At 46.4% G+C, this 144,179-nt stretch overlaps 1 protein-coding gene across 1 annotated transcript; it reads right to left on the minus strand.

Moving 5' to 3' along the window:
* Positions 1–2,676: 2,676 nt before the first annotated feature.
* Positions 2,677–89,425, minus strand: gipc2 (GIPC PDZ domain containing family, member 2). Its single transcript, XM_070886524.1, has 6 exons — positions 89,053–89,425; positions 30,870–31,055; positions 26,970–27,150; positions 13,331–13,443; positions 7,709–7,790; positions 2,677–5,129 (listed from the first exon to the last, which is right to left on the minus strand). Exons 1-6 carry the CDS (start codon positions 89,314–89,316, stop codon positions 4,978–4,980), a joined length of 978 nt encoding a protein of 325 aa, XP_070742625.1. The 5' UTR covers positions 89,317–89,425; the 3' UTR covers positions 2,677–4,977.
* Between the last annotated feature and the right edge of the window lie 54,754 nt (positions 89,426–144,179).

A 144,179-nucleotide genomic window follows, 5' to 3' on the forward strand; every position in this document is an offset into this window, starting at 1 on the left:
AAAAGATATTGGAAAAATTAATGGGACTGAAAGCTGAAAAATCCCCTGAACCTGATGGCCAACATCCTAGGGTTGTGAAAGAGGTGGCTATAGAGATAATGGATGCATTGGTAGTCATTTTCCAAAATTCCATAGATTCTAGAACGGTTCCCACAGATTGGAAAGGTAGCTAATGTAACCCTGCTATTTAAAAAAGAAGCAAGAGAAAGGGGGAACCACCGACCAGTTAGCCTGACGTGAGTAGCAGGAAAAATAGAAAAGCAGAGTAATTTTTTAAATGGTGAAAGATTGGGAAGTGTTGATGTACAGAGGAACCTGGGTGTCCTTGTACACAAATCACAAAGTTAACATGCAGGTACAGCAAGCAATTAAGAAAGCAAATGGTATGTTGGCCTATATTACAAGAGGATTTGAGTATGAGTAAAGACGTCTTACTGCAATTATATAGGGCCCTGGTGAGACTGCACCTGGAGTATTGTGTAGAGTTTTGGTCTCCTTATCTACTTGCCATTGAGGGAGTACAACGAAGGCTCACCAGACTGGGGTGGGGGGGATTGTCCTGTGGAGAGATTGAGTAGACTAGGCCTTTATTCTCTAGAGTTTAGAAGAATGAGAGTTGATCTCATTGAAACATTAAAAATTCTTATAGGGCTTGATCGGGTAGATGCAAGATGTTTCCTCTGGCTGAGGCATCTAGAACCAGGGATCAGTCTCAGAATAAGGAGTCGACCATTTAGGACTGAGATGAGGAGAAACTTCTTCATTCCAAAGGATGGCGAATCTTTGGAATTCTCTACCCCAGAGGGCTGTGGAGCTCAGTCTTTGAGTATATTCAAGACAGAGAGCGATAGATTTTTGGATATTAAGGGAATCAAGGAATATGGGGATACTGCAGGAAAATGGAGTTTAGGTGGATCAGCCAAAGGCTGATGGCAAAGCAGACTCGAGGGGGCCGAATGGCCTACTCCTGCTCCTAATTCCAATGTCCTTATGGTCAGAATTTTGATCATCTCTACTTCTACTATCCTACCAATTCTGTTCTCTCCAATGTGATGTGCCTTCAAAAGATTTAATCTCCTTAAAGGCACTATACAACTGCAACCTGTTGTGGCAACTAACTTAAAAGAGGACAATGCTTCAGCACTGCTCAGATTCATTATGGGTTCTGCTCCTCAAAGCTCTCCTTGTAGAATAGTGTACGTGTAGGACGCATCGTGAGGTAGGATCACGCTAAGCTGTGATCTCTTTCGCCCCCCGTCAAGCAACCAATTGACACTCACCATATGCGCAGTCCAGAAGAACATCAATTCAGACTAGGTCGTAGAGAGCATCTCACTATGAATCAGCGCATTCAGGAAAGGGACAGGAGAGAAAACTGCAGCGGAGTCCTATCCAAGAAAATACAGACCCAGTATGAACTCTCCAGGCAAACAGCCTCCTCGCTAACTGTCTTGCTCATCAAAGCATGGAAAAGTTCTTTCCAAACTGGACTAGGTCCCATAACTGACTCAGACATTGTGTAAATAAAAAGTTCCGAAGGAAATGAGAATTAAATTAATCAATGTTCCAATGTGCGCACTGATAACATTCTAAGCTCTTGGAACATTGAAGGGGCACCCACTAAGGATACTTATTTTTTTTCTTTACCCACTCTTAATATTAACAAAGCATGTAAAGTGTGTCATCTTTGCATTTTGTGCTGATCACTTGTCTGCCCTGCTGTCTTAAATTGTGAAAACGCTAACAGGATAAAAAGTGAACTTGTACCCATCGGACAATTGCAGATGAATGAACACTTACTAGGGATGTATTTGATCCACTTAATCCGAATTCAGTAAATGAAGTAGATTAACAACAAAATCACAACAAAACATCCAAATGAATTTCCCTCCATTTCCATTAATTTTATACAATAAATCTCCAGCCAACTGTATAACTTCCAATAAAGATCAATGGAGACTTAGGCCTTGATCCATGTTGGAAGCTCACCAGCTATAGAGGTCCTCAAAAGAATCACTAGGTGGTCGATATTCTAACCAACATTTATCCTTCAACCACCATCAAAGCACATTATCTGGTCATTCATCTGCTTGGCAATTGTGGGACCTTGCCTGAGCAAATTAGCTTCTGCATTTACCTACGTAACAGTGACGGTACTTTGTTGGCTGTGAGGTGTTTTGTGACATGAAAGACACGATATCAAGTTCTTCCTTTTAGAAAATGCATGGGGATTGGGTGGTACAGTGGATTAGATTCTGGTCTTTAATCTCTGGTATTTGGGTTTGAACCAAGCCCAGTCTGATAGGGGGTAAGAGTCTTCTGGGAGACATGAGGTTGGGCAGTCTCAATTCATTTCATAGTGGGAATGGAAACATGTACAAAACTGGTCTAATTTGGCATTAAAATAATAGAAAATCCATCACATCGATGTAGCAGGAAGTGCTCGAGTGTGGAACTGAGGCATATTATTGGAGAGGAATAGAGGAAACTTTACTCTGCACCGTGCTATAGCTGACCTGGGAGTGCTGACAGATTGTATATTCCCCAGAACGAACATCCATTATGATGAATGCAAAAAGTAATGATACATGCTGTACAATGGGTTTAATAGTAAAAATACTAGAACAGTATTTCAGTAGTAAGTTATTTATCATATTAATTCTTTTTAACACAAGGTTTCTCAAAAAAAAACTTTAATAGAAAACAATCTTTACAGAAGATATTTTCACTTAATGTAGTGTAAATCTCATTTCTAATTTTCAGTAGTTTGCACACACATGCATTGCTTTCGGCAAAGTAGTCATTATAACCCATAGTGGCATTCTGAAGTACAATTATGGCAGAATGTCTATTTTCGCTGTGCGACACCCTTGTGAATATTGCTCTAATAAGTTATTTTTCCCCGTATTTATTTGTTGATTTTCCTATGAATGAAAGTGCAGAAGAAAATTGGTTGGGTTTGAAAGGGAAACTGGTCCCGTTGAACAAAGGCATCCAAACTGCGACCTGTGGGTCACCAGCAGCCACCAGATCCCCAGCAGGTCAGGCCCCGTTTGTGCTCGTGTTTCTTACTCTGGTTGGACCCATTTGAATTTTGTGGGCCTGAGAGTTTGGCAGCGGGAGAGGGGGTTGTACTGTTGTCTCATTGGTGGACAAATCCTCTATCGGAACACCGAAACCTGCTCGTATCAACAGCTTGAAACATATGTAAATTAATGGGAATGTTCATTCATGGTCTGGTGAGGCTCCTTGGCACATAATTGTGCGGCCCTCAGGAGATTAAGGTTGGACACCCCCGGGAACAGTTTCAGAGGCAAGTGCTTCTGCAAAGTTATAGTAATATAGAATGGATTAAGCACCCAAACCCCATTGAAAAATGTAGCAATTGTGAACACCAATCCATTCCAACGTAGAACAAAAGAGCTTAAATAAATAAACAAGATGTTGAAGATTATAGACATCCAATGCATGATGCAATTGCAATAATTATATCTGCTATATGCTGCATTAAAAAATGAAATGAATATGTTCCAAGCAGTGGGTGGAAAAAAAATTATATAGTTTGACTCAACAAACAATGTTATACAAAAACGATTCTTAGAGAAGTCTTGGCTAGTTTCCCAGGTTCTCTGCATCACTGGAATTAAGGAATAGCTTTCGAGTGAATGAGCGTTGGGGCAGCATCGCCCCAGGTAATGAGAACCCAAACCATCGCAGTAAATTCCTAGCTACATTCATACAAGTCAATAGGCAACGTGTATTTACAGATTAAATGAACCAAAACAGGAAGTATTAGCTCTATATTTAAAGTAGAAACCCTACCAACTTCTGATTAGGTGACAGCCCTGGTACCACATCTCACACAAAGATCAAAACAAAATTAGAAGACAATTTGGTGACAAAAACACACTGTGGAATGGCATTAGGCACACTGTGGTAAATAAATTTAAGGCTTCATTTAAAAAAAAAAGATTGCAGTTATAAAAACTCTTTTTGTCATTGTGTATTTTGACTCAAAATATATTAGGCCCATATATGCTTAGAATTATACAAAACCCCCATTAGATTGAGGAATTGGAGTGTATAAAATATTCTTCTGAGAAAATCTTTGGTCCAATATAATTTATAAATCAATGGTGCCACCAGCCTTATTTAGTATACTGGTAGGGAATCGCATCACAGCCAATATGCTTTAGTGTACAGTACTCTTAATTCACCACCTCAAATTGTTACCACCAGCACTAAACCAGGGTGTTAGAAATTCCAAACGCTCCCTTCAGACACAATTCAATTTTGAAAGAGCAAAGTCTGTAGCCACAATTCTTGTTTAACTGAACTGGATATTGAATGAAACCTTTCAAGCTCCCATTATTGCCACTTTACCCAGTGGCAACGCTGGCAAATGGTCAATCACATTACAAGTGCTTGGATTTTTACAGTTCCTAATAGGGGGGGGGGGGGGGGGGGGTGGAAAAGAGAAGACAGTGAGCACATACTGATCTCTCAACCCCGCACAAATTCCTTTATATTTGCATCTAGCGCTGCTCTCCAGCATACACCAAGGAGAAGCAGTGACGGTAAATTGCTCAACAAGACCCATGAAAAAGGAGGTCCGTGCTGCGGCTGATCAAGGCACTTCTGCCCTTTTCTCTTTCCCAACACAACCTGGGGTGGGGGGAGGGAGGGAGTGGGGGTGGTGTAAGAGTGCTCGGTGCTTCAATGGTTGTACTTTTATACGGCCTAGTGTTTATGATCACTGTGCTCTTGTTTAGTTTATTGAAGCAAAAGTACTCAATATAACTAGGCTGCAATAGCACGAATGGACAGGAGTCACAGGGCAAATCAAACGCTTCAATTAAAACTGCATTCACTCCACTTTCAGGCTACAAAGTTAATTGTCCATTTGACATTAAAAAAGGGAACAATGAGTGAAGAGGTTTAAAACACTGTCCATCAATTCCTATGGAAATGGTGGCACTAAAGTCTTCCCTTCTTTGCATCACCTATCGCTCCCCAAATGTCAAAGACAAACTCGTCTGGGAATGCAAAGTCTCCGAGAGCTTCGTCGAGCGCCACCGCAAATTCATCCGGATTTTTCTTATCCTTTCCGACCTCAACCATGGTCGCAGCTGGAGAGAAAAAGGACACCAGGTTTTAACAACAACTTACAGTTATATGGCGCCTTTAACATAGTAAAACATCCCATGCAGCTTCACAGGATGTCTGTTCCCTCACCACCTGATGCAGGCTCAGTTCGGCAGCTATGTCCTTCAGGAATGAGCCGGGGTGGTACCACCGAGCCACTCTTGGTGGTGGATATTGAAGTCCCCTCTCCCATTCTGTGCCCTTACTTCCCTCAGAGCGCTCTCCAAGTGAAACTCAACATGGAGAAATATTGTTTCAATGGTTGGGGGAAGAGGACATCAGCAGGACACTTGCTCTATAGTGTTTGACCTAAGCCATCCAATGTCAATGTTTAGGCCTCCCAGAACCACCCCACCTGACTGTGCCCCCACCTCCAGAGGGTCTATCCTGCCAGTGGATGGTTATGAAGGTTACTGGCTGATGGATATGATGCATGTAGAAATATGCAGGCTATAGCAACATAAAATGGCAAGACCCCCCCCCGAGAGTAAGGTTAAGGTGCCTTGAACATAAAATGAATTACCAATTGAATTTTGATTAGCCATGCTTCCTTAGCATCGCCAGTAACTAGAATATACTAATCAACAGGGTACAGACAAAATGTAATCAAGGAAATGGGACAGATTTTAACTAGAATAACCCAATCACCAGGGCACAGACAAATGTGTAGTCAAAGAGATGGAACAGATTATAGCAGAGTATAAACCAGGAAGGGAAATCCCACAGAAGCAGCGAGAACCTAGGCAGTGAGAACCTAGGACTCACCCTCGAGAGAGAGAGAGAGAGAGAGAGAGAGAGAGAGAGAGAGAGAGAGAGAGAGAGAAGCTGGACCTTAAGCTGGGAGCTTAAAGCAGGACACCAGTGCGGAGACTGATCACCTCTGTTAACGGGTAATACGAGCACAAGTAGTGAGGCTTATGTACTATTTTATACATTGTTTGTACTTTATTTCTACTTTAATAGTTTGAACTTTAATTCTACTTTGGGAAATAAAGTTTGTTTAGCTGAAACTTAACATTTGTCGACAATGTTCTTTCAATACTCAAAGTCCGACCAAATTGTTGCGACTGTAGTGACTAAATACCTACTACATAAACTGTCTACAAACCTGGTGAGTTTTAAACATGCGAGTATGACTATGTCAGGCTGTTACAAAAACAGAATCTGCTGAGAACATACAGGTCAGTCGCACAAAATGGTTGATTCTTAATACCTTCTGAAGTGGCCGAGCAAATCATTCCCGTGTAAACAATCACTGCAGTCTTCAAAAATACGGGAGAAAAAAAAGTCAAGATGGAGAGACATCACATCAGAAAGACTTCACGCAATCTCAGCCCAGCTGACCTTGCAAAGTCCTCACCTACTTCTGCAAGTATAATGTGGATAAATGTGAGGTTATCCACTTTGGTGGTAAAAACAGAGAGACAGACTATTATCTGAATGGTGACAGATTAGGAAAAGGGAAGGTGCAACGAGACCTGGGTGTCATGGTACATCAGTCATTGAAGGTTGGCATGCAGGTACAGCAGGCGGTTAAGAAAGCAAATGGCATGTTGGCCTTCATAGCGAGGGGATTTGAATACAGGGGCAGGGAGGTGTTGCTACAGTTGTACAGGGCCTTGGTGAGGCCACACCTGGAGTATTGTGTACAGTTTTGGTCTCCTAACTTGAGGAAGGACATTCTTGCTATTGAGGGAGTGCAGCGAAGGTTCACCAGACTGATTCCCGGGATGGCGGGACTGACCTATCAAGAAAGATTGGATCAATTGGGCTTGTATTCACTGGAGTTCAGAAGAATGAGAGGGGACCTCATAGAAACGTTTAAAATTCTGACGGGTTTAGACAGGTTAGATGCAGAAAGAATGTTCCCAATGTTGGGGAAGTCCATAACCAGGGGTCACAGTCTGAGGATAAGGGGTAAGCCATTTAGGACCGAGATGAGGAGAAACTTCTTCACCCAGAGAGTGGTGAACCTGTGGAATTCTCTACCACAGAAAGTAGTTGAGGCCAATTCACTAAATATATTCAAAAGGGAGTTAGATGAAGTCCTTACTACTCGGGGGATCAAGGGTTATGGCGAGAAAGCAGGAAGGGGGTACTGAAGTTTCATGTTCAGCCATGAACTCATTGAATGGCGGTGCAGGCTAGAAGGGCTGAATGGCCTGCTCCTGCACCTATTTTCTATGTTTCTATGTTTCTATGTTTCTATGTTTCAAACTGGTGCTCAAGTTGACAGACTAGTCACGCAACAAGTAAAAATAAGTAAAAAGCAAAATACTTCAAAAGAAGCGTCCGCACCCTAGCGTTAGACAGTTCAAAATGCTCTTTAGCTAACCAAAGTTTGGAAGCAGAAAATCTGAACTGTTGATGCTTTTCACACATTAAGTGGGCGTAGTATGAAAATTTCAAACTCGCACCCTGAAATCCTAGTGAAAAAGTAATGATACGACTTTGGATACACACTTCACAGGTGGTCACAAGGAAGAGAGAGAAGCACTGAGGTTAATTAGAGTTCGATAGACCCGAATACCATGCAAGTTAAGAAAAATACCAAGAAACTCACCTAGCTCTGTGTCCCTTATACCCATATAACTTTCCAAAAGGTCATCGACTTTACTGATTGCCTTTTCTTCGAATTCGGTGGGCTGTTGAGAAAGAAGTTATTTCAAGAATAAAAATCAATTGACTACAGACTGCAAGGCAATCAACAAATTTACCACACACAAAATAGATCCTCACGTTATACATTGCTTCAAAAAAAAACAAAGACTGCATTTATATAGCACCTTTCACGACCTCAGGACATCCCAAACTTTTGAAGTGCAGTCTCTCTTGTAATGTAGGAAATGCAGCAGCTAATTTGAGCACAGCAAGGCCCAAAAAACAGCAATTAAATGACCTGATAATCTGGAAGGGTACTTTAAAGTGCTGGTTGAGGGATTAATGTTGGCCAGGCGTTTTGAGAACCACATCGAATGTACAGAAACAGGCCATTCTGCCCAACTGGTCCGTTATGATCCGCATAAGCCTCCTCTCACCCCTCTTCAACTAATGAGCATAACCTTCTATTCCTTTCTCCCTTATGTGTTTGATCTGGCTTCTCCTTCTACCGCATGTAGAACTCCCCAGTTCTTCTTTGATTGGTGCCGTGGAATCTTTTATGTACATTTAAAAAGTACTTGGATGTGCACTTGAAGTGCCGTAACCTACAGGGCTATGGACCAAGAGCTGGAAAGTGGGATTAGGCTGGATAGCTTTTTGTCAGCCGGTGCAGACACGATGGGCCGAAATGGCCTCCATCCGTGCTGTAAATTTCTATGATTCTATGTACAACTGAGATGGCAACAGGGGACTCGGTTTAACGTCTCACCTGAACGACAGCACTTGTGCGGAAGCTCCCTCAGTACAACACTGGGAGTGTCAGCCTGAATTATGTGCTCAAGTCTCCAGAGTGGGGCTTGAATCCACCACCTTCTGACTCAAGAGATGAGAGTGCGACCAACTGAGCCACAGCCGACAGATAAAACAAACCGAGATAATTATGGCTACACACCGAGAACTCCCGATGTAATTCCGAACCAGCAACATAGTGCATGGTGTCTAAAGCTACCCTTGGAGAGCGAGAATCATATTTATGGATAGAATTTTGGACAGGTTTTAGCATTATTTTATTGACCATTTTTCCTGAACAGAAAAAATGTGGAAATAGATTTTAAAGTATAGTGGATTCACACAAGTTAAAAAGGAACATAAGCAATAGTTCAATAAGGATCCAAACAAAGGCGGTAAAGGATTTTCAAACATATTGCTGCAGGGCTGGAGTGCAGGAGAGAATGTGGTGTGGGAGGGGGCAGTTTGGTCATTGGTTTTCTTATTACACCAAGACCTGTTGCACTGATTGAACAAAGTGAATCTGATAACTGTTCTGTGCATTCACTCGCTGTGGTATAAAATCGCTTGATGATTTGTATCAAGCCTCACTCACCAAGTCTTTGCTATGCCTGCCTTCAGGGAGATTGTAGCGGCACCCATACAAGAGACAATAGAATCATAGAATCTCGCAGCAGAAGGGGACATTTGGCCCATGGTGCAGAGCACTCCAGATCATAACAACTCACTGTGTTAAAAAACAATTCTCCCCCTCTAGTTCTTTTGTCAATGATCTTCAATCTGTGTCCTCTGGTTACCGACCCTCCTGCCAGTGGAAACAGTTTCTCCTTATTATTCTATCAAAACACTTCATGATTTTGAACGCCTCTATCAAATCGTCCTTTAACCTTCTCTGCTCCAAAGAGAACAACCCCAGCTTCTCTGGTCTCTCCATATCACTGAAGTACCATTCTAGTAAATCTCCTCTATATCCTGTCTGAGGCCTTCACAACTTTCCTATAGTGTGGTGCCCAGAATTGGAAACAATATTCTGTATTCACCTTGTGAAATGTACTTGGAGGATGTATGGGGGAGAGGCGTGTTCTGGGTGGCCTTCAGCCTGCCCAGGGGATGGGCAGTACAGAACACTTGGTGCTCTCGGTTTCCCGCTCGCTGGGTCCTCTTGAAGGTGGGATTGCAGGGGTAAAACTGAAATTTATTATAATACGCGCACCACGCTTTGTCACGTTTATGTGATGCTTCACATGCTGGATATCAGCCCGTTACATCTTTTTCTGTAGCTGGGTCAAATAAATAAAACTAGTTGTTTAAAAACACACTGCAGAAGCATCTGGCTCATAGTGGATCAGTATTAATGGGTTGGAAGCTAGACAATTTATAATTACATATTAGAACTGGAAGCTGGACTTCTCCCTCCCACCAACCCCACAAAGAAATTTAGTGTATTCCTAAAATAGTAAAATATTTGACCCCGAGGTGAGTTTCCGTGCATCTGGGAGGGCGCTGAGCACCTCGAGTCCCATTGCCGAGAGCAGGCAGCGGAAAGAGCGCTTGTCAAACCAGTCCCCACCCACCTCTTCCCTCAACGACTATCTGTCCTACCTGTGACAGGGACTGTGATTCTTGTATTGGACTGCTGAGCCACCTAAGGACTCATTTTTAGAGTGGAAGCAAGTCTTCCTCGATTCCGAGGGACTGCCAATTATGGTGGAGATTCCGATCCCATATCCTCTCCAGCACCAAGACCACTTACTTCTACCTCTATAACACTGTCCACCTCCGCCCCTGCCTAAGCTCATGTGTTGCCGAAACCTTCATCCTTGCCTTGGTTACCTCTAGAATCGATTATTCCAATGTTCTCCTGTCTGGCCTCCCACTTTGCACCCTCTAAACTGGAGCTCATCCACAACTCTACTGCCCGTGTCCTAACTCGCACCAAGTTCCGTTCACCCATCACCCCTGTGCTCGCTGACCTACATTGGCTCCCGGTCCTGAAACACCTCGATTTTAAAATTCTAGTTTGAAAATCCCACCATGCCCTCAGCCCTCCCTATCTCTGTAACCTTCTCCAGTCCTACACCCCTCCAAGATCTCTGTGCTCCACCAATTTTGGCCTTTTTCGCACCCCCATTTTCTTTGCTCCACAAAGAAATGGCGGACCAATTGAACAAGTACTTTGGTTCGGTATTCACTAAGGAGGACACAAACAACCTTCCGGTTATAAAAGAGGTCGGGGGGTCTAGTAAGGAGGAGGAACTGAGGGAAATCCTTATTAGTCGGGAAATTGTGTTGGTGAAATTGATGGGATTGAAGGCCGATAAATCCCCAGGGCCTGATGGACTGCATCCCAGAGTACTTAAGGAGGTGGCCTTGGAAATAGCGGATGCATTGACAGTCATTTTCCAACATTCCATAGACTCTGGATCAGTTCCTATCGAGTGGAGGGTAGCCAATGTAACCCCACTTTTTAAAAAAGGAGGGAGAGAGAAAACAGTGAATTATACCAGACTGACACCAGTAGTGGGTAAAATGATGGAATCAATTATTAAGGATGTCATAGCAGCCCATTTGGAAAGAGGTGACATGATAGGTCCAAGTCAGCATGGATTTGTGAAAGGGAAATCATACTTGATAAATCTTCTGGAATTTTTTGAGGATGTTTCCAGTAGAGTGGACAAGGGAGAACCAGTTGATGTGGTGTATTTGGACTTTCAGAAGGCTTTCAACAAGGTCCCACACAAGAGATTAATGTGCAAAGTTAAAGCACATGGGATTGGGGGTAGTGTGCTGACGTGGATTGAGAACTGGTTGTCAGACAGGAAGCAAAGAGTAGGAGTAAATGGGTACTTTTCAGAATGGCAGGCAGTGACTAGTGGGGTACCGCAAGGTTCTGTGCTGGGGCCTCAGCTGTTTACATTGTACATTAATGATTTAGACGAGGGGATTAAATGTAGTATCTGCAAGTTTGCGGATGACACTAAGTTGGGTGGCAGTGTGAGCTGCGAGGAGGATGCTATGAGGCTGCAGAGTGACTTGGATAGGTTAGGTGAGTGGGCAAATGCATGGCAGATGAAGTATAATGTGGATAAATGTGAGGTTATCCACTTTGGTGGTTAAAAACAGAGAGACAGACCATTATCTGAATGGTGACAGATTAGGAAAAGGGGAGATGCAATGAGACCTGGGTGTCATGATACATCATTCATTGAAGGTTGGCATGCAGGTACAGCAGGCGGTTAAGAAAGCAAATGGCATGTTGGCCTTCATAGCGAGGGTATCTGAGTACAGGGGCAGGGAGGTGTTACTACAGTTGTACAGGGCCTTGGTGAGGCCACACTTGAAGTATTGTGTACAGTTTTGGTCTCCTAACTTGAGGAAGGACATTCTTGCTATTGAGGGAGTGCAGCGAAGGTTCACCAGACTGATCCCCGGGATGGCGGGACTGACATATCAAGAAAGACTGGATCAACTGGGCTTGTATTCACTGGAGTTTAGAAGAATGAGAGGGGATCTCATAGAAACGTTTAAAATTCTGACGGGTTTAGACAGGTTAAGGGTTAAGCCATTTAGGACCGAGATGAGGAGAAACTTCTTCACCCAGAGAGTGGTGAACCTGTGGAACTTTCTACCACAAAAGTTGTTGAGGCCAATTCACTAAATATATTCAAAAAGGAGTTAGATGTCGTCCTTACTACTAGGGGTATGGCGAGAAAGCAGGAATGGGGTACTGAAGTTGCATGTTCAGCCATGAACTCATTGAATGGCGATGCAGGCTCGGAGGGACGAATGGCCTACTCCTGCACCTATCTTCTATGTCTATGTTTCTATGTTTTACCATGTTAAAGGCGCTATATAAATGCAAGTTGCTGTTGCTAATTTAGTGTACTATTTCCACAGGTTCAGGTATCAGACACAATGCAAACTGAAGTTAGCTGAAATATAATTTTGCATTGAAACAGAAATTTTAATACAGATATAAATTTATAGGCAGAAACTGGGTGTTTTGACACTGGCACCTGGATTGAAATCCAGCCCAGTCTGATGGGACTCATACAATTACATTGAATTTATAGCACAGAAACAGGCTATTCGCCCCAGCTGGTCTATGCTGGTGTTTATGCTCCACACGAGCCTCCTCCCACTCCAGTTACCTCCTCCCACCCCGCCCCTTGTATCGCTCTATGCCCTTTGATGCGTATGCATCAAGCCTCCCCCTTAAATGCTACCTGCTTCAACCACCCCACGTGGCAGTAAGTTCCACATTCTCACCACGCTGTGTAAAGAAATTCTTCTTCAATTCTTTACTTGATCTGTTAGCGGTGATTTTTTATTTGCACCGCCTTATTCTGGAATCATTCACAAGTGGAAACAGTTTCTCCATAACCACACTACCGAAGCCTTCATGATTTTAAAACGCTTTTCCTTTTGAGTCCTTTCTTTAGCAGAGAAACTGTGTTCTTATTGGAAATGAAGCTAAGCCACAAAACTGTCCCCTATTCAGTACTAATCAACAATCTCACAGGGTGACTGAGGTGAGAAATGGAGGAAAAAAGCACCACACTGAAGCAGTATTGGGTGATCGTCTGAGGTTCAGGCTGAACCACATTATCGGGGCAGAGCAGAGGGAGCTTTACTCCACATTTGCCTGTGTCATCCGTGATCTGGGTGTGCTTAACGCAGGGCTAAGAGTTACATTGTCCAGTACAAAAAAAACACATTTTTATTAAAATGAAACGAATTTGAACCTCAATATTTAAACTGTGTTCAGGAGCTCATTCCATTCTGTAGCACTTACCAATTGTTCAACAGTTGCAGGTCCCTTTGAACGTAATCGTAGTGTACCCCTCCCTGTGCCAATCTTGCCATCAACACCAGATTTTCCTCCTCGTGACCTTGACTCAATCGCTTCTGACAAAGAAAAGAAAAACAAACTTAATTTAAAATGTCTCCAAATATCACAAAACGGTGAAATACAATTCTCAGCATAAGTCAGGTTTTCCAAATTCGAGCTTTCCAATAGGTCACAACTCTTTATTCACCTTTCCTTCAGGTCCTGTATGATGTCAAATCATATTGTGCTAAAAAGGTTTTGTAACACTGAAAGGGAACAGAAAAGAGAGAGAAAACAGTGACAGAAAAAATAACAGTTGCAATTATATAGAGCCTTTCACATCCTCAAGACGACCCAAAATGCTTCACAGCCAATGAATTACTTTTAAAGGAAAGTCACTGTTAGATAGGGAGATGCAGTAGCCAATTTGCATAGAGCAAGGTAGCACAAAGTGAACGAGACCAGAAAGAATGGATAATGAAGGCTTACTTTAATGCAGTGCCATAGATTGTCTCTCAGAAATGTCTTAAAGCACTTCACATACAAAAATTGTTTTTGACACGCAGTGACTGTTGCTATGGTGAGTAAAAACAGCAGTTACTGGATGAATGGCCCGGGTAACTCCAGCTCTCCATTATAATGCTGCTTAAAACCTACCTCTTTCACCAAGCTTTTGGTCACCTCCTAATCATCGACTCAGAGAAAAGAGAATGCTGAGTGGTGACGTGATAGAGGTCTTTAAGATTAGGAAAGGCTTTGGCAGGGTAGAAGTATAGAATATGTTTACAATTGTGGGGAGAGCAAAACTGGGGGCCTTAAATATAAGTTAGTCCCTCAGACAGTGGTGAGAATGTGGAACTATCACATGGAGTAGTTGAGGCGAATAGCAAAGATGCATTTAAAGGAAAGCTAGATAAATACATGAGGGAGAAAGGAATAGAATGTTGATGGGGTTAGAGGAGGCTGGGGTGGTGCATTAACACCAGCATGGTTCAGTTAGGAAAATTACAGCATGCAGAGTTGTGATAGCTGAAGACTCGACCTCTGGCGGACTGGCAGGGCCGAGGTACAAGCAAGAAACAAGAGGCAGAGAAACTGTGTTCTGGGTGACCCACGGACTTGCGCGGAATATCTTGTGTTGGGCACAAAGGTGGGCAGAAGTGCAATCACTATCTCGATTTATGCTCATTTGAGTTCTGAAATAAAAAACAGAAAATGCTGGAAATACTCAGCAGATCAGGCAGCATTTGTAGCGAGAGAAACCGAGTTAACGTTTCAGGCCGACGACCTTTCATCAGAACTGGAAAATCTTCCAGACTTATTGAATTCAATTGCACAACGCCACGGTGGGATTTGAACCCCTGGGTTTATCTAGTATCATAACAACCTGCATTTATATAGCGCTGTTAAATGCATTACAACATCTTGAGGCACGTCACAGGAGCGATCAGACATAATTTGACACCGTTACGCTACAATACATTTTGAAACACTTGTGTAAGGACGCTCTTCTTGATGACTGCCTTTTGCTAACAGATCGCCCTCCCATCTAATCAAATATTGGAAACACAGCAAATTGTACATAGCACCATCAAGTGGCCAGTATTGGGTACCGTCATATATCAGTACTGCCTGTTCTGCTATACAAGTTCGATAGCAATTTGATAATGACCAGATGATCGGTTTCTTTTTTTTTTGAAAAGTGATATTGGTTGAGGGATAAATATTGGCCAGGAGACTAGGACACCCCACTTCTTCAAAATACTTGCTTCCAAATTGTAATTTACATTTGATAGAATTACTCACATAATAGTATCTGAGCAAGCAGGAAGAGACGGAATTCAGGCAGGGGTACTGACGCCATCATCGCAAAGGGTCGCCATTCGAAGGCTTTCAACCAGTATCACTTTTCAAAAAAAGATCCTTGGGATCTTTTACGTTCACCCGAGACGGCAGACGGGGCCTCGGTTGAACATCTCATCCAATGACACCTTTGACAGTGCAGCACTCCCTCAGTATTGCACTGCGAGTGTCAGCCTGAATTATATGTTCAAGTCTCTGGAGTGGGACTTGAACCGACAGCCTCCTTCCTGCCTCAGAGGCGAGGGCGTTACCCACTGAGCCACAGCGGACAGCTGTAAGTCACTGGTGATCCACGCAGTTTACAGCTGTTATATGAATAGAGAGGAGCAGAGCATTCTCATTGCCAGCAAGTGTTGCAGCAGGAGATGGAGCCAAGCTCTGATCTGCAGTATCCTTTCTGGGCAGCAGGCAGCGAACTTCCACAGTGGAACTTTATAGACAGCAGATGCGGATTAACTGAACACCCTGCTCACCAACAACCAACTTACAAATGACAAGAGGTACATCTCGAACTCCCCCCACTTCCGTTCCAGCCAATCATAATGGCTGGAAGAAAAGAACCAGCATTTACATAGACCTTATCATGTTCTCATCAATTCCCCAATCGCTTGATAGCCAATTAAATACCTTTGACGTGCGGGCTCTTAATACGTAGGCAAAAGCTGCAGCCAATTTTCACCCAGTATGGTCCCACAAACAACAAATGAGATCACCGTCCAGTTATCAGTTTTTAGTGGCGTCGGTCGAAAGAGAAGATACAGAACCTGCTGCTTCCGATGGGCTGCAATATAACTGAACTTGGATATCAAGAAGCTGCACAGCAATAGTACCCAACCTTGGCCACTTGGTGGTGCTGTGCACAACTTGTTGCCAAACTCTGCCTAATTTCCAATACTTGATTAGACGGGATCATTTTGAAAGGGCAGTCATCAAAAGGAGCATCATTACACGGGAGTTTCACAAGATATTGTGGTACAGTGGTATCAAATTATGTCTGATCACGTTCCTGTGAAGCACATAGACATTTTACTGCATTAAAGGCACTATATAAATGCAGAAAATGGTGGAAATACTCAGCAGGACAGGCAGCATCTGTGGAGAGAGAAACAGAGTTAACGTTTCAGGTTGGTGATCTTTTGTCAGAACTGAAAAATGTTCGAGATGTAACAAGTTCTTAAGCAAATACAGAGGTACGGAAAGGAGGGTGGGAAGGAAAGAACAAAAGGGAAGGTCTTTCTGTTCTTTAACCTCCACCCCCCCACATACTTTCCCCGCCTCTGTATTTGCTTAAAATCTATTACAGGTTGAACCTCCCTTATCCAGGACTTCCTTATCCGGCATGATTCCAGCGGCCGGCGGCACATGTACAGAACGCGGCCGACCTCCACCCCAGCTCTGGGGCCAGGCCGACACAAGGCCTGCTGGGGCCACACCCACACCCGCCAGGGGCCGCGCCAACACTCGGCCCGCACTGACACTTCCTTCGCGGCCCGCCGACATTTTGTGGTCCGCCGAGGGCGCCGACCTCCGCCCACTGCCTTCCCGACCTCAGGCTGCCTCCCCCACCCCGCTCCCTCGGGCTGACCTCCCTTTATCCGGCAAAATCCCTTGAGAGAGGCGGGAGTCGAGAGAGGCAGCGGCCTATAAAAGGCTCAGCAGTCCGGGGAGCGTCGAGAGAGGCAGCGGCCTATAAAAGGCTCAGCAGTCCGGGGAGCGTCGAGAGAGGCAGCGGCCTATAAAAGGCTCAGCAGTTCGGGGAGCGTCGAGAGAGGCAGCGGCCTATAAAAGGCTCAGCAGTCCGGGGAGAGTTGAGAGAGGCGGGAGTTGAGAGAGGCAGCAGCCTATAAAAGGCTCAGCAGTTCGGGGAGCGTCGAGAGAGGCAGCGGCCTATAAAAGGCTCAGCAGTCCGGGGAGCGTCGAGAGAGGCAGCGGCCTATAAAAGGCTCAGCAGTTCGGGGAGCGTCGAGAGAGGCAGCGGCCTATAAAAGGCTCAGCAGTTCGGGGAGCGTCGAGAGAGGCAGCGGCCTATAAAAGGCTCAGCAGTTCGGGGAGCGTCGAGAGAGGCAGCGGCCTATAAAAGGCTCAGCAGTCCGGGGAGCGTCGAGAGAGGCAGCGGCCTATAAAAGGCTCAGCAGTTCGGGGAGCGTCGAGAGAGGCAGCGGCCTATAAAAGGCTCAGCAGTTCGGGGAGAGTTGAGAGAGGCGGGAGTTGAGAGAGACAGCGGCCTATAAAAGGCTCAGCAGTCCGGGGAGAGTTGAGAGAGGCGGGAGTCGAGAGAGGTAGCGGTCTATAAAAGGCTCAGCAGTCCGGGGAGAGTTGAGAGAGGCGGGAGTCGAGAGAGGCAGCGGCCTATAAAAGGCTCAGCAGTCCGGGGAGAGTTGAGAGAGGCGGGAGTCGAGAGAGGCAGCGGCCTATAAAAGGCTCAGCAGTCCGGGGAGAGTTGAGAGAGGCGGGAGTCGAGAGAGGCAGCGGCCTATAAAAGGCTCAGCAGTCCGGGGAGAGTTGAGAGAGGCGGGAGTCGAGAGAGGCAGCGGTCTATAAAAGGCTCAGCAGTCCGGGGAGAGTTGAGAGAGGCGTGAGTCGAGAGAGGCAGCGGCCTATAAAAGGCTCAGCAGTCCGGGGAGAGTTGAGAGAGGCGGGAGTCGAGAGAGGCAGCGGCCTATAAAAGGCTCAGCAGTCCGGGGAGAGTTGAGAGAGGCGGGAGTTGAGAGAGACAGCGGCCTATAAAAGGCTCAGCAGTCCGGGGAGAGTTGAGAGAGGCGGGAGTCGAGAGAGACAGCGGCCTATAAAAGGCTCAGCAGTCCGGGGAGAGTTGAGAGAGGCGGGAGTCGAGAGAGGCAGCGGCCTATAAAAGGCTCAGCAGTCCGGGGAGAGTTGAGAGAGGCGGGAGTTGAGAGAGACAGCGGCCTATAAAAGGCTCAGCAGTCCGGGGAGCGTCGAGAGAGGCGGGAGTCGAGAGAGGTAGCGGCCTATAAAAGACTCAGCAGTCCGGGGAGAGTTGAGAGAGGCGGGAGTCGAGAGAGACAGCGGCCTATAAAAGGCTCAGCAGTCCGGGGAGAGTTGAGAGAGGCGGGAGTCGAGAGAGGCAGCGGCCTATAAAAGGCTCAGCAGTCCGGGGAGAGTTGAGAGAGGCGGGAGTTGAGAGAGGCAGCGGCCTATAAAAGGCTCAGCAGTCCGGGGAGAGTTGAGAGAGGCGGGAGTCGAGAGAGGCAGCGGCCTATAAAAGGCTCAGCAGTCCGGGGAGAGTTGAGAGAGGCGGGAGTCGAGAGAGGCAGCGGCCTATAAAAGGCTCAGCAGTCCGGGGAGAGTTGAGAGAGGCGGGAGTCGAGAGAGACAGCGGCCTATAAAAGGCTCAGCAGTCCGGGGACCGGTGCAGCTCCAGCTGGGAGAGAAGGCAAAAAAGAAGTGGAAAGAAATCAAAAGGTGACATCACAGCCAACGTGGTAAGTGATTGGCTGCTGATTGGTGAGTAGTTTTTCTTTTTCTTTATTAGTCAGTAACTTTTAACATTGTTGTTGCCAATTTAAGTGTATCTAAGGGTTAAGTCATGGCAGGACAGCTCGGTCACGTGATATGCTCCTCCTGTACCATGTGGGAACACGGGGACAACACCAGTGTCCCTGACGACTACATGTGAGGGAAGTGTATCCACCTCCGGCTCCTGGCGGTCCGCGTTGCGGAGTTGGAGCTGAGGGTGGATTCACACTGGAGCATACACGATGCTGAGAATGACGTGAGTAGCACGTGGAGCGAGTTGGTCTTACCGCAGGAGAAGGGTCCACAGCCAGCGAGGGAATGGAAGACCAGCAGGAAGAGTAGTGCAAGGAAGGTAGTGCAGGGGTCCCCTGTGGTCATCCCACTGCAAAACAGATACACTGCTTTGAGTACTGTTGAGGGGGATGACTCAATAGGAGAGGGCAGCAGCAGCCAAGTTCATGGCACCGTGAGTGGCTCTGTTGCACAGGAGGGCAGGAAAAAGAGTGGGGGAGCGATAGTGACAGGGGATTCAATTGTAAGGGGAATAGATAGGCGTTTCTGCGGCCGCAACCGAGACTCCAGGATGGTATGTTGCCTCCCTGGTGCAAGGGTCAAGGATGTCTCGGAGCGGGTGCAGGACATTCTAAAAAGGGAGGGAGAACAGCCAGTTGTCGTGGTGCACGTTGGTACCAACGACATAGGTAAAAAAAGGGATGAGGTCCTACGAAATGAATTTAAGGAGCTAGGAGCTAAATTTAAAAAGTAGGACCTCAAAAGTAGTAATCTCGGGATTGCTACCAGTGCCACGTGCTAGTCAGAGTAGGAATCGCAGGATAGCTCAGATGAATACGTGGCTTGAGCAATGGTGCAGCAGGGAGGGATTCAAATTCCTGGGGCATTGGAACCGGTTCTGGGGGAGGTGGGACCAGTACAATCCAGACGGTCTGCACCTGGGCAGAATCGGAACCAATGTCCTCGGGGGAGTGTTTGCTAGTGCTGTTGGGGAGGAGTTAAACTAATATGGCAGGGGGATGGGAACCAATGCAGGGAGATAGAGGGAAACAAAAAGGAGGCAAAAGCAAAAGACAGAAAGGAGATGAGGAAAAGTGGAGGGCAGAGAAACCCAAGGCAAAGAACAAAAAGGACCATTGTACAGCAAAATTCTAAAAGGACAGAGGGTGTTAAAAAAACAAGCCTAAAGGCTTTGTGTCTTAATGCAAGGAGTATCCACAATAAGGTGGATGAATTAACTGTGCAAATAGATGTTAACAAATATGATGTGATTGGGATTACGGAGACGTGGCTCCAGGATGATCAGGGTTGGGAACTCAACATCCAGGGGTATTCAACATTCAGGAAGGATAGAATAAAAGGAAAAGGAGGTGGGGTAGCATTGCTGGTTAAGGAGGAGATTAAGGCAATAGTTAGGAAGGACATTAGCTTGGATGATGTGGAATCTATATGGGTAGAGCTACAGAACACCAAAGGGCAAAAAACGTTAGTGGGAGTTGTGTACAGACCTCCAAACAGTAGTAGTGATGTTCGGGAGGGCATCAAACAGGAAATTAGGGGTGCATGCAATAAAGGTGCAGCAGTTATAATGGGTGACTTTAATATGCACATAGATTGGGCTAACCAAACTGGAAGCAATACGGTGGAGGAGGATTTCCTGGAGTGCATAAGGGATGGTTTTTTAGACCAATATGTCGAGGAACCAACTAGGGGGGAGGCCATCTTAGACTGGGTGTTATGTAATGAGAGAGGATTAATTAGCAATCTCGTTGTGCGAGGCCCCTCGGGGAAGAGTGACCATAATATGGTGGAATTCTGCATTAGGATGGAGAATGAAACAGTTAATTCAGAGACCATGGTCCAGAACTTAAAGAAGGCTAACTTTGAAGGTATGAGGCGTGAATTGGCTGGGATGGATTGGCGAATGATACTTAAGGGGTTGACTGTGGATGGGCAATGGCAGACATTTAGAGACCGCATGGATGAACTACAACAATTGTACATTCCTGTCTGGCATAAAAATAAAAAAGGGAAGGTGGCTCAACCGTGGCTATCAAGGGAAATCAGGGATAGTATTAAAGCCAAGGAAGTGGCATACAAATTGGCCAGAAATAGCAGTGAACCTGGGGACTGGGATAAATTTAGAACTCAGCAGAGGATGACAAAGTGTTTGATTAGGGCAGGGAAAATGGAGTATGAGAAGAAGCTTGCAGGGAACATTAAGACGGATTGCAAAACTTTCTATAGATATGTAAAGAGAAAAAGGTTAGTAAAGACAAACGTAGGTCCCCTGCAGTCAGAATCAGGGGAAGTCATAACGGGGAACAAAGAAATGGCGGACCAATTGAACAAGTACTTTGGTTCGGTATTCACTAAGGAGGACACAAACAATCTTCCGGTTATAAAAGGGGTCGGGGGGTCTAGTAAGGAGGAGGAACTGAGGGAAATCCTTATTAGCCGGGAAATTGTGTTGGGGAAATTGATGGGATTGAAGGCCGATAAATCCCCAGGGCCTGATGGACTGCATCCCAGAGTACTTAAGGAGGTGGCCTTGGAAATAGTGGATGCATTGACAGTCATTTTCCAACATTCCATTGACTCTGGATCAGTTCCTATAGAGTGGAGGGTAGCCAATGTAACCCCACTTTTTAAAAAAGGAGGGAGAGAGAAAACAGGGAATTATAGACCGGTCAGCCTGACATCGGTAGTGGGTAAAATGATGGAATCAATTATTAAGGATGTCATAGCAGTGCATTTGGAAAGAGGTGACATGATAGGTCCAAGTCAGCATGGATTTGTGAAAGGGAAATCATGCTTGACAAATCTTCTGGAATTTTTTGAGGATGTTTCCAGTAGAGTGGACAAGGGAGAACCAGTTGATGTGGTATATTTGGACTTTCAGAAGGCTTTCAACAAGGTCCCACACAAGAGATTGATGTGCAAAGTTAGAGCACATGGGATTGGGGGTAGTGTGCTGACATGGATTGAGAACTGGTTGTCAGACAGGAAGCAAAGAGTAGGAGTAAATGGGGACTTTTCAGAATGGCAGGCAGTGACTAGTGGGGTACCGCAAGGTTCTGTGCTGGGGCCCCAGCTGTTTACACTGTACATTAATGATTTAGATGAGGGGATTAAATGTAGTATCTCCAAATTTGCGGATGACACTAAGTTGGGTGGCAGTGTGAGCTGCGAGGAGGATGCTGTGAGGCTGCAGAGCGACTTGGATAGGTTAGGTGAGTGGGCAAATGCATGGCAGATGAAGTATAATGTGGATAAATGTGAGGTTATCCACTTTGGTGGTAAAAACAGAGAGACAGACTATTATCTGAATGGTGGCAGATTAGGAAAAGGGGAGGTGCAAAGAGACCTGGGTGTCGTGGTACACCAGTCATTGAAGGTTGGCATGCAGGTGCAGCAGGCAGTTAAGAAAGCAAATGGCATGTTGGCCTTCATAGCAAGGGGATTTGAGTACAGGGGCAGGGAGGTGTTGCTACAGTTGTACAGGGCATTGGTGAGGCCACACCTGGAGTATTGTGTACAGTTTTGGTCTCCTAACTTGAGGAAGGACATTCTTGCTATTGAGGGAGTGCAGCGAAGGTTCACCAGACTGATTCCTGGGATGGCGGGACTGACCTATCAAGAAAGACTGGATCAATTGGGCTTGTATTCACTGGAGTTCAGAAGAATGAGAGGGGACCTCAGAAACATTTAAAATTCTGACGGGGTTAGACAGGTTAGATGCAGGAAGAATGTTCCCAATGTTGGGGAAGTCCAGAACCAGAGGTCACAGTCTAAGGATAAGGGGTAAGCCATTTAGGACCGAGATGCGGAGGAACTTCTTCACCCAGAGAGTGGTGAACCTATGGAATTCTCTACCACAGAAAGTTGTTGAGGCCAATTCACTAAATATATTCAAAAAGGAGTTAGATATGGTCCTTACTACTAGGGGAATCAAGGGGTATGGCGAGAAAGCAGGAATGGGGTACTGAAGTTGAATGTTCAGCCATGAACTCATTGAATGGCGGTGCAGGCTAGAAGGGCCGAATGGCCTGCTCCTGCACCTATTTTCTATGTTTCTATTCAGCACAGGCCAGGTCCCGAGGATGCCGGTTAAGGGAGGTTCAACTTGTACATGTAAATTTTCCAGTTCTGACGACAGGTCATTGACCTGAAACGTTAACTCTGCTTTTCTCGCTACAGATGCTGCCTGACCTGCTGAGTATTTCCAGTATTTTCTGTTTTATTTCAGAATTCAGATGAGCATAAATCGAAATAGCGATTGTACTTTCGCCCATCTGTGTGCCCAACACAAGATATTCCGCCCAAGTCCGTGGCTCACCCAGTACACAGTTACTCTGTTTCTTACTTGTACCTCGGCTCCACCGGTCCATCAGAGGTCGAGCCTTCAGCCATCATAACTCTGCATCATGTAAACATAGAAACATAGAAAATAGGTGCAGGAGTAGGCCATTCGGCCCTTTGAGCCTGCACCACCATTCAATAAGATCATGACTGATCATTCACCTCAGTACCCCTTTCCTGCTTTCTCACCATACCCTTTAATCCCTTTAGCCATAAGGGCCATATCTAACTCCCTCTTGAATATATCCAATGAACTGGCATCAACAACTCTCTGCGGTAGGGCATTCCACAGGTTAACAACTCTCTGAGTGAAGAAGTGTCTCCTCAACCCGGTCCTAAATGGCTTACCCCTTATCCATAGACTGTGTCCCCTGGTTCTGGACTTCCCCAACATCGGGAACATTCTTCCTGCATCTAACCTGTCCAGTCCCATCAGAATTTTATATGTTTCAATGAGATCCCCTCTCATTCTTCTAACCTCCAATGAATACAGGCACAGTTGATCCAGTCTCTCTTCATATGTCAGTCCTGCCATCCCGGGAATCAGTCTGGTGAATCTTCGCTGCATTCCCTCAATAGCAAGAACGTCCTTCCTCAGATGAGACCAAAACGGAACACAATATTCCAGGTGAGGCCTCATCAAGGCCCTGTACAATTGCAGTAAGACCTCCCTGCTCCTATACTTAAATCCCCTAGCTATGAAGGCCAACATGCCATTTGCCTTCTTCACCACCTGCTGTACCTGCATGCCAACTTTCAATGACTGCACTTCTGAAGCCACAGAGCTGGCACTCCCGCCGTCTTCGAATGGCCCCCCCCCTTTGCGATGATGGCGTCAGTACCCCTGCCTGAATTCCGTCTCTTCCTGCTTGCTCAGATACTATTATGTGAGTAATTCTATCAAATGTAAATTACAATTTGGAAGCAAGTGATTTCTTTCTAAAATCTTCAGTGATGGGCACTGGGGGACTCTCAGACTGCGTCAAGTTACATCGAGTCTACAGCACAGAAACAGGTCATTCGGCCCAACTCGTCCATGCCGGCATTTATGCTCCACACGATCCTCCTTCCACCTCTCTTCATCTAACCCCATCAATATAACCTCCCATTCCTTTCTTCCCTCATGTACTTATCTAGCTTCCCCTTAAATGCATCTATGCTATTCGCCTCAACTACTCACTGTAGTAATGAGTTCCACATTCACACTACTCATTGGGTAAGGAAGTTTCTCCTGAATTCCTTATTGGATTTATTAGTGGCTATTTATGACCTCTAGTTTTGGGCTCCCCTACAAATGGAAACATTTTCTCTATGTCTACCCTATTGAACTATTTCATAATTTTAAAGACCTCTACCAGGTCAGCCCTCTCTAGAGAAAAGAGCACAAGCTTGTTCTGCCTTTCCCAACAAGTATATCCACTTAGTTCTGGGATCATCCTTGTGAATCTTTTTCACACCTTCTTCAGTGCATCTATATCCTTTTTATAATATGGAGACCAGAACTGTGCACATTATTCCAAGTGTGGCCTTACCAAGGTTCAATACAAGTTTAACATCACTGCTCAGCTTTTCAGTTGTATCTCTTTAGAAATAAACCGCAGTGCTTTTTAAAATTTTTATAAAGGGCCTTATTAACCTGCATCTCAACTTTGTGATTTGTGAATCTATACCCCCAGATCGCTTTGCTCCTCCACCCCATTTAGACTCCTATTTTCTGAAGAATACGTTGTCTCCTTATCCTTCCTACCAAAATGTACCTCATTTATCTATAGTGAAATTCATTGAGAATTACACGCTCATTCTGCAAGTTTATTAATGACAGATCATTACAGAAGTGTTGCACGATCAAAGCCATTCTGTACACGAAGGCCAGACTAACTCGCATAGTTCCACAAAGTGCCCCACTGCAACGCCTATACTTCTCCCCAAACACACAGATGTGCACACATTTACTGGAAGAAGTGAAAATCGCTGCCAGAGACCCCTAGTTAAACAACATTAAAGGATAAGTCAGTTTGCTCGTTATATAGTTTTTCTAAATCCAGAACAGTGTGTCTCTATTCTCCCTCCTCTCAAGGACAATTCCTTCAACTTTTGGGCAGATCTCACCTCTGTACACCCAATTGGAAGGCAAAATGGAAACAGTAAATATGCAGTTGTACACGGTCTTGGTGAGACCACACCTAGAGTATTGTGTGCAGTTTTGGTCTCCTAACCTGAGGAAGGACATGCTTGTTATTGAGCGAGTGCAGCGAAGGCTCACCAGACTGATTCCTGGGATGGCAGGACTGACATATGAGGAAAGACTGGATCGGCTAGGCTTATACTCACTGGAATTTAGAAGAATGAGAGGGGATCTCATAGAAACGTATAAAATTCTGACGGGACTGGACAGGTTAGATGCAGGTAGAATGTTCCCGATGTTGGGGAAGTCCAGAACCAGGGATCACAGTCTAAAGATAAGGGGTAAGCCATATAGGGCCTAGATGAGGAGAAACTTTTTCACCCAGAGAATTGTGAACCTGTGAAATTCTCTGCCACAGAAAGTTGTTGAGTCCAGTTCGTTGGACATATTCAAAAGGGAGTTAGATGTGGCCCTTACGGCTAAGGGGATTAGGGGATATGGAGAGAAGACAGGAGTGGGGTACTGAGGTTGCATGATCAGGCTCGAAGGGCCGAATGGCGTGCTCCTGCACCTATTTTCTGTGTTTCTATTTTTAAGTTGGGAGTACCAGGTTGTGTATGTGGCTGGTGCCAACGTTTGAAGAAATATTGTAAATCCCGTAATGTTCACCCGCATTCACCGCCAGAACATGTGTTTGAAGTTTTCTGAACTTTCAAGCAAAGTTGTTCAGTTAACAGTTGAATCTGGAAATGAATGTGCAAATACTACAAAATTCCTTTGTTACCACTATTACACAGATAAGGGTTCTGCTTTTCTATCGGTGATCCTTTTCAAATGTTGTAGGAATTATCCACAGTCGTCAGTATGCAAAATATAGGAAACGAGATACTTTTCGGAGAGAAATATAAAGCTGGCATATTGTTTTCAATACAGGTTGAAATGGGGGGGGGGGGTGAAGAGGAGAGCATGGCGGGGGGGGGGGGCCTGAGGGAGAGCGCGGCAGTGTTGGGGGGTGTGGGGGACACAGGCGAAAGCACAAGGTGTGGACGTCGCTGGCAAAACCAGCATTGATTGTCCATCCTAAGTTGCCCTGAGAAGGTGGTGGTGGGCAGACTTCCTGTACCGCTGCACAGCAGTTTTATACAACTGAGTGGCTCGCTCAGACAGTTTAAGAGCCAACCACATTGCTGTGTGACTTGAGTCACACGTAGACCAGACCAGGTAAAGACGGCACATTTCCTTCCCTAAAGGATGTTAGTGAACCAGTTACATTTTCTTTTTTAAATGACAATCAGACAGCTTTACAGACACTTTTACTTATACCTGCATTTTTGCTTCCAGATTTTTTATTTAATATAAACTGAATTCAAATTCTCGAACTACCATGGTGAGATTTGAACTCACGACCTTGGTAAGAACGCAAAAAATTGGAGCAGGAATAGGCCATACGTAATATGGCCTATGTCCTCTGGAATATTAGTCCAGGCCTTTGGATTACTAGTCCAGTAATATAACCACTACACTACCGTACCCAAGGACTAGTTGGTGGGAGAGGGGACAGGACAAACTCGGAGGGTCCAGTAAGCTCCTGGATGAAAACATAGACGACCTCGGTCACGACGCCGCCCACGGCTGAAAATCAGATAGCGTTTACACTGGTCAGATACAGATCGAGGCACATGGCTCGGGGGGAGAGAGCAGGTGGAGGAGGAGGAGGAGGAGGAGGAGGAGGTCCGTGCTCCCATGCACCGTGTTGAAACTTACCAAACGCTTTCGTAGTTTCTACCAGTTTCAGTGTGAACGTTTGGCCCTTTGGCAATTCTTTCAGCATCTTGGCCACTTCGTAGTGCCGACAACCCACCACGCCGTGGCCGTTGATTGATTCGATGTGGTCGCCGACGAGGATTAGTCTGACTTGGTCGATAATGCTGCCTTCTTTGATGCGCTGGGAAAGAGGAGAGAGCGCGGAGACGGTTAGGGTAAAGCAACAAGACTTATTTCCGACAAAAGGGCTACACCAGAAACACCAGCTTTATAGATGCCAACAGACCCGATACCTATCTTACAACATTTCCCCTTATTATTGATTCATGGTAAATACAACCCTCCGAGATCCCGACGTCCCTCCAATTCTGGCCTCTTGTGCATCCCCAATTTCCATCGCTCCACCATTGGCTGATTATGCCCCCGTGAAGCAACTTGGGATGTTTTACAAAATTAAAGATGCTGTACAGTTGTCATCAATAAAGATACTTTTATTTTAAGCCGGAACAATTTTATGTAAAATCTTCATCAGGCAGGTAAGCCAACATATTGGTTGAGCATTGATGAGGTCAATGTGTGGCCTCAGTAGACAACGGTACTGCTCAGTGCAGTGCATTTTCTTTTTAAACCTCTTCGGATGTGGGTAATGCTGACAGGGCCACATTCAGTATCTTTTCCCCAAAAGTACAAAACCTCAAAATTTGGATCAGATCATGACAGTGCAGATCCACCAACTCCTCACTTCCAGTGGGGCGTCACATTCGAAGGGACTGTGGGTTCACAAAGGGTGGTGGAAATCTGAAACATGTTCCTGCCAAATTGATCTGGGTCAATTGAAGTTTGAGACTGAGATCGAGATCAACATTTTTGTAAAATAAAGATATCGAGGGACATGGAGCAAAGACGGGTCAATGGAGCTCAGCTACAGATCAGCCAGGAGTATTCTGATGTAATTTTTATGAAATATTATAATTTTTTTGTAACGCAACGAGTTATGATAATATGGAATGCACTGCCTGAAAATGTGGCAGAAGCAGATTCATTAGTAACTTTCAAAAGGGAATTGGATAAATACTTGAAAAGGAGAAATCTGCAGGACTATGGGGACAGAGCGGGGCAGCGGAATGAATGGAACAAATCTTTCAAAGAGCTGATACAGGTACAATGGGCCAAATGGTTCCTTCCGTGCTGTATGGTTCTTTGATCAAACTGAGTGGTGGAACAGGCTCAACAGGTTGAAAGGCCTGCGACTGCTCCTATTTTCTACCGCGAAGTAGGGTTGAGTGGAATGCTCGGAAGGCCGGGACTGAGCTTTGCCGTGATGACCTCTCAGGTAAATAGTCCACTGATACTCACAGTCGAGACCCATACATTAAGAATGCTCACAAAGTCAATGTTTTTCAACTTTAAGTCAATAAGCTGTGAACATGCAGCCATGAGGGATCTCCAATTACAACAGTCTGTTAATGGCATTTTACTGCCATTAGATGGCACTGCAGTACATCTTTACACTGGTATCACGGAGGGGATGGGCGGGGTGGGGGGCAGACGAAGGGACGGATGTGCGAGCAGACAGAGGGGCGGGCGGGTTAATTCTTCAGCTTTTAACTTTACAGGACGCGAGAGACGTGATAATTCCATTGTGGGTAGGTTCCTGTAAAGGTGAAGGTGGCTGTATTGATACATGAGTGGCTGTCTGCAGAGGCCACTCTGGAATACTACATCCATCAAAAGGAATATGGCTGAGGGTGTTGGGAAAGTAACTGATGCACGGGAGTATTAGAAGGCCTTTGATAGTTTTGTAACTGACTATCAGATCCTCAGGCTTTAATTGGCCGATCAATCGGGATGTGTAAAACTGCTGGCATCGACAGAGAACATGAAAGGAACATTCGGTTATACTGAAACATAACCGGATTGGGGAGAAAACCAATATGAAACTGTCGCCGCAGGAAGAGACACCTCTGAATTCGCTGAGACCTGATCAGCAACGATTTTTTTGTTGTTAACGTGTGGAATCTCCGGGTTAAAAACTGTTGAATGCATATTTAATTGTTGTTGATGTATAGTTATCAGATGCTTAATAAATCTGTGAACAGCTACCTGTAACACAGTGAACCGTATAAGTTATTCCGCAAAATAATGACATCCATCCCCCAACCCCGTAACCAAAGCAATTCTGCCACGCCTCTAAACAACTTCACCCTTGTTTCCATCTAGAATTATTGTTCTAACTGCAGTACACAAAAAAAAAGGGTCATTACTCAGGGCGAGCACTGAGAAGTAATGACTTCCTTCCCTTTGCCAACGTTTTGCGGTGATTATTCTGTTAACAATGATCGCCTGGCTGGCTACTTTACTTCGTAAGCTGCCTGTTGGAAACGCAAACACCCACACCCAACCCTTCTGACATTTCCCTTCCGCTTTGAGCCTGCTATAGGAAACCGACATTGCATTTCCAGTCCCTTCATTCGCACTTTAGATTTTTTTTTCATTAGCAGCCACCTCCAATCTATTAGTATCTTTGAAAAAGTATTTTACATCCATGCACAATGCCATCTTGTAATTTTAGGTTTCATCAGAAAATGTTTCAGCACACAAGGAGGCCATTTGGCCCGTCGTGCCTGTGCCGGCTCTTTGAAAAAGCTATCCGATTAGTCCCATTCCCCTGCTCTGCAAACGTATCCTTTTGCAATGTATATCTAATTCCCTTTTGAAAGTTACTATTGAATCTGCTCACACTACCCTTTCAGCCAGTGCACTCCAGATCATAAGTTGCTGCGTAAATAAAAATCTCCTCAGCTCGCCTGATTCATTGGCCTCTTTTTCCACAGGGAACAGACTCAACTTTCTCTTCACTTCATAGCTTGAATTTCTGAAATGTAATCATTGTCTCAAAAGTCAAGTGTGCAATCCAAGCTGCACTATAGACAGCTTCTTCCAGAGAATATTCTCGTCTCCAGAGCATCATGCAATAAAAATGGCTCGACATCCAGACCCTGCCATGCAGATTTTTTTGGTATTGGGTTACCATCATTAAGCTAAATAAAGATTTCTGACCTTTGCAAAGCGCACAAACGTCCTTCCGAGATGGTCATGCTTACGTAACACTGCCACCTCAGGGGAGATGGAGAGGAAAGTAGGCAAAAAGCTTTTAGTCTCATGCTCGTGAAATCTCACTCTGATCGTGCCAAGGTCTGCGGCCGTCAAACTTCCTCAGGACTCGCAAACACCGGCCGACAGTTTTACCAAGAGGGGGAGCCATCAAACACACAAACAATTTTCGGGAGACACTAGAAGCGTGTTAAACAGCGGCAGGAATTACAGAAGGTGGAGGCCAACTGGCCAATCGTGCCCGTGCTAGCTCTTCAATAGGTGCTTTCTTGTCCAATTTGTTTTTTTAATTGATTATCTAGATATCGATGCCATTGGCAAGATCGGTATTTATCACCCCTCCCTACTCGCCCTCGAGAAGCTGGCGGTAAGCCACCTTCTTGAACTGCTGCTGTCTGTGTGATGAAGGCACTCCCACAGTTAGGTAGGGAGTGCCAGGATTTGGACCCAGCGATGAAGGAACAGCGATAGATGGTGTGTGAATTGGAGGGGAACCTGGAGGTGGTGGTGATCCCACTTTCCTTTAACAAGTTACAGAATTATTGAACAAATAAAAAAAAAAGAACAAAATGTTGCAAAGTATAAATGACAGAACCTTTTGCACTTTCACCAAGGACATCACTGGCATTAGCTGTAAGACTTCCACTTGTTTTAATCAGAGAAAATAAGCAACGGGGCAAATGAAATCCCCACAGTGAAAAAGCTGCAACAATGCTTTCGCAATGTTATAGTCACAAACTCAGAGCTACTTTCTCCACTTGGCTCAGATACCGGATTGAAACCTACCTTTATGAAAGCAAATCCTGCACCGTTATCGGTTATGGTTAATCCAAGTGCCTCCTCCGCTTTAAATACGTCCACTTCTTTCTTGAGACCCTTTGTGTGCGCAAAAATAAAATCTTCCAGGCCAATCTGCCCCCCGAGGAGTTTCTCCATGTCAATTCTGTGAGTATTCAACGTGCAGAACAGAATCTGTGTGGGAGGACAAACATCAATGGTGAATATAGACAGAGGTCCTACAGGAAAACATTAGCCTCCCCCGAGCTGATTATTTCCTGCATTTTCTGTTATCAAAACTCAAAACAGATTCAAACCCATTCTGCTTTTTCAACTCTTGTGCATCCCCCACTTCCTGCGCTCCACCTTTACGGCCATGCCTTCAGCTATCTGGGCCCCAAGTTCTGGATTTCCCTCCCTAAACCTCCCCGCCTCTCTTTCCTCCTTTAAGACGCTTCTTAAAACCTACCTTTGACCAAGCTTTTGATCACCTGTCCTAATATCTCCTTATGTGGCTCGGCTTCTTTTTGTCTGATTGTGCTCCTGAGGACATTACTACTGTGATAAAGGTGCTATATAAATATAAAGTCTTGCTGTTTTAAAATGTTATTTTTAAATTGTTTTATACAAGGGTCTAACAGGAAAATTTAAGCTCACTAACATGCACATTAATCCCAAAGGCAGAGCAATCATTAAATTGCAATGACTACAAATTCACCGACAACTTGATGGCTGTAAACGGCAAAGAGGGAGAATACATTAGTCAGAGGCTTATCTGTCATAATCAAGTTAGCTAGTCAGTAAAGACTAGATTTTTCCTGCATTAGTTTGGCTCAGCTGTCAGCACCTTACCCCGGGTCAGAAAAAATACAACCACAGGACGTCTCAAAGCGCTTTAGAGTCAATGAAGTAATGTTTGAAGTGAACTCACTGTTGTAATGTAGGGAAACACGGCAGCCAATTTGCGCACAGCAAGCTCCGCAAACAGCAATGAGATAATGACCAACTAATCTGTATTAGTGATGTTAGTTGAGGGATAAATATAGGCCAGGGCACCAGAGGGAACTCCCCTGCTCTTCTTCAAAATAGTGCCACGGGAATTTTTAATGTCCACCCAAGAGGGCAGACATGGTTTAACGTTTCATCCGAAAGATGGCACCTCCAAAAGTGCAGCGCTCCCTCAGTACTGCGCTGAAGTGTCGGCCTAAATTTTGTGCTCAAGTCTCTGGAGAGGAACTGGAGTCCACAACCTACAGTACCTGACCCAAGTGTGCTTGATGTGGACCTTGGATGCTCACAATGGAAAGGGTTCCAGTCTCCACTAGCAACGGGCTTAGTCTTGATCAACACAAACAAATAGGAAAGAACACAACAACACAAAATATAAACAGAAGCATGGACCGCCTTAAAATAGGATTCAAACTGGAGCAAGTTGAACAGAGATAGGAATTCAGCATGTGCCCATAACCAGCTCCGAACAAGCCCAAAGATTTACAGCTCAGCACGAATGGAGCTGAACTATTCGAAGAAAAACATTCCATCCGAGAGAATGCTAGAAATTCTTGTGCTAATTTCAAGCTAATATGGTATTGATTTTCTAAAAGAGGCCTAGAAAGCATCTTTTGAGGACATTAGTTAATAAGCCTTTGGAATCCTGCAATGTGTTAAGCGGCTCTATGTTGACAGGATCTTGTAGCTGGAGTGTTTTACACGCTCCATTTGATAATAAAATAGATATGTTAAATCACAATTCTATGAAGATTAACTTTGGGCAACTGGAATTATTGTGCAGGAGAATAATGGGCCATAACGCGAAGCACATTGATGGGTCTGAGGCTAGAGAGGAAGATGCGGGAGAAAGGTGACCAAGATTGGAGACTAACAAAAGCACATTGAGGAGCAAGGAGTTAAGCGTACAAAACAGAAAGACAAAGAATGGATCTGAATTGCAAAGAAAGGGAAAGAAATAAAAATAAGATAAAAGATACAAAGTTAACAGGTAGGGAAAAGTACAGGAACCAGTCAATGAAAGAGTGGAAACAAAGAATGAGATATGTGTCACGGATCTGCATGGTTTCTAAAAAATTATTTTTAATATTTATTAGAAGAAATAATTACATTTATATAGCGCCTTTCACTTTGTCCCAAAGTGTTTGACAGTCAAGGAAGTACTTTTAAAGTGCAGTTGTTATAACGGCAGCCAAATTTGCGCACAGCAAGGTCCCACAAATAGCAATGTGGTAATGGCCAGATCATCTCTGTTTTTAGTTGTTGGTTGAGGAATAAATATTGGCTAGGACGCCAGAGAGAATTCCCCTTCTCGTCGTCAAAATAGTGTTGTGGGATCTTTTATATCCATCTTGGAGGGCAGACCTTTGTTCAATGTCTCATCTGAAAGACGGCCACTCTGACAGTGCAGTACCCACTCAGTACGGCACTGAGTGTCGGCCTAGATTTTTGTGCTCAAGTCTCTGGAGTGGGAGGTTTCACAAAAATGATTTTCTATATTTAAATGAATTAAATTTTGGGTATTGACCAACTGTTGACACTTCCATTGTTCAGTGCCGGCACAGACACCAGCTGCCTGCCTGGCATGGTCACTGGTCACAAATGTTTAACGTCAAGTCTCAGGACAGAAATTCTTAATAGTGATGTGTTTCTGGGAAAACCAGCTTTTAACTCCAAGTCGGAGCAGCAACTGAATTGAATAGCATTATTGATATTCTTTTCTCTCAGTTTGGGTATGAAAGCCCAGTGTTGGCCAATCTAGTCTCGAATGGATTTCTACCGAGTCACCAAATTAGGCCATTACAAGCACAAAAATGAATTGGAAACTACCAGCTGCCCCATCCACCATCAAACCCGCTCCTTGCACGCCCACTCCTCCACAACCACATAATCTGACTGAAAGCGTGGTCAAAAAGATGGTTTTGAGGCAGATGTTAATGGTGGACAAGAGAAGTCAGGCGTAGAGATTTGAGTAGGGAGTTTCAGAAAGTAGGGCCAAGGCAGCTGAAGACCGTTGTTAGAGATCCACTGGGAGACATAGGGGTGGAACTGTACAAGGGCAGTCCCAACATGTAGCTGAGCAACATAGGAGAGACAACGGAGGAGGAAGGTGCAGTCTATACATCATCATCATCATTGGCAGTCCCTCGAAACGAGGATAACTTGCTTCCACCCCAAAAAGGGATGAGTTCACAGGTGTTTCAATGATATTCCAAATCCCGAACTACATCTTGAAGGGTGGAAGATGCCTGTGTGTGGATTTTTTTTTTTTTTTTTAAACGTCTGGTGGCCATTGCACCCCAGCCACCACTCGGGCTTGACAGAGCTCGGTCTTGGTCCAGTGGCAAGGATTAACCAAGACGAATATAGGCCTGCTCTGCTGCATGGACCTAGTGCGCACACATATCGCAGTGTGGGCTGGCCCGTGCTGCCCCGGGCCCTCGCCTCTTCTGGGCCCCGAACTCTCGCCTCTCCTGGGCCCCGATCACATCCCTATACATGCAAACAAGAATGTACCATGCTTGAGCATAGAGACGTTCTAAATCTCAAAATTAAGAGAGATTATAATTTGAGATTTCTTAAATTGCATTCAATAAATCACGAGCACTATTGCTGCAAACTAAGATTTATTAATAGCCAAAATCACCAATTCTGGGAACATGTTCAGAAACCTACATGACCTTTTGCTCTCAGTATTTACAGAGAGTACACACACAACTCAAGTCTCCAGACTTATAGAACACCCAAAATATCAAATGTTTTGACAAGTGCTTACCCAAGGAACAGACTACAGATTTTCTTAACTATTTATAAAGTTATGCTTGGCAACAAGAATGCATGCAGACTTCATTGTACTGCTCGCTCTTTTATTACAAGCTATGTAAAGTATATTGGTACAATCATAGATTTTGTCCTCCCATAGGTTTTGTATCTGAACAGAGTACTTTGAGATATATAGGATGAAGCAGCGTTGGTTACAGCTCCTTCACTGATGGCAATAGTAGGAGCCAGTTATCATACAAGAAACACATTAGCACAACAGTGTAGTGTATTATAGGGTTAAGTGCAATTTGTCTTGTTTTGGTTACCAATCTACTAAATAGGTTAGGTGACAACCCTTAAGAAATTGCATCGGGACAGCCAAGTGTCCCAGTGTCCCAGTGTCAGCCGTGGCTCAGCAGGGATCGCTCCCGTCTGAGTCAGAAGGTTATGGATTCAAGTGCTGCACTGCCAGAGGTGCCGTCTTTCAGATGAGACGTTAAACCAAGGACCTGTCTGCCCTCTCAGGTGGACGTTAAAGATCCCATAGCACTATTTTGAAGAGAGAGTGAGTTCTCCTCAGCATCCTGGCCATTTATCCCTCAACCAACACCTAAAACCAGAACCTGGTCATTATCTCATTGCTTTTTTGGGATCTTGCTGTGATGTCAATTTCAAAAGTACATAATTGGCTGTAAAATACTTTGGGACGCCCGGATGTCATAAAAGGCACTGTACAAATTCAAATCTTTCTTCTTTCACCTGTTGGAAAGAAGGGTCCCAATCCTATGAAGTGCCTCTCCTTTATCTACATGCGAGGCAGCAAACACCTCCTGGGCTCTGCACCCAAGCTCAACTTCTAATGCTCGCTGGCAGAAGGACACCGACTCAATTCCCCCCTTCAGTTTATCAAGAAACAGCACTGCAATCCAACTGTCTCTAATGAACTGATTGTTGCAGTTCAGGGGTTTAAAACACAGTTATCTTAACCTACACTTTCTCCCTAACAAGAGATAAAGTACAAAAGCAAAATAGTGCGGATGCTGGAATATGAAATAAAAACAGAAAATGCTAGAAATACTCAGCGGGTCGGGCAGCATCTGTGAAGAGAAAAACAGAGTTAACATTTCAGGTCGACGACCCTTCGTCAGAACTGCCGTATGTTCAAAAAGAGCACATTCTTAAGAAGCACTGAAAGGGGGAGGGGGGAAAGAAAGAACAAAAGGGAAGGTCTGTGATAAGGTGGAAGGCAGGAGAGATTAGATTCAATGGGCCTAATTGAAATGGTAATGGCAGGAGTTAGAAAAAGGTTAGTCTAGATAGGGTGTGAATGGCAGAATAATGACCAGCTGCCATTGGAGACAGAGAAAAAAAACATAAGATTGAGGGGGTTGGGGAAACGGACGGACGGGAACGGAGGGGGAAAGAGATAAAGTAGCCTGGGTCTAGCAATTAGCCCAGATTACAAGTTGAGTACTGACTTCACGTAGCTTTGCCACTACATTTTCAGTCCATTAAAGCATCTCACAAAATCAGATTCAACAACATAAATGTGCATTCATATAGCGCCTTTAATGTAGTAAAATGGACCACGGTGATTCACAGGAGCGTAATCAGACAAGAATTGACATCAAGCCAAAGAAGTTAGGACAGGTGACCAAAAGCTGGTGAAAGAAGAATGATTTAAGGAGCACCTTAAAAGGAGAGACAGATGGAGAGGTTTAGAGGGGGAATTCCAGAGCTTAAAGTAAGAAAAGACTTAGATTTATATAGGGCCTTTCACAACCACCAGATGCCTCAAAACTCCACCAGAAACATGTTTGTTTATTGGTACAGGGTGCAAGATTTCACACTGCCGGTAACAATTCAATCCGCTCAAAGGGGGATTAGAATGAAGCGGTTTAAGTGCAGCCCACCGGATCAATTTGACCACCGCAATAATTGAAAACCCAGAGACAGGCATAGAGCATAATGAACACCTGATAATTATTATACGCTACTTAGAAATATAAAACTGCACTAATCTCAGTGACTCTGACCATAAATCAAGGGGAGGAGAAACGAGCCAGGCAGCTAATGAAATAGCTCCAAGCTCAAATCTGGTGTAGAATTTATTTCATTGGCTAGAAAGACTCCAAACCTACCCAGGTCAACATCCACAGTAAAATAAAACATGGAAATTTATACAGCGCCTTTTACATCCCAAAGCGCTCAACAGTCAATGAAGTACTGTTGAAGAGTAGTCACTGCTGTAATGTAGAAAAAGGGCAGTCAATTTGTGCACAGCAAGGTCCCACAAAGAGCAATGAGATAATGACCAGATGATCTGTTTTTAGGGGTTGAGGGATAAACATTGGCCAGGACATCAGGGAAAACTCCCCTGCTCTTCAAATAATGTGGTGGGATCTTTTAACGTCCATCCGAGAAAGCAGATGGGGCCTTGCTTTAACGGCTCAACCGAAAGACGGCACCTCCGACAGTGCAGCACTCCCTCAGTACAGCACTGGGAGTATCGGCCTAGGTTCTGTGCTCAAGTCTCTGGAGCAGGACTTGAGCCAACAACCCTAACTCACAGGCGAGAGTGCTACACACTGAGCTAAAACTGACCCTCTTCCCATCCCTGCACACCTCCCTGGCCTTTCACATTATAGACTCTTGATCTATTCATCTATGTTTATAAATGTAACATTATTGAGTCCTTCAGTGTCAAGGTGATCAGCAATTTCAGTTGGTATTGGCCTCACAAGCAGCAGCCTGTCATGAGGGCCAACAAAGGCAACACTACCCGTCATGATGCACACTGTTGCTGCAGGCACAGGCAACAGAACTACTACTTTCTGCTTACCTCATCCTCATTTCAAATTTAGCAGCATCTGCATTATAGGCCTCGGTCTGCAAGTTTCTGCACATCAGAATATAGGAACAGGAATAGGCCATTCAGTGCCTCAATGAGATCATGGCTGATCCGCATCCTAACTCCATCCATCCACCTTGGCTCCATATCCTTTTATACCCTTGACTAGCAAAGATCTATCTAAATCTATTTTAAAATTATCTACTGCTTTTTGTGGGAGAGTTCCATACTCTTCCAATCTGAGTGAAGAAGTATTTCCTAACTTCTGAATGGCCTGATTCTGATTTTAAGATCACGTTCCCTTGTCCTAGACTTGCCCACCAGCGGACAAACACGCTTCTCCGTATACCCCAGCAATTTCTTTCAAAATCCAATTCAAACTTCAATCAAATCACTCCCTAACCTTCTATTTTCAAGGGAATACAAGTCAAGTTTAATGTAATCTCTCTGCATAATTTAATCCTTAGTGCCCTGGTAACTTTCTGATGAATGTGCACTGCACTCCTTCCAAGACCAATATACCCGTTCTACAGTGTGGTGTCCAGAACTGTACACAGTACTCCAGATGTGATCTAACCAGGGCTTTGCATACCCATCACAAAAATTCCTCTCCTTTATATTCTCACCCTTCAGTTATAAAGGCTAACATGTCATTAGCCTTTTGATTATTTTTTGTACCAGACCACCACATTTTAGTGATGTGTGTATACATGGACCACAAAATCTCTTTGGAGCTCCACTGTTTCTAGCTTTTCACTATTTAAATAATACTCTGATCTGTCCTATTTTGGTCCAAAATGGATGACCTCACACTTACCTGAGTGAAATCCACCTGCCACAGTTTTGCTGATTCACTTAATCTATCAATGTCCTTTTGTAACTTTCTGCTCCCATCTATACTACTTACAATGTCGTTTATTCAATCTGAACCATTGGCAAACTTGGATATATGGCTCTCTATTTATTAATGACCTGGATAACATATAGTGAATACTTGAGGCCCCAGCACAGATCATTGTGGGACATCACGAGTCACTTCCTTCCAATTCAAGTACATACCCAATTATCCCTACACTGTATTCTACCACTTAACCACAATTCCATGAGCTTTATCGAATGCCTTCTGGAAGTCCATATAAACTACATCCATAGACATTTCTCTGTCTATTACTTTAGTTACTTCCTCAAAAAATTCAATTGGGTTCGTTAGAACATAAGAACATAAGAAATAGGAACAGGAGTAGGCCATACAGCCCCTCGAGCCTGCTCCGCCATTCAATAAGATCATAGACTTAGCTCCACTTCCCTGCCCGCTCCCCATAATCCTTTGTTGCTCAAGAAACTGTCTATTTCTGTCTTAAATGTATTCAATGTCCCAGCTTCTACAGCTCTCTGAGGCAGCGAATTCCACAGATTTACAACCCTCAGAGAAGAAATTCCTCCTCATCTCTGTTTTAAATGGGCGGTCCCTTATTCGAAAGATCATGCCCTCTATTTCTAGTCTCCCCCATCAGTGGAAACATCCTCTCTGCATCCACCTTGTCAAGCCCCCTCACAATCTTATACGTTTCGATAAAATCACCTCTCATTCTTCTGTACTCCAATGAGTACAGGCCCAACCTACTCAACCTTTCCCATAAGTCAACCCCCTCATCCCTGGAATCAACCTAGTAAATCTTCTCTGAACTGCCTCCAAAGCAAGTATATCCTTTCATAAATATGGAAACCAAAACTGCATGCAGTATTCCAGGTGTGGCCTCACCAATATCTTGTAGCTGTAGCAAGACTTCCCTGCTTTTATACTCCATCCCCTTTTCAATAAAGGCCAAGATATCATTGGCCTTTCTGATCATTTGCTAAACCTTCATTCTATCCTTTTGTGTTTCATGCACAAGTATCCCCAGGTCCCGCTGTACTGCGACACTTTGCAATCTTTCTCCATTTAAATAATAACTTGCTCTTTGATTTTTTTTTCTGCCAAAGTGCATGACCTCACATTTTCCAACATTATACTCCATCTGCCAAATTTTTGCCCACACACTTAGCCTGTCTATGTCCTTTTACAGATTTTTTTGTGTCCTCCTCACACATTGCTTTTCCTCCCATCTTTGTATCGTCAGCAAACTTGGCTACGTTCTTCCAAGTTGTTAAAATAGATTGTAAATAGTTGGGGTCCCAGCACTGATCCCTGCGGCACCGCACTAGTTACTGGTTGCCAACCAGAGAATGAACCATTTAACCGGACTCTCTGTTTTCTGTTAGCATAGATAGAGAATTAACTAACTAATATATTACCCCCAACCCCGTGAACTTTTATCTTGTGCAGTAACCTTTTATGTGGCACCTTGTCAAATGCCTTCTGGAAGTCCAAATAACCACATCCACTGGTTCCCCTTTATCCACCCTATCCTCAAAGAACTCCAGCAAACTTGTCAAACATGACTTCCCCTTCATAAATCCATGCTGACTCTGCCTGACCGAATTTTGCTTCACCAAATGTTTTGCTACTGCTTCTTTAATAATAGACTCCAACATTTTCCCAACCACAGATGTTAGGCTAACTGGTCTGTAGCTTCCTGCTTTTTATCTGCCTCCTTTTTTTAAATAGGGCCGTTACATTTGCAGTTTTCCAATCTGCTGGGACATCCCCAGAATCCAGGACATTTTGGTAAATTACAACCAATGCATCCACAATCCCTGCCACTATTTCTCTTAAGACCCTAGGATGCAAGCCATGAGGTCCAGGGGATTTATCTGCCTTTAGTCCCATTATCTTTGACATGACCAACTCTTTACAAATCCATGTTGGCTCTCTCTAATCAGTTCAAATTGCTGTACGTGCTCAGTTACTCTGTCCTTAATTATAAATTCCAATAACTTTCCTACAACAGATAGGAGACTAACAGGTCTATAATTTCCTGATTTCTCTCTCTCACCTTTATAGAAACATAGAAAATAGGTGCAGGAGTAGGCCATTCGGCCCTTCTAGCCTGCACCACCATTCAATGAGTTCATGGCTGAACATTCAACTTCAGTACCCCATTCCTGCTTTCTCTCCATACCCCTTGATTCCCCCTAGTAGTAAGGACCTCATCTAACTCCTTTTTGAATATATTTAGTGAATTGGCCTCAACAACTTTCTGTGGTAGAGAATTCCACAGGTTCACCACTCTCTGGGTGAAGAAGTTCCTCCGCATCTCGGTCCTAAATGGCTTACCCCTTATCCTTAGACTGTGACCTCTGGTTCTGGACTTCCCCAACATTGGGAACATTCTTCCTGCATCTAACCTGTCTAATCCCGTCAGAATTTTAAATGTTTCTATGAGGTCCCCTCTCATTCTTCTGAACTCCAGTGAATACAAGCCCAGTTGATCCAGTCTTTCTTGATAGGTCAGTCCCGCCATCCCGGGAATCAGTCTGGTGAACCTTCGCTGCACTCCCTCAATAGCAAGAATGTCCTTCCTCAGGTTAGGAGACCAAAACTGTCTTAAATAATGGAGTTAAATTTGCAATTTTTGAATCTAAAGGGACAATTCCTGAATCGAGAGAAAGATTGTGGCTAAAGCATCTGCAATTTCCTCACCTACTTTCTTTAAAACCCTGGGGTGGAAACCAGCAGGTCCTGGAGATTTCTCAGTCTTTAGTGCCATTATTTTTTCTAATACGGTTTCCCTGCTTACTTTAACTTTAGTGATTTCCACTCTTTGATACATTATTAATTTCCCTGGAATGTCAGGTATATTATCCTCTTCCTCTACTGTGATGACTGACACAAAGTAATTACTCAAGTCTGCTATTTCAATTTTAATTTGCAATATTGCCCGCATCTGTTTTTATAGGGCTCACATTACCCTCGACTATCCTTTTTCCTCTATAATTGTAAACACTTGTGTTACTCTTGATATCTCATGTTTATTTTCGTATTCCTTTTAGCAGCTCTTAATATCTTTTTTGACTTCCTTTGCTGTTCTTTATATCTCTCCCAGTCCCCTGGATCTACACTATTCTTTGCACTTTTATATGCTCTTCCCTTTAGTTTTGTGTTACTTCACCTCTCTTGTCGACTGTGGTTATTTTATTTGGTAAGTAGAGCTCTTTTCCCTTAATTGTATATACCGGTCCTGAATTAAGCTAAATGCTTTCATGAACCCCACTTTTCATCTGTAGATTCACCCAATAACAGGTTTGACCAGTTTGCTGTCTTCAACAACAGCCGGTCTTTATATAGCACCTTTAATGTAGTAAAACAACCCATGGCATGTCACAGAAGTGTTATAAAACAAAATTTGACACCGAGCTACACAAGGAGAAATTAGGGCAGATGGCCAAACACTTGATCAAAGTGGGAGGTTTTAAGGAGCGTGTTAAAAGTAGGAAAGAGAGGTAGAGGCAGAGAGGTTTAGGGAGGGAAAACCAGAGCCTTGGGCCTTGAAGGCTGAGGGCACGGTCACCAACGATTGAGCGATTAAAATCAAATACTCAAGAGGCCAGAATTCGAGGAGCGCAGATATCTCGGGGGGGGGGGGGGCGGGTTCAGTCTGTCTCATCCTGTTAACCTTAGCCTTCGCAAAATCTAGAATTTTAGTAACTGTTAAGTTTCTCCTTTTCAATCTCAACATCGAATTCGATCATATTATGATCGCAGTTAGATAAATGCTCCCTTACTGTTAGATTATTAACTTAGTCTGGCTCATTACTAAATCTAGTATGGCCTGACCTCTTGTTCCCTCAAGGAGAATAAAAATAAAATACGCAACCTGTTTAAGATTGAGGACCTAACAGTCACTGCACCCTACAAATAATTAATTCTGTGTAGTACTCAGGTATTGATGTGAAAGGAGCTATATTAATGCAAACAGTGTTAACAGAACAAAGAGAAGAGCTTTTAGATGGCCAGAACATGTGCCTCAATGCAAAAGCTATCCCATTAACAATTGATTTAAGGCTTTTCATGCTCATCAAAGGGAGGGACATTAGTGCTGGAGTGTGAAATCCATTTCAGGCAGCCAGTCAGCACCAAGCACTCCTAAGTTAGTGTAGCAATCTTCTGTTTCTCACACCAGCCATTCTGTCAATTAATGACAAACTACAGACAGGAGGCCCATTCCCTCCAACAACCAGACCGAGACGACCCAAACTCCTTTCACACAGCATCCTTACAGCCAAGCAGCGGGCGATGGCTTTCATCCCATCAGTCCATGAACCCAGGTCCCATAGGTGCAAGGCACTTTTACACAGCAGCTCATCTAATGCAAAGTTTTGTGACACTGTGCATAATGTGACATTAATGCATCCCAAATTAACGAACTTCTGTTACTAATATAACGAATGTACTCCACAAAATTCAGATTGGAGTCCCACCAATGCGACTTGGAACTAATTCTCCACTTGACGCAATAAGAAACCGGGAGCTCCAATTAATTCAATGGATAAGGTCCCGGTGTGTTGTGGTCCCGAGCCAGACTGATGAGGAAGGGGCCCCAAGGGCTGTCTCTGATCTGTGCTGAGCGAACTCTCGGGTCAGGGCGACAACAGGGATACAGCAATTGGTCTCTGTGCCCAGATCATGGGGGGGCAGGTTGTGCACGCTGCTCATCCCTCGTAAAGCGCCAGTTACAAGGAAAGACTAGGGAAAGGAAGTGACTGAGAGGACGGTACAGAAGATATTAGATATCACAGGTAAGGTAAAACCAGAGCAGTGTTGGGGGACGTTGGGAAGCTATCTTCCTGCAGGAGTAATCAACACTCTGGATGATCTGGGTAGGGTAATGGAGGCAAGCACTTAATTCATTCAAGATGGGAAATGTACTTTTTTTTTTTAAAATTCTGGATAGCTGAGCTAAGGGAAGCTGAATGATCTCTTTAACAAGAACTCCAACATAATACCAAAATAAAGACACTTGCCATAGAATATTACGAGTTGAGTAAACACTTAACTATGTCACACAACCAGTATAATCCATTATAGAGAAATCACTGCATCCTCTCTATACTCCATTCCTATCATAGTCATCACAAAGGACTTCTTTGCCTTTCCTTGTGTAGCAGTCCCTGCTAATTTAAAAATAAAGCTCAAATAAAGTTAACACTAGTGATCCTGACATTCTTAAAGTAATGAAGTTGAACACACCAAGTATATTTGCTGGAATTATTTAGAAGTTAAAGCAAATCATATTCTTGACATTTTACACAAGTCAAAATAAATATGCTAGCAGTTTGTATGGTTGAAAGGTGATAGGAGACGGATCACAAGATAGTTACAGATGAGGAAAGCCATTCGATCCATCCAAGCCCGTAGCATTGAGAGGGAACCCACAGCACCCACCTCATCACATCATCCATCCGTTTCTTAAATGACTCAAATGTTGCCTCCGCTACCCTACCTGAAACTCCACTTCAGGGGCTGGTCACTCAGTTTGAAGAACTTGCTGATATCAAGAATGCCTTTTGAGAGTTTGAACCTGTGCTCCCTTCTGCTACAGATGCAACCCTCAGCTGTGCTTCACATGAAACAATGTAATCAATATTATACCACATTTCAGCACAATGCACTTGAGAGTTCACAATAATTATTATTGGATGGCATCACTGGGCATTTTAGTATTTTGGTGCCAACATGCTATAGCAAAAAATATGTTTAATCCAATAATAATCTGGCACAATATTCTCAAAGCAGTTCAAATTCTCCAATCGCCACCTCCAGTGATGGATCTGTAATTACAAACAGTAACTTGCATTTATATAGCACCTTTAACATCGTAAAACGTCCCAAGGCAATTCACAGGAGCGTTACCAGACAAAAATTGACACCAAGCCAAAGATGGATACATTAGGACAGGTGACCAAAATTTAGGTCAAAGGATTAGGTTTTTAAGGAGTGTCTTAAAAAGGAGGGAGAGGGGTAGAGAGGTTTAGAGAGGGAATTCCAGAGGTTAGGCCTAGGCAGCTGAAGGCACGGTACTTTACCTTAACATTATGCAGCTGGAGATGAAAGACTGGAAACTGAGTCTACCCTCTATGGCAGACTTGGTAACCTAATCACCGAGCCAAACAGGTCTCTAGAATATGCCAGCCTAGCTCATTAATGGTCGACTCAAAAATGAGACCCATCACTGGGAACGGAGATTCTTCCAATCCAGCTCCAGATAGCTCTGCAAGACAACAGTCTAGTGGGCCAACTGGACAAGGAGCGGGAAACTTACTGGTGTGGTATGCTGGGAGCTATATGGTTAAATTCCAACTCAGCCGGGCGAGACCAAGGCCACGTGGCGCACAGCGACTCAGACTGCAGCCACCAGATGGGGGGGGCTAGTTCTTTAACAGTTTTAGAGAAACAGACCTGGAAACTGGAAGCAGATGATGGATGGAGGCAGGCAAGCCAACACAGAGGAGTAAAGGGTATGTTGGGAAAGATGGCATGCTCTAAATTATGCTTTAGTGATATCCCAATGACATCACTGGGCAGATGTAACCGTTCGGCTCAGCCTTGGAGTACAGTTTTACGGTGAAATCCAGCAGAGTCAACAATATCAATTTGCATTTATATCGCACCTTTAACATAGTAAAATGTCCCAAGGGCCCTCACAGAGTGGTTAACTAACAAAATTCGACACCGAGCCACAGAAGGAGATACATCCATGAGCTTATCGTGGATGATGGCATCGACATCATGGCCCTGACGGAAACTTGGTTGAGGGGTGATGACTCTTAAATGAAGCCTCCTGCCTGGCTACACATTCCAGCACTTGTCCCGCTCAGACCGTTATGGTGGCGATGTGGCTCTCATCAGCAAATCACACCTTGGTCTTTCCCCGACTCCTCCAGCACCTCCTCCTCCATCTCACCCTATCCCACCCCCTCACCTCTCATTTAAAATTCTCGTTCTCTCCCGCCCACCCAAGTACAATAAACGTTTTATTAACGAGATATCTTCACTGCTTTCCTCCATCTGCACGGAATGACTTCTCATCCTCAGTGATTTCAACCTCCATCTCAATTCCATCATGCTCTCGCTCCTGAGTTCACTAGCCTCCTATTCTCGCTTAATCTCTCTCTCCATGTGAACTCCCCAACTCATATTCACGGCCACCCCCTCAACCTTGCCATCTCTCATGACCTAGCTACTCCCATCGTGTCAATCACAGATATGGCCATCTCTGACCATTTCCTCGTATCGCTCTCTACCCACATCCCCCTTCCACCTCCCCCCAACCCTACCTCTTCTGTGTCCGCCCCTGTAAAAAAAAACTCTCCCGACTCTCTTACAACTGCATTTATCAACAATTGTCCAGCCTTTAGACCTCCATTAATCACGACATCTCTGCAGCTACCGATCTGCTCAGTCACACTCTCACCACCACCTCTGATGCCTTAGTCCCTGTTAAAACAATTACTCACTCTCACCCTGGCCGTTCCCCCGGTACAGCCCTGATCATTGCTCCCTTAAGTACAAGGGACGCAGACTTGAACGGACGTGGTGGACAAGTGGTTTAACCATTCACTATCAGATCTGGCTGGACCACAAAACATTAGCGGATCCTACTCTTGTCTGCCAAAACTGCTCACTATTCCAGGATCATTCTGAAATGCAAAGATAACTCCCGGCTACTATTCTCTACTGCTAACCGTCTCCTTAAACACCTCTCCCCTGTCTCCACCACACTCGCCTCCAACAACAAGTGTGAGGAGTCCATGGACTTCTTTGCCTCTAAGATTGAGACCATCAGTTCGGCCGCCTCTGCCTCTTCTCTTCCTTCCCCTAGCTCACCAGGCCAAACTAACATGAAGGAAGCCCCCTGTCCTAGCCCTGACCTCACATCTTTCTCCAATTTCTCTCTGATCTCCCCTCATGACCTTTCCGAGCTCAACCTTTCTACGATACCCACATCGTGCTCCCTTGACCCTATTTCCACCAAACTACTGACCACCCAACTTCCTTTAATGGCTCCCATGATAGCTGACATTGTTAACCGTTCACTCTCCTCAGGTACTGTCCCCCTCTCCCTCAAATCTGCCATCGCCACCCTTTTCCTAAAAAAAAACAACCCTCGATCCCTCCGTCCTTGCAAACTACCTCCCCATCTCCAACCTCCCTTTCCTCTCCAAAGTCCTTGACCGTGTTGTCTCCTCCCAAATCCGTGCCCATCTTTCTCACAATTCGACATTTGAATCCCTCCAATCCTGTTTCCATGTCTGCTATAATACCGAAACAGCTCTCAAAGTCACAAATAACATCCTTTGTGAATGTGACAAAGGTAAACTTATCCCTCCTCATCCTTCTTGACTTCTCTGCAGCCTTTGACATGCTTGGCCACTCTATCCCTCTCCCACGCCTCTCCACTATCATCCAGCTAGGTGAGACTGCACTCGCCTGGTTCCATTCTTATCTATCGAATCGTAGCCAGAGAATCACCTGCAATGGCTTCTCTTCCCGCCCCCACATCGTTACCTCTGGTGTCCCCCAAGAATCTATCCTTGGCCCTCTCCTATTGCTCATCTACACATTGGCGACATCATCTGGAAACACAGCGTCAGTGATGACACCCAGCTCTACCTCATTATCACTTCTCTCGACCCCTCCACAGTCTCTAAATTGTCAGACTGCTTGTCCGACATCCAGTTGTGGATGAGCAGAAATTTTCTCCAATTGAATATTGGGAAGACCGAAGCCATTGTTTTCGGTCCCCGCCACAAACTCCGTTCCCTAGACACTGACTTCATCCCTCTCCCCAACTCCTGTCTGAGGCTGAACTAGACTGTTCACAACCTTGGTGTTATATTTGACCCTGAAATGAGCTTTCGACTACATATCCGCAGCATAACTAAGATCGCCTATTTCCACCTCTGTAACATCGTCCGTCTCCGCCCTTGCCTCAGCTCATCCGCTGCTGAAAACCTCATCCATGCTTTTGTTACCTCTAACCTTGACTATTCCAACGCACTCCTGGCTGGCCTCCCACATTCTACCCTACGTAAACTAGAGGTGATCCAAAACTCGGCTGCCCGTGTCCTAACTTGCACCAAGTCCCGCTCACCATCACCCCTGTGTTTGCTGACCTACATTGGCTTCCGGTTAAGAAACGTCTCGTTTTCAAAATTCTCATCCTTATTTTCAAATCCCTCCATGGCCTCGCCCCCTCCCGATCTCTGTAATCTCCTCCAGCCCCACAACCACACCCACGCCCAGAGATGTCTGCGCTTTTATAATTCTGCTCTCTTGAGCATCCCTGATTATAATCGCTCAACCATTGGTGGCTGTGCCTTCTGTTGCCTAGGACCCAAGCTCTGGAACTCCCTGCCTAAACCTTTCTACCTCTCTTTCCTCCTTCAAGGTGCTCCTCAAAACTTACCTCTTTAACCAAGCTTTTGGTCACCTGTGCTAATTTCTATTTATATGGCTCGGCGTCAAATTTTTATCGCATAATACTCCTGTGAAGCGCCTTGGGACATTTCATTACATTAAAGGCGCTATATAAATACAAGTTGTTCTTACTAGGACAGGTGACCAAAAGCTTTGTCAAAGCGGTAGGTTTTATGAAGCGTCTTAAAGGAGGGAGAGTTGAGAAGCAGAGGGGATTATGGAGGGAATTCCAAAACTTAGGGTCTAGGCAGCTGAGAGCACAGCCACCAATGGTGGGGTAAAGGAATTCAGGGATGCACAAGAGGCCAGAATTGGAGGAACAGAGTTTTCAGAGGGTTGTAGGGCTGGAGTCGTCAGTACTAAGTCTATTAATACATGACCTGCACTCCATTAACTGACAAAACTTTGATGAAAAGATAACAAAATGACGTAATTTTTCTTGAGTTATATTACACTCATCTTCGTTGCTGTGTTGTACATGCAAATCGCAAACTTTGGGGGATCACAATTACATGCTAATTTCCATTATCCTCCAAGGCATCCCCTCCATTATTGCAGATAACGGATATTCCTCTGTACAGTAAAATGTTTGTTCTTTTGATAGCACAGCACCAAGATTGTGCATGAACTTTAGTCGCACTGCAAAAGAAAAGCACCAAATTTTGATGAGATAAGAGAGGGTTGATGAGGTGTACATCGACTTCCAAAAGGTGTTTGATAAAGTGCCACGTAATAGACTTGCCAGCAAAGTTGAAGCGCATGGAATAAAAGGGACAGTGGCAGCATGGATACGAAATTGGCTAAGTGACAAGAAATAGAGGCTAGTGGTGAAGCAAATAGTATAAATGCATTCAAGGGGAGGAGAGACAAGCATATGAGGGAGAAGGGAACAGAGTGTTATGCGGATTGATTTAGATGAGGAAAGACAGAAGGAGGCGAGTGGAGCATAAACGCCAGCACTGGCTCAAGGGGCCAAATGGCCTCCTTCTATGCTGTAACATAAGAACATAAGAAATAGGAACAGGAGTATGTCTTACAGCCCTTCGAGCCTGTTCCGCCAATCAATAAGATCATGGCTGATCTGATCATGGACTCAGCTCCATTTCCCCGCTCGCTCCCCATAACCCCTTATCGTTTACGAAACTGTCTATTTCTGTCTTTTAAATGTATTCAATGTCCCAGCTTCCACAGCTCTCTGAGGCAGCGAATTCCACAAATTTACAACCCACAGAGAAGAAATTTCTCCTCATCTCGGTTTTAAATGGGCGGCCCCTTATTTTAAGATCATGCCCTCTAGTTCTAGTCTCCCCCATCAGTGGAAACATCCTCTTTGCATCCACCTTGTCAAGCCCACTCATAATCTTATAGGTTTTGATAAGATCGCGTCTCTTTCTTCTGAACTCCAATGAGTAGAGGCCCAATCTACTCAACCTTTCCTCATAAGTCAACCAATATAAATTAGCTAGAAAAAGCAACAAACCTGAGGACTGGGAGAAATTTAGAATTCAACAAAGGAGGACTCAGGGTTTAATTAAGAAGGGGAAAATAGAGTATGAGAGGAAGCTTGCAAGGAACATAAAAACTGACTGCAAAAGCTTCTATAAATATGTGAATAGAAAATGATTAGTAAGGACAAATGTAGGTCCCTTGCAGTCGGATTCAGGTGAATTTAAAATGGGGAACAAAGAAATGGCAGACCAATTGAATCAATACTTCGGTTCTGTCTTCACAAAGGAAGATAAAAATGACCTTCCGAATGTACTAGGGGACAGTGGGTCTAGTGAGAATGAGGAACTGAAAGATATCCTTATTAGGCGGGAAATTGTGTTAGGAAAATTGATGGGATTAAAGGCCGATAAATCCCCGGGTCCTGATAGTCTGCATCCCAGAGTACTTAAGGAAGGAAATAGTGGATGCATTGGTGATCATTTTCCAACAATCTATCAACTCTGGATCAGTTCCTATGGACTGGAGGGTAGCTAATGTAACACCACTTTTTTTAAAAAGGAGGGAGAGAGAAAGCGGGTAACTAAAGACCGGTTAGCCTGACATCAGTAGTGGGGAAAATGTTGGAATCAATCATTAAGGATGAAATAGCAGCCCATTTGGAAAGCAGTGACAGGATCGGACCGAGTCAGCATGGATTTATGAAAGGGAAATCATGCTTGACGAATCTTGTGGAAGTTTTTGAGGGTGTAACTAGTAGAGCGGACAAGGGAGAACCAGTGGATGTGGTGTATTTGGACTTTCAAAAGGCTTTTGACAAGGTCCCGCACAAGAGATTGGTGTACAAAATCAAAGCGCGTGGTATTGGGGGTAATGTACGGACGTGGATAGAGAACTGGTTGGCAGACAGGAAGCAGAGAGTAGTGATAAACCGGTCCTTTTCAGAATGGCAGGCAATGACTAGTGGAGTGCCGCAGGCCTCAGTGCTGGGACCCCAGCTCTTTACAATATACATTAACGATTTGGATGAAGGAATAGAGTGTAATATCTCCAAGTTTGCAGATGACACTAAATTGGGTGGCGGTGTGAGCTGTGAGGAGGATGCTAACAGGCTGCAGGGTGACTTGGACAGATTAGGTGAGTGGGCAAATACATGGCAGATGCAGTATAATGTGGATAAATGTGAGGTTATCCATTTTGGGGGCAAAAACACAAAGGCAGAATATTATCTGAATGGCGGCAGACTAGAAAAAGGGGAGGTGCAACGAAACATATAAGATTCTGACGGGACTGGACAGGTTAGATGCGGGAAGAATGTTCTCAATGTTGGGGAAGTCCAGAACCAGGGAACATAGTCTTAGGATAAGGGGTAGGCCATTTAGGACCGAGATGAGGAGAAACTTCTTCACTCAGAGAGTTGTTGACCTGTGGAATTCCCTGCCACAGAGAGTTATTGATGCCAGTTCATTGGATATATTCAAGAGGGAGTTAGATATGGCCCTTATGGTTAAGGGGATCAAGGGGTATGGAGAGAAAGCAGGAAAGGGGTACTGAAGGAATGATCAGACATGAGCTTATTGAATGGCGGTGCAGGCTCAAAGGGCCAAATGGCCTACTCGTGCAACTATTTTCTATGTTTCTATGTAACCCCCTCATCTCCAGAATCAACCTAGTGAACCTTCTCTGAACTGCCTCCAAAGCAAGTATATCCTTTCATAAATATGGAAACCAAAACTGCACGCAGTATTCCAGGTGTGGCCTCACCAATACCTTATATAGCTGGAGTAAGAGTTCCCTGCTTTTATACTCCATCCCCTTTGCAATAAAGGCCATTGGCCTTCCTGATCACTTGCTGTACCTGCATACTATCCTTTTGTGTTTCATGCACAAGTACCCCCAGGTCCTACTGTACTGCGACACTTTGCAATCTTTCTCCATTTAAATAATAACTTACTCTTCAATTTTTCTGCCAAAGTGCATGACCTCACACTTTCCAACATGATACTCCATCTGCCAAATTTTTGCCCACTCACTTAGCCTGTCTATGTCCTTTTGCAGGTTGCGTGTGTCCTCCTCAAACATTGTTTTTCCTCCCACCTTTGTATCATCAGCAAACTTGGCTACGTTACACTCAGTCCCTTCTTCCAAGTCGTTAATATAGATTGTAAATAGTTGGCGTCCCAGCACTGATCCCTGTGGCATCCCACTAATTACTGGTTGCCAACCAGAAAATGAACCATTTACCCCTACTCTGTTTTCTGTTCGTTAGCCATTCTATGATTCTATGATCTGTGTAGTCATTTTGAGAAGCAAATCAAATTATATGGCATCATCATAAAAAGCAGAAAGAGAAAGGAAAAACACAAGATTTGTTTACACTGATAGGTGTCACTTGCTCAGATGGTAATACTCTCGCCCCACTCTGGACTTGGGCACATAATCTAGTTTAATGCGGTGCTGAGGGAGTGCTGCAGATCGAGGATGCGATTTTTAAATGGGACATTAAATAGAGATGAGCACAAGATAGATTTTATGTATGTAAGATGTCCCATGGCACGATTCAAAAAGGTGTAGGGAGTTCTCACATCCAACATCCCTCCCTCAAACATCACCAAAAGCAACAGATTGTCATTTGCATGTTTATGGTACTTGCTGTGTGCAAATTGGCTGCCTTTTTGTCTACATAACAGTGAAACACGGTGAAACAATTTGGGACTTTCGAAATGCGAGTTCTGTCATCTTCCTTTCAAGCACACATACCAGAACGTGCAGAGACGAACACCGTGCTTCTGACAGCAGCAGGAAATGTACTTTTCCTGTATGCCGAGAAGTGAGGTGCTGAAAACGTGGGGGCTTTTGCAAATCGTCCTCAAACAGAAACTGGGGCGTCGAGTTGCACTGCCAATGGATAAGTGGTGTTCCGAGGTTGCCGGTTTCAACTGCAGCCTCACTTAATTGGACCAGAACAATAATCTCTACGCCCGAAGGCACCCTGGGCATACTCCAACTTAATTACTAATCTTCCATCTTAACATTAAGAACATTAGTTTCCAAAAGATAAACAACCAACGGAACAGACGGGTTTTATTTACATTGATGGCAACTTCAACAGCTCTATTTGCGAGGGATCCAGAACGCCCAGTTAGGACGATGGGCAATTCACTCTCAGACTGGTTGCCAATCAGCAAGTGGCCATCTTCCAGACAATGCAGAAACAAGACATGCCGGCAGTGAAAGGCAGATTGAGATCAGCCATTGCTTTTAGGCCCAAATTGTATCCCATCCTGTTGATGTGATCCTATCGGTTTTGAGCCTTCTTGAACCAAACACAAGCCGCTTAGAAACTGAACTTTAGTGAGCGTACACAGCACTCACTCCTGACACGCAGGGCTCCAGCAACTGGTGACAGCCCCAAAGTAAACCTGCTTTATCCGCTAAGAGAGAGGTCTTACTGATGACCAGCCTTAGCCCCTACTTCCACCTCCAGGCTCCACTCCTGCCTCAGCCCATTTACTGCTGAAGCCCTTATCACCTTTAGACTCCAATGCTCTCCAGGCTGGCCTCCCACCTTGCTCCCTCTGTAAACTTGAACTCTGCTTCCCATATCTTCGCACAAAGTCCCATTCACCCTTCACACCTGGGCTCGCTGACCGATATTAGCTCCCAGTCCAGCAACACCTTGACTTTAAAATTCTCATTCTTGTTTTCAAATCCCTCCATGGCCTCGCCCCTTCCTATCTCTGTAATCTCCTCCAGCCCTACAATTCTTGTCCACTCTTTCCTGATTTTCATCGCTCCACTACTGGTGACCGTGCCTTCAGATGCCAAGGCTCTGGAATTCCCTCCCTAAACTCTCTGCCTCTCGCGCCCCCTTTAAGACGCTCTTTAAAACCTACCTCTTTGACCAAGCTTTTGATCACCTGCTCTAATATCTCATGTGGCTCGCTGTCACAAACAGGCTTTGGGACCCTTTTACTCAGTTTAAGGTGCTATATAAACACAAGTTGTTGTTGTTGCTGGTGAATCCAGCAAGTGAGTCCAGCCAAGGGACTGCCAGTTCAGTACACTACCCATCGCATATGGAGGCCGTTCTTGCAAACACAATTTTCCCGTTAAACGCGGTGGTCCCTAAATCCACTGGACTCCTTGATGCCCAAGATTTTGAAAGGGTAAGGACCTTGGAGTCCTAATCTAGTCAAAATGTGATGGGGACTGCAGCACATGATGCAAAATCGATCCAAAATCGGATGAACGGCTGACTGGGGCTGCCTGTTAAAAACTGTGGCAGACGGGAAGTGGAGACTCCACAGCTTCAGCCAACGGCCTTACTCAGGTAAACAAAGTGAATAGCGCTCAGAGGCACACATCTCCTCGGGTAAATAGTTAACAGCACTTAAAGTGCACTTTAACCAAGGTGCAAAAAGCTTATTATACTGCTGGAAAACCCCGGCCCGCTTAATGCGTTATAAACAGCGCCTTTGTAATTGACTTCAATGGTAATGGCGAATGGTCAGCGCCACCTGACTGATACAGGCAGCAAGTGGTGGGAACTGTACTAACCCCCATATAAGAACACATTTCATGGGAATGGATCTTTAAACTGGTGATTAAAACAAAACAAGCCGCTTTGTAAACTATGTCTCTCGTTAAGATTTATAGATAACTTGAAAATATTTGCATTTTTTGAAGAGAAAGCTTCTAGTTGATCTCCTGCAGTGCCACGCGCCGACAGAAGTAAACAGCAAATCTTCTGTCGTACACTCACTAATTCTTCATGACCCGATTGTGGGGTATGTTACTCTCAGTCCCTTCTCAACCGTGGCTCAGTGGGTAGCACGCTCGCCTCCGAGTCAGAAGGTTGTGGGTTCAAGTCCCACTCCAGAGACTTGAGCATAAAATCTAGGCTGACACTCCAGTACAGTATTGAGCCGCTGCACTGTCGGAGGTGCCGTCTTTCGGAAGAGATGTTAAACCGAGGCCCCGTCTGCTCTCTCAGGTGGACGTAAACGATCCCGTGGCACTATTTCGAAGAGGAGCAGGGGAATTGTCCCCGGTGTCTTGGCCGATATTTATCCTTCAATCAACATCACTAAAACAGATTATCTGGTCATTACCACATTGCTATTTGTAGGAATTTGCTATGTGCAAATTGGCTGTCACGTTTCCTACATTGCAACAGTGACTGTACTTCAAAAATACTTCATTAGCTGTAAAGCACTTTGGGACGTCCAATGGTTGTGAAGGGCACCATATGAATGCAAGTCTTTTGTTCTTATTCTGTACATCTCCCAATCTGTCTGTAATGCTCTCTCATACATGTTTCTTTACTGAAGTACCTTTTCTCAAATGAAAAATGCACAGCAAATGGCAGTGAGATAGGGAGGGGAAGAGGGATATAATGAAGCTTCATTATAGTTAAATCTGCAAAATTAGATATTTATCTTACAACTCTCCCAACCAAAGCATTAATTACATATTAAATTACCCAACCACATTAAGATAACATGAGACCAAACTGGAAATTCTTGATCGTTGCATATGTTATCTAATCCTTCTCAAGCAGAGAATAGACAAAGGATGGTGTAAATGGTTTGTTACAGTTTTTGTTTCCTGACTAGATGTAAAGAAGCAGACTATTGTGAACATTCTAACACCATTTTAAGACATTTTTGTACTGTCTTCAAAAAAGTAATCCCAAAAGGTATTGAACTAAAGACACACCCAGGAACTGTCTTTATAACCTTGGGGCAGGTATCAAAACGAGACCAGCTCGAAGCAGCAGCAGTTTACTTGTTTTGACAATGCAATTGGTGTGTGCCGGTGACGCCAACTCCTGACTCGCAAGTTCCCGAAATTGGCAACGCCAAGCCAAACTCTGGAACAGTGGCCTACTTCTGTTGCTCCCAGCCCGTCGAGTCTGTTCTACCATGCACGTAAATCATGGCTGATCTGTACCTTCGCTCCATCTAACCAGCCTTGATTCCATAAACCTAAGTGAGTACGCGTACTGCGGCCGCAGGCATAAATCAGTGAGTCAGTCCACCCCTACTGGTTGAAAACCGGAGATTGGCACCCCTCCCACAAAATGCAGCCCCGCCCACTTTATTGACCAACCACAGGGCAGCTCGGGATGCTTCCGGGGACATTGCTTGCCCGGGGGACACTGCCCCCTGAAATCGGGGACATATGGTCACCCTAGTCTTGCCAGAGCTTTATACAACTGACGCATTACATCCACCTTTTGAATTCCAGCCCCCTTGTAATAAAAGCTAACATTTTATTAGCCTTTCGAGATAAGAAAGCAAAATGCTGCAGATGCCGGAGATCTGATATAAAAACTGAAAACGCTGGAAAGACTCAGCGGGTCGGGCATCATGTGTAGAGGGAGGGGCGGGAAGAGAGGTTTGGTTAACGTTTCAGGTCCACAGCCCTTGGAAAACTTGCCAGGTTCGCTATAGCCAACAGCCAGAAAAACCTGTAAACCTGCCGAGTTTAATATCGGCTAATGCCGGCAGATCCAGCCCTTCGCGGTGGAAGGAGCCAGCACATGGGCAGCTTTCAATGGCAGTTATTTCACTCCAGCAGCTTTTGCATCAATGTGCTGTGCATGTCATGAAAGGTAATAACTACTGTTAAATTGCTGTGTTTGTGAACAGAACAACTGAATTACCACATTCAACTCTCATTTGACTAATAGATTCCATCAGTGCCATATTGCTTACATTGAAAATGTTGTGTTGAATTTTGCATAAATTTCCCATATAGAACGCAAGATCGCCACACAGAGCTGCCAATTCAACTCGTTTACATTTGAACAATGGGAAAACTTGTTTTTTAAACTTGCATTTATATAGCGTAATAAAACAACCCAAGGGGCTTCAAGGGAGTTATTGGGCAAAATTTGACATCGAGCCACACAAAGAAAAATTCGGATCGGGTCAAAGAGGTGGGTTTGAAGGAACGACTTAAAGGAGGAGGGAGAGTAGAGGATGTTTGGGGAAGGCTAGTGTGTTTTTGTTTGACCTTCTCCCCCTTCTGATTTGAGCAATGAATACGTGTTGGCAAAGAGTCCCACAGATGCCATCGGCCCTCTAGAACCTCACTCAAGAGGCCATTCTTCATGCACAAGCCTGCAAAGTAAATGTCAGCAAGCTCTTTGACCTTGGGGACAGCACAGACCATCTGACCGAATTCCCACACATTTTCCAGCAGGAGTCACTGAATGATGCGGTGCAGCAACCCTGGATGATGTGTATGTGCCCCCCCCCACACCCTCAAAATCAATGGCCACACCCCAACAGTTACGAGATGAAAGTCTGCAACGATACCTGCAACATTCGGGTTTGTATGATTTAGTGCTACTCCCACATAGCAAGGTATCCAAATTACAGCCCGTGGATATTTGTCCTGCAAACCTTTAACAATGCAGGCCACAGAACCCAGTTCTATTTGGGTTTATATTTCCTGCTCTCTGGCTTGACTGGTTCAAATTTTGCAGGTGTGGATAGAGTGGTGCCTAGTGCTGCTGCCAGAGTTCCGGGCCACACTTGGGCTCCAAGGGTCGCAGTTTAAACACCCCTTTAAACAGAATGCACTGATGCAGCCCACAAAGTAAAAAGGCTTGTGCACGCCTTCACTAAGTCATCAAGGGACCCTCATATTTTGAATTCTTAATAGGAAAATACACACTAGTATGGTGCAGAAAGAATATTTTCGTAGAAGCTTATACCTCACATTTCTATAGCATCTTTCACAACCTCAGGACATCCAAAACACTTTACAGCTAATGAAGTACTTCTTTTTTGGAAGTATAGTCACTGTTGGAAATGCATCAACCCATTTGCGCATAGCAGGATCCCACAAATAGCAATAGGATTAGGATCAGATCATGTGTTTTAGGTGTTGGCTGACACAAATATTGGTCAGGCCACCGGAGAAAACTCCTCCGCTCGTCTTCAAAATAGTGCCATGGGATCTTTATGTACTCCTGAGCATGCAGACAGGACCTCAGTTTAACATTTGATCCGAAAGACTGCACCTGCAACAGTGCAGCACTCCCTCAGTACAGTACCAAAGTGTCAGCCTAGATTATGTGCTCAAGTAGCAGAGTGAGATAATATTATAGGTACGTTAAGTGAGCCGCCAACATAACTGGCTTGACCTCCTAAATCCTTCTTGGATAGAATCTGAAAGCGATACATCTGCTCTCTGGGTACCTACCTCTTTGACCAAGCTTTTGGTCATCTGCCGTAATTACTTCTTATGTGGCTCGGTGTCAAAGTTGTTTTTGTCTCAAAACACTCCCGTGAAAGCACCTTGTACTACGTTAAAGTCGCTATATAAATACAAGTTGTTGTTGTTCCAGTACCCAGCTTAAAAGTGAACCATCATCATAGACCACTGACGTACACTGCAGATAACATGTACAAACATGTGTGCCCAGAGGCCTTTCCAACCAATGTAATCTGCAAAGATAAATTGGATTTAAACGCATGATTCATCAATGTTATATCATTCGGTTCTGTCAACAGCTTGGAGTTCCACGTTATGAGGTTGCAGAAGAATTTACAATACACTTGGCTGCTCCTATGCTGCACTTTGCCCAACTAAAAAGCACAACACCTTGGGTTATAATTGCATCAGGAAAATTAAAAATAAAATAAAAGATGCTACTCTATACTTTTAACTGGGGCAGCTGAAGAAAGCAGGTTTGATGCTTGTTCTGTACTCAAGTTAACTGCTGGCAGTAAGGGCCGTGTCCAGACACTACAATGTCACTGGGGGAGGGGACAACGTCTGCCTGTGTTTCCTCTGACCACTACACAGGGGCCCCTGCTGATATAAACGCATATGTGCAGACAATGGGGGCGGAGGGGAACCGGGGAATGAGTTTGATGCCCTCTGTGGTCAGAATGCCCATTGGTACTCCACCTGCAGCCACAAGTTAAGAATGGCCTATAGAGTAATATATCAGTGAGCTGCTGAGGTCTGTGGGCCCGAATCGAATAATCAACAGTTTCAGGAATTGGGGGGGGGGGAGAATAAAGGATAAAGGAAGTAATTGGGGAATCAAAACGCAGCTGATCTTGAATTTAATGTCAGGAGAGGAAGGGGGTAGTTAGTGGGTAAAATGTTTGGCTCCAATCACAAAGACCCCCATTTCACATCAAAGTTACTTCAAGTCCTTTACGTGCAGCTTTCTATAGGGAAGTACCTCAGATGTGCAGCAATGAGCAAGGCTGGATTATAAACACGGTCATTCGGTTTCAAATCTCAGCTCTCGGCAACAAGTCATGAATCAACCCTGCATCCCAAACAATCCATGCCTCCACGTGGGAAGGAAATATTTGGGGGCGGGGGGGGGGGGGGGAAAAGAGAGACACAACAAAAAAACACACCCATAAATTTAACAAGCATCAACACATTCTCGTATTAATATTAGTATAGTATTAGGCAGTCCCTCTTATCGAGGATGACCCACTTCCACACCAAAAAGGGATGAGTTCAAGGTGTTTCGATGAGAGACCTGACAATCTAGGCAATGAACTACATACTAAAGGGTGGAAGATGCCAGTGCATGGATTCTTTTAACATGGGGTGGCCGTTGCACACCAGCAACTACACAGGCTTGACAGAGCTAGGTCATGATCCAGTGGTAAGGGCTAACCAAGACGACTGGAGACCAGCTCTGCTGCACGGACCTAGTGCGCACACATGCTCCTACTGTCCATTGTGGGCTGGCCCGTGCTGCGCCTGGGCCCTTGCCTCTTCTGGGCCCCGAACCCTCACCTCTCCTGGGCCCTGACCTCTCAGTGCTCCTCCACCCCGAACAAAAGTGGAGCAGTCAATAACAGGACATCAATTAGTCTTCTCTTATAGTCTTAAGCAATGACCCAAATTACATGGCGTTTACAGCACAGAACCAGGCCATTCAGCCCTAATTATGGAGAGCTGATAAACCCTGTGCACTTAAAAATGCCAAAATGAATGCCAGGCTCACAGTTGAAGTCAAGGAATTAGCACAGTCCCAAGTGGGTGCTAAACCTTAGCTTCATTTATATTATAATATGCATTGACACAGCACATTGAAAGAGGGGGAAGAGTCCAGGGGGCAGCAGGATTTCAGGATGAGGGGATTATGCGGGGGGGGGAAGCAGTTCAAAAGGGAGGGACCAAAGGGCAATTCCGGGGCCGGTCCTGATTACCCTCCAGGGTTTGAATCCTCTCCGCAGCTGCTTTCCCTGCCGGTCCCGGGGAGAGCAGAGGATTTGTAGATTCCAGGAGCCGATGGAACGGAGGCAGCGATGGCAGCCTCGCCTTCCCACAATGCAACACAGTGGAGAAAAGGCCTCATCAACAGCTCATGTCGTGCTGCACTCTAGGAGATTGTCACCTGCCGCCCCCTGCCAATGACCCGGATAGGAGGGAGTGTGGCAGTAGGAGGAGCTCAACTGTGGCGATTGGCCATGTTAGCTGCTCATTTACACAATTAGGTCACTACCGCACATTGACAAGTTGACGGATGAGAAGGAGGAGGGACGACAGCAGCATCCCAGTGCTGGCCGTGAACATGCTGTCATATCTGTGCTAGTGAGGTCACTTTTGGAGAGACACTGAGCCCGCAGATCCTTAACCTAGACACACACACACACACACACACACATTCGCAGAGGATAATTGAATGCACCTCCGCTTCTTGCAGTTTCCCCAATGGGTTCGTGCAGACCTAGAAGGTTTTGCTCAATTAGCCAATCTCAGCCATTGCCCCAGTTGCATAGTTACATAGAAAAACTGGGCATTCGGCCCAACTGATCCATGCCGGTGCTTATGCTCCACACGAGCCTCCTCCCACCCCTCTCCATCTCACCCTATCAACTTATTCTTCTATTCCTTTCTCCCTCGTGTGTTTATCTAGCTTCCCCTTAAATTCACCTCAACAACGACTTCTGGCTGCGAGTTCCACATTCAAACCATTCTTTGGCTAAAGAAGTTCCTCCTGAATTCCATATTGGATTTATCTTCTATTTATGGCCCCTAGTTTTGGCCTCTCATACAAGTTGGGGGCACTGTAACTGGTGTCAGTGTCCGAGATATGGATTGAGGAAGAAAGGAACAAACATGGCTGCCACAGCTCCCAATTCGGACCACTATACAGCAACTCCTGCTGGAAGTGCATGTGGACATTGGCTGAGGACAGGATTAGACCCAGCTGCGATCACCAAATAATCTGCTAACATGCAATGCCCAGCGCCAGGCACGAAGAGTGGGCAGTAAATCCCTGAGGTACCATTATAACGCGCTGCCTTCAAAAAAGGAGGGGCTAATGGGAGAATAATTTAAAATAACTTCCTGCACACGGAAGCGGAGGACAGCCAGCAAGTGTTGCAATGCAAGCCCATGCGCATTGGTTCGAAATGTATTGATCTCAAGGGCTAGCTTTTGCTCTGTGCATGGTTTAGAACTTCGACAGCCATACCCGAGGCAGTCTCTAAAGCAAAAACGCACTTCATGCATTCATTTTATCTCCATCTATATCCATCCAGTGTGGCATTGCCCATGGCGTGATGCCCAGGCCAACCCCAGAGCTGGCGGGGCCATGTACGGGACGAGCGGGTATAGCCGGAGACTGCAACTAGCGTCAGGCTGGGAATCGGGACTCAGGACCTACGATCCCCAGACTGCCATACAGAAAATGCCACTTCCAAAATGGTGGCAGTCTATAGTCTTCACCTGAATCTTAAGTGGACGAATGTTCTTTTAAGTTTCCAGAATTACTTCGGCCATTTTTTAAAAAAATACAAGGATCTGGCTGGTAGTTTGATCATGTTGATGGTGACTGGCAAATGAGACAATTGAAAGAGGACACAAAAACAGGTGCTTAACCAAAGACCTTTGTCCTGGTTTTCAAATCCAACAACGGTCTAACCACTCCCTCCCTGAGCTATCTTCTCAGGGCATACATTCTCAGCTGGCACCCTTTGCCCATCTTACTATGGATTACTACTCACCCCTGCTCCTCCGTCGAGGGGGATCTTCCAGCCATTAATACACTTCTCTTTGCAACTCGCTGTCAAACCACTGTCCCTCATTACCTCGCTCCCTTGCCTCAAAAGCCTCTTTTTAAATAAAAACTTTTCCACTGCTTTCAGTACCTCCCTAACCCATTCCACTGCCACTTCCGCATCCTCCTCGGCCCATGGTAAAGTACCATGCACTGCTCTTTTACACAAGGACTGCTATCTAATGGAATCTGTTGGTGAAAGAAGAAAATTTGGACCAGAGATAGTCTTCCAGCCGCAGAGATTTAAAGAGCTGTAGCCCGTAAATAGGCTTCTTGGAGGGGAAGGAACATACCAACAATGACGGACAGGTAAAGACCACCTGGTCCATCAAGCCAAGGGGTGCAAGGATGAGCAGGGACAGAGGGGAGGATGAGAGCATTGTGGGGGGGGGCCTCACATTTTGTGCATGGGAGCGTTTCGCTTTTTGCATGTATGGGTACCTCGTTTTGGAGTTTAAAACTCTATAGATACAATGGTACATGTACGGTTAAAATAGATTAATCGACACAGAACAAACATTCTAGACTCCCAGTGACAATAACAAATGCATGAATGCATTCAGCTTTGTCATGGTTACACCTCGAGTCAATCTGACCACACCAGCAAGTTGTGGCAAAGTCATGAGTTACTTCTATTGGTGAGGTTCACAAGTGATAAAATCTCAACCCCAGCCCACAACACACAGCTTCCTTAATTTGGCACTAAACTGTGTCAATCTCACTTGAAGAGATCTGCTGTGGGAAATTTAAAGCTGTTACGCTGGGGTGGAACAGAATATGTCGGGTTGTGTGCATGTGTGCTTGCTGCAAACACCGAGTGCTCAAAAATGGAGATAAAAAGTGTTCCATTCTCCAGCGCAAACATCCCTCACCTTAACAAGCACAAAGTGAAGTGTGTATATTGCCACAAATAGAATGTGGTCTGTTAACTCACATACGAGATGTGGAATTTGTAACAAATTCAAGATAGCCCAACCCAAGCTATGCTTCCCATGAGCTGCTGACAGCTTAGCAATTGAACAGCTGCGTCTCATTCTAGCCATTAATGTCAGCTGTAACCAAGGCAACCTCCTATCACAAGTGACCTGGAACATTCCAGAATTTCTAAATACCTAAAGACAACTGTTCACAATGACATGCTGACTGACCCCACTGGGAATTTATACCGATACCTGTATCACCAACATAAACACGAGCCGAAGAGCTCTGGTCTATGGTCTTTTATAACCACTCACCATTTTAGGAAATTCAATTAAATTAGAGGTCTATAAAACTATGAAGAGGTTCGATAAGGTAGAGATGTTTCCACTAGTTGGGAAGACCAAAACTAGGGGCCATAAATCCAAGATAGTCACCAATAAATCAGTTCGGGAATTCAGGAGAAACGACTTTACCCAGACAGTGGTTGGAATATGGAATTCGCGACAAGGAGTGGTTGAGGTGAATAGCATAGATACATTTAAGAGGAAGCTAGATAAGTTCTTGAGGGAGAAAGGCAGAGAAGGATTTGCAGGTAGGGTTACATGAAGTAGGGTGGGAGGAGGTTTGTGTGGAGCATAAACCAGTTGAGCCGAATGGTCTCTTTCTGTGCTATAGACTATGTAATTTTATGTAAAAGCAAGCTCACTATGCCGATCTCACCTCTACAGTCTGCTCCAAGAGGTGGTCCCTGTAGCACCTCTGGGCTCCGCAGTGAAACAGAAGCAAAGAATCCCTGTCATACTGTGTTTACATCATCGGAACCAGTACAAAGCACTGCCAACCGAGGAGACTGTGTGAATATAGCCACTTCTTAAAAGTATCCAGGACGGCTCGTAAAGATTAAGAATGCTCTAGTTATTTGCCTCCCTCGAAGCCTGTTTTAACTCCGAGCTATTCTTCTGCATCAACACCTTTCCTTTCTCTAGGAGTTCTTGCCTGCTTGCCTCTCATTAGCCACAGCAAGTGAGGTTAAAAACTTTAATTTGCAACCAAATTGATTTTTTGAGTCAGCCACACTCCAATGATAAACTAAGCAGACATCTTACTTGATCCCTGCGTTTTCATTGATGAGACCAGCACCCTTGTCCCAATGGGAAAAAGCCGTCCTTCCAACTGGTTGTGTACTGGAAGCTGGTGCCATTGGGACCAGCAGAGCTATTACCCTTCAACCTTTCCTCTCCATAGTGGTCTTAAACCTCCCGTTTCTTGGGGTCACTCAGGACATCGTAGACCTTGGCAATTTCCTTGAACTTCTCCTCTGCGTCTGGAGACTTGTTCTTATCGGGGTGTACTTCAGGGCCAGCTTTCTGTACGCCTTCTTGATTTCATCGTCCGCCGTTGCTTTATTAATGCCCAGGATTTTATAATAATCCTTCCCCATTTTCATCCCAGCCTGCCGTCGGTCTTCTCTCTCTCCCTTCCTCTTCTCTCCGTCTTTCCGCAACACTTTCTGTGGACGTCACTCTCCCATGATCTGTACAACAAAACAGACCAAAGAGAAAAGTGCTTTTTCGTTTTTCTCCCAACCCTTCACCAGGGCAAAATTCAGAGTCAAAAACGTGTGCGTGTGTGTTAGTTAAGAGAACCATTGGTTCACTAATATCCTTTCTGGAAGGAAATCTGCTGTCCTTACCCACTCAGTTCAAGGGAAACTGGAGATGGGTATTAAATGCCAGTCGTACCAGCGACGCCCACATCCCGTGAATGACTTGATTTTTTTTTTCAAATGAGGTAATGATGAAGCAAATAATCTGTACAAAGTAGTACGCTCAATAATTGAGCTCGTCATTCTGACCAGAAAAACAAAGGAGCAGTGATAACCAGTGGTGGGAGATTGAAGCTAATGTCCCCACAGTATTACCAACAATCGGGCAACTATCAAAACTGCACTGATTCAATTTCACAGCCTATTGTTAGCAATTTCACACTCCCCCGGGTACAAACAGTAATTTTTCACGCTGTATCAAACTCCTTAGTGGCTTGCTATTTTATTTATACAAGCTGGAACTAAGCATTCATGATTGAAAATCTATCCAATTATATTGGGTTTTTGGTATTTCCTTCCATTAAGCCACATAGAAACGTGTACTGATTTTTTTTTTAAAGTTAAGCATCAGAGCAGCACTAAAAAGGTTTCTGGGAACTGCTGCATCCCTGTTTTGAAGACAGGTAGCAGGATGTTCTGATCTAGCGACTGAGTGAATTAGATGAGGAGGTGAAGCCAAGCAGTTTGAGAGAAGCAACAGTATCAGAAGGAGGCCATTCAGACTAACGTCCCTGTGCTACCCCTCCCCCACTGGAGCAATTTGCTCCAGCCATGCAATCCCTTCAATAAAAATCAGGTTTAGAGCAGGTGCTTTCAATGCAGAAATCCTAGTCTATGGGGTCAAGTTTCGGCCAACTGCTAGAATGGCGCATATCGGAGATGTCCACCTAATTTATAGAACAAAAATTGTGGCGAATACTTACCTCGCGATTCTCCGATAGCTGTAGGTCCATTTCCACCTCTGGGGGCGGAGCTACAGCCCTGCGTTGAAAATAGTGCCGGCAGCTGCGCGCATGCGCAGTGGAGGCTGCGCGCGTGCGCAGTAGCTCCCGGCGTCCTGTCTCTGGGGCGACGACCCTTTCCCAGGCCGAAGGGACGTCGCCCCTATCCCCGGCCGAGTGGCCTATGCATCTTACCTCGGCGGCGGGGCCCGCCCGCCCTCTCGCTGGGGGCGGGCCCCGCCCAAAGAGTCGGCAGCGGCGGCAGCCCGGCATCGGCTGCGTGTGGGCCTCGCCCGAAGTCCTCGGCGGGGTCCGGCTTCTTCGTCGGTGGCGGGGCCCGCCCGCCTCGCATCTCGCTGGGGCGTGCCCCGTCCGAATATCCTCAGTTGGGCCCGGTATCATCGTCGTCTTCTTTCTCCCCCCACCCCCCATCTTCTTCTCTTCCCTCCCACTCCATCATCTTCTTCTTCCCATCCCCATCATCTTCTCTTCCCCCACCCCCCATCATCTTCTCTTCCCCCACCCCCATCTTCTTCTCTACCCCCACCCCCTTCTCCCTGGTGCTGCAGTAGGTGAGTAGAAATAATTTGTTATTTATGGAGTGCTTTTTCTTTTTTTTTTTAATTTTTTTTAATTTACTTGGATTGATTTATTGGTTTATTTATTGATTTATTTATCATTTATTATTGATGGCTCTTTATTTGTAAAATTGAAGTGTTTAATGTTTGTAAGCCCTCCCTCCGCCCCCTCCATCTCTACGCCTCATTTATAAGTGTAGGCAAAGTTTTTCTGAGCGTACAAAAATCTACACTTACTCCATTCTAAGTTAGTTTGGAGTAAGTTTTCGCTGCCTAAACTTGCAAAACAGGCGTAAGTGGCCAGACACGCTCTCTTTTGAAAAAAAAACTGTTCTAAAATGGAACTATTCTAATTGACTAGAACTGGAGCAAACTAAAGACCGAGAATTGCAATTTCTAAGATACTCCATTATAAACTAGTTGCTCCAAAAAAATAGGAGCAACTCAGGTTGAAACTTGACCCCTATAAGTTGGATGCACGAAGAAGCTGTAAAGCCACAGAATAGATGAGTTTGAGGTTTCTACTGTTTTCAGCCTAGTTTCAGAATTCATACTGAGGGTGGGTGGAGGTGGGGATTGCACCAAATAATGCCATGGGCTGATTCACCATTGGGAAATATTATAATTAAACATCACAGCAAATTCTTTATTGCCATACTCTTAACACTAACTGACAGGTACAGAAGGAAAAAGATACTCCATAAAGTAAGGTTTAAGAGAGGTGTAATGGTGGGCGGGTGAAATTTTTGTACCATCGCCACTCCAACAGTGAAAGGACATCCAACAACATCCTTAGATATCTGTTCATCTAAACGTGAGCTGCTCCTTACAGCATTCTGCACCAACACGGGGGGGGGGGGGGGGGGGGGGGGGAAAGAATGTTTGAGGTTAATGGAGCTGTTACAGGCGGTCGCAGTGATGGAATGGATAGAAACTTAGAAATTAGGTGCAGGAGCAGGCCATTCGAGCCTGCACCACCATTCAATAAGATCATGGCTGATCATTCAACCACAGTTCCCCTTTCCTGCTTTCTCTCCATACCCCTTGATCCCTTTGGCCACAAGGGCCATATCTAACTCCCTTTTGAATTTATCTAACAAACTGTCCTCAACAACTTTCTGCGGTAGAGAATTCCACAGGTTAACCACTCTCTTCATCTCGGTCCTAAATGGCTTACCCCTTATTCTTAGACTGTGACCCCTGGTTCTGGAACTCCCCAGCAACGGGAACATTCTTCCTGCCTCTAACCTGTCCAATCCTGTCAGAATTTTATATGTTTCTCTGAAATCCCCTCTCATTATGTAGAGGTGATGAATTTAATGTCAGGCAAGCTTTTGCCATCTTTAATTTGCAACGTCCACTTTGCTGGCCCCTTGTCCACCGTATACACCAACTTGTTCAAAACACAGCTGCCTGTGTTCGAACCTGCATTAAGTCTCACACCAATCACTCCCTTCCTTACTGGCTCCCTGCATTGAATTTAAAATCCCTGACCTCTTCAAATTCCTTCACAACTATTCCTCACTCAGTCACCAGGGAGATTGCAATATTTGAAGAAGAAGCGCACACTCCTTTCCTTCAGTTCAATTGAAAATCCCATCAGTGGAGCTGACAAGATACCAGTGCCACAGGTTCAGTACGATGTATTGATTCATTCAAAAGAGATAGATTTCTTTCAGAAAGTAACATTTTGGGATACAGTATCGGAGTAATTTGAGACATGACATGTGGTAAGTGTAGAGTGCTTGGGAGGAACAGGGGACAATGAACAAAGCTCTCCACCACTGGGGTTCTCCTCACCTCAACTCTTTTAAATCATACAATTCAAACATGTGCCCCCTTGTTAAAGGGGCGCAACCACCAGAACCCACAAATTAACAAAAAATGTTAAAAGGGAACCTTAACAAATCAAATTAAAATTCTGTTCCCTAGTGTAATGATGCACTCCAGTCCCTCCAGTGCCCACTGGTCGCGGAAGGCCTCAAGCGTACCGATAGACACCGTGTGCACCATCTCCAGCAACATCCGGGCACGAAGAGGTGGCAGTCGGGCTGAACGACCGCCCGCTGCCTGGACCCGTTAATGGCCACCTTGGCCTGGCCCAGGAGCAGTCCCACGAGGAGGCCCTCTGACCTGCCCGCTCCCCCCCGCACCGGGTGCCCAAAGATCAGGAGCTTGGGACTGAAGTGCAGCCAGAAATTGATGAGCAGCCCCTTCAAATAATGGAAGAGGGGCTGCAACTTCACACACCCTATAAAAACGTGGAGCACGGACTCCTCCAGGCCGCAAAAAATGCAGGCAGCCTGGGAGTCTGTGAGCCGACTTAAAAACTTATTGCAAGGGACTGCCTCATGCAACTCCCTCCGGGCCATGTCCCCAATAGATAAAGGGAGGACTCCCGCATAGAGAGCACTCCACTGGGGACCCCCGCTTCCTCCAGGCGGCAAGTTGGTGTCTCCTTACCTCATGTCTGGGTCTGTTGTAGACTAATTGATAGAGATTGATTGCTATGATTAGTCAACAACTCCATTATTGTTGTATCATGCTCGAAGGCGAACTAACTGGACCTTGGTCTTCCTTAGACCAGCAATTGCTATGTATGTATCTCCCACACTTGCTGAAGCAAAAACCGGTTTTCTGCCACACCACACACTGAACAAGATAACTTGCTCCACTTGCCACAACACATGGTGCATCGTGGACAGGTGGCAGAGAGGTTTGTAGCCGTCACCTTCCAGAGTTCTCAACCTCAGTCAGGCAGAGGCATTCCCCGGTAAGAGGGAAGGAACTTCTGAGCAAGCAGGTCCAGGGTACAGCCAATGGCCTCTGTAAGCTGCATGGCCATGTGGCATTCCAGAAACCCGTGTAGCCGGCTTTTCAATACAAAACCTGCAGAGGCGCGATACTTTGAATGGTTCATGCAGCCCCTTAAAAGGGGCCGTGCAGGGCCAAACAAAACTAGAGAAACATTGTGTACAATGTTTAACATCTGTGGGGAGTGAGGGGTACAAACCCAGACTGTAGATCCCTTACCACAATGTGGCTGCTCTCAGCTCACTGTAAAGTGCACCTTCAGAGAGACTTGTGTTTAAATGTGACAGTGCTCCAGGACTATATTGACTTGGCTCATCTCAGCCAGTGTAATAGAGGCACTACAATTGTACTCAGCGCCGCCTTTTTAAAAAAGACACTGTCGCGATGTGGGATCGCTGGCTTTTATTGCACATCTTTAGTACTCCTTGATGGTGATCCTTCCTCTTGAACTGATTCGGTCCATGTGATGAAGCTACACTCACAGTGCTGTTAGTAGATAGGGAACAATGTTCCCTGTAAGCTGCGTGGCCCAGGGAACCTGTGCAGCTGGCTTTTCAATACAAAAACCGCGCATGAGCGGTATTTTGAATGGCCATTGAGTGGTCACATCAAATAAAATTAGAGGGAACATTGGTTGGGAGTTCCAGGATTTTGACCTAGCAACAATAAAGGACTTTATTTTGAACCATTGCTGGCAGTTTGATACAACTAAGTGGCTTGCTGGCGACTTCAAAGGACAGTTCGGAGTCAACCACAATGTGGGATTGGAGTCATGTATAGCTGTACTACCGTACCAAAGCTGTGCTAGGAAGGGGGGGCGGGGGGAGGGGGGGGGGGAGAAATGTAGCATAGGATTCCACTCCAGATCGTGATCCTGCTGGAAAACGCAAGTCAAGTAAGGACAGGATTGGGCTTGTCGGTTCGCTCCTCCCCAGTTGATGCGTACTGTCAAAGTACAGAAATGAGGAATGGCATCTTTGGCGAGGGGCCACAAGCTTCCACTGAAACCCGTATCACAGCAAGAGATGAGGGCAACTGGCTAAAAACATGAAAATATGAGCAAGCAGTCAAATATAAAATCTCATCCTCTATGATTGCACTTCATTGGCTGTAAAACACTTTGGGACATCCTGGGATCGTGAAAGATGCTTTATAAATGGAAGTCAGTCTTTTTTTGTACACAATTATTGAATAGGGACCTCACTGGATAAAGAATTTGGGGACAAAATGTTAAACATGATCCATTTAATTGGAGTAGCCCGTGTCCTCTTCGTATTACACATCAGCGATCAAATTCTGGTCTGAACACAGGCCACAATCTCGCCGCCGAGATGCAGTTTTACCCAGTTAAATCTAGGATACACAGATTCAATGCAGGAAGTTACGGCGTCAGTTAAAATTTAAATGCATGCCTGTACAAGCTTTATAGCAAGCTTTATCAAAGTGCTCTTATTCCACCTCTTGCCTCTGCAGAACCACACAATGCAGCCACTGAGCTTCACCCACCATTTAGTACATTCCCACTGCCTTAAATTGCAGGAATATTTAGCCTGCCTGTGCAAACATTGGCAAACCAAGAAACCACCGACAGTTCGAGGAATGTTCAGTGAGGCAGCTCCACTAGTGCCTGATTTATTCTATGGGGTTACCGAATGCTCCTTTATATAAACAAGAGTAGAAATGTAACAGATGGCAGACAGTGCTGGATGTGGTAGGTGAGAGGGGCTAAAGAATGGAAGGGGGCAAAGATAGCACAGTCCACCATTTTACACTAGCATTTCTTTAAATATGTAGAAGTTAGATACAAGTTCAATGAAAGATACAGGAACATAGGAACGTACAGGACTGAGGAAGACTACGGGATTCCAATCGGTCATGCCCAGTGACTAGGAAATCCCATATTCTACCATAATCCTATATCCCTATATCATTTTTCCTCTACCTACTTATCTAGCTCTCAAATTTGTTGATACAACGAGCCCTCATTTGCTCCCTTGATAGTCCATTCGATACACTCATCACCCACGATATAGGGACTGAAGTGGGCCATTCGGCCCCTTGAGCCTGTTCCGCCATTCAATGAGATCATGAGTGATCTGTATCCTAACTCCATTCACCCATCTTGGCTCCATATCCCTCAATATCCCTGGCTAGCAAACATCTACCATGTCGGATTTAAAAAATGAAATACTTTTTGTTGGCAAGAGTTCCACACTTCTACCATCCTATGTGAAGAAGTGTTTTCTAACTTCTTTCCTGAACAGCGTGGCTCTGATTTTAAGGTTCCAGCAGACAAAAGTTTCTCTGTCCACCCCATCAATTCCTTTCCAAATCCTAAAAAACTCAATCAAATCCCCCTTAACCTTCAATTTTCCAGGGAATACAAGTCTAGTTTAATGTAATCTCTCTTCATAATTTAACCCTTGGAGCCCTGGTAACATTCTGGTGAATCTGTGCTGCCTTCCAAGGGCAATATGTAATTTCTACAGTGTGGTGCCCAGAACTGTACACAGTACTCCAGATGTGGTCTAACCAGGGCTTTGTATCAGCCTTTTGGAAGTCCATATAAATTACATCCATAGACATTTTGCCGTCTACTTCTTTAGTTACTTTCTCAAAAATTTAAATTAAGTTTATTAAACAATAACCTACCCTTTACAAATCCATGTTGGCTCTCTCTAATTAGGTCAAATTTCTCCAAGTGCTCAATAGATTCTAATAAACTTCCACATATAAAGTAGTTAAAACTATCATGTGATAAGTGTAGCATGCTTTGGAAGACTTTGTACCCATGTTTCCCAAAGGTCTCCACCACTGGGGTATTCCTCATCTCATGTCTGGGTCTGTTGTAGATTCATTGAGACTGATTGCTATAATTAGTCAACAAATCCATTATCATTGTTTCATGCGACTCCCAGGATGATAGAAGATGAACTAGATGGACCCTGGTCTTTTTTTGTCAAGCAACTCCTATGTTCCCATGTTAAAGAAATAACTTGCATTTATATAGCGCCTTTTACAACTTCAAGATGTCCCAAAACGCTTTATAGCCAATGAAGTACTTTAGAAGTGTAGGAAAGGCAGCAGCTAATTTGCGCACAGCGGGTTCCAAAAACAGCAATGAGATAATGACGTTTTTAGTGACGTCAGTTGAGGACACCGGTGAGAACTCCCTTGCTCTTCTTCGAATAGTGCAGTAGGACTTTTGCTCTCCTCTATGTTTGAGGTCATACCTGTGGAATCTGACCAAGTTAAAGATTGAGATTTATCTTGCCTACAACTTGTATGATCTTTAATATATCTATGAGATTACCCCTGAGCCTTCCCTTTATCAGTGTAAACAATCCCAGCTTCTCTTCATAACTCGTGTCTAATCCCGACTAGCTGCCCTTTGCTGCACCCTTTCCAATACCTGGATATTTATCTCATAATACAGCAGCCAGGCTCTCTGTATAAACTCAAACACTTCCTGTTCCTCTGGCAACACAGCCCAAGATCCTCTGTGCTGTCTTTACTGCTGCTGCACATCGAGCTGATGGCTTCAGCAATCTATCCACCAGTACCCCCACCAACTCTGTCCTGTATCGCGGCCTGAACAATAATACTATTGCTCATATTGCCGCTGTCATCACCACTTCCAAATCTCATGACTTTGCACTTGTCCATATGAAATTAAATCTGCCATTCCACAAGCCCAGCTCCCAAATCCTTCTGTATTTTATCAGCCTGCTCCCTTGTTGGGGTAGCTTCCAGTTTTTTGCCTCTCCTAGGAGATGATATGACACAGGGAAGAGACAATGGGTAGGAAGTATCTGGTCATCACAAGGCTCGATGGACCAGCTGGTCTTCTCCTGCCATCAATTTCGTACTTCCGTATGCATGTTCGGCAAACATAGGTAATTTGTGTTTCTATCCCCATTTTCAAGTCATTCATACATAAACGGTAAATACCATGGCCCCCAGCTCGGATTCCTGAGGTGACCCACTAATTAATGGGGGGAAAAAAACTTATGGCATGACAATTAAACAGTACTAAGGAAGACTGCATGAGACATTTGAAGAGAGAAATTGGGGAATATGCATCGGAAATAAATGTCGAACTGAAATCAGTTGTAATCAAGAAAGAAAAAATGCAGCTCGCCCCACCTCCCCCCGATAGTTGTCTTAGAGTGAACAAGATGGATATGAAGGTAAGTAGATCAACACAGAAAAGTGAGGTGATGCAAGCCAAGAAATTATGCTAAACATATATAAAACACTAGTTCAGACACAGCTGGAGTAGTGTGGCCAATTCTGGGCACCATGCTTTCGAAAGGACATGAAGGCTTTGGAGTTGGTACAGAAGAGATTTATTAGAATGGTTCCAGGGATGAGGTATTACAGTTATGTGGATAGAATGGAGAAGCTAGGGTTGTTGTCCTGAGAATAGAGAAGGCCAAGAGGAGATTTGATAGTGTAGATATGGTTTCAATAGTAGCCTTCTAAAGAGAATTGGATAAATACTTGGAGAAAAAATTGCAGGGATATGGGCAGGGGGGTGGGGAAAAGAGGCGGGAGAGTGGAACTAACTTCGAAAGAGCCGATGGGCTGAATGGCCTCCTTTTGTGTTGTACTATTCTTTGATTCTATACAATAGTTTACTTGGACTGGCTAACATCCAATGGCAGAAGCAACAAAGTTGAAAAGAAGGTAACAATTCCAATGTCGTGAAGGCATTTTCTGAAATGGCTCTAATCAAAGTAACAAATGACATCCTCTGGTAAAGTTGGCACCAGAATCAGGCAGAGATGACCTTGACTAGACGATGAGTTTGAATGAGCAGGTCCAATATCAGGGGCTGATACCGTCCACCAGTGTAGGGTCCAGAGAATAAAGAATGGAGTGCACTGATCGGAGGCAAGGACATTGGTGCGACAGCCTAACTGGGTTGTCTCTAACAGCAAAAGAGCCAGATGCAATCTTGTAGTCGAAACCATCATCATAGGCAGTCCCTCGGAAACAAAGAAGACTTGCTTCCACTCTAAAAATGAGTGCTAAGGTGGCTGAACAGTCCAATACGAGAACCACAGTCCCTGTCACAGGTGGGACAGATGGTTGGTGAAGGAAAGGGTGGGCGAGACAGATTTGCCGCACGCTCCTTCCGCTTGATTTCTGCAGGCTCTTGGCAATGAGACTCGAGGTGCTCAGCGCCATCCCGGATGCACTTCCTCCACTTAGGGCGGTCTTTGGCTAGGGACTCCCAGGTGTCGGTGGGTATGTTGCACTTTATCAAGGAGGTTTTGAGGGTGTCCTTGTAACGTTTCATCTGCCCACCTTTGGCTCGTTTGCCGTGAAGGAACCACCAACACCCTTGCCATCAGAAGCACTGAAGTCCTCCAGTGTGTCACCAATAAATAGCTTGCACTGATGGTATCGGACATCACTGACCTGTGAATCCACCTGTAGAGGTCACAATTGCCAGCCAGTCGGCACATTTTGTAAATATTGCCAGTATTCCAGAGTATTGGCACTAACTCTGCACCTGCGCAATTGTTACTGAAACCATTCCTCAATATAAGCAGGGCTGATTCAGCACATCAGAAAGCCCCAAACATGAGTGAAGTGCTGCTGACAGACATGGGGTCAGTGTCATCAGGAGGGTACGATTCACCTTCAGGATTTCCATTTAATGAGCTTGACTTAGAGGACCGGCACGCAGCTCAATTAATGCAACAAACTATACTGGTCCGACCAGTTCCTCCTCATCAACAACTAGCTCATGAACAAAATCATTCACCTTATCTAACCATGTCCAACAAAGCAAGGTCAACAGATCCATCTATTCAACTAATCTTTTTCTTATATTACCCATTCTCTCGGAGCCCAACAGCCAACTGTTTTCTGAATAATCCTAGTCTGTGTCTCTACTGCCACGATTATTCATTTCAATATCTCTCCTTGCATACAGAAAAAAGTCACCAAAGTGAACAGCGCTCAGGAGTGAGTCATGTGAACGAGTTTGGAAGGCCTTTGCCAGTGATGTCAGATACCATCAGTGCAGGGGCCTGGCATCACAGAGGAAATGTGTGGAAAAAGAAGGGAAATCCCAGAGGGCAGGGACAGATAAGTCAAAAAAAGTAGGCAGCGGGAGAGTGGGAACAAAGTCAACAAGCGTCGGAGGAGCATGCAGAGATGGGCGGCTTGAGGCGGTCACTGACACAAGATGGGACAAGGCCATGGATGGATTTCAATGCCAGGACAAGAATTCTCCAGTTATTTTGCTGAAGGCATGGAGAGTCAGTAGAACTCAAAGGATTAACAGGTCGAGGCAGAATGTGGCTGATGGGGTTGATTGATCCAGCTGCCTGCCTCTCTTCCGCAACTATGTCCACACCTGGAGATGGGGCAGCGGGTGTCCACCAGTACTCTTGAAGCTTTCCATGACCGGTGGGCACCAGAGGGACTGGAGTATGTAGGAGTGAGAAGGAACAGTATGATTTGACTTGAAAAGGTCCTTTGGTTTTTACTCATAATTGGGATTTCATAGTTTGTGCCCCTTCAAAGATTTGATTGATTTCTGATTGATGACACCTGGGCCATTCTAACTGGTACTTAAATAGAGTAGATCTTAAAGGACAGGTTTATTAAGGACCTTGGTCTTTGTGCAGGGGAAGAGGCAGCCAGCAGTAATTAATGAAGGTGGAGAGGACGGCTAAGACAGTGAGGTTGCACCTCAAGTCACGATTATCAGTTGAGAGTCAAGGACCAAGGCTCTTTCCATGAATAAGCCCCTTCCAAAGCATCTGATTTTAATTTGTCATTAGTTTACACACGAGCTCTGCCTTATTCAACGAATCTTCTGAACATCACTTAGTATTTTATAAACTTTAACAAGGTTCTTCTCCCCTCCCCCACTTCTCCTCTTCCCCTTAACAACCTTATCTGTAGCTGTAGAAAATGAACTTTTGTAACTGATCCAAAATAAGCAGGTCTCCACAAAGTTAGTGAAATGCATGTTCGGGCAGGTATTGCGGGGGAGTGGCGAAAGCAAGGGGGAGTTTAAAACACATTGCTAAAATTAAAATGCCTGAGACAGCTTGGTCATACTCTAACTTATTGAGAAACTAGCAGTGATGTCACTCAGATTCTAGTAAAACTAAACAAACAGAGGGCGTGCAAAATTTACATGACATTCACGGGAACTGTGGCGAGCGTCCAGTTGCACAATGATAGACTTTGTCCTCCTGGGTTTAGTCTGGAGAGCATTTTGAGCTGTTTGACACTAAGTACAGGTAGTCACAGGTCTGGCATTGGTTGAGAAACTGTTGTTAAAGGGACTCTGCACGAACATAACAACAAGTATAGGTAGTTCTCTCCAGTTAGCCAGGAAAAGGGCCAGGCTGGGCGAGAAATTATCCGTGGCCAGTAACTGCAGTATAGGTACATAGGAACAGGAGCAGGCCATTTCAGCTCCTCGAGCCTATTCTGCCATTCAATTCGATCATGGCTGAGCTGTACCTCAAATCCTCTCATTTATGTCCCTTGATACTCTTGTCTAAAAAAAATCAAGCAATCCCAGTCTTGAAAGCTTCAACAGTCCCAGCACCCACAGCCTTTGGGAGAGGATTTTCCAGATCTCCGTTACCCTTTGTTTGAAGAAGTGCTTCCGAGTCTCGCTTCTGAACACCCAACTCTGATTTTATGTTCCGGATTCCAAGAGAAATTTTAAATGCCTCAATTAAACCTTCTAATTTCCATGTTTGAATCCCTCCAATCTGCTTTCCACGCCTGCCACAGTACCGAAATGGCTCTCATCAAAGTCACAAATGACATCCTTTGTGACCGTGACAAAGGAAAATTATCCCTCCTCGTCCTTCTTAACTTGTCTGCAGCCTTTGACATGGTTGACCACTCTCTATCCTTCAATGTCTCTAAACCTCGTCCAGTTGGGAAGGACTGCACTCGCCTGGTTCCACTCTTATCTACCTAATAATAGCCAGAGAATCGCCTGCAACGGCTTCTCTTCAAGTCCCTGCATTGTTACTTCTGGTGTCCCCCAAGGATCTATCTTTGGCCCCCTCCTATTTCCCTTTGGCTACATCATCAGAAAACACAGCGTCTGTTTCCACATATACACTGATGACACTCAGCTCTACGTCACCACCACTTCTCGACCCCTCCACAGTCTCTAAATTGTCAGACTGCTTGTCCGACATCCACTTCTGGACGAGCAAAAATTTTCTCCAATTGAATATTGGGAAGGCCTAAGCCATTGTTTTCGGTCCCCGCCACAAACTCCGTTCCCTACCTACTGACTTCATTCCGCTCCCTAACATCTGGGGCTGAACCAGACTGTTCGCAACCTTGGTCTCAGATTTGACCCGGAAATGAGCTTTCGACTACACATCCGCATCATAACTAAGACCGCCTATTTCCACCTCCGTAACATCGCCCGTCTCTGCCCTTGCCTCAGCTCATCCGCTGTTGAAGCCCTCAGCGATGCCTTTGTTACCTCTAGACTTGACTATTCCAACGCACTCCTGGCTGGCCTCCCACATTCTATCCTACATAAACTAGAGGTGATCCAAAACTCGGCTGTCCTAAATCGCACCAAGTCCCGCTCACCCATCACCTCTGTTTATGACCGACACTGGCTCCCAGTTAAGCAACGCCTCGACTTCAAAATTCTCATCCTTGTTTTCAAATCCCTCCATGGCCTCGCTCCCCGCCTCCCCCCCCCCCCATCTCTAATCTCCTCCAGCCCCACCCTCACCCCCAGAGATGTCAGTGCCTCTCTAATTCTGCCCTCTTGAGCATCCCTGATTATAATCGCTCGACCATTGTTGGCCGTTCCTTCTATTACCTAGGCCCCAAACTCTGGAATTCTTTGCCTAAACCTCTCCGTCTCTCTTTCCTCCTTCAAGACACTCCTTAAAACCTACCTCTTTGACCAAGCTTTTGGTCACCTGCCCTAATTTCTCCTGATGTGGCTCGGTGTCAAAATTTTTCGTCTCATAATACTCCTGTGAAGCGCCTTGGGACATTTTACTACGTTAAAGGCAACATTAAATACAATTTGTTGTTAAACTCAAGGGAATACAAGCCAAGTTTATGCAAACCATGCAGCTCGAATGTTGACTCAAAAGGAAATGTTCCTTTTTGGTTTGGTATTCCGACATGCTCAATAAACTATCTGACTGATCCAATACAAATACTTATTAGATACGGGGAGGTTAGTACCATCCACTGCGCCAATTAAAAATGATCCATAATCTGTGTTAACATGCAAAACAAGAGGACAATGAATAAGTTACCCAATCCTACTTTATTGCAAAATACTACGTGTGTGTGTGTATGTGTGGTTTTTAATTAATAACCTTAACAGGTCTTTCATTTTGTGCCACAGCTGCCAAATAGCCATCAATAATCTGATTGTTGGACAGCAATTCTACACCGAGTTCAACTAGAGGTCAGGCACAAAACAGGGTTTTTAACATTAACAGGCCCTCGACCGTAGCATTTTAATTTGCGTACTGGGAACACACGGAGGAGCAGGTAACCAGCTGTAGTCCTCAACAACCTTCGGATTACAGTTGTTTAACTGGTAACAACATTGAGTAGCTGGGGCACAGAACTCTGCTGAGTTTGCAAATCTCAGGCAGGGTAACAGTAGGTTGGGGGGGGGGGGGGGGAGAAAGGAGGGGGGTAGGCGGGGGCTACAATTACCCATAATGCCCTTCACTGGGGAGGGCAAGAGGAGATGGCAGCTCTCTTTCTCATTTCTAATCGCAGCCCCAACTGAACGTACACGTGCTTTGGGCAAGAACAGGATTGGGCTCGGCTGTGGCCTTTTGTGACCAAATAGCCGACTGGTGCTCACTGTCTAGTTTCACTCATGACGGATGGCCAATTGTACAATGTATATTCTAGTAATGGATAATTACCTTCAAAAGAGGCCATGTGGAGAAAATCATCCAAAAACAAAGGATTTATTATTTATTTAGAAACAGAACCAGGTACAACTTTTATTGACTAAGTGTCTAACTCCTTCCCAGAAGCAGCTCAATTTCTGGCACAAGATAAATCCAAAGGATCAATTTCCATGATCTCAAATTGTCCAAAAATATATATTTGTCGGGGACGATTGCATGAAATCCAACAAGGAAGTGAAGAGCAAGAAAAAAACATTTGTGTCAAATATTACACATAATGATTTTCTGTGAATCGTAATTATAAAGCCTCACATCCTGAAATCAATCTGTTTATCTAAACATTCATAATAAGCAGCATACAAATCAATGTGTTATATTGCCCACTATCTGCATTTCTTCTCCCCCTTCCCCTCAAGCGTATTTGATTGGATTTTACAGTTATTCTCTATTAACATGTTAGGAGGAAGTTCTTTTCCCAGAGAATAGCAGCCCTCTGGAACAGGCTGCTGTCTCATGCTGATGTGCTGAATTCCTTCAAGCTAGAGCTGAACATGTTTCTGGCTGGGGCGGCGAGCAGCTCTTACAGAAGGTAGGTACTGCAGGGAATTCACGGCCAGATTGATCTCCTAGGCTAACTTTGATCGCCGAGATGGGTCGGAGAGGAATTTCCCCGATTTCCCCACCCCCACCCTCCTCCAAATTGGCCTGGTATTTTTTTATCTGGCTTTTTGCCTCTCCCAGGAAATCACATGGTTTTGGGTGGGGTGGAGAGCGCAAATATTGTGATACACATGGTATCTCAATTGTGGGAGACAGACTCGATGGACCAGAGGCTCGTTGCCTGTCCATCATTGTTTTAGATCTCATCGACTTACAATAGATTTGAATTTAACGAGCACTGAAAAACTCTTCATTTACTATTCCTCTATAAAATGGTTTTAAATACGAACAAAACTTACAGAATCAACGTAACACTAATCTCCAAGAAGCAAGAGCTGATCACTGCCCAAGCTTCTTGCACAACTCTTTTGGGGGGAACAAAATAAACATTAGATCAAGTGCCCCCCAATCTGGGGGACACTCCAGACACTTTTAACTGCCCTCTTTTTTTTTTTGTTTTTTTTTTTGTTTTTTGGGTCATTAAAATTATATATTTTACAAGTGCCCCCTATAAAAGGGGAGGGGGACACTAAAAACCCAGCAATTAAAGCAAATTAAACTTTAAAACATGTAAAATAAAATTAAAATTTGGTTGCACAAATCATTTTCCTTAGAAACAGGTGCAGAGGATTTCCATCAACCTGCACATGACAGTTTGACTTTAGTGTGCAAGACCTTGTACATGCCAGTTCACAATTGCATTAATCACTACTACCCTGTATTAAGTCCCAAGCTTCAAGAGCGAGATTCGCCTCTTTTAATTCAGCACTACTACCAATTTTGCTTAAAAACCCAAACACTATTTTAAAAGGTTTGCAGTGTGTCTCTCACTAACATTTCTCAGTGATGACAACTTTGGTACTGTTAGAACCACACGTAAAGGAACTCGTCATCGACCCAAGAGGGAGAGAGCTAAACAAGGCGCAGTTATCACAGAATCCACTACAAATACTAGAGCGTAAATAACTGCATCTAAACGCTGAGTTAAACAAACAAAAAGGGGGGAAAAAAAGAAATGACAGAATTAATAACTGGATGTGCCAGATCAGGTTACATTACAGATGCTAGGAGGATGTGAGATACACCCACAGGCTGCTCTTCAAATGCATCGTGTGGTAGAGAAATGCAGGATGTACGTATATCAGTATCCTCAAAGGGATTGTGACTGAGTAACTTAAAAGGCCATTTTTATGCACAGTGAACATTTCCATGGCTGTTTTTAAAGAAAGTATCTGAGTCTGAAAGAACAAACCTGTATTTATATAGCACCTTTAACAAAATTCTTAACAGCCAATGAGATACTTTTGAAGTGTAGTCACTGTTGTATTGTAGGGAAATGCAGCAGCTAATTTGCACACACAAGTTCAGCAATGAAATAAATGACCAGATTATCTGCTTTAATGATGTCAGCTGAGGAATAAATATTGCCTGGTCACCAAGAGAACTCCCTTGCTCTTGTTCAAATAGTGCCATGAAATCTCTACGACCTCCCGAGAGCAGACAAGCCCTCAGTTTAACGTCTCATCTGAAAGACAGTGCAGCACACTCTGACTGAAGCCCCCCTCGCGAGATGTCTGCGCTCCTCTAATTCTGGCCTCTTGAGATTCCCTGATTTTAATCGTTCAATCATTGGTGACCGTGCCTTCAGCTGTCAAGGCCCAAGGCTCCAGAATTCCCACCCTAAACGTCGCCACCTCTTTTTCCTCCGTTAAGACACTCCTTAAAACCTACCTCTTTAACCAAGCTTTTAGTCATCTGCCACAATTTCTCCTTATATGGCTCGGTATCAACTTTCCCGTGAAGGGCCTTGGGACGTTTTACTGCGGTAAAAGGAGCTATATAAATACAAGTTGTTGTTATTGTTGGAACGGGCATCACAGGACAATCTCCCACACTGGCGGGTAGAGGCCAGTGTCACACTGGACATAGGAATTCAGAATTGGAAACCTTAAGAGGAAGTGCAAGCAGTTAACATTTTTTAAATATATATATGATTATGGCTTCAAAACAGAAAGCAGAAAGGTGGGGTTCAGGGTAGCTATTCACAGTGGCTGAAGGTGTAGTGGTGGTGTTCCACAAGGATCAGTGCTGGGACCATGTTGTTCACAACTTATGTTAACTATTTAGACTTTGGAATCAAAAACATAATTTCTAAATTTGTGGATGACACCAAATTGGAAGGATATAGTGAATACTGAGGAGGACAAATACAGATAGAGAGAGAGTGTTTCCACTTGTGGGGAAGAGCTTAACTAGAGTCCATCAATATAAGATAGGCACCATGAAATCCAATAGGGAATTCAGAAGAAACCTCTTTACCCAGAGAGTGGTGAGAATGTGGAACTCACTACCACAGGGAGTGGTTAAAGCAAATAATAGCATTTAAGGGGAGGCTAGACAAGCATTTGAGGGAGAAGGGAATAGTAGGTTAAGTGGATAGATTTAGATGAGGAAAGACGGGAGGAGGCTCGAGTGGAGCATAAACGGCGGCATGTATTGGTTGGGCTGAATGAATGGCCTGTTTGTGTGTCGTATATCCTATGTAATCCTATATAAAATTTATCAGTGGTCAGAAGGTTGTGGGTTCAAGTCCCACCCCAGAGACTCAAGCACAAATTCTTGGCTGCCACATCACAGCAGTGCTGTCTTTTGAATAAGACGTTAAACAGAGGCACCGTCTATCCTCTCAGGTCGACATAAATTATACCATGGCAATATTTTGAAAAAGAGCTGGGAAGTTCTCCCTGGTGTTCTGGCCAATATTTATCCCTCAACCAACATCATCACATTGCTGTTTGTGGGACCTTGCTGTGCGTAAATTGGCTGTCACATTTCCTACATTCCAACAGTGCCTACATTTCAAAATTACTTTATTGGGTTGTAAAGTGCTTTGGGAATTCCTGAGGTTATGAAAGCACTATCTAAATCCAAGCTTTCTTTCTTTAAATATTCTTCCCAAATGTATTTCCTGGTTAATCTAATAGTTAAATATTTATTTCAGAAACAAGTGAAATGGGCAAAAACAACGGCAATGAGGAAAACAGCAAATTCGACGCATATACGTAGGGCCAAATGGCCTCTGTATCATAAGAACATAAGAATTAGGAACAGGAGTAGGCCATCTAGCCCCTCGAACCTGCTCCGCCATTCAATAAGATCATGGCTGATCTGGTCGTGGACTCAGCTCCACTTACCCGCCCTCTCCCCGTAACCCTTAATACCCTTATTGGTTAAAAATGTATCTATCTTTGACTCGAAAACATTCAATGAGCTAGTCTCAACTGCTTCCTTGGGCAGAGAATTCCACAGATTCACAACCCTCTGGGAAAAGAAATTCTTTCTCAACTCGGTTTTAAATTGGCTCCTCCGTATTTTGAGGCTGTGCCCCCTAGTTCTAGTCTCCCCTACCAATGGAAACAACCTCTCTGCCTCTATCTTGTCTATCCCTTTCATGATTTTAAATGTGAGGGATCACCCCTCATCCTTCTGAACTCCAAGGAGTAAAGACCCAGTCTACTCAATCTATCATCATAAGGTAACACCCTCATTTCTGGAATCAGCCTAGTGAATCGTCTCTGTACCCCTTCCAAAGCTGGTATATCCTTCCTTAAGTAAGGTGACCAAAACGCAGTACTCCAGGTGCGGCCTTACCAATACCTTATACAGTTGCAGCAAGACCTCCCTGCATTTGTACTCTATCCCTCTCGCAATGAAGGCCAACATTCCATTTGCCTTCCTGATTACCTGCTGCACCTGCAAACTAACCTTTTGGGATCACCATTGTAAATGTCTGGTGTGTCCCCCAGGTCGGGTGGCACGGTTTAATGTTTTTTGTTTTGCAGATAAACTCCAAAAAGAGTTTCATGCACAAGGATCCCCTTCCCCTTTTATAGGGGGCACTTGGAGAGAAAAAAATATGATTTTAGAGCCCAAAAAAAAACTTTTAAAAAAACACAAAAATGGGCGTTGTAAATGTTTGGTGCGTCCCCCAGATCGGGGGGCCACGATTTAATGTTTTTGTTTCCCCCAAAAAGAGTTTCATGCACAAGGACCCCCAGGTCCCTCTGCACCACAGCATGTTGTAATTTTTCCCCATTCAAATAATATTCCCTTTTACTGTTTTTTTCCCAAGGTGAATGACCTCACACTTTCCGACATTGTATTCCATCTGCCAAACCTTAGCCCATTCGCTTAACCTATCTAAATCTCCTTGCAGCCTCTCTGAGTCCTCTCCACAACCTGCTTTCCCACTAATCTTAGTGTCATCTGCAAATTTTGTTGCACTACACTCTGTCCCCTCTTCTAGGTCATCTATGTATATTGTAAACAGTTGTGGTCCCAGCACTAATCCCTGTGGCACACCACTAACCACTGATTTCCAACCGGAAAAGGACCCATTTATCCCGACTCTCTGCTTTCTGTTCGCCAGCCAATTCTCTATCCATGCTAATACATTTCCTTTGACTCCGCATACCTTTATCTTCTGCAGTAACCTTTTGTGTGGCACCTTTTCGAATGCCTTTTGGAAATCTAAATACACCACATCCATCGGTACGCCTCTATCCACCATGCTCGATATATCCTCAAAGAATTCCAGTAAGTTAGTTAAACATGATTTCCCGTTCATGAATCCATGCTGCGTCTGCTTGATTGCACTATTCCTATCTAGATGTCCCGCTATTTCTTCCTTATTGATAGTTTCAAGCATTTTCCCCACTACAGATGTTAAACTAACCGGCCTATAGTTGCCTGCCTTTTGCCTGCCCCCTTTTTTTAAACAGAGGCGTTACATTAGCTGCTTTCCAATCCGCTGGTACCTCCCCAGAGTCCAGAGAATTTTGGTAGATTATAACGAATGCATCTGCTATAACTTCTGCCATCTCTTTTAATACCCTGGGATGCATTTCATCAGGACCAGGGGACTTGTCTACCTTCAGTCCCATTAGCCTGTCCAGCACTACCCCACTAGTGATAGTGATTGTCTCAAGGTTCTCCCTTCCCACATTCCTGTGGCCTGCAAATTTTGGCATGGTTTTTGTGTCTTCCACTGTATCATCCCATTACTTACATTGCATTAACTATACGAAAGCAAAAATTATTGATAGCGCTCCTGTGAAGCGCCTTAGGACATTTTACTATGTTAAAGGCACTACTTAAATGCAAGTTGTTAAATGCTTTCCTTCAAAGAAATAGCAAGATACAATCTGAATATTGTGTCAGTCAATAACTCAAAATCAAAGAAGGCGGACATTCAGCCCATCTTTCCTGTGCCGGCTCTTTGATAGAACTAGCCAACGAGCATCCACTCCCCCTGCTCTTTCCCCATAGTGCTGCAAAGTTTCCCCCTTCAAGTATTTATCCAATTCGCTTTTGAAAGTTACTATTGAACGTGCTGTCACCACCCTTTCAGGTACTAACTTGAACCCTTAGGCAGTAACCAGGTATTTTAAAAATCATTCTACTGTAAGAATGAATCAAGTGTGTGCATCATGTTACAAAAATACAAAGGATTAGTCACAGTGATGAGCATCAAACCGCTTAAGTCACAAAACAATGCACATTTTGTAACAAACTAACTGAAACACCCAAACAAGAGCAGCAATGTTGAGAGACTGCGAGAATTTGTTGACTCGCAGTCCAAAGTTCTTTGTACTGGGAGGGCAGGAAAAAAACAAACAGCGTCATCCAACCGCCACTGAACTCAACAATTTAATGCTCTCGTTCAACCCGCACGGCCTGAAACACACAAACTGCGTGGGTTACGAGCAATTTACTGCTTCATGTAACGTCCGATCCCGAAAAGTTCCAAGTTGAAAACTTCCTAACTCGCCACGAAGGGGATGGTCGGGAGCAGAGGAGTTTCATCAGCTGATCCGAGGCCCACTGCCCCAGAGGATCATACATTTCTCTACCTCGTTATCTCATTTTAAGATAACACAAAGTGAGAGGGAGCCTGTGAAAAGGGATTGGATTGAAGGAATAAGGGATTAAAGGAGGAAGAAGAGAGAAATTATCCGGGAGAGGAGGTTAGCGAGGACGAGGTTATCGGAAGAGAGGGGGTGGGGAGGTTATCCGGAAGAGGGGGGGCGGGGATTATCGGGGGGGGGGGATTATCGGGGAGGGGGGGGATTATCGGGAAGGGGGGGGATTATCGGGGAGGGGGGGATTATCGGGGAGGGGGGGGATTATCGGGGAGGGGGGGATTATCGGGGAGGGGGGGGATTATCGGGGAGGGGGGGATTATCGGGGAGGGGGGGATTATCGGGGAGGGGGGATTATCGGGGAGGGAGGGATTATCGGGGAGGGAGGGATTATCGGGGAGGGGGGGATTATCGGGGAGGGGGGGATTATCGGGGAGGGGGCGGGGGGATTATCGGGGAGGGGGGCGGGGGGATTATCGGGGAGGGGGGCGGGGGATTATCGGGGAGGGGGGCGGGGGGATTATCGGGGAGGGGGGGCGGGGGGATTATCGGGGAGGGGGGGGCGGGGGGATTATCGGGGAGGGGGGGCGGGGGGATTATCGGGGAGGGGGATTATCGGGGAGGGGGGGCGGTGGGGGGATTATCGGGAAGGGGGCGGTGGGGGGATTATCGGGGGGGGGGGCGGAGGGATTATCGGGGAGGGAGGGCGGGGGGATTATCGGGGAGTGGAGGCGGGGGGATTATCGGGGGTGGGGGCGGGGGGGTTATCGGGGAGGGGGGCGGTGGGGGGATTATCGGGGAGGGGCCGGTGGGGGGATTATCGGGGAGGGGGGCGGTGGGGGGATTATCGGGGAGGGGGGCGGTGGGGGGATTATCGGGGAGGGGGGCGGTGGGGAGATTATCGGGGAGGGGGGCGGTGGGGAGATTATCGGGGAGGGGGGCGGTGGGGGGATTATCGGGGAGGGGGTGCTGGGGGGATTATCGGGGAGGGGGGTGCTGGGGGGATTATCGGGGAGGGGGGTGCTGGGGGGATTATCGGGGAGGGGGGATTATCGGGGAGGGGGGGCGGGGGGATTATCGGGGGGCGGGGGATTATCGGGGAGGGGGGCGGGGGGATTATCGGTGGGGGGGGAGCGGGGGTATTATCGGGGAGGGGGGCGGGGGGATTATCGGGGAGAGGGGTGGGGGGATTATCGGGGAGAGGGGTGGGGGGATTATCAGGGAGGGGAGATTATCGAAGAGGTGGGGCGGTGGGGGGATTATCGGGAAGGGGGCGGTGGGGGGATTATCGGGGAGGGGGGGCGGAGGGATTATCGTGGAGGGAGGGGGGGTTATCGGGGAGTGGAGGCGGGGGGATTATCGGGGTTGGGGGCGGGGGGATTATCGGGGGGTGGGGGGATTATCGGGGAGGGGGCGGTGGGGGGATTATCGGGGAGGGGGCGGTGGGGGGATTATCGGGGAGGGGGGCGGTGGGGAGATTATCGGGGAGGGGGGGCGGTGGGGGGATTATCGGGGAGGGGGGCGGTGGGGGGATTATCGGGGAGGGGGCGGTGGGGGGATTATCGGGGAGGGGGGTCGGAGGGATTATCGGGATGGGGGGGCGGGGGGATTATCAGGGAGGGGCGGTGGGATTATCGGGGGGGGGATTATCGGGGAGGAGGGGGGGGATTATCGGGGAGGAGGAGGGGGGATTATCGGGGAGGAGGAGGGGGGATTATCGGGGAGGAGGAGATTATCGGGAAGGGGGATCAGGGAGAGATGGGGGGGGGGGATCAGGGAGAGATGGGGGGGATCAGGGAGAAATGGGGGGGGGGGGATCAGGGAGAAATGGGGGGGGGATCAGGGAGAAATGGGGGGGGGGGGGGGTCAGGGAGAGATGGGGGGGATCAGGGAGAGATGGGGGGGGGATCAGGGAGAGATGGGAGGGGGGATCAGGGAGAGATGGGGGGGGGGGGGATCAGGGAGAGATGGGGGGGGGGATCAGGGAGAGATGGGGGGGGGATCAGGGAGAGATGGGGGGGGTTCAGGGAGAGATGGGGGGGGGATCAGGGAGAGATGGGGGGGGGGATCAGGGAGAGATGGGGGGGGGATCAGGGAGAGATGGGGGGGGGGATCAGGGAGAGATGGGGAGGGGGGATCAGGGAGAGATGGGAGGGGGGATCAGGGAGAGATGGGGGTGGGGATCAGGGAGAGATGGGGGTGGGGATCAGGGAGAGATGGGGGTGGGGATCAGGGAGAGATGGGGGTGGGGATCAGGGAGAGATGGGGGTGGGGATCAGGGAGAGATGGGGGTGGGGATCAGGGAGAGATGGGGGTGGGGATCAGGGAGAGATGGGGGTGGGGATCAGGGAGAGATGGGGGTGGGGATCAGGGAGAGATGGGGGTGGGGATCAGGGAGAGATGGGGGTGGGGATCAGGGAGAGATGGGGGTGGGGATCAGGGAGAGATGGGGGTGGGGATCAGGGAGAGATGGGGGTGGGGATCAGGGAGAGATGGGGGTGGGGATCAGGGAGAGATGGGGGTGGGGATCAGGGAGAGATGGGGGTGGGGATCAGGGAGAGATGGGGGTGGGGGGGGAGATCAGTGAGGAGATGGGGGGGGATCAGGGAAGAGATGGGAGGGATCAGGGAGAGATGGGGGGGGGGATCAGGGAGAGATGGGGGGGGGATCAGGGAGAGATGGGGGAAGGGATCAGGGAGAGATGGGGGAAGGGATCAGGGAGAGATGGGGGTGGGGATCAGGGAGAGATGGGGGTGGGGATCAGGGAGAGATGGGGGTGGGGATCAGGGAGAGATGGGGGTTGGGATCAGGGAGAGATGGGGGTGGGGATCAGGGAGAGATGGGGGTGGGGATCAGGGAGAGATGGGGGTGGGGATCAGGGAGAGATGGGGGTGGGGATCAGGGAGAGATGGGGGTGGGGATCAGGGAGAGATGGGGGTGGGGATCAGGGAGAGATGGGGGTGGGGATCAGGGAGAGATGGGGTGGGGATCAGGGAGAGATGGGGGTGGGGATCAGGGAGAGATGGGGGTGGGGATCAGGGAGAGATGGGGGTGGGGATCAGGGAGAGATGGGGGTGGGGATCAGGGAGAGATGGGGGTGGGGATCAGGGAGAGATGGGGGTGGGGATCAGGGAGAGATGGGGGTGGGGATCAGGGAGAGATGGGGGTGGGGATCAGGGAGAGATGGGGGTGGGGATCAGGGAGAGATGGGGGTGGGGATCAGGGAGAGATGGGGGTGGGGATCAGGGAGAGATGGGGGTGGGGATCAGGGAGAGATGGGGGTGGGGATCAGGGAGAGATGGGGGTGGGGATCAGGGAGAGATGGGGGTGGGGATCAGGGAGAGATGGGGGTGGGGATCAGGGAGAGATGGGGGTGGGGATCAGGGAGAGATGGGGGTGGGGATCAGGGAGAGATGGGGGTGGGGATCAGGGAGAGATGGGTGTGGGGATCAGGGAGAGATGGGGGTGGGGATCAGGGAGAGATGGGGGTGGGGATCAGGGAGAGATGGGGGTGGGGATCAGGGAGAGATGGGGGTGGGGATCAGGGAGAGATGGGGGTGGGGATCAGGGAGAGATGGGGGTGGGGATCAGGAAGAGATGGGGGTGGGGATCAGGGAGAGATGGGGGTGGGGATCAGGGAGAGATGGGGGTGGGGATCAGGGAGAGATGGGGGTGGGGATCAGGGAGAGATGGGGGTGGGGATCAGGGAGAGATGGGGGTGGGGATCAGGGAGAGATGGGGGTGGGGATCAGGGAGAGATGGGGGTGGGGATCAGGGAGAGATGGGGGTGGGGATCAGGGAGAGATGGGGGTGGGGATCAGGGAGAGATGGGGGTGGGGATCAGGGAGAGATGGGGGTGGGGATCAGGAAGAGATGGGGGTGGGGATCAGGGAGAGATGGGGGTGGGGATCAGGGAGAGATGGGGGTGGGGATCAGGGAGAGATGGGGGTGGGGATCAGGGAGAGATGGGGGTGGGGATCAGGGAGAGATGGGGGTGGGGATCAGGGAGAGATGGGGGTGGGGATCAGGGAGAGATGGGGGTGGGGATCAGGGAGAGATGGGGTGGGGATCAGGGAGAGATGGGGTGGGGGGAGGGGATCAGGGAGAGATGGGGGGGGGAGGGGATCAGGGAGAGATGGTTGGGGGGGGGGAGGGAGATCAGGGAAGAGATGAGGGGGGGGGAGATCAGTGAGGAGATGGGGGGGGGATCAGGGAAGAGATGGTGGGGGGGGGGGGTAAGAGATCAGGGAAGAGATGGGGAGGGATCCCCTCAGAAACTGGTGAATATCACGGACCGAAGTGCACTGAAAGCCTCTCTCTGCCCGTTTGCCCCCCCCGGGCCGGCTCTTACCTCGGAGGCTGGGATGTCGAACACCTCCGCGATCTTGGAGTATAGCTCCCTGACGTTGGAGAAGCCCTCGATGCGGCCGGTGGGGCTGCCGTGCGCCAGCTGCGTGTGGAAGACCAGCTTGGGCCGGGCGTGGGGGGGCGGCGGGAGCGGGGCTAACTTGCTGCCCGCGCCGCCGCCCCTCCAGCCCGGGCCCCCTTCATTCTCCACCAGGGTGGAGCTGTCCCGCGACTTGTTCTTCCTCCTGTTCTTCAGGCCCAGCGGCATTTTCCCTTCAGTGCTCCTGTAGCTGCTGCTGTCGGCAGCGGCCGCTCCTCACCACTCCACAGGTGAAGCGTTAACTAGCAGCGCGCAGGCGGGGTCTGCCGGCCAACCAGGCGGGAGGGGGCGTGGCTCCGATTGCGCATGCTCTGTCTGCGCCAGCCAGGACGGTCCGCTCCTGCGTGCTGCGCACGCGCGGTCTTCCGGCAACGGCGAAGGATCGGGTAAGGGGCGGAGCTCCAACGGCGCACGCTCGCTCTGCGCAGGCCGCGACGGTCCCGCTCTTACTGCGCACGCTCAACCTTCCGGCCACGGCGAAGGGAGGGGGCGGGGTTCCAGCTGCGCATGCTCACTCTGCGTGGGCCTCGACGGGCCTGCTGACCGCACACGCGCAGTCTGCCGGCGACGAGAGAAGGCTGGAGAAGTGGGGCAGCCAGCGCGAGCCCGAGTGGGCGGGACTCCATGGACGACCAATCCCACAACACGGCCCAGAGTATTGTAGCGCATGCGAATCCCGCCGAGCGCCAGGTGTAGATGTGGGCGGAGCTTCCTCGTGTCCTGACGTCATTCCGCCGAGCGCCAGGTGTGGATGTGGGCGGAGCTTCCTCGTGTCCTGACGTCATTCAGCGTGGTGGCTCAGGTATGAGCACCTGGGGCGTGGGCAGGCGCAGGAATGCCATGAATGGACTGAGTGAAACCACAGTGGCCATTGCAAAGAAACGTACATCATCGATACTGTTACCTGGGCAAGGCTGGTTTCGTTTCCTCGTCTATATAGCTAATTAAAATATCGAAAGCAAAAATATTCACTTCGAGGTAACAGGTAACTGGAAATATACATAGATTACCTGGAAGAGAGGACAAAGTGTAGTGTAACAAAATTTGCAGATGACGCAAAGATTAGTGGGAAAGCGGGTTGTGTAGAGGACACAGAGAGGCTGCAAAGAGATTTGGATTGGTTAAGCGAATGGGCTAAGGTTTGGCAGATGGACTCCAATGTCGGAAAATGTGAGGTTATCCACCTTGGAAAAAAACAGTAAAAGGGAATATTATTTGAATGGGGAGAAATTACAACTTGCTGCGGTGCAGAGGGACCTGGGGGTCCTTGTGCATCAATCCCAAAAAGTTAGTTTGCAGTGCAGCAGGTAATCAGGAAGGCGAATGGAATGTTGGCCTTCATTGCGAGAGGGATGGAGTACAAAAGCAGGGAGGTCCTGCTGCAACTGTATAGGGTATTGGTGAGGCCGCACCTGGAGTACTGCGTGCAGTTTTGGTCACCTTTCTTAAGGAAGGATATACTAGCTTTGGAGGGGGTACAGAGACAATTCATTCGGCTGATTCCGGAGATGAGGGGGTTACCTTATGATGATAGATTGAGTAGACTGGGTCTTTACTCATTGGAGTTCAGAAGGATGAGGGGTGATCTTATAGAAGCATTTAAAATAATGAAAGGGATAGACAAGATAGAGGCAGAGAGGTTGTTTCCACTGGTCGGGGAGACTAGAACTAGGGGGCACAGCCTCAAAATACAGGGGAGCCAATTTAAAACCGAGTTGAGAAGGAATTTCTTCTCCCAGAGGGTTGTGAATCTGTGGAATTCTCTGCCCAGGGAAGCAGTTGAGGCTAGCTCATTGAATGTATTCAATTGAATGTATTCAAATCACAGATCGATAGATTTTTAACCAATAAGGGAATTAAGGGTTACGGGGAGCGGGCGGTTAAGTGGAGTTGAGTCCACGGCCAGATCAGCCATGATTTTGTTGAATGGCGGAGCAGGCTCGAGGGGCTAGATGGCCTACTCCTGTTCCTAATTCTTATGTTCTTATGTAACCTCATAATTGTTCTGGAGCGAAAATTAACCAAACATTTTAAACTTTCTACCTACCGGTGAAGGTTGTTGAGATTTTAATTTCAAAATGAAGCTAAATAACAAGCACATGAGGAGGGGCAGAAAACTGTTTCGGCAAGTTGTTGGGGTATGGCTATCATTCAACGGCAATAACACTGGAGTTTTGCCTTTTCTTAATTAAACTATGACACACTGGGTTGCCTCAGTGTCATTGAACAAATAAAGCTAACAAATGTGTCCCCTTTTTAGAGGGGAAGAACTTGAGCAAAAACTTGGGTGCTTAAATAATAATTGCACTATCCTCCAGTCCCCGTGGTATCTACCAGTCATAGAAGGCCTCAAGCGTACCGGCGGACTGGATTTTTGCTATGAACACGAAGTACATAGATTTGTGTAAATCATTTCAACTAATTCACTTCACCCATTCACACATTTCCATAATTATAGAGTCAGAATTAAATATGTGTGTAATTCATAGGCGGTCCCTCGAATGAGGATGACTTGCTTCCACGAGAGTTCACAAATGTTTCAATGAAGGATCCGATGTTCCAGTCCTGAACTCCAGGGGTGGAAGATGCCTGTGCGTGAATTTTTTTAACGTGTGGTCACCGTTGCACATCAGCCACCACAAGGGCTTGACAGAACTAGGCCTTTATCCAGTGGCAAGGATTAACCAGGACGACTGGAGACCTGCTCTGCTGCACGGACCTAATGCGTACACATATTGACAAGGAACTTATTGAAAGAAAAAGAAAGACATGGATTTATATAGCGCCTTTCACAACCACCGGACGTCTCAAAGTGCTTTACACCACAACGTGTCGATTAATCCAACCTTATTTCCATTAAAGTTCTATTTTGCAACTTTGAAGCTAGAGCAAGCACAGCACTGTACTCTACAATCATACAGCACAGAAGTAAGCCATCTGCCCATTGTGCCTGTGCCAGCTTTTGAAAGAGCTATCCAATTACTCCCACTCCCCTGCTCTTTTCCCATAGCCCTGCAAATTGACCCTTTTCAATTATGTATCCAATTCCATTTTGAAAGTTACTGAAGAATCCGTTTCCATCACCCTTTCAGGCAGTGCTTTCCAGAACGTAACAGCATACACTTACCAATCATAATTAAGTTCATTAAAAGTGAACAATGTGTAACAAACATTACAAATTGATCGATCATAGTTTCCCTTCTTAGTATCGTTTGCACCTTTAAATTTCAAACGTGAATAAAAAATTCATGCGATTAACAAATTTGATGGAAAAGCACCTTTGCAAGACAAGGACCTTATTGAAGGAGAAAGAAAGACTTGGATTTATATAGCGCTTTTCACAAGCACCGGACGTCTCAAAGTGCTTTGCAGTCAATGAAGTACTTTTGGAGTGTAGTCATGGTTGTAATGTAGAGTAATTGTTATTGTTGGAATAACATGCCAAATCCAACAAAATAAGATGGTACAGGAAAAGGGCACATGTTTGCTTTTGTTCCTTTTCATTTATTGCCTTTTTAATAATAGATGGTGAGAAAAACAACAGCAATTTGAATTTCATTGTTATATTTTATTTTCAACATTAATACAGACAAGAGCTACATTAAAGCGGAGCCCAGTCCTCTTCTTACCCAAATCTCCAGTGGGGTCACAGGACAGCAATAAGGAGCGGGAACACTGGCCAATTATCCACTCCTTAGCCCAAGGATGTTATATGGAATTATAGCTCCACTATCACCAGTTCAACTAAGATCAGTTAACTCAGTACAAACCTAGGATTTGCCCTGGCCATTCCTGGTCTGCTGGATTTGGCTGCTCATGGGATAATCTCTCTGAACCATCAGGAGAGTCTACTTATGTGTGAGCTGTGGCTCAGTGGGTAACCACCGACTCTGAATGTTGTAGGTTCAAGGTCCATAACAAAGACTGGAGCACATAAGTACTGAGAGAGTGCTGCACTGTCGGAGGTGCTGCCTTGCGGATGAGATGCTAAACTGAGGCCCTGTCTGCCCTCGCAGGTGGAGGTAAATGATCCCATGGCACTATTTTAAAGAAGAGCATGAGAGTTATTCCCTGTGTCCTGGCTGTTACGACTGTAATGCACTTATGAATGACTCCACGAGGCAATGTGTTGTACTCAAACTGTAGTGACCTTGGTCCTTTATTCGTAACTCCAGAGTGAGGCACAAGCATGGTGAGCAGCCTTTTATACTGGGCCCTGCACACCTATGCAGGTGACCCTCAGGTCTCCCACCGGAGTGCCTTCTGATGGACAGCCTCTGCCACAGGGGCAGGAAACCCTGATCTCCACCAGTTGCACCCTCTAGTGGTTCCTGCATAATATATACACAGTGTAAACCTTATTGATAGTACATCAGGTAACAAGCCTCCATCTTTTCAACTATATAGCGACTACACAGAGAGTATATCTATAGTCTGCATATATAACATCGGCCAATATTTTTTTTAATTAATTCATGGAATGTGGGCATTGCTGGCAAGGACAGCATTTATTGTCCATCCCTAATTGCCCTTGAGAAGATGAGGGTGAGCCGCCTTCTGAATTAACGCTCTCCTATTAAAGAATCCTCTAGGAATGAGTGACCATAATATGGTTGAATTTCAAATTCAGTTTTAGGGTGAAAAAGTTGGATCTCAAACCAGTGTCCTAAGCTTAAACAAAGGGGACTACAAAGGTATGAAGGCTAAAGTGGACTGGGAAAATAGATTAAAGTGTGGAACAGTTGATGAGCAGTGGCAGACATTTAAGGAGATATTTCATAACTCTCAACAAAAATATATTCCACTGTAAGAGAAGGGATAACCATTTGTGGCTAACTAAGGAAATAAGGGATGGTATCAAATTGAAAACAAGGGCATACAAATTGGCCAAGACTAGTGGGAGGCCAGAGGATTGGAAAACTTTTAAAAGCCAGCAAAGAAAACTAAAAATATAATAAAGAAAGGGAAGTTAGATTATGAAAGCAAACTAGCACGAAATATAAAAACAGATAGTAAGAGTTTCTACAGGTACATAAAAGGAAATAAATGGCTAAAGTAAATGTTGATCCCTTAGAGGATGAGACTGGGGAATTAATAATGGGGAACAGGGAAATGGCAGAGACTTTGAACAAATATTTTGTATCGGTCTTCACAGTCGAAACCACTAAAAACATCCCAATAGTGGATAATCAAGGGGCTATATGGAGGGAGGAACTTAATACAATCACTATCACTAAAGAAGTACTAGTTAAAATAATGGGACGAAAGGCAGATAAATCCCGTGGACCTGATGGCTTGCATCCTCGGGTCTTAAAAGAAGTGGCTGCAGAGATAGTGGATGCATTGATTGTAATCTACCAGAATTCTCTGGATTCTGGGGAGGTCCCAGAGGATTGGAAAACCGCAAATGTAACGGCCCTATTTAAAAAAGGAGGCAGACAGAAGCAGGAAACTATAGACCAGTTAGGCTAACTTCTGTCATTGGGAAAATGCTGGAGTCCATTATTAAGGAAGCAGTAGCAGGACATTTAGAAAAGCATGATTCCATAAAGCAGAATCAGTATGGTTTATGAAAGGGAAATCATGTTTGACAAATTTGCTGGAATTCTTTGAGAATGTAACAAGCAGAGTGGATAAGGGTGTATTTGGATTTCCAGAAGGCATTCGATAAATTGCCACATAAAAGGTTACTGCACAAGATAAAAGTTCACAAGGTGAGCATAGATAGAGGATTGACTAACTAACAGAAAACAGAGTTGGGATAAATGGGTCATTTTCCGATTGCAAGCAGTAACTAGTGGGGTGCCGCAGGGATCAGTGCTGGGTCTCAACTATTTACAATCTATATTCATGACTTGGATGAAGGGACCGAGTGTAATGTAGCCAAGTTTGCTGATGATACAAAGATGGGTGGGAGAGCAAATTGTGAGGAGGACACAAGAAATCTGCAAAGGGATATAGACAGGCTAAGTGAGTGGGCAAAAATTTGGCAGTGGGAAAATGGCAAAAAAAAGTAGAAAAGAATTTATCATTTAAATGGAGAAAAATTGCAGAGTGCTGAAGTACAGAGGGACCTGAGTATTCTTGTGCATGAAACACAAAAAGTTAGTATATTTACAGCAAGTTATCAGGAAGGAAAATTAAATGTTGGCCTTTATTACAAGGGGGAATGGAGTATAAAAGCAGAGAAGTCCTGCTACAACTGTAGGTGAGGCCACACCTAGAATACTGCATACAGTTTTGGTCTCTGTATTTAAGGAAGGATATACTTGCATTGGAGGCTGTTCAGAGAAGGTTCACTAGGTTGATTCCGGAGATGAGGGGGTTGACTTATGAAGATAGATTGAGTAGGTTGGGCCTATACTCATTGGAGTTCTGAAGAATGAGAGGTGATCTTATCAAAACATATAGGATAATGAGGGGGCTCAACAAGGTGGATGCAGGGAGGATATTTCCACTCATAGGCGAAACTAAAACTAGGGGCATAGTCTCAGAATAAGGGGCCACCACTTTTAAAACTGAGATAAGGAGGAATTTCTTCTCTCCGAGGGTTGTAAATTTAGGGTTAGGAATTCTCTGCCCCAGAGAGCTGTGGAGGCTGGGTCATTGAATATATTTAAGGTGGAGCTAGACAGATTTTTGAGCGATAAGGGAATAAAGGGTTATGGGGAGCGGGCGGGGAAGTGGAGCTGAGTCCATGATCAGATCAGCCATGATCTTATTAAATGGCGGAGCAGGCTCGAGGGGCCAAATGGCCTACTCCTGCTCCTATTTCTTATGTTCTTGAACTGCTGCATTCCATATGGTGAAGCTACACCCACAGTGCTGTTATAGAGGGAGTTCCAGGATGTTGACCCAGTGTCAATGAGGGAACAGCGATATCTTTCCAACTCAGGATGGTGTGTGACCTGGATGGGAATTTGCAGCTGATGGTGTTCCCAAGTGCCTGCTGCCTTTGTCTTTGTAAGTGGCAGAGATCGTGGGTTCGGGAGGTGCTGCCGAAGAAGCCTTGGCGAGTTGCTGCAGTGCATCTTGCAGATGGTACACACTGCAGCCACGGTGCACCGGTAGTAGAGGGATTGAATGTTTAAGGTGGTGGATGGGGTGCCAATCAAGCAGGTTGCTTTGTCCTGGATGGTGTCGACCTTCTTGAGTTTGTTGGAGCTGCACTCATCCAAGCAAGTGGAGAGTATTCCCTCACACTCCTGACTTGTGCTTTGTAGATGGTGGAAAGGCTTTGGGGAGTCAGGAGGTGAGACACATGTCACAGAATACCCAGCCTCTGACCTGCTCTTGTTGCCACAGTATCTATGTGGCTGGTCCAATTAAGTTTCTGGTCAATGGTGACCTCCAGGATGTTGATGGTGGGAGATTTGGCGCTGGTAATGCCATTGAATGTCAAGGGCCGTGGTTAGTCTCTTGCTTGCTGGAGATAGTCATTGCCTGGCACTTGTGTGGCACGAATGTTACTTGCCACTCATCAGCCCAAGCCCGAATGTTGTCCAGGTCTTGCTGCATGCTGGTATGGACTGCTTCATTATCTGAGAAGTTGTGAATGAAACTGAACACTGTGCAATCATTAGCGAACATCCCCACTTCTGACCTTATGATGGAGGGAAGGTCATTGATGAAGCAGCTGAAGATGGTGGAGCCTAGGGCACTGCCTTGAGTAGCTCCTGCAGCGATGTCCTGGGGCTATGATTGACCACCAACAACCACAACCATCTTCCTTTGTGCTCTCAACCAACATCACCAATACAGATTATCTGTTCATTATTGCATTGCTGCTTGTGGGACCTTGCTATGTGCACATTGGCTGCTCCGTTTCCTACATTACAACAGTGACTACATTTGAAAAATACTTTGTTGGCTGTAACACACTTTGACATATCCTGAGGTAGTGAAAGGCTCTATGTAAATGCAAGTCTTTTTTTCATTCTATTTTACAGCTGTTTATTTATCTCCCGATACCGTTTCAATTCAGTGGCTTACAATGACTTCATTATTTTCACATATTATCACATCTATATTATACTGAATTTTTAAACTGCAGTTTTCCCACATTCCCAGTCTGAGACTGGTAGTTGCAGAGAATGGTTTGGGAACATCAGAGTTATGCTACAGGATGCCTAAGGCGTCAAATCTGCTCCCTCCTCACCATGAGAGGGCTCTGTTCCTGCACAGTTACATACCTGCACAGAGCTCTATTTCCAGCTGGTAAATTTTGAATAATCCCCTGAGCATGAGTATCCACACACTCGCAATATATATAGGGGTAGCCTTCTACTATTGTATTTCAGAGCTAGTTATGCTGTCAGCTAGCTTCCCTCTTGTTCTACACGCTTGCCTCTAAGTCAGATGGTCGTGGGTTCAAGCTCCACTCCAGAACTTGAGTATATAATTTAGGCTGATACTTCAGCGCAGTATTGAAGCTGTGAGTTGACATCTGTTCTGGTGAACATAATAGATCCTATGACAGTATTTCAAGAAAATCAGGGAGCCCTCCCAGTGTCTGAGCAACATTCATCCCTTAACCAATACCACCAAAAGCAGGTCAACTGGTCACTCATAACATAGCTGTGGAGGCTAGGTCATTGAATATATTTAAGGTGGAGCTAGACAGATTTTTGAGCGATAAGGGAATAAAGGGTTATGGAGAGTGGGCATGGAATGATCTTATTAAATGGCGGAGCAGGCTCGCGGGGTCAAATGGCCTACTCCTGCTCCTATTTCTTATGTTTCTTATGAAGTACTTTTGACATACAGTCATTGTTGTTATGTAATCAAACCACCGTAAACATTCACTCCCTCCACCACCGGCGCACCATGGCTGCAGTGTGTACCATCTACAAGATGCACTGCAGCATCTCACCAAGACTTCTCAACAGCACCTCCCAAACCCGCGACCTCCACCATCTAGAAGGACAATGGCGTATGGGAGTACCATCAGTTACAAGTTCCCCTCCAAGTCACATACCATCCTGACTTGGAAACATATTTCCGTTCCTTCATGGTCGCTGGGTCAAAATCCTGGAACTCCCTCCCTCACAGCACTATGGGAGTACCTTCATCACAAGGACTGCAGTAGTTAAAGAACGTGGCTCACCACCATCTTTTCAAAAGCAATGAGGCATGGGCAATAAATGCTGACCTTGCCAACGACACCCACATCCCAGGGTCGAGTAAAGAAAAAATTGAGACAGCCAGTTTGCAAACAGCAACGAGGCTATCTTAGATCTGGTCCTGTGTAATGAGACAGGATTAATAAACAATCTCCTAGTAAAGGATCCCCTCGGAATGAATGATCATAGCATGATTGAATTTCAAATTCAGATGGAGGGTGAGAAAGTTGGATCTCTAAATAGCATACCAAGCTTAAATGAAGGAGACTATGAAGGTATGAGGGCAGAGTTGAGTAAAGTGGACTGGGAAAATAGATTAAAGTGTAGGACGGTTGATGAACAGTGATGTACATTTAAGGAGATATTTCACAACTCTCAAGAAAAATATATTCCAGTGAAAAAGAAAGGGTGTAAGAGAAACGATAGCCATCCATGGCTAACTAAATGAATAAAGGATGGTATCTGTAAAGTCCTTAATCTACAGTATGAAACCACAAAAGGCACATTCACAGGACTCCAAGTGATGGCCCTGCGTGGGATCTCCCTTTTTATACCTGTGTGATCAGGTAAGGAGTGTGTCCCACAAGTTCACCCCTTGTGGTCAAGGTGTGCATCTAGGTTGAGTGTATACAGTGATACAGTGGTGTTACATTGTGGTTACATACATGACATCACCTTCCCCCGAAAGTCTTATTGGGATCATAGGTTTAGTCTTTCAGGTGGTCTATGCTCCCTCGTGGAGCGCCGCAGTGGGGCTCTGGTTTTTGGACACTGATGTGAGTGTCTGTCACCTATGGTGATTGCGGCCTGTCCAGGCTGACCGCAGGGACTGTGCATTCTTCTGAATGCTCTTGTTGCTCATTCACTGGCGGTGGTGTGAGCTCCATCTCATGTTCTTCTTCAGGTTCCTCCGTGTCGATGCTGAACCTTTTTTTTTAACTTGGTCCAGATGCTTACGGCATATCTGACCATTGTTGAGTTTTACCACGATGGCCCTATTCCCCTCTTTGTCAAGTACAGTACCCTCAAGCCATTTGGGCCCCATGGCATGATTGAGGACGAATACAGGATCATTTATTTCAAAACATCTCCCCCTCGCATTACGGTCATGGTACCCATTTTGTGACTTATGCTTGCCATCAACTATGTCGGTCATGACTGGGTGAATGAGGGACAACTGAGTTTTGAGTGTCCATTTCATTAGTAGCTCTGCGGGCGGGACCCCCATGATCGAGTGCGATCGGGATCTATAGGCCAGCAGGAGACGTGATAGGCGGCATTGTAGGGAGGATCCTTGAATCCTGAGCATACCTTGCTTAATGATTTGGACCGCACGTTTCGCCTGGCCATTGGAGGCCGGCTTGAACGGCGCAGTCCTGACATGGTTGATGCCATTGTCCGACATAAACTCTCGGAATTCGTAGCTTGTGAAACATGGGCCGTTATCACTAACCAGGATGTCCGGCAAGCCATGGGTTGCAAAGATCGCACGGAGGCTTTCCACGGTGGTGGATGACGTGCATGAATTCAGAATGATGCACTCGATCCATTTCGAGTACGCATCTACCACAATAAGGAACATCTTACCGAACGGGCCTGCGTAGTCAACATGAATGCATGACTATGGCCTGGTGGGCCAGGGCCACGGGCTGAGCGGGGCCTCCCTGGGGGCATTACTCAGCTGGGCACACGTCATGCACCTGCGAACACAGTGTTCCAGGTCTGAATCAATTCCAGGCCACCAAACGTGTGACCGGGCAATGGCCTTCATCAGCACAATGCCTGGGTGCTCGCTGTGGAGTTCCCGGATGAATGCCTCCCTGTCCTTCTGGGCAATAACTACTCGGCTGCCCCATAGTAGGCAGTCGGCTTGGATGGAGAGCTCATCCATCTGTCTGTGGAATGGTCTGACCTCCTCAGGGCATGCTCCGTGTGCGGGCGCCCAATCCCCAGTCAGGACACATTTCTTAATCAGGGATAGGAGGGGATCTCTGTTTGTCCAGATTTTGATCTGGCGGGCTGTGATGGGGGAGCCTGAGCTGTCAAAGGCATCGACAGCCATGACCATCTCGGCGCTTTGTTCCACTGCCCCCTCAGTGGTGGCCAGCGGAAGTCTGCTGAGCGCGTTAGCGCAATTTTCAGTGCTGGGCCGGTTACGGATGGAGTAGTCATAATCAGCCAGCGTGAAGGCCCATCGCTGTATGCGAGCTGATGCATTGGCATTGACAGCCTTGCTGTCTGACAACAGGGATGTTAATGGCTTGTGGTCCATCTCTAACTCAAACTTACTACCAAAGAGGTACTGATGCATTTTTCTTTTACACCATAGACACGTGCAAGCGCTTCCTTCTCGACCATCCCATATCCTCGTTCTGCTTGAGAGAGCGACCTGGAGGCATAAGCCACAGGTTGTAGTTGACCCTCAGCATTGCCCTGCTGCAACACGCACTCAACCCCACAGGACGATGCATCACATGTCAGAACCAATTTTTTACAAGGTCGTGCAGGGTCAACAGCTTGTTTGAACAAAGTATGTTTCGCGCCCGATCAAAAGCCCGTTCCTGACAGTCCCCCCAAAACCAATCGCAACCCTTACGCAGGAACACCTGTAGCAGTTCCAACAACGTGCTCAAGTTCGGCAGAAAGTTCCCGACATAGTGCAACAGTCCCAGGAATGAACGCAACTCTGATGTGTTGCAGGGCCTGGGTGCTCGTCGAATCGCCTCTGTTTTGGATTCGGTGGGCCAAATCCCATCTGCAGCAACCCTCCTGCCCAGAAACTCAACCTCAGGGGCTAAAAACACACATTTAGACTTCTTGAGATGCATGCCTACCCAGTCCAGTCGGTGTAGCACCTCCTCCAGGTTGTGGAGGTGTTCCTCGGTGTCTCGACCCATGATGAGGATGTCGTCCTGGAATATGATCGTTCCAGGAATAGATTTAAGCAGGCTTTCCATGTTTCGTTGAAAAATCGCGGCCGCTGGTCGAATGCCAAACGGGCACCTGTTATAAACGTATAGTCCCTTGTGCATGGTGATGGTGGTCAGTAGTTTAGATTCGTCGGCCAGTTCCTGGGTCATATAGGCTGAAGTGAGGTCCAACTTGGTGAACAGCTTGCCGCCTGCCAGCATGGCAAAAAGGTCCTCCGCTCTCGGGAGCAGGTATTGATCTTGTAGGGACGCCCGATTGATGGTGGCCTTGTAGATCCTGAGAGCCATCCGCCTTTACGATGGGAATGATGGGGCTTGCCCAGTCGCTGAATTCAACAGGCGAGATGATGCCCTCTCTCAACAGCCGGTCCAATTCGCTCTCGATCTTTTCCCGCATTACATACGGCACCTCTCTGGCTTTGTGGTGCACTGGCCTGGCGTGTATCACTACTTTAGTGCCTTTGAAAGTCCCGACGCCAGGTTGGAAGAGTGAATCGAATTGTTGCAGAACTTGTGAGCATGAACTTCGCTCCACAGATGACATTGCGTGAACATTCTCCCATTTCCAGTTCATCTCGGCTAACCAGCTCCTCCCCAACAGTGCGGGACCATTGCCCGGGACAATCCAGAGCGGCAGCTGATTCACTAACCCATTGTGTCTGACAGCCAACACTGCCTAGCACCGGAATGATTTCTTTAGTGTAAGTCCGTAATTGTGTCTCAATACGTGCTAATTTGGGTCTACTGGCTTTAAATGGTCATAGCTTCTCAAATTGCTGAACGCCCATGAGTGACTGGCTGGCCCCAGTGTCCAGCTCCATGCGTACAGGGATACCATTTAATAAAACCTTCATCATCATGGGTGGCGTTTTGGTGTATGAACTGTGAGTATTCGCCACATGGACCCGCTGAACCTCGGCATCCATCGATTCGCCCCAAAAGTCATCCTGCCTCGGAGGACCCTCTTCTGGTCCATCTGCCTCATATATTAGTCTGGTTGCAGGCTTCCTGCACATTCAAGCTAAATGGCCACTGAGATTGCAGATGCTGCAGACAAACTGTTGAAATCTGTAGGATCTGGCTAGGTGTTTTCCCCCACACCTCCAGCATGAGTTGAAGCTTCCATTGTTGGGAACAAAGGGACTATGGCTAGGCATTCCACGCTGACTGTCCCTTGGACTGCTCTTAAGTACCCAATTAGTGGGTGTCAATGGCATCTCCCGGGCCGCATTGTCCGCTGTGATGGCGTGAATGTCCGTTCAGCCTGCCATTGTCTCTGTTGAAGTCCTACTCTGGGATCTATTGCTGCCTGGGGGGTGTCAAACTGCCCCTGCCTGCCTGCGAGGCTCTGAGCCTCATTGATGATGTTGATTCCCTGATCCCTCGCCGCATTAGAGGCAGAATTGCGCGCGTATATTATTTTCGTCTCTTCCTCCCCCGCCATGAAAGTTTGAGCTAGCAACGCCGCCGCTTCCAAATTCAAATCCTTGGCCTCAATTAACTTGCGGAAAATCCCTGCATGACCGATGCCCTCGATAAAGAAGTCCCTTAGCATCTCCCCCATGCAGGCGTCCATGAATTTACAGAGGCTGGCCAAACGCCGGAGGTCCGCTACGAAGTCCGGTATGCTCTGTCCTCCCTGATGTCGGTGGGTGTAGAATCTGTGTCGGGCCATATGTGTGCTACTCGCTGGTTTGAGGTGCTCCCCGATCAATTTGTTAAGTTCTTAAGTTTTGTCCGCCGGCTTTTCGGGTGCTAGTAAGTCCGTCATGAGCGCGTAAGTCTTTGGTCCACAGCTGGTCAAAAGATGAGCCCTTCGCTTGTCGGCCGCTGTATCCCCCAGCCATTCTTTCATAACGAAGCTTTGCTGAAGCCTCTCGACAAAATCATCCCAGTCTGCCCCAACACAGTACCGTTCCTCTGTGCTACCAGTGGCCATTCTCATGGGTCGTGAATTCCCATTTCTCGTCGCCAATATAAAGTCCTTACTCTACAACATGAAACCACACGAGGCACATTCTGGGAACAAGGTCACTCTGTGACATCAACTTTTTATTCACAGGACTCCAAGTGATGATCCTGCGTGGGACCTCCCTTTTTATACCTGTGTGATCAGGTAAGGAGTGTCTCCCACAAGTTCATCCCTTGTGGTCAAGGTGTGCATCTAGGTTGAGTGTATACAGTAATACAGTGGTGTTACATTGTGGTTACATACATGACAGTATCCAATTAAAAACAAGGGCATACAAAGTGACCAAAACTAGTGGTAGGACAGAAGACTGGGAAGCTTTTAAAAGCCAGCAAAGAACAATTAAAAAAATGATTAAGAAAGCGAAGATAAACTATGAAATGCAAACTAGCGCAAAATATAAAAACAAGAGTTTCTATAGGTATATAAAAAGGAAAAGAGTGGCTAAAGTAAGTGTTGGTCCCTTAGAGGACAAGACCAGGGAATTAATAATGGGGAACTTGGAAATGGCAGAAACTCTGAACAAATATTTTGTATCTTTACGGTAGAGGACACTAACAATATTTCGACAATGGATAGTCCAGGGGCTATAGGGGGGGAGGAACTTAACATAATCACAATCACTAAGCAGGTGGTACTCAGTAAGATAATGGGACTAAAGGCAGATAAATCCCCTGGACTACTGGCTTGCATCCTAGAGTCTTAAGAGAAGTAGTGGCAGGGATTGTGGATGCATTGGTTGTAATTTATCAAAATTCCCTGGATTCTGGGGAGGTCCTAGCAGATTGGAAAACTGCAAATGTAATGCCCCTATTTAAAAAGGGCGGCAGACTAAAAGCAGGAAACTATAGACCAGTTAGCCTAACATCTGTGGTTGGGAAAATGTTGGAGTCCATTATTAAAGAAACAGTAGCAGGACATTTGGAAAAGCAAAATTCGGTCAAGCAGAGTCAGCATGGATTTATGAAGGGGAAGTCATGTTTGACAAATTTGCTGGAGTTCTTTGAGGTTGTAACGAACAGGGTGGATAAAGGGGAACCGGTGGATATGGCATTTGACAAAGTGCCACATAAAAGGTTACTGCACAAGATAAAAGTTCATGGGGTTGGGGGTAATATATTAGCATGGATAGAGGATTGGCTAACTAACAGAGAGCAGAGAGTCAGGATAAATGGTTCATTCTCTGGTTGGCAACCAGTAACTTGTGGAGTGCCGCAGGGATCAGTGCTGGGACCCCAACTATTTACAATTTATATTAATGACTTGGAAGAAGGGACTGAGTGTAATGTAGCCCAGTTTGCTGATGATACAAAGATGGGAGGAAAAGCAATGTGTGAGGAGGACACAAGAAATCTGCAAAAGGACATAGACAGGCTAAGTGAGTGGGCAAAAATTTGGAAAGTGTGAGGTCATGCACTTTGGCAGAAAAAATTCAAAGAGCAAGTTATTATTTAAATGGAGAAAATTGCAAAGTGCCTCAGTACAGCGGGACCTGGTGGTACTTGTGCATGAAACAGAAATGGATAGTATGCAGGTACAGCAAGTGATCAGGAAGGCCAATGGTGTCTTGGCCTTTATTGCAAAGGGGATGGAGTATAAAAGCAGGGAACTCTTACTACAGCTATATAAGGTATTAGTGAGGCCACACCTGGAATACTGCGTGCAGTTTTGGTTTCCAATTTATGAAAGGATATACTTGCTTTGGAGGCAGTTCAGAGAGGTTCACTAGGTTGATTCCGGGGATGAGGGGGTTAGCTTATTGGAATTCAGAAGAATGAGAGGTGATCTTATCGAAACGTGTAAGATTATGAGGGGGCTTGACAAGGTGGATGCAGAGAGGATGTTTCCGCTGATGTGGGGGGGGGACTAGAACTAGAGGGCACGAACTAGAACTAGAATAAGGGGCCGCCCATTTAAAACTGAGATGTGGAGACATTTCTTCTCTCAGAGGGTTGTAAATCTGTGGAATTTGCTGCCTCAGAGAGCTGTGGAAGCTGGGACATTGAATAAATTTAAGATAGAAATAGACAAGTTTCTTAAATGATAACGGGATAAGGGGTTATGGGGAGCAGGCAGGGAAGTGGAGTTGAGTCCATGATCAGATCAGCCATGATCGTATTGAATGGCGGAGCAGGCTCGAGGGGCCGTATGGCCTACTCCTGTTCCTATTTCTTATGTTCTATGTAAATAACTGGATCATCTGTTTTTTAGTGCTGCTGGGTGGGAGAGGAAAGTTGGCCATGATGGCTGTTCTTCTTTGAATAGTCCATAAGAACAGGCAGACAGGGCCATGATTTAATGTCACCTCCAAAAGACAATATCTCAAATAACGCAGCACTCCCTCAGCACTGCACTGAAATGTCAGCCCTGATGTCCACTGCAGTGTTTGAATTCACTTCTGACTCAGAGGCGAAGTGCTACCAACTGAGCTAAGGTGGCACTAATATCTTGTTCCTTGAAATGTTTACTGCTCCTAAGTTTATCTCCAAACACTTCAGTTATTTTTTTGCTATAAGAAAAGCAAAATTATGATTTCCTGGAGCTGTCTCCAACACTGATCATCCGTATGATGAGTCTCTATACTGACAATTTAAGTCTCCCTCTTAGATATTCTTCTCTTCTGTGCCTCATGGCATCTGAGGTAACCAATTTCTTCCTTTACATCCAGCAGATCGTGCTCTGCGTTGTTTCTCCAACAAGTTCCTATTTTTTACGTGGACAGGTCAGCAGTCTGACTCACATCGCCCTACCAGGTTAGGTAATCTCTTGTTCGCTGGAGCTACAATGGGAGGGCCACTCCACGAGCATCGGACGCAAATATCACACGGGCTGTCAACCCAGAATTCAGCGACTGGAACTCCTGCCTATACTTGCCTGGGCTGCCTGGAGTGGGGCCCAAAGGCAGGAATGCTGCCACTGAGCCAAGACTCACTTCCGTTGGATGTTCCATGTAATGCAATATTGCCTGAAGTCGGCAGTGTTGCAATTTCGTCAGACTCCAATCAGGATGGTACTTTGCGGAGAGGAAAGAATTATTCTTCAAAACGTAACACTTGTAAGAAAAGGAATAAAGAAATAGCATTTATATAGCACCTTTCATGACCTCAGAACATCCCAAAGCACTTTACAACCAATTAATTACTTTTGAAATGTAAATACTTTTGCAATGTACGAAACTCGGCAGTCAAAATGTGCACAGCAAATCCCACAAACAAAAATGAGATATTGACCAGATCATCTGTTTTAGTGGTGTTGGTTGAGAGATAAATGTTGGCCAAGACAACAGGGAGACTCCCTGCTCTTTTTAAAAATAGTCCAATCAGATGATCTTTTACATCCACCTGAGAAGGTAGGCGTGGCCTCGGTTTAATATCTCATCCAAAAGACAACACTCCCTCAGTACACTGGAGTATCAATCGAGATTATGTGTTCAAATCTCCGGAGTGATAAAATAGTCACTAATAAATTCAATAGGGAATTCAGGAGAAACTTCTTCACCCAGAGAATGGTTAGAATGTGGAATTCTCTACCACAGGGAGTGTAGCGTATGTAAGCACCTTTAGTAATGGCTCCACGAGGCAGGGTATGCTACTTAAACTGTGTAGACCTGTAGTCCTTTATTTGCAGCTCCTGAGTGAGGATAACAAGCTGTGTGTTCCTTTTTATACTGGGTTACCTGCAGTGTGCAGGTAACCCTTAGGTCTCCAGCAGCAGCACCCACTGGTGTACAGGCAAGGTGTGTACAGTGTAAGGGTACATTCAGTGTTGTGTAACAGTGTTACAGACATCACACACTAAACAGGCATGCATACACAACAACACTTCACCCCCCTAAGCATTTGGGATATCCTTATTGTCATGCCCAGGGGAGGTGATCAGTGGTGGGCTATGGGAGGTTGTGGTGAGGGTTGTGTGGTTGCCAGGTGTGACTCGTGGCATGGCGGAGGCCATTTTGATCTCAGGTTCTGCTGCTTGTGGTGCTGCAGCCATTTTCTGGTCTTGCTGCAGGTAGGCTGTGGTGCTCTTTTCTTCTACAGATTCAATCCTGGATGTTGGGAATCCATTTCTTTCGTCGTTGTTCACCTCTTGGAGTGCTGCCCCCGCCCGGAAAGTAGAGTTTGGATCTTCGGTCTCAGAGATTTTTGCCAGGGTGCTATCTGCAGTCGAACTGGACAGTGGAACCTCCGGATGCTGTGATGGATCCATGTTCGAAGTCGATTGTCGGAGCCCGGAGGCCTGGGAGCAGCTTCGCTTGGACAGGCTGCCATTGTGGTTGATTGGCGAAATTCATCAAAAGTTCTTCAAAGGTCGCTTGGCTCATCACAGACTGGCTCGCCCCTGTGTCACTCTCAATAGAAACTGGGGCCCCGTCGACGTCTACTTTCATCGCCCACGGAGAACTTTCGATGGAGCAGGTATGAGTTCCATACCCTTCTTCCAGGGGTTGAGCAACTTCACCAGACACGGTGAGTAAAGCTTTCTCTGCACATCCTTTGAAGGTGCCTTTTCTCTTTACAGGCACTGGTGGACTCTGTGATTTCCTCCACAGCGTCAGCACGGGGCTAGCCGGTTTGCCCCATGTGGCGGACTCAGGGTTGAGAGAATCGGGGCAGCTTTTCTGCCCTGAGAAGTATCAATGCGGTGTACTGCTCTCGTCGGTTTAGAGTCCTTCATTTCGGTGGTCGCCAAAGTCGCACGGTGCAGCCAGTCTCCTTAAGTGTCCCAATCTTTACAAAAGCATCCCAATCTTCCCCATTGGTAAATTGCTGAAAGTTGCTGAGATTCGACATGCTGGGCGTGTGGTTCGTGACCTCGTATTCCCGTTACCAGTTGTAGCGTATATAGGCATCTTTAGTAATGACTCCACAAGGCAGGCTATGATACTTAAACTGTGCAGACCTGCGGTCCTTTGTTTGCAGCTCCTGAGTGAGGACAACAAGCTGTGTGTTCCTTTTTATACTGGGTTACCTGCAGTGTGCAGTGTGCAGGTAACCCTTAGGTCTCCAGCAGCAGCGCCCTCTGGTGTACAGGCAAGGTGTGTACAGTGTAAGGGTACATTCAGTGTTGCATAACAGTGTTACAGACATCACACAGTAAACAGGCATGCATACACAACAGGGAGTGGTTGAAGTAAACAGCATAGATGCATTTAAGGGGATGCTAGATAAATACATGAGGGAGAAAGGAAATAGAAGGTTGTCCTGATAAAGTTAGATGAAGAGGGATGTGAGGAGGCTTGTCTGGAGCATGAATACTGGCTTACACATGTTGGGTCGATTGGCCTGTTTCTGTGTTGTACATTCTATGTAGTCCTATATGTTTTAAATGGACTTTTATATTAATGTATAAATGTTTCTCCACAATATTTTATAACCAGCGAGGCTGCAGCTGTCGGAAGAGTAAACATAAAGTGGGCCCCACTACAGAATGTAACTCACTGGTTTGATACTGAATGTCAAATGACCTTTGCCAAAGCCACATGAGTTTAAATAAACACGGACTGTAATGGAAAGAAAAAAGGCAGGAAACTGACCTTTGAACTGAAAAAGAGAGTAAAGCCAACAAGAGGCTAAACCAACTCTGATCATTATCTTAATATTTTATGAAGGCAAACTATTTATGTAGCTACATGAATTTAAATAAAGACTAGAAAGGACCTTCCAAGGACAACTCGGGCAATAAATGTGGCCTTTCCAGCATCACCAAATCCCGAGCACAAATATCAAAAATTAAACGGATGAGAAAGCGGTGAGGGAGCAGACATTTGGATGCAGAAATTAAAAAAAACCAAAAGCCTGAAAACAGGTGTTTACCACATACTAGTAAATGGGGAATAGGGGAGGGGCACCAGTAAATGGGGAATAGGGGAGGGGCACCAGTAAATGGGGGATTGTGGAACCAGCCCACACTGCGATATGTGTGCGCACTGGGTCCGTGCAGCAGAGCAGGTCTCCAGTCGTCTTGGTTAACCCTTGCCACTGGATAAAGCCTCGTTCTGTCAAGCCCGTGTGGTGGCTGGTGTGCAAAGGTCACCAGACGTTAAAAAAATCCACGCACAGGCATCTTCCACCCCCTCAATTGGAGTTCAGGACTGGAACATCGGGTCCTTCAGTGAAATATCTGTGAACTCGTGTGGAAGCGAGTCATCCTCGTTCGAGGGACCGCCTATGATTATGATGATGATTAATAGAAAGAAAAGAAAGACTTGCATTTATATAGCGCCTTTCATGACATCAGGATGTCCCAAAGCGCTTTACAGCCAATGAAGTACTTTTGAAGTGTGGTCACTGTTGTAATAGAGGAAACATGCCAACCAATTTGTACATAGAAATGTGATAATGACCATATACTCAGTTTTAGTGATGTTAGTTGATGGATAAACATTGGCCCCAGAACACCAGGGAGAACTATGCTTCTCTTTGACTAGTGCCATGGGATCTTTTACGCTTACCTAGATTTAACAACTCATCCAAAATACGGCATCTCTGTCAGTGCTCCACTCCCTCAGTACTCAAGTGTCCCCCAATGAGTTATCCTTGGCCCCTTCCTCTTAATCCACATGCTGCCGTGTTATGATATCATCTGCTCTATCTCTCCACCATCTAATTCCAGCCATCTACTACCTCTATGTTGTCAGACTTCATTTCTAACATCCAGTCTTGGATGACCAGGAATTTTCTCCCGTTAAACATTGGGAAAACCAAAGCCAAAATCTTTGGGCCCCCACCATAAACTCTATACCCTTGCCACCGATTCCATCACTCTCCATGGCCACGGTATCAGGCTGAACCAAACTGTTTGCAATTTCGGCATCCTATTTGACCCCAAGAAGAGCTTATGACATCAAACTCTCTCCATCATAAGGACTGCCTATTTCTACCTCCATAACATCACCCACCTCCACCCAGATCTGCCTATCTTTTGCTTAATTCCTTAAGCATACCATGACTATTCCGATGCTCTTATGGCTGGCCTCCCATCCTCCATGCTCTGTAAATTTAAACTCATCCAAAAACTCCGCTGCCCACACGATATCTGGCACCAAGTACTGCTCACCTATCCACCCTGTCCTTGCTGATCTACATCTCCTGGTCCTCCAACAAGACCAATTTAAAATTCTCATCCTTGAGTTTAAATCCCTTCATGGCTTTGAGCCTCCCTATCACTGTAACCTCCTCAGCCTTACAGCCCTCCCCCCCAACCCCACTCCACAAGCTCATTACTCCTCCAACTTTGACCTTTTGTGCATCCTCCCATCCTACACCATTGGCGGCCATGCCTTCAACCACCTAGGCACCATTCAGTACAATTCCCCGCCTAAGCCTCTCCTCCTCCCCACATCCTTCTCCTGCTTTTAGATCTTCCTTAAAACCCACCTTTTTGACCAAACTCTTGGTCACTCTCTCCTGATATCTCCTTCTTTGGCTCAGCGTCCATTTAGTCCTGATTATTCCTCCATAAAGGATACTTTTCTACATTAAAGTTTTATTGTTCTTATTGTAATAACGGGATGAAATCCTTGAGCAAAGACATCTATCGCTGTTAATGACATTTCGCTAGGGTTTCTGTTAATCTTCCACCATTATGAGGGGAGCTACAGTCTCTGTCACAGGTGGGGCAGACGGTGATTGGAGGCACAGGCGGGTGGGATGCTTCGGTTGTCTTGCGCTCCTTCCGCTGTTTGCGCTTGGCTTCCGTGTGCTCCTGGCAAAGAGACCCGAAGTGTTTGGTGCCTTCCCGGATGCTTCTCCTTCATTTTGAGCAATCTTGGGCCAGGGATTCCCAGGTGTCGGTAGGGATGTTGCACTTTTTCAAGGAGGTTTTCAAGGTGTCCTTGAAGCATTTACTCTGCCCACCTGGGGCTCGCTTGCCGTGTCGGAGCTCTGAGTAGGGTGCTTGTTTTGTGAGTCCAGTGTCAGGCATCCGCCCATCGGAGCTAATCGAGCGTGGTCAATGCTTCGATGCTGGGGATGTTGGCCTGAGTGAGAACACTGGCATTGATGCGTCTATCCTGCCAAAGGATTTTCAGGATCTTGTGGAGGCAGCGTTGGTGGTACTTCTCCAGAGCTTTGTGGTGCCTGCTGTACATAGTCCACGTCTCTGTAGCATATAGGAGGGCGGGTATCACTACTGCTCTGTAGACCATGAGCTTGGTGCAGGTTTGAGGTCCTGGTCTTCAAACACCCTCTTCAGGCGACCAAAGGCTGCACTGGCACACTGAAGGCGGTGTTGGACTTCGTCATCGATGTCTGCCCTTGTTGACAGTAGGCTCCCGAGGTATGGAAAATGGTCCACGTTGTCCAAGGCCTCATCATGGATCTTGATATTCGGAGGACAGTACTATGTGGCGGAGGCAGGCTGGGAGAGAACCTTTGTCCTATGGATGTTTAGTGTCAGGCCCATGCTCTCGTATGCTTCAGCGAAGGTGTTGCCGATGGTTTGGACTTCGACCTCCGAGTGTGTGCAAACACAAGCATCGTTTGCATACTGTAATTCAATGACAGAGGATGGGACTACCTTGGAACTGGACTGGAGGTGGCGGAGGTTGAACAATTTATTGTTTGTTCTGTCGATTAGCTCTACTCCAGTGGGGAGCTTGTAGTGTATGAAATGATACATTGAACTCCGTACTGTGAGCCGGTGACTAGATATAATCTGATCAGTCTTTAATGGCTTCCAGAAGTGATGATTGTTATGTTTAGAATAACTCCACAAGACTGTATATCTTAAGCTCAAACTGTTGTGACCTTAGTCTCTTTATTGTAACTCCAGAGTGAGGAGGCAGCATGGTAGATTGTCTTTTATACTTGCTTGCCCAGGGTGTGCAGGTGACCCTTGTGTCTCCCACAAGTGCGCCCCCTGGTGGCAAGTCTTACACATTGGTAATGTTTACATACATAACATCGTTCCCCCCAAAGTCTTATGTACAAGTTATTTACAATTTGAGGTGATCCGGGGCGCTGCGATCCCGGGTTGATCGCCTGAGTTGAAGTCCTGAGTTGGTTGGATCATTGCTGCACTGCAATGTTGCTGGTCTGATCAGACTGTCGGGTGTGGTGTGTTCATCCTCGTGGTTGACCGCGAGGTCGTTTGCTGGTTGGGTGTGTGTGGGTGGATCAATGTTGGTAATGTCCTCTTCAAACTGTTCTTGGTTGTTAGTGAACCGCAGTTTGGTCTGATCCAAGTGCTTTCTGCACATTTGTCCGTTCAAAAGTTTGACAACAAACACTCTATTCCCTTCCTTGCCTAACACAGTGCCAGCAATCCATTTGGGACTATGACCATAATTAAGAACAAACACAGGGTCATTAACCTCAGTGTCACGTGATACAGCTGCGTGACCGTGGTACATGTTATGCCGGTGACGCTGGGTTTCTACATGATCATTGAGATCTGGGTGGACTAAGGAGAACCTGGTTTTGAGTGCTTTCTTCATGAGCAATTCTACAGGGAGAACCCCGGTAAGCGAGTGGAGTCGCCTGCAGTAGCTGAGCTGAATTCAAGATAACTGGGTCTGCAGGGAACCGTCCATCACGCATTTCAAACTCTGCTTGATGATTTGGACTGCCCGTTCCGCTTGACCATTGGATGCGGGCTTAAACAGCGCAGACCTGACATGCTTGATGCCAATGCAGGTCACGAACTCGTTAAATCCCGAGCTGGTGAAGCATGGTCCATTGTCACTAACAAGGACGTCAAGGAGACAAACCATGGGTGGCGAACATAGCGTGGAGGCTTTCAATGGTGGTAGTGGACATACATGACGACATTATTATACATTCAATCCATTTAGAATAAGCGTCCACTGCTACTAGGAACATCTTTCCTAGAAAGAAACCTTGACCACGGTTTGGAGGGCCATGACCACAGACTCAGTGGGGCCTCCCTTGGTCCGTTGCTCAACTGTGAGCAAGTGTTGCAATTTGTGTACGCATGACTCCAATTCCGAGTCAATGCCGGGCCACCAAACGTGCGACCTGGCGATAGCCTTCATCATGACTATGCCTGGGTGGGTACTCTGAAGGTCGCATATAAATGTTTCCCTGCCTTTTTTTGGAAAAATTACACGATTCTCCCATAGGAAGCAGTCCGAATGGATGGACATTTCGTCCTTGCATCGGTGGAACGGCTTAATTTCGTCCTGCATTTCCCCTGGGACCGCCGACCAGCTCCCATTGAGGATGCAGCTTTTTACTAGTGATAGTACAGGGTCCTGGCTAGTCCAGGTCCTGATCTGGTGAGCTGTGATGGGTGACCCCTCGCTCTCAAAAACATCCATTACAAGGAGCAAGTCTGCGGGTTGCGCCATTTCCACCCCGGTGGTGGGCAATGGTAGCCGACTGAGGGCATCAGCACAGTTCACAGTGTCTGGTCTGTGGCGGATTACATAATCATACGCAGATAACATTAGTGCCCATCTTTGGATGCGGGACAAAGCATTGGTAAATACCTTTACTTTCTGAGAACAACGAAATGAGCGGCTTGTGGTCGGTTTCGAGCTCAAACTGGAGCCCAAATAGGTATTGGTGCATTTTCTTAACCCCGTATACGCCATGCTAATGCTTCTTTCTCAACCATGCTGTAGGCTCTTTCAGCCTTAGATAAGCTTCTGGACGCATATGCAACCGGTTGCAGTTTGCCTGACCCATTGGATTGCTGTAACACACAACCGATCCTGTACGAAGATGCATCACAAGCTAGTACTAACCGTTTACACGGGTCATACAATACAAGTAACTTGTTAGAACATAGCAGGTTTCTGGCCTCATTAAAGGCTGTCTCTTGAGATTTACCCCAAACCCAGTCATCACCCTTGCGTAGCAATAAATGCAACCATTCCAGCAAAGTGCTCAACCTCGGTAGAAAGTTAACAAAATAGTTGAGGATTCCCAGGAATGAACACAGCTCCATCACATTCTGTGGTCTGGGTGCATTCTTGATGGCCTCTGTCTTGGAGTCCGTGGGTCTGATGCTGTCCGCCGCAATCTTTCTCCACAGAAATTCGACCTCTGGCACCAGGAAAACACACTTGGAGCGTTTCAGCCTGAGTCCCACACTGTCCAGTCGCTTGAGAACCTCTTCCAGGTTGTGTAAGTGTCCAGTGGTGTTGCGGCCAGCGATCAAGATGCCGTCTTGAAACACCACTGCACGCGGAACTGATTTCAGCAGACTCTCCATGTTCCTCTGGAAAATGGCCGCAGCAGAGCGAATCTCAAAAGGCCATCTGTCGTATATGAACAGTCCTCTGTGCGTGTTGATGCATGTCAATTTTTTCGAAGGTTCAGCCAGCTCCTGTGTCATGTAAGAAGAGATTAGATCCAGCTTGGTGAACGACTTCCCCCCTGCTAGTGTTGCAAACAGGTCATCTGCTTTGGGTAGTGGGTACTGGTCCTGTAACAAGACTCGGTTGATCGTTACCTTGTAGTCCCCGCAGTTTCTGACCATCCCATCGCTCGTCAACACCGGAACAATTGGACTGGCCCACTCATTGAATTCGACTGGCGATATGATCCCCTCTCGTTGAAGTCTGTCCAGCTCGATCTCGACTTTCTCTTGCATCATGTATGGAACCGCTCGGGCCTTGTGATGAACGGGCTGTGCATCAGGGACTCGATGGATCTGCACTTTGCCGCCTGTGAAGTTGTCAATGCCTGGCTCGAATAATGATGGGAATTTGTTTAGCACTTGGGCGCATGAGACGTCATCTTCCAAAGGCAGTGCTTTGATGTCGTCCCAGCTCCATCGTAGCTTTCCTAGCTCCTAGCCAGCTTCTGCCGAACAGCGTTGGACCATCGCCTGGTACAATCCATAGTGGTAAATCATGCACAGCTCCATCGTACGATACCTTCACTGCCGCACTGTCAATGAATGGTATGAGCTCTTTGGTGTAAGTGCACAGCTTGGTGTGGATCAGGCTTAGTATTGGCCTTTGTGCCTTGTTACCCCACAGTTTCTCAAAAGTCTTCTGGCTTATAATTGACTAATTCGCCCCCATGTCCAATTCCATGGAAATTGGAATGCCATTTAATTTGACTTTTAACATTATCGGAGGGCTTTTGGTGGTGAAGGTGTGTACCCCATACACTTCCTCTTCAGCCTCGGGTTGAGTTGCCGCTCTTACTCGTTCAGCATGATCTGCGGCCGATCAGTCATCTTCTGCCGACTCTGCCACATGGTGAGTCGTGGCACATCTGCACATTCGCTGGAGGTGCCCCATTATTCCACAACCCTCGCACACGTAGTGCTTGAATCGACATTGATGAGCTCGATGATTACCCCCGCAGCGCCAACATGGTGCTAATGGATTCGCATTCACGCCCCACAGCGGACTCTGAGTCATCCTAGGTCTGGCCTCTGTGGGCGTGTAGGCCCTGCCATATACAGTTCTGCCTGCTGAAGGGGTTTATTTATGCACAGTTGCCGGTGAGTTCCGATGCTGCGATGATATCTGTTTAGTGTTATCGTTCGAGAACATAAAAGCCTGGGCTATCCTGATGGCCTTGCTCAGATCTAGGGATTCGGCAGACAGCAGTTTGCGAAGAATGACCTCGTGGCCGATTCGAAGCACAAAAAAATCCAGCAAATATACACAGTCCTGCAATGCGTCTTAGGTCGGCGACATAGCTCGCCACGTCTTGGCCCTTGGAGCAGTGGTGCGTATAAAAGCGATAGCTGGCCATCAAGATGCTCTCCTTCGGCTTGAGGTGTTCCCAAACCAGCGTGCACAGCTCTTCATATGACTTTTCCATAGGTTTCATCGGTGTTAGCAGATTTTTGATGAGGCCATATATCATGGACCTGCAAACAGCGAGGAGAATCGCCTTGCGCTTGACCGCGGTTTCTTCCTTTTCCAGCTCGTTGGCCACGAAGTACTGGTCAAGACGCTTAATGAAGGCTTCCCAATCATCACCCTCAACAAATCTCTCAAGAATACCAATGGCAGCCATAACTGCATGAAAGTTCGTGATCTGTTACTCGTCGCCAATTGTTACGTTTAGAATAACTCCACAAGACTGTATATCTTAAGCTCAAACTGTGTGACCTTGGTCTCTTTATTGTAACTCCAGAGTGAGGAGGCAGCATGGTAGACTGCCTTTAATACCTGCTTGCCCAGGGTATGTAGGTGACCCTTGGGTCTCCCACAGGTGCTCCCCCTGGTGGCAAGTCTTACACACGGGTGATGTTTACATACATAACAAAGATACAAAGGTGAAGTTCAGGTTATATACTGGACCCAGCACGAGTGTACCTATGACCCTAGGATCGCTGATGGTAGTGCCCCCTGGTGGTGGGCAGACCTTATGTACATACATTACATCATTCCACCCCCCCCCCCATTTCTTGGCACAAGTCCATATTACAAGTACAGACGGTACGGAGCCCTTCGCTCCCTGGTTGACTGTCTCAGTACAATCCCAGTGCTTTCCGAGTCTCTCACGACTTGGGGCTGGGCGTTGACCACAGTGGGTTCTTCTGATGGCTGGACATGAGTTGGTTGGTCGTCTAAGCTCGCGGTGTCTTCTTCCAACTGTTCCGGTTCGTCAGTGTGTCTTAGCTTGATTTAATCAATGTGTTTCCTGCACATCTGCCCATCCTTGAGCTTAACTATATACACCCGGTTACCCTCCTTATCCGTAACATTGCCCGGGAGCCACTTGGGCCTTTGACTATACACTGGGTCATTTACAGATATGTCGCGTGACACTGCGGCGCGGTAGTGATACCACTGCTGGTGTTGACGTCGGGTTTTGACATGATCGTTAAGGTCAGGATGGACTACAGAGAGCCTGGTGTTGAGGCCTCTCTTCATCAATAGTTCCGCAGGCCGGACCCAGGTGAGCATGTGTGGCCTTGACCTGTAACTGAGCAGTATGCGTGACAGGTATGTCTACAAGGAACCGTGAGTTATGTGCTTCAGGCTCTGCTTGATGGTTTCAACTGCCTGCTCTGCTTGACCATTGGACACATGTTGTGTCCTTGGATGCCCTGATAATGACTCCACGAGGCAATGTGTTTTACTTGAACTGTAGTGACCTTAGTCCTTTATTGATAACTCCAGAGTGAGGATCACACCTGGTGGCCTGCCTTTTATACTGGGCCTGGCACACCTGTACAGGTAACCTACAAGTCTCCCACTGCTGTGCCCTCTGGTGGCGCACCTTGTGATAGTACAAGCAGTAGCCATGTAGGATACATGACATCACTCTCCCCCAAGCCTTTAGTGCAACTCGCCTCTGCACTGACTGTGCTCTGGGCTTACCTCTATCTGGTTGACCCTTAGCAGGTCATTTCAATCTTGGGTGAGTGGTTGGTGTTTCGTTGGCAGTAGAGTGCTGGTGGTTGCTGTTTGTGTGTGTCCCTGACCACTCCATTCTCTCTCCCCCCACCCCACATCCCACATGTGGCTTATGCCGGAGGTTCATTGCATTCATATACATTCAAGTCCAGAAAAATAAGTTTGCATGACATTTGTGGTTCAGTTGTGAGACACATTAGACTGGTGAGATACATTATCGATGCGTACGGGGCATCGGTAACTGGTGCGTAACAACAAACTAGTTCCAGAACTGTTGGATGGTGTCCAGGCTGTCTGGTGGTGGTGCGGTGCCCAGTGCTGACAGTGGGAATCCGGTTGGCTCAAGTTGCCTGCTCTTGCACCTGTTGCCATTGCTCCTAGCGTTGGGCAGGTTCACAGGTGCCTGTGACCTCCCTGTCCTTTCTTTGCGCCCTGGGTCACTGCTGCTCCCGGAGGAGCTGTCGTCTAGCAGTGCACAGGGAACTGCTGACTCGCTTGCCTGGGCGTTGTTCGGTTTGGGTTCCTGACTGGTCCCGGTCCCCTTTGGGAGAACTGTTGCGGGTGACCCTTCGTTCCTGGTATGGCCTTGGTGGTGATGGGGTCTGGGGGCTGCACCTTGGCACAGTTTGCTCTTTCAGGCTCGTAGCAGTTGGTGCCATCAGATGCCTGAGAGGCGGAGCTGTTGATACCGGTGTTGTTGCCCACCTGAGATCGCTTGCTCTGCAGCTCGTGTGTATTGGCAGCTTGTGGCCACACTCCATGGTGCATAACTCTGGTCCCAGGGACGCAGGCTACAGCGTTGAGTAGCTCGCTGGACCTGTGTGCTCCCGATGGGTGTTTTCCCGCTGCCTTGGCTGTGTGCAGTTGAAATCCTACATCATTTCATTATTTATTGTGAATAACCTGTAGCTCTGATCGTGATCACGTAACTTTTCCTTGCTTGTTGCATGTACACAACTCTGATCATCAGTAACACATTTTATCTCTAACTCACAGTTGCTATTACATTGCTTGAGTGTGTGGAACTGTCCCTTTACGTGTGGTGGATGCAGGCTTCCTTTAAGAGCGCCTTGGTTTCTTTACCCCAATCCTCTTCTCCATTTGGTGCCACGTGTTGCTCCTTCAGCGCTGCACCTCGTGGTTTGGCCTCCGCCATCCTTTTCTTCAGCGCCTCACCTCGTGGTTCGGGCGCCATCTTTCCTCCATCCACAATGTCGACTTCGGTGAACCTCCTTTCCCCGGGTTCGGCCTCCGAAGCTGGGAAGTCGCATCTGCATCCAATTTTCTTTCTCCAGAATCTTGCCACTGGAGCCTGGAAGGTGCGCTCAGGTCGTCCCGGCTGAATCATCTCTATGCCTTGGGTGCTGTGCTGGCCTGCTCTCTGGTGCCGGATCTAAACTCAGGTGAAGGCTTGCTTTGCCTTTGAGCGTAGAGGACATCGATCGCTGGAGGGGTGAAGTTTTCCCACTTCCAGTGGATCTTCTCCATTCACCTTCTTCCGAGTAGCGTTGGTCCATCATCTGCAACAATCCACAGTGGTAACTTGTGCACCGCGCCATCATGGAGTACCTTAACATCTGCACTACCAACAACTGGGATAAGTTCATTGGTGTAGGTGCGCAGCTTTGCCTGAACCGGGACCAACTTGGGTCATTCAGCTTGATTGTCCCATAGCCTCTCAAAGGCTCCTTGATTCATTACTGACTGGCTCGCCCCCATGTCCACTTCCATGAAGACTGGAAGTCATCTATCTCAAGTTCCATCCTCAACAGGGAACACTCGGTGGTGCAGGTAAACATGCCATATACCTCGTCGTGGGGCTGAGCTGCCTCTCTGCCTATTGTTTCATAATCTGCGCTGGATTCATGGCCATCTGCAGACTCTTCATCGATCAGTGAGTCATATTTCTCGTACACGTTCGCTGGAGGTGGCCCTTTGTGCTGCAGCCTTTGCATACATTGTCTTTACAACAGCACTGGTGAGCCCTATGATTCCCTCCACAACGCCAGCATGGAGCTACTCGATTAGCCCCCCTCAGCGGACTCTGAGTTAAGAGACTCGGGGGCCTGTTCTCTCTTCCCTGAGAGGGTGCACGTTCCACAGTCCAGCCTCTAATAGGTGTCACTTTGTGCACAGTACTTGCCGGGTTTGAGTCCTGGGGTTGAGTCATCTTGCCTAGATCTGCAGGTCATAAATGCCTGGCTCACAGAAATGGCCTTCTGTATTGTGAATGTGATATCCGCCGACAGTAGTTTATGAAGAAGGCCCTCATGGCCGATTCCAATGACAAAGATGTCCTGCAGCGCTTCGGTGAGGTGGTCGCCAAAATCACACGGTGCCGCCAGCCTCCCGAGGTCTGCAGCGTATTTCGCGATTTCTTGGCCTTCGGGCCATCGGTTGGTGTAGAACCGGTGTCTGGCTGTGAGGTTGCTCTCTTTGGGCTTGAGTTCAGCATTACGAGCTCCTTGTACGTTTTGGTCGTCTTCGCTGGTGCCAGCAAATCCCTGACGAGGCCATAGACGGTGGGCCCACAACTGGTTAGCAGGATAGCTCTGCGCTTGCCAGCCAGTGTGGCCGGGTTGTCTCCTGCCAGGTCGTTTGCTGTGAAGAAATGTTCGAGCCTCTCCACAAAGGCGTCTCAATCATCACCATCGGCGAACTGCTGCAACGTACCAAGGGTAGTCATGTTTGTGTGAAAGTCTGTGATCTCGTCACCAATTGATGTGTCCTTGGATGCTCTAATAATGACTCCATGAGGCAATGTGTTGTGCTTGAACTGTTGTGACCTGAGTCCTTTATTGATAATTCCAGAGTGAGGATCACACCTGGTGGCCTACCTTTTATACTAGGCCAGGCACACCTGTACAGGTAACCTACCAGTCTCCCACTGCAGTGCCCTCTGGGTTTGAACAGGGCTGACCTCATGTGTTTTATGCTGTTGCGTTTCATGAACTCTTGAAACTCCAGGCTCGTGAAACACGGACTGTTGTCGCTGGCAACGATGTCTGGCAGACCATGTGTGGCAAACATGGCTCTCAGGTTCTCAATGATGGCAGTGGAAGTGCTGGATAACGATCACACATTCTATCCATTTGAAGTATGCATCCACCACCACAAAAAACATTTTACCGAGGAAGGGGCCCGCAAAGTCAATGTGAATTCTAGACCACGGTTTGGATAGCCATGACCACAGACTGAGCGGAGCTTCCTTTGGGGCATTGCTTAACTGCATGCAAGTGCTGCACTGATGCACGCATGACTCTAAGTCTGAGTCAATGCCAGGCCAACAAACATGGAACCTGGCGATGGCCTTCTTCATGACAATACCGGGATGCGTACTCTGTAGCTCCCGTACAAATCTCGCCCTGCCTTTCTTGGGCATTACAACATGATTACCTCACAGTAAACAGTCGGACTGGATGGAAAGCTCATCTTTGCGACAGCTGTATGGTTTGGTTTCATCACCCATTTCCTTGGGGATGGTCGACCAGTCCCCGATAAGAACCAAACGTTTTACAACCGATAGGATGGATCCTGGCTGGTCCAGGTCTTAACTTGTTGAGCAGTGGCAGGCGACCCTTCACTCTCAAAGGCATCCATGACCATGAGTAGCTCTGCGGGCATTGGCGTTTCCACCTCCGGTGTGGGCAACGGTAACCGGCTCAATGCATCAGCGCAGTTGTCGGTACTTGGTCTGTGACGAATGACATAATCATAGGCAGGTAATGTCAGTGTGCACCTCTGGATGTGGGACGACGCGTTGGTATTGATACCTTTATGTTCCGAGAACAACGATACAAGCAGCTTGTGATCGGTTTCCAGCTCGAAGCGAAGCCCAAACAGGTACCCCATAAACACATGCTAAAGCCACTTTCTCTACCATGCCATAGGCTCTTTCCTCCTTGGACAGGCTTCGAGATGGGTATGCAACTGGTTGTAGTTTGCCTGACTCATTGCCTTGCTGAACGACGCATCACAGGTCAAAACTAGATGCTTGCATGAGTCATACAGTACCAGTAGCTTGTGGGAACACAACAGATTTCTAGCCTTCTCAAAGGCTCTGTCTTGAAGTTCACCCCACACCCAGTCGTCCCCTTTCCTGAGCAGCTTGTGCAAAGGCTCTAATACTGTGCTCAATTTGGATAAGAAGTTACCGAAGTAGTTGAGAAGGCCCTGGAATGAACGCAGCTCCATCACATTCTGGGGCCTGGGCGCATTTTTAATGTCCTCTGTTTTCGTGTCTGTAGGCCAGATTCCGTCTGCAGCAATCTTTCGTCCAAGGAATTCGACCTCTGGTGCCATGAAAATGCACTTCGAACGTTTCAGCCTGAGCTCCACTTTGTCCAGACGACACAGAACCTCTTCGAGATTGTGCAGGTGCTCGGCGGTGTCACGACCTGTGACTAGGATGTCATCTTGGAATACCACAGTCCTGGGGATGGATTTCAATAGGCTCTCCATGTTTCTCTGAAATATAGCTGCCGCCGAACGAATGCCAAAAGGGCACCTGTTGTAAATAAACAGTCCTTTGTGCGTGTTGATGCATGTAAGTTTCTTTGATGATTCAACCAGTTCCTCTGTCATGTAGGCCAACGTTAGATCCAATTTGATGAACAATTTTCCCCGGCTAGCGTTGCAAACAAGTCATCAGCTTTTGGTAGCGGGTATTGATCTTGTTTCGAAACTTGATTGATCGTGACCTTGTAGTCTCCACAAATCCTGACCATGCCGTCGCTCTTTAACACCGGAACAATGGGAGTGGCCCATTCATTAAATTTGACTGGTGAGATGACCCCCTCACATTGTAGCCTGTCCAATTCGAGCTCGATCGTTTCTCTCATCATGTGCGGGACCGCCCTGGCTTTGTGATGGATGGGCCTAGCGTCTGGGCCTAGGTGAACCTGCACCTTGGCTCCCTTGAAGCTGCCAATTCCCGGTTCAAACAGTGAGGGAAATTTGTTCAGCACTTGAGCACACAAATCATCATCCGCTATGACAAAGCTTTGATATCATACCATTTCCATTTTATTTTCTCGAGCCAACTCCTGCCGAATAAGGATGGGCCGTTGCCCGGGATAATCCATAATGGTAGATCATGAACCGCTCCCTCGAACGACACTCTTACTGCCGTACTACCGATCATTGGTATGAACTCTTTGGTGTAGGTACGCAACTTCACATTTATCGGACTCAGCTTGGGTTTCTCTGCCTTGGTCTCCCACAGCTTTTCAAAAGTCCTCTGGCTCATTATCGATTGACTCACACCCGTGTCTAATTCCATGGATACCGGCACACCATTTAATTTTATCTCCATCATTATCGGTTTATTAGGAACGCACGTTTGCTATACACTTCCTCCTCGGAGCTCTCAAATGTCTCAGGCTGCATCGCCAGATCCACGCTGGAATGATCATCATCCACGTGGTGTGTCGCAGCTCGCTTGCTCCGCTGCGGACACGTCCGCTGAAGATGCCCTGTCTTCGCACACCCTCTGCATACATACTGCCTGAAGCGGCACTGGTGGGGTTGGTGATTGTCCCCACAACGCCAACATGTTGAGCTCGGATTTGCGCCCGATGGCGGGCTTTGAGCGGCTCCCGTTCTCACATACGCAATCGAGTAGGCCCTCGATGGCGAACTTTGAGCGGCTCCCGATCTTGCAGACTGTTATGTATGTAAACCTGTAATTACCATGTCTAACCACCAGAGGGCTTATCCCCTGGAGTCCCAAGGGATCCCACAATCCCTTGGAAGCACCTGTATATAAGGGGGCCTCAAAGGCTGGAGAGGTATCTGAGATCCGCAATAAAGGACTATGGTCACACTTACTTTGAGTTTGCAGTATCTAGTCTGACACTTTATCCAAGACATAACACAGTCGAGTAGGCCATGCCATGTGCAGCTCTGCCGGCCATCAATTCAATTTTGTACACAGTACTTGCCGTGGAGTTCCTGTTTTGTCACGATATCTGCTTCGTGCTTTTCTGTGTCGACATGCAAGCCTGGGCGATGGTGATGACCTTGCTGAGGTCTGGTGTCTCTGCAGCCAGCAGCTTACTTAAGATCGCCTCGTGGTTGACCCCGATCACGAAAAGGTCACGCAGCATGTCTTCCAATGCAGGCCCAAATTTGCAAGGCCCTGCAAGACGTTTCAGGTCAGCAACAAATATCGCTACGTCCTGGCCTTCTGGACGAACGTGCGTATAGAAGCGATATCTGGATATGAGGATTCCGTCCGTGGGTTTAAGGTGTTCCCGAACTAGAGCACACAGTTCTTTGTAATCCTTTTGTGCAGGAAGAGTGGGTGAGAGCAGATTCTTGATGAGTGCATGGATCGTGGGGCCACTGACGGTGAGAAGAACTGCCCTGCGCTTCTCTGCATCCTTGTCTTTGTTCAGGTCGTTTGCCACGAGGTACTGGTCAAGACGATCCGTGAAATCTCCCCAATCCTCTCCCTCATTGAATCTCTTGAGAATTCCAACAGTACTCGATCGTGCTGTGCTCGCCATACTTGTGCGTGGGTTCGTATTTGCCTCGTCGCCAGTTGTGGTGTATGAAATGATACAATGAACTCCGTACTGTGAGCCAGTGACTAGGTGTAACCTGGTCAGTCTTTAATGGCTTCCAGAAGTGAAGATACAAAGGTGAAGTTCAGGTTATATACCGGGCCCAGCACGAGTGTACCTATGACCCTAGGACCTCTGATGGTAGTGCCCCCTGGTGGTGGGCAGACCTCATGTACATACATTACAGAGCTTATTAAGAGTGAGGTGGAGCACTGAAGCAAGGAAGATCGAGAAAAGCGGTGGTGCAATGACACAGCCTTGCTTGACCCCGATCCGCACGTGTATTGGGTCTGTGGTGGACCTGTTGGTCAGGATCACGGCTTGCATGTCATCGTTAAGCAGGCGGAGGATCGTGACAAACTTTTCAGGGCAGCCGAATTTGAGGAGAATGTAGTTGACTGTTCTTATGTGCACTAAAGCAATAGCCAAGGCTTCTTTAACAACACCTCCCACACCCACCCGCTCCACCACCTCGAAGGACATGGGTAGCAGACCCATGGGAACACCATTACCTCCATGTTCCCCTCCAAGTCACACACCATCCTGACTTCGATATATACCACTGTCCTTTCATCGTTGCTGGGTCAAAATCCTGGAACTCCCTCCCTAACCGCACTGTGGGAGTCCCTTCACCACATGGACTTTCTTCTCTCAGTGGGTCATGCATCTTTGGAATTCTCTGCCCCTGAGAGCTGTGGAGGCTGGGTCTTTGAATATATTTAAGGTGGAGATAGACAGATTTTTGAACGATAAGGGTGTCAAGGGTTATGGGAAGCGGGCAGGGAAGTGGAGTTGAGGCCAGGATTAGATTATCCATGATCTTATTGAATGGCGGAGCAGGCTCCAGGGGCCACTTAGCCTGCTTCTGCTCCTATTTCTTATGTTCTTATGTTCTTATGGACTTGATTACACTAAAAGATCCACGCACATTGTGATTGTTGGCTAGATGCTGGATCTCCTGCGCTTTTTCGACCTACCTTTTGTTCTTTTGGTCACGAGTTTTTCGTTGGACCTCGGCCTTCAGTTGTCTGTAGGTCTGCTTTCTTTCACTCGAGTTGTAGAGTTGTTTCCAGTACAGTAATATGTTGCGGTTGTGGTTTATTAACTCCTGGATCTCCAGATCGTTCTCATCGAACCAGTATTCATGTTTTCTGGTAGAGTAACCAAGAGTCTCTCTGAGGGCAGACCAGGCACTGTGGACACTCTGCGGCTCAGTTTCATTGGAGGTAGTTAGGTTGTCTGTGAGGCATTGGCTGAGTAGGGCTTTCTTTGCAGGGTCTTTGAGTGCTTCAGCATTGATCTTTTTGCAGCAGCATTTCTGTTGCCCCCACCGTTTTGAGGCTACATTGATGGAGATATCAGAGCAGATTAGCCGTTGGTCAGTCCAGCAGTCGTCAGCTCCTGTCATGGCACGAGTGATGTGCACGTGGTCCTGTGGTCCCTCGCTCGGACGATGACATAGTCTAGCAGATGACAGTGCTTGGAGCGAGGGTGTTGCCAGAAGGCCGTGTACTTGTTTTTCTGATGGAACAAGGTGTTGGTTATGAGAAGCTCATGTTCTGAGCATTTCATCAGGAGGAGGATACCATTGGAGTTGGTTTTCCCTACCCCTTCCCTGCCAATCACCCCTCTCCATAGGTCTGTGTCCTTCCCAACTCTGGCATTAAAGTCACCAAGGAGAATCAGCTTGTCACCCGTTGGGACTCGGGATAGGGATTGTTCAAAGCTGGAGTAGAATTCCTCTTTGGCCTCGTTCATAGCTTCAAGGGTTGCGGCGTACACACTGATAATTGTAGCATACTGGTTCTGGGGTAGGGTGAGCTGAAGTTTCATGAGGCGTTCGTTTATCCCGTAAGGAGAATCTCTAATGCGCCAAACTAGCTCATTTTTGATGGTGAAGCCAACGTCATGGAGACGGTGTTCTTTGTCTGGTTTACCTTTCCAGAAGAAGGTGTAACCACCACCTTGTTCCTTGAGCTGACCTTCTCCTGCCCGCTGAGTCTCACTCAGGGTGGCAATGTCGATGTCGCAATGTTTGAGTTTCCGGGCAACGATAGCAGTACGAAGTTCCGGTCTGTCGCTGTTGGGGTTGTCCATGAAGATCCTGATGTTCGAGGTCCTAAACTTCATTTTAAAGGGTGGAAGATGCCTGTGCATGAATTCTTTTAACGTGGGGTGACTGTTGCACACCAGCTACCAGACGGGCTTGACAGAGCAAGGTTTTGATCCAATGGCAAGGGGATCCAAGACGATTGGAGATCAGGCTCTGCTGCATGGGCCTAGCACACACACACACACACACACACACACACACACACACACACACATACATACATATTTCTACTGACCCCCTCCATCCTTTCCTCAGGACCTCTTTCCTTGGTTTTCAGAGATCGCAGTGTAGGTGAGCGCATTAATCTTAGAGCAGCTTGCGAATTTGTCCATAAAGTACTGACACTGGACCTTATGCCCGGCACCCTCTCCAGCGTGCTGCTCTCTTGCGCTTTTCTGCGCTCTCTCCAGCCATTCACGCTTTGGTCGCTGGTTCTTCACTAGTGACCACGCATACTCTGGCCTCATGTCTCGACTTCATTGCTGTACCTTCACTACACGGACTGCAGCAGTTCAAGAAGGTGGCTCACCACCACCTTTTCAAGGGCAATCAGGGATGGCCAATTAATGTTGGCTTTTCTAGCAACTCCAATATCCCAAGAATGAATTTTTTTTTAAGCCATTGCCTGTCATCAACATTTCACTAATAGCCATGAGATGAGTCACCAGCGAATCTTATTTTTTTTATGTGGTGTTCACAGAGGAATGCTGGCTGAGATACAAGAACTCCCTGTTTGTTTTCAAATAGTGTCATGGAATCATAGAACGAAAACTCCCTCTCCTCCTTTGCAACCTTCATTAAAATCAACCTCTTACACCAATCTTTTTAGCCTCCCCTCCTAATCGCTCCTTCTTTCACTTGACATCCATTTATTTTCTTTGGGCCTTTGTGAAGCTCCTTTGGAATGTTTTATTTCTATGTTAATGGCACTATGTAGATGCAAGTTGTTATTGTTATCGAAAAACAAAGAGACTTTAGCATTGCATGTTCTCCAACAAATGATCCATATTTCTTTGCAAAATAGTAAAAGCAGAAATACTCCAAAGGCTGGTAGGAAAAAACAAGATCACATCACCAGACTCTGAATTACTTCAAATTCACTGAAGAACTCTTTATAATGACATTGATTTACTCCTGTTATAATAATAATATGTGACTCATCATAGCTATACTAGAAATCCTATTTAGAATTTTCTGGAACCAAGACATCAAGGGCCCATCATCGCTCATTTATTGCCATTTAGTACCCATATAAGAGCTGAGATCCAGGCTATTGCCCATATTTGCTAAAAAGTGGAAACTAGCTCCCGATTATAGCCCATTTATCGCCGGACCAACTTTCGGCACACATGAATGTGCTGCATCACCCGGGCTAATTAAAAAAAAATATATGATGTCATCCCCGAGCAAGGCCAAGAATAGTGCTGAAAATGGAAACTTGCGCCCGATTATCGCCCGGATTATCGTTGACCGCTACTTTCGGCATTTCGCCCACAATTCACCGAAATGATCGCTGGCCGAAAAAATCGCTGAAGAAAAGCTGCACTCATCTGACTTTAAGTCGGCATTACTCAACACTACGGACGTCATTTTCTAACTCGGAGGATCTGTACTAAAAGGCTGCTTCAAGTGTTTGTGATGAGAATCAATTTGTGAATGATTTTAAGGGCCTTTTTGACTCTTACCAATCACATTTGTATCTGTTGAGGACAAATTAAGGGCGATTTATAGTGATGGGGCCTGTAATTTCTCAATCACTAATCACATGCTGAAGAAGAGAGATGGGAGAAGGTATATTGAAGAATAATATGTGTTCACTCAAAAAGGTGGCAAACTGCTGTTACACCCAACGCATTTACAGAGATGGGCGATCATTCCTGAACTTGTCCAATAACATGTGCGTTAGGAGGCTGCGCTTCCGTAAGGAGGTCATCAGTGAGATATGCCAGCTACTTAAGGGAGATCTGCATCCTACCAACACCATCAGGACCGCACTGCCCGTTGTGGTAAAGGTTACTGCGGCACATTCCTTCAACGCATCGGGCTCCTTTCAGGCCTCAGCTGGCGACATCTGCGGTATCTCTCAGCACGCCACACATTGCAGCATTCGACAGGTGACTGAAGCCCTTTACGCATGCAGGATGGACTTTATAAGCTTCCCTATGACCAGGGAGGCACAGACTGAGAGGGCGTTGGGTTTCTCACAAATATCAAACTTCCCCAAGATGCAGGGAGCAATAAAATGTACACACATCGCCCTGCGAGCACCTTTACAGGATGTAGAGATGTTTCGGAAGCAAAAGGGATTCCACTCCCTGAATTTGTAGCTCGTTGTCGACCACAACCAAATAATCATACATAAGAATTAGGAACAGGAGTAGGCCATCTAGCCCCGCGAGCCTGCTCCGCCATTCAACAAGATCATGGCTGATCTGGCCGTGGACTCAGCTCCACTTACCTGCCCGCTCCCCGTAACCCTTAATTCCCTTATTGGTTAAAAATCTATCTATCTGTGACTTGAATACATTCAATGAGCTAGCCTCAACTGCTTCCTTGGGCAGAGAATTCCACAGATTCACAACCCTCTGGGAAAAGAAATTCCTTCTCAACTCGGTTTTAAATTGGCTCTCCCGTATTTTGAGGCTGCGCCCCCTAGTTCTAGTCTCCCCGACCAGTGGAAACAACCTCTCTGCCTCTATCTTGTCTATCCCTTTCGTTATTTTAAATGTTTCTATAAGATCACCCCTCATCCTTCTGAACTCCAACGAGTAAAGACCCAGTCTACTCAATCTATCATTATAAGGTAACCCTCTCATCTCCGGAATCAGCCGAGTGAATCGTCTCTGTACCCCCTCCAAAGCTAGTATATTCTTCCTTAAGTAAGGTGACCAAAACTGCACGCAGTACTCCAGGTGTGGCCTCACCAATACCCTATACAGTTGCAGCAGGACCTCCCTGCTTTTGTACTCCATCCCTCTCGCAATGAAGGCCCACATTCCATTCACCTTCCTGATTACCTGCTGCACCTGCAAACTAACTTTTTGGAATTCATGCACGAGGACCCCCAGGTCCCTCTGCACCGCAGCATGTTGTAATTTCTCCCCATTCAAATAATATTCCCTTTTACTGTTTTTTTTTCCAACGTGGATGACCTCACATTTTCCGACATTGTATTCCATTTGCCAAACCTTAGCCCATTCGCTTAACCTATCTAAATCTCTTTGCAGCCTCTCTGTGTCCTCTACACAACCCGCTTTCCCACTAATCTTTGTGTCATCTGCAAATTTTGTTACACTACACTCTCTCCCCTCTTCCAGGTCATCTATGTATATTGTAACCAGTTGTGATCCCAGCACCGATCCCTGTGGCACACCATTAACCACCGATTTCCAACCCGACAAGGACCCATTTATCCCGACTCTCTGCTTTCTGTTCGCCAGCCAATTCTCTATCCATGCTAATACATTTCCTCTGACTCCGCGTACCTTTATCTTCTGCAGTAATCTTTTGTGTGGCACCTTATCGAATGCCTTTTGCAAATCTAAATACACCACATCCATCGGTACACCTCTATCCACCATGCTCGTTATATCCTCAAAGAATTCCAGTAAATTAGTTAAACATGATTTCCCCTTCATGAATCCATGTTGCATCTGCTTGATTGCACTATTCCTATCTAGATGTCCCGCTATTTCTTCCTTAATGATAGTTTCAAGCATTTTCCCCACTACAGATGTTAAACTAACCGGCCTATAGTTACCTGCCTTTTGTCTGCCCCTTTTTTAAACAGAGGCGTTACATTAGCTGCTTTCCAATCCGCTGGTACCTCCCCAGAGTCCAGAGAGTTTTGGTAGGTTGTAACGAATGCATCTGCTATAACTTCCGCCATCGCTTATAATATCCTGGGATGCATTTCATCAGGACCAGGGGACTTGTCTACCTTGAGTCCCATAAGCCTGTCCAGCACTACGCCCCTAGTGATAGTGATTGTCTCAAGGTACTCCCTTCCCACATTCCCGTGACCAGCAATTTTTGGCATGGGGTTTTTGTGTCTTCCACTGTGAAGACCGAAGCAAAATAATTGTTTAAGGTCTCAGCCATTTCCACATTTCCCATTATTAAATCCCCCTTCTCATCTTCTAAGGGACCAACATGTACTTTAGTCACTCTTTTCCGTTTTATATATCGGTAAAAGCTTTTACTATCTGTTTTTATGTTTTGCGCAAGTTTACCTTCGTAATCTATCTTTCCTTTCTTTATTGCTTTCTTAGTCATTCTTTGCTGTCGTTTAAAATGTTCCCAATCTTCTAGTTTCCCACTAACCTTGGCCGCCTTATATGCATTGGTTTTTGATTTGATACTCTCCTTTATTTCCTTGGTTACCCACGGCTGGTTATCCCTTCTCTTACCGCCCTTCTTTTTCACTGGAATATATTTTTGTTGAGCAATATGAAAGAGCTCCTTAAAAGTCCTCCACTGTTCCTCAATTATGCCACAGTTTAGTCTGTGTTTCCAGTCTACTTTAGCCAATTCTGTCCTCATCCCACTGTAGTCCGCTCGTTTAAGCATAGTACGCTCGTTTGAGACACTACTTCCTCACCCTCAATCTGTATTACAAATTCAACCATACTGTGATCACTCATTCCGAGAGGATCTTTTACTAGGAGATCATTTATTATTCCTGTCTCATTACACAGGACCAGATCTAAGATAGCTTGCTCCCTTGTAGGTTCTGTAACATACTGTTCTAAGAAACAATCCCGTATGCATTCTATGAATTCCTCTTCAAGGCTACCCTGTGCGATTTGATTTGACCAATCGATATGTAGGTTAAAATCCCCCATGATTACTGCCGTTCCTTTTTCACATGCCTCCATTATTCCCTTGATTATTGCCCTCCTCACCGTGAAGTTATTATTTGGGGTCTAAAAACTACGCCCACCTGTGACTTTTTCCCCTTACTATCTCTAATCTCCACCCACAATGATTCAACATTTTGTTCATTAGAGCTAATATCGTCTCTCACAACTGCCCTGATATCATCCTTTATTAACAGAGCTACCCCACCTCCTTTCCCTTCTTGTCTATCTTTCCAAATTGTCAGATACCCCTGATTGTTTAATTCCCAGTCTTGGCCCCCCTGCAACCACGTTTCTGTAATGGCCACCAAATCATACCCATTTGTAATGATTTGTGCCGTCAACTCATTTACTTTATTTCGAATGCTGCGTGCGTTTAGGTAGAGTATTTTAATACTAGTTTTTAAACCATGATTTTTAGTTTTGACCCCTCCTGCAGCCCCTTTATATTCATACATATTGTCCCTTCCTATCACCTTGTGGTTTACACTTACCCCAGTGCTACTCTGCTCTGTTGCCTCCTGCCTTTTGCATTCTTTCTTGGGGTCCTGTTCATCTGCGCTCTCACCCACTCTAACTAGCTCAGAGCCCTCTCCTGGGTTCCGAATACTCTTTGCATTGAGGCACCGAGCTTTCATGCTTGCCTTTTTATTACTCTTTGATCCTTTAGAATTTTGCTGTACAGTGGCCCTTTTTGTTCTTTGCCTTGGGTTTCTCTGCCCTCCACTTTTCCTCATCTCCTTTCTGTCTTTTGCTTTTGCCTCCTTTTTGTTTCCCTCTGTCTCCCTGCATTGGTTCCCATCCTCCTGTCATATTAGTTTAACTCCTCCCCAACAGCACTAGCAAACACTCTCCCTAGGACATTGGTTCCGGTCCTGCCCAGGTGCAGACCGTCCGGTTTGTACTGCTCCCACCTCCCCCAGAACCGGTTCCAATGTCCCAGGAATTTGAATCCCTCCCTGCTGCACCACTGCTCAAGCCACGTATTCATCTGCGCTATCCTGCGATTCCTACTCTGACTAGCTCGTGGCACTGGTAGCAATCCCGAGATTGCTACTTTTGAGGTCCTACGTTTTAATTTAGCTCCTAGCTCCTTAAATTTGTCTCGTAGGACCTCATCCCTTTTTTTACCTAGATCATTGGTACCAATGTGCACCACGACAACTGGCTGTTCACCCTCCCTTTTTAGAATGTCCTGCACCCGCTCCGAGACATCCTTGACCTTTGCACCAGGGAGGCAACATACCATCCTGGAGTCTCGGTTGCGGCCGCAGAAATGCCTATCTATTCCCCTTACCATTGAATCCCCTATCACTATCGCTCTCCCACTCTTTTTCCTGCCCTCCTGTGCAGCACAGCCAGCCACGGTGCCATGAACTTGGCTGCTGCTGCCCTCCCCTGATGAGTCATCCCCCTCAACAGTACCCAAAGTGGTGTATCTGTTTTGCAGGGGGATGACGGCAGGGGACCCCTGCACTACCTTCCTTGCACTGCTCTTCCTGCTAGTCTTCCATTCCCTATCTGGTTGTGGACCCTTCACCTGCGGTAAGACCAACTCGCTACACGTGCTACCCACGTCATTCTCAGCATCATGGATGCTCCAGAGTAAATCCACCCTCAGCTCCAATTCCACAACGCGGACCATCAGGAGCTGGAGGCGGATACACTTCCCGCACATGGTAGTAAATGCAAATTTTCCGGGCAGCATCCATGATGCGCACATCTTGCATGAGTGCACTGTCTCTGACCTGTTTAAGAGTCAGCCACAAGGTCACGGTTGGATGCTGGGGAATAAAGGATATGGCCTTGCCAGCTGTCTCATGACCCCCCCTGCGTAAGCCCCAGACCGAAGCCGAGAAGCGCTACAATGAAAGCCACATAGCTACACACAATGTTGTGGAAAAGACAATTGGAGTTCTTAAGCAGCACTTCAGATGCCTGGACCACTCAGGAGGCAATCTACAATACCACCCTGAGGAGGTCGCTGAGTTCGTTGTGGTGTGCTGGATGTTGCATTACCAAGCTATGAGGAGAGGACAACAATTGCCAGATGGGTCCGCTGGTCCATCTCAGGAGAGAGGGGAGGCGGAAGAGGAGGAGGACGAGGAGGAGGATGACGAGGATCTTGGGGAGAGCCTTGGCGATGAACCCATGCCCCCACACCCCCCCCCCCCCCCACCACCCAGCACCTCTGCAACGCTGGAAAAGCCCCTTGGTAGTTACGCAGCTGCAAAATTCTTGCTTCAGTAGCTCATAAATAAATGCTTTGCATGAATTTACATTGGTGACAGTTACAGTTGCGTTACATTTCATCCTTGCCTGGCCCGGCCTCGGCTGGTCATTGTTTCCAATCATTGTATTGATGTTTTACCTTGCGTTATTAGAAGACGCTTCAGGACAATTGTAAAGTTAAATAAAAATGTTTAATAATTAAAAAAGAATTTGAAAATTTTTAGAACAAACATATATAACACCCACACTCTGAACATTCAACAACATTTCTAACACAACAATAATATAACAACACCCGTCCACCATCCCCAACAGTGAACATTTAACAAAAAATTATTTTTAACAAGAAAATAAGAACTATATACAGCACCGCCCCACCCCCCCACCCTACCTGTGGCCACATTTCCCTCCTGCACCTTGACTCCCGCCTTGTATTAACCCCTTGTTTAACTCCCCGAGTCATGGGACCAAGACGTCTTGCAGCAGGGGACCTCAAGGCCTGCTGCTGTGGGGGTGATGTCGGCAGAATCTCCTCAGTGGCTGAAGGAGAAGACGTTTCCAAAGAACCGTTTTCCGAGTCAGAAGGAAGTTCTTCCTCCTGTCTCGCATCTGTCCGGGTGCTTGGTGGGACGGCACCTTGGGGTGCAGTGCCGTCTCCCGACATTATCACATGCCGTAAGGCATGGACAGCGTCGGTCGTTTGCCCCATTGCCACAACTATCCGATCCATGCCCTCCGTTGTTCGTGCGGACATTGTGGCAAAGTTTCCGGTCAACCCACCAAGCGCCTCGAGGAGCTCGCGACCTATGTCGATGCTCGCCCTCGACAGTGCGACCATGTCTTCGTTTGGATCGGCCCATCGCAGTGCGTGCCTACCTCGCCGACTCAACCTCCGTGGGGTCAGCGTGGGCACTGGACGCCTTGGAGTGGCCTGCTGCAAGCCATTTGGTCCCACTACTTCATCTGTGGATGAAGACGTGGCCGCAGGTACCACAGATGACAGGTGCTCATCATGCTCTTCCTCAGTTGTTTCCTCTTCTGCACCTGTGCTGATGACCACCTGCAACAGCAAAGAGGTTCTTACAGGGGCTTCTGGGTAGCTGCAAAACATAATTGAGGTTATTAGAAGAGAAGGGTAGACATGAGAATGCTTGCACTGCGCTGGCATACGTACGAGGAGCAACACTCCTGCAATAAATGTGAACGAGAGATGTTACGTATGATTAAATCATATGGTTGTAAAAATCTATGAAATTCTCTGCCCCAGAGAGCTGTGGAGGCTGGGTCATTTAATATATTTAAGGCAGAGATAGACAGATTTTTGAGTGATAAGGGAGTAAAGGGTTATGGGGATGAGGCAGGGAAGTGGAGCTGATTCCATGATCAGATCAGCCATGATCTTATTGAATGGCGAAGCAGGCTCAAGGGGCCAAATGGTCTACTCCTGCTGCTATTTCTTATGTTCTTAACCTGAGAGTAGCTCAGAAGCTGCATGCATAACATGACATAATTTATATATTATAATGAAATGCCATTAAATTACTTTAAATTACCACTGCTTTACCACTGCTTTACACATTACTCACACGGTGCAACAATGGGATCAGCACCACCACGGGTGGCAGTCGGGAGCAGCATCGAGGAGGTGCGTGGAGAGGCCTATAAAAGGCACAGCAGGGAGTCCGGGGCCCAGCGTCGGCGGCAGTCGGGAGCAGCGTCGAGGAGGTGCGTGGTGAGGCCTATAAAAGGCGTGACTTGTGCAGCTACAGGGAGAAGGCAAAAAAGAAGGAGAAAGAAATCAAAAGGTGGCGTCACAGCCAAGAGGGTAAGTGATTGGTGAGTTGTTTTTCTTTTTTCTCTTCTATATCAGTGAGTAACTTTTAACATTGTTGTTGCCAATTTAAGTGTATCTAAGGGTTAAGTCATGGCAGGAGAGCTCGGTCGGGTGTTATGCTCCTCCTGTACCATGTGGGAACTCAGGGACGACACCAGTGTCCCTGACGACTATATCTGCAGGAAGTGTATCCACCTCAAGCTCCTGACGGTCCGCGTTGCGGAGTTGGAGCTGAGGGTGGATTCACTCTGGAGCATCCACGATGCTGAGAATGACGTGAGTATTACGTGTAGCGAGTTGGTCGTACCGCAGGGAAAGGGTCCACAGCCAGATAGGGAATGGAAGACCAACAGGAAGAGCAGTGCAAGGAAGGTAGTGCAGGAGTCCCATGTGGTCATCCCCCTGCAAAACAGATACACTGCTTTGGGTACTGTTGAGGGGGATGACTCATCAGGGGAGGGCAGCAGCAGCCAAGTTCATGGCACCATGGCTGGCTCTGCTGCACAGGAGGGCAGGAAAAAGAGTGGGAGAGCAATAGTGATTGGGGATTCAATGGTGAGGGGAATAGATAGGCGTTTCTGCGGCCGCAACCGAGACTCCAGGATGGTATGTTGCCTCCCTGGTGCAAGGGTCAAGGATGTCTCGGAGCGGGTGCAGGACATTCTAAAAAGGGAGGGAGAACAGCCAGTTGTCGTGGTGCACATTGGTACCAACGACATAGGTAAAAAAAGGGATGAGGTCCTACGAAACGAATTTAAGGAGCTAGGAGCTAAATTAAAAAGTAGGACCTCAAAAGTAGTAATCTCGGGATTGCTACCAGTGCCACGTGATAGTCAGAGTAGGAATCGCAGGATAGCGCAGATGAATACGTGACTTGAGCAGTGGTGCAGCAGGGAGGGATTCAAATTCCTGGGGCATTGGAACCGGTTCTGGGGGAGGTGGGACCAGTACAAACCGGACGGTCTGCACCTGGGCAGGACCGGAACCAATGTCCTAGGGGGAGTGTTTGCTAGTGCTGTTGGGGAGGAGTTAAACTAATATGGCAGGGGGATGGGAACCAATGCAGGGAGACAGAGGGAAACAAAAAGGAGGCAAAAGCAAAAGACAGAAAGGAGATGAGGAAAAGTGGAGGGCAGAGAAACCCAAGGCAAAGAACATAAAGGGCCACTGTACAGCAAAATTCTAAAAGGACAAAGGGTGTTAAAATAACAAGCCTGAAGGCTTTGTGTCTTAATGCAAGGAGTATCCGCAATAAGGTGGATGAATTAACTGTGCAAATAGATGTTAACAAATATGATGTGATTGGGATTACGGAGACGTGGCTCCAGGATGATCAGGGCTGGGAACTCAACATCCAGGGGTATTCAACATTCAGGAAAGATAGAATAAAAGGAAAAGGAGGTGGGGTAGCATTGCTGGTTAAGGAGCAAATTAAGGCAATAGTTCGGAAGGACATTAGCTTGGATGATGTGGAATCTATATGGGTAGAGCTGCAGAATACCAAAGGGCAAAAAACGTTAGTGGGAGTTGTGTACAGACCTCCAAACAGTAGTAGTGATGTTGGGGAGGGCATCAAACATGAAATTAGGGGTGCGTGCAATAAAGGTGCAGCAGTTATAATGGGTGACTTTAATATGCACACAGATTGGGTTAACCAAACTGGAAGCAATACGGTGGAGGAGGATTTCCTGGAGTGCATAAGGGATGGTTTTTTAGACCAATACGTCGAGGAACCAACTAGGGGGGAGGCCATCTTAGACTGGGTGTTGTGTAATGAGAGAGCATTAATTAGCAATCTCGTTGTGCGAGGCCCCTTGGGGAAGAGTGACCATAATATGGTGGAATTCTGCATTAGGATGGAGAATGAAACAGTTAATTCAGAGACCATGGTCCAGAACTTAAAGAAGGGTAACTTTGAAGGTATGAGGCGTGAATTGGCTAGGATAGATTGGCGAATGATACTGAAGGGGTTGACTGTGGATGGGCAATGGCAGACATTTAGAGACCGCATGGATGAACTACAACAATTGTACATTCCTGTCTGGCGTAAAAATAAAAAAGAGAAGGTGGCTCAACCGTGGCTATCAAGGGAAATCAGGGATAGCATTAAAGCCAAGGAAGTGGCATACAAATTGGCCAGAAATAGCAGCGAACCCGGGGACTGGGAGAAATTTAGAACTCAGCAGAGGAGGACAAAGGGTTTGATTAGGGCAAGGAAAATGGAGTACGAGAAGAAGCTTGCAGGGAACATTAAGACGATTGCAAAATTTTCTATAGATATGTAAAGAGAAAAAGGTTAGTAAAGACAAACGTAGGTCCCCTGCAGTCAGAATCAGGGGAAGTCATAACGGGGAACAAAGAAATGGCGGACCAATTGAACAAGTACTTTGGTTCGGTATTCACTGAGGAGGACACAAACAACCTTCCGGATATAAAAGGGGTCGGAGGGTGTAGTAAGGAGGAGAAACTGAGGGAAATCCTTATTAGTCGGGAAACTGTGTTGGGGAAATTGATGGGATTGAAGGCCGATAAATCCCCAGGGCCTGATGGACTGCATCCCAGAGTACTTAAGGAGGTGGCCTTGGAAATAGTGGATGCATTGACAGTCATTTTCCAATATTCCATTGACTCTGGATCAGTTCCTATGGAGTGGAGGGTAGCCAATGTAACCCCACTTTTTAAAAAAGGAGGGAGAGAGAAAACAGGGAATTATAGTCCGGTCAGCCTGACATCGGTAGTGGGTAAAATGATGGAATCAATTATTAAGGATGTCATAGCAGTGCATTTGGAAAGAGGTAATATGATAGGTCCAAGTCAGCATGGATTTGTGAAAGGGAAATCATGCTTGACAAATCTTCTGGAATTTTTTGAGGATGTTTCCAGTAGAGTGGACAAGGGAGAACCAGTTGATGTGGTGTATTTGGACTTTCAGAAGGCTTTCGACAAGGTCCCACACAAGAGATTAATGTGCAAAGTTAAAGCACATGGGATTCGGGGTAGTGTGCTGACATGGATTGAGAACTGGTTGTCAGACAGGAAGCAAAGAGTAGGAGTAAATGGGTACTTTTCAGAATGGCAGGCAGTGACTAGTGGGGTACCACAAGGTTCTGTGCTGGGGCCCCAGCTGTTTACACTGTACATTAATGATTTCGACGAGGGAATTAAATGTAGTATCTCCAAATTTGCGGATGACACTAAGTTGGGTGGCAGTGTGAGCTGCGAGGAGGATGCGATGAGACTGCAGAGCAACTTGGATAGGTTAGGTGAGTGGGCAAATGCATGGCAGATGAAGTATAATGTGGATAAATGTGAGGTTATCCACTTTGGTGGTAAAAACAGAGAGACAGACTATTATCTGAATGGTGACAGATTAGGAAAAGGGGAGGTGCAAAGAGACCTGGATGTCATGGTACATCAGTCATTGAAGGTTGGCATGCAGGTACAGCAGGCGGTTAAGAAAGCAAATGGCATGTTGGCCTTCATAGCGAGGGGATTTGAGTACAGGGGCAGGGAGGTGTTGCTACAGTTGTACAGGGCCTTGGTGAGGCCACACCTGGAGTATTGTGTACAGTTTTGGTCTCCTAACCTGAGGAAGGACATTCTTGCTATTGAGGGAGTGCAGCGAAGGTTCACCAGACTGATTCCCGGGATGGCGGGACTGACCTATCAAGAAAGACTGGATCAACTGGGCTTGTATTCACTGGAGTTCAGAAGAATGAGAGGGGACCTCATAGAAACGTTTAAAATTCTGACGGGGTTAGACAGGTTAGATGCAGGAAGAATGTTCCCAATGTTGGGGAAGTCCAGAACCAGGGGACACAGTCTAAGGATAAGGGGTAAGCCATTTAGGACCGAGATGAGGAGGAATTTCTTCACCCAGAGAGTGGTGAACCTGTGGAATTCTCTACCACAGAAAGTTGTTGAGGCCAATTCACTAAATATATTCAAAAAGGAGTTAAATGAAGTCCTTACTACTAGGGGAATCAAGGGGTATGGTGAGAAAGCAGGAATGGGGTACTGAAGTTGCATGTTCAGCCATGAACTCATTGAATGGCGGTGCAGGCTAGAAGGGCCGAATGGCCTACTCCTGCACCTATTTTCTATGTTTCTATGTTTCTATGACTGTGGCTGCCCACTAGTGCTGCAGCACATTCCTCCCAGTCAGTGAGCGGCTGTAGTTCAGCAGGGCCTCCTCCGGTGAGCCTCTGCTCCGCCCGATTCTTAGATATCTTCCTCTGCAAATGTGACAAGAGCATGGCATAAGCTAATTACGGAACGACAACAGATCCTAATGTTATATGCTATTACGGTTTGTATCCACAATGGATACATGGTTATAACACCTACATTCAGAGAAAATATTTAATAAGATCGTGTTTAGAAACTAATGTTTGACGCCAAACATCTCATGTACAATCTTCAGGAAGGGCCCCATCCACGGGCCGTTGCATTCACTGCCTGAGGGGAGGTAGGCTGTTTATTTGAATCGATAGAGGTCCCCCATGGTGGAGGAATCAGGACCGCTGGTGAGCTCGGCAATGACAGGAGTGTAATAGGCGGGGGCACCGTGTTCATGGACTGTGATCGGAGACCTCCGTGTGGCCGATCTAATGTCCCAAAGTGTCCCAGGGCAGACAGAGAGCCAGAGCAGCTCTCCCCCAGTCAAGGCTGGCTCACTGTGTAAGTGACAACAGCTGGAGAGACTGACACAGTCTGGGTAAAGGTGACCGGACCCCTCAGTGCTCAGTCGTGCCTCATCCACCAACGTAAAGCAAAAAGGAGATGGTGCCTCAGTTAAAGAGTGCTCACAGCACACAAAAATTCTCCTTCTAAACTAATGTGGTAGAAATGCCGAATGTTTGTGGTCTGTCTGTTTCCAGTCATTCTTTGAAATAATAATAATTAATACTGTTGATTAAATGTAAGGCACCTGAGCAAAATTAGACTTAAAGGCCCCAAGTTTCCACATGATTTGCTCCTGATTTTTAGGAGCAACTGGTGTAGAACGGAGTATCTTAGAAATCAGAATTCTCCACATTTAGTTTTCTGCAGTTCTAGTCAGGTAGAACAGTTTCACTTTGGAACAGAATTTTTTTTCAAAAAGGGGCGTGTCCGGCCACTGACGCTTGATTTCAAAGTTTCCACAGTGAAAACGTACTCCAAACTAACTTAGAATGGAGTAAGTGAAGATTTTTGTATGCTTGAAAAAACCTTGTCTACACTTTAAAAAAATCAGGCGCAGGTTACAAATTAGGCGTCGGGAACGAGGTGGCGGGGGGGGGAAGGGGGGCGGAAGGGAAGTCATTAAATTCTACAATCCATCCTTAGTTATACTTATACAAATATTGTACAAATAAATCCAACCTGAATAAAAATTGATAAGCAAAGAAAAGATTAAATAAACCATGTTCCTACCTGTGTGAAAGTGCTTCAGGCAGGCCTTTCAGGCAGCGGTGTGGCATCAGTGTCTTGTCTCGACGGCAGCGGCAGGCAGTAAGCAGCCTTCGAGCTGAGCTGCGGTGCTTGAGGCAGGCCTTCATTCCCCGCGAAGATGCAGCACCCGGACGGACGTGAGGCCATTCGGCCATGGGATTGCAGCGGCATCAGTGGCTGGTCGGGAGCCGAAGAAAGAACAGCAGCAGCCTTCGAGCTGTGAGGGGGACTGACTGAGGCCATTTGGACAGGGAGAGGCAGCCACATCGACATCTTTATATTTAAATTTGCAGAATGGGTGCACCACATATTATGCAATGGTTTGCTTCCTCATGCAAGAAATTCTTTGTTCTTGGTGGAAGTTGATCCATTGCAAAGTTGAATTGGCACTTTTATTTCTCCAAACACACAGTCCTTAATTTGCAGGCACTGGTTCTGCAAGTTTAGCAGTGAAAAGCTGAACTCACTGATTTCAGCAGGTGATTTATTCAGCAGTGCTGCTAAAAGCATTCCCTCACACACAGAAATATCAAGAAAATTAAAATGCAAGCCTTTGCAGGGGTCCAAGAAACAAATCTTCACTTTTTCTGCAGCACTTTTAAAAATGGCCGAGTGCCAATGTTTACTTCAGACTGCGCGTGCGCGAACGCTCCAACGCGCACGCGCAGGGTTGCCGGCACCAAGAAGCCTCATTTCAATTGTACCCGCCCCCTCCTACTTACAAAATCGGCGCGAGTGGTAGGCTCCGCCCCCTGTGCGCCGCGCCAAGCAGACATCGAGCTCCAAGGAGCTCGAGAATACCGCACTTTTTTCCGGCGCCATTTTCGGCGCGAAAAACAGGCGCCCAGCTCTGAGGTGCGCCTTTTTCGCCGCGTGTGGAAACTTGGGGCCAAAGGGTGGAGGTTCCGACCCCAGTCCAAATCTTAGCAGGGAAGCTGCGCAAGATTACCCAGCTTAATTACAATCCGGCAGATTTACATTCTAATTAATTCAGTGGATCATTACAATTTAAAATCTCATAATTTAATACTTACTCTTGCAGAAGCAACCAGGCTGAACCGCTTCTTGCGGCACTGGCCTGCCTCAGGCCTATTGTGGGACACTGAGGAAACAATATTGGCGATCTCGCCCCATATTTTTTGATAGTTGCGGAGGGGAGGTTTCTAATGCCCACCCCGGGTTAATTGTCCCCACCGACTTTCCACCTCATCTCCGAGGGCCTCATTTGCTTCATCAGAAAAGGCTTTCGCCCTCCTTCTCCCTGACAGCTCCTCCTGCTGCACACTTGTATCACTCAACATTTTTGATAAACAGCTCCAAGATTTAAGACTCAAATTTAAAGAACAGAGACAATGCTCAAATTACAACTAACTCAATGATGAACTCAGATGACTCCTCTTTCTCCCTCTCTTTGACTCTTCTGAGCATACGCAGATGACCCCTGAACTCCCGAATCGCGGGAAAACGTCTTTGCTTAAAAAAAAACGCGCATGCACAGAACGGCCATTACTATGGACGCCAGCCTTGCATGACTGAATTCATCGCTAAGGCCCATTTCACATCGCTAAGGCCCGTTGCACATCGCTCAGGCCCGATTCACATCGCTAAGGCCCGTTGCACATCGCTAAGGCCCGATTCACATCGCTAAGGCCCGATTCACATCGCTAAGGCCCGATTCACATCGCTAAGGCCCATTTCACATCGCTAAGGCCCGTTGCACATCGCTAAGGCCCGATTCACATCGCTAAGGCCCATTTCACATCGCTAAGGCCCGTTGCACATCGCTAAGGCCCGATTCACATCGCTAAGGCCCGATTCACATCGCTAAGGCCCGATTCACATCGCTAAGGCCCGATTCACATCGCTAAGGCCCGTTGCACATCGCTAAGGCCCGATTCACATCGCTAAGGCCCGATTCACATCGCTAAGGCCCGTTGCACATCGCTAAGGCTATCGCCCAAAATAAAAAGCCGAAACTAGCGGTCTTCAAAGTGGCCGATTTTCCAGCGATCCTGAAAAATAAAAAACGCTAAGGCTGGAAATATCACCTATTTTTGGGCGATAGCGATCATAGTGGAAAGTCTAGCCCCAAGTTTTTAAAAATACAACTGCTGAGTTGAAGTTTGATTAGTTTTTGATGGTCAGCTTGCTGTTTCACACATTCGGAAACCCATCACCATTCTTACTTAAGCATCGTCAAACCAGTCTCCAAGATTCTGCTTAAGTAGAGTTTCTGGTTCCCTGACATGAAATGTAATTCTGTCTCACTTACCCAAGTCCAAGAGAACTTGGGTGCAGGTTTGCACAGCTCACATATCCAGTATTGCTGGAGTTTAGCTGGCTAAATTCACATTTCCTCCCAGCATGAAGAATTGGTAAACTTCCCATTGCTTGTCCGGCCAGGACCGCCCTACCTGTTAAGATTTTAATGACAGAATTATTTGGAGCCGAGCAATGAGAGTGGGAGATCTATCTTCCTGATACTATCAATGAGCCAGGCTGACAGATCAATTATCAACAGCAGCCTGGACCACTACAGACCTGCCCAGCTCAAATGTTGGATTGTTGAGTCTGCCACAGAAGATTTGTGTGTTTTTCAAACTCCATTACCAGGTGTGTTGTCTAGGAGCCACGTGAACACACATATCATACATATGACACATGCACATACGACACATACACACATATGTGACACACTCAACAACAGATCTCCTATGGTGCTGTTCTCAGGTAGTCTGAAACTTGATTGTCATGTTTAGCTGTTAACCTGGCCTTTAAGGCCAATACCCAGATACTCTCTGTGGGGAAGTGGTCTAAGTCAGTCCTGAGGTAAACTGGAGTTTGATTGTTGTTTGGTGAGGGAAATTTGCCTGTTGTCAGGTACCTGTACTCGCAAATTTCTGGCTCCTGGCCATAAAAACAGAATGCCTTTCTCTTTAGTTCAATATGCTTTGAAGTGTGATGGACGCTCTAAAGTTGTTGTTTTGATAGATAAGGATCTAATACAGTATGCGGAGCAGAAAATACTAAAAGAGTTATAAGTAGTCGTCCTGAAAACATCCAAATAATTAGCAGAAGTGAAACAGTAGAAGAGCTAAACAGGTCATTGTGAGCCTGATGCTAACTATAGCATGTTCTGGCCTGCATTTGAATTCAAGAAACTTCTGCTCTTTCATATCGCTACCATCCGGGAGAGATTGGATTCATTTCAGTGCAGAGTGACCTATACAGAATGCAGCCACCTCCCCGACCATTTCTAATTGGAATTACTCTCTGTAAAGTTCATGTGCCAGCGATATCAGATTAGCTGCCTGACAGAGACAGATTTCCACCCCTCAATTAAAAGCGGTTTGGAGATTTGTATCAGACTTTTCGACCGTGTCTGATGCCAATCTCCAACTATAGAGCACAGATCCGCTTCAGGAACTTGAAGATCCTGAAGTATTTATTGCATTACCCGCCTCCATGAGCACTTCAGTTTGCATTTAGCTCTTCAGAGCTGATCAGCTGAAAATGTCCGATTAAAGTACAAACAGAATTTTATGTGCAGTTAATTGCATAACCTAGGGCAAGGGAGGTAAAGTAACTGGACTTCAGTACATAATTCCCATACCTCAGGCTCCGTTCATACACACAATGACAGCAACAATTCACAGCATTAAGAACGTGGTTAAACT

The sequence above is a fragment of the Pristiophorus japonicus genome, chromosome 8 (genome assembly GCF_044704955.1).
Source record: "Pristiophorus japonicus isolate sPriJap1 chromosome 8, sPriJap1.hap1, whole genome shotgun sequence".
Classification (NCBI taxonomy): Eukaryota; Metazoa; Chordata; class Chondrichthyes; family Pristiophoridae; genus Pristiophorus; species Pristiophorus japonicus.

What these genes read in the sequence shown, in the direction of transcription:
- gipc2 (XM_070886524.1), bottom strand. Translation starts at nt 89,316, where the DNA reads ATGCCGCTGGGCCTGAAGAACAGGAGGAAGAACAAGTCGCGGGACAGC. An exon ending in TCGACATCCCAGCCTCCGAG is followed by an intron (nt 31,056 to 89,052) that starts GTAAGAGCCGGC and finishes CCTCCCACACAG; the next exon opens with ATTCTGTTCTGCACGTTGAA. An exon ending in AGAAACTACGAAAGCGTTTG is followed by an intron (nt 13,444 to 26,969) that starts GTAAGTTTCAAC and finishes TTTCTTTGTCAG; the next exon opens with AAGCGATTGAGTCAAGGTCA.